General features: G+C 41.2%; 1 protein-coding gene, 1 long non-coding RNA gene and 1 other non-coding gene across 5 annotated transcripts; 1 reads left to right on the forward strand and 2 right to left on the reverse strand.

The window, feature by feature from the left end:
* Positions 1-7,803: 7,803 nt before the first annotated feature.
* PPM1K (protein phosphatase, Mg2+/Mn2+ dependent 1K) lies at positions 7,804-35,532 on the reverse strand. 3 transcript variants are annotated; one of them, XM_003265889.4, is made up of 7 exons: positions 35,112-35,532; positions 28,838-29,336; positions 27,841-27,941; positions 17,570-17,735; positions 17,019-17,163; positions 15,144-15,278; positions 7,804-12,873 (listed from the first exon to the last, which is right to left on the reverse strand). In XM_003265889.4, the coding sequence occupies exons 2-7, from the start codon at positions 29,275-29,277 to the stop codon at positions 12,742-12,744; spliced, it is 1,119 nt and encodes a 372-aa protein (XP_003265937.1). In that variant the 5' UTR covers positions 29,278-29,336; positions 35,112-35,532; the 3' UTR covers positions 7,804-12,741. The 3 variants fall into 3 exon arrangements, with proteins under 3 accessions (XP_003265937.1, XP_012355014.1, XP_030674975.1); XM_012499560.2 differs by lacking the exon at positions 35,112-35,532 and adding an exon at positions 34,481-34,867 and having other exon boundaries at positions 12,027-12,873; XM_030819115.1 differs by lacking the exon at positions 7,804-12,873 and having other exon boundaries at positions 14,891-15,278; positions 35,112-35,335.
* Positions 25,908-26,011, reverse strand: LOC115836772. Its single transcript, XR_004031793.1, has one exon. It is a non-coding gene; the product is annotated as a U6 spliceosomal RNA (small nuclear RNA).
* Positions 35,533-35,635: 103 nt separating the features above from the next.
* LOC115836712 lies at positions 35,636-90,234 on the forward strand. The gene is made up of 5 exons (XR_004031733.1): positions 35,636-35,767; positions 60,749-60,824; positions 65,629-65,750; positions 89,436-89,526; positions 89,877-90,234. It is a non-coding gene; the product is annotated as an uncharacterized LOC115836712 (long non-coding RNA).
* Positions 90,235-118,250: the final 28,016 nt, after the last annotated feature.

The raw sequence follows: 118,250 nt of genomic DNA on the forward strand, positions 1-118,250 counted from the left end.
TTGTTGTTGTTGTTGTTGTTATTGGGTTCTTAGAGACAGGGTCTTGCTTTGTTGCCCAGACTGGAATCAGTGGCTCCATCATAGCTCACTGCACCCTCAATCTAGTGGACTCAAATGACCCTCCCATCTTGGCCTCCCAAAGCACTGGGATTACAGATATAAGCCACCATGCCTGGCCTAATTTCATGCTCTAAAGCATTTTTTTCACCACCTCTTATGCAAACAAGTAAACATTCCAAAAGAAAGTTTCCATCATCCTTTCAAATAGTGACAACTGATTCAGCAATTTAACATAAATCTATTTGCCTTCGTTCTAATATACTTTAATTTTTTTAAAATTTTCATTTATTTGTTTATTTTTGAGACAGAGTCCTGCTGTGTCATTGCCCAGGCTGAAGTGCAGTGGCAGAGTCTCAGCTCACAGCAACCTCCACTCTCAGATTCAAGTGATTTTTATGCCTCAGCCTCCCAAGTAGCTAAGATTATAGGCATGTGCCATCGTGCCCAGCTAATTTTTTTTTTTTTTTTTTTTGAGATGGAGTCTCGCTCTGTCACCCACGCTGGAGTGTAGTGGAGCAATCTCGGCTCACTGCAACCTCTGCCTCCCAGGTTCAAGCAATTCTCCTGCCTCAGCCCCCCAAGTAGCTGGGACTACAGGTATGTGCCACCATGCCTGGCTAATTTTTGTATTTTTCGTAGAGACGGGGTTTCACCATGTTAGCCAGGATTGTCTCAATCTCTTGGCCTCGTGATCCACCCACCTCAGCCTCCCAAAGTGCTGGGATTACAAGGCATGAGCCACTGCACTCAGCCTTATATTTTTAGTAAAGACAGGGTTTCATTATGTTGGCCAAACTAGTCTGAAACTCCTGGCCTCAAATGATGCACCTGCCTCAGCCTCCCAGAGTGCTGGGATTATAGGCATGAGCCACCACACCTAGCCTAGACTTTAACTTTTAAGTAATTATTTTTCCCCAAGGAAATTCTAAAGGTTTTCATCTTTGGAAAAATGGCAGTGTGCTCTTTCACCTACACCAAGGAATATGGTAGAGCATATTCGTTCATTTCTTCATTCATAAATTGCGTGCCTATGTGCAGAACTGTGATCGGTGCTGTGTGTATATGACAGAATAAAACACACCTGGACACCTGGCTCCCATTCTCCAAGAACTTACACAGTGAATTTTAGGGGATAATTTGGAAGATGTTCACTGATTTAGCATCTAATAAACTGTAATTTTGAAAACAAGGGGTTAGATTAGAAAACCCAACATTAATATTATCTGATTTTCAAAATGTAGATGTTGGGACAGGGATTCTCCCTAATGAGCTTGGGTTTAGACAGGCTGCTCACATTTCTTTGGTCCTTAAGAGCAGGCATGGTCTCAGGGAAATATCACAGTGTGAAGATCTCCTTGGCAGGACCTAGGAAGACTCTTAGATTTGTATCTTCTTACGTTATCATCATTTCTTACTTCAAGCATCAATGTCATATTTTGTCAGCTGTGCTGCAAAATTTTCTAGAACTGATTGAACAAGAGCTTCAAACAATGCTAGGCCCACCTACTCCATTTTGTTCTAATTGGAGAAATCTGAGGACCTCATTCTTCTTAGTAACACAGTGATTTTCACTTTTTCCGTGATTCATGTTTTTGGAAGGCTGCCTTCTCAAGTTTCAAAAAAGGCTCAGGAATTACATAACTCTTCTCTATTCTAAGTTTGTCATTCAGATCCATTGAATGCCCACTATGTGTCAGACCCTGTGGTAATTGTTAGGATTATATGGAAAGAAGACCCAGGCTGGGCGCAGTGGATCACGCCTGTAATCCCAGCAATTTAGGAGGCTGAGGCAGGTGGATCACGAGGTCAGGAGTTTGAGACCAGCCTGGCTAACATGGTAAAGACTCGTCTCTACCAAAAATACAAAAATTAGCTGGGCGTGGTGGTGTGCACCTGTAATCCCAGCTACTCGGGAGGCTGAGGCTGGAAAATTGTTTTAACCTGGGAGGCAGAGGTTGCAGTGAGCTGAGACTGGACCATTGCACTCCAGCTCTGGGTGACAGAGCAAGACTCCACCCCCAAAAAAAAAAAAAAAAAAGAAAAGAAATAAGACCTAGTCCCTGCCCTTAAGGAATTCACAGTCTAAAGGGGAAGCAAGGGAAGGAAACAAAACATCATAATGCAGGGTAGTGAGTGTTCGAATAGAAGTAAGCATTGGATGTAGGAATACACAAAAGGGGAACTTAGACTGGGAGTCTTAGAACAAACATCTTGGAGGAAATGACATCTGAATTTTGAAGTTTGCCAAGGAAAGAAGCAGGGAGATGAGTTAAAGGAAGAGAGAAAAAAGTGCACCGAATGGGATCAAGCTTAAGAAGTGTATTAGTCCATTCTCATGCTGTTGATAAAGACATACCTGAGGCCGGGCGCAGTGGATCACGTCTGTAATCCCAGCACTTCGGGAGGCGGAGGTGGGTGGATCATGAGGTCAAGAGATCAAGACCATGCTGGCCAACATGGTGAAACCCCGGCTCTACTAAAAATGCAAAAATTAGCCAGGCGTGACCTGTGCCTGTAATCCCAGCTACTCAGGAGGCTGAGGCAGGAGAATTCGCTTGAGCCTGGGAGGCAGAGGTTGCAGTGAGCTGAGATCGCGCCACTGCACTCCAGCCTGGCGACAGAACAAGACTCTGTCTCAAAAAAAAAAAAAAAAAAAAAAAAAAAAAGACATACCTGAGACTGGATAATTTATAAAGAAAAAGAGGTTGAATGAGCTCCCCATTCCAAGTGGCTGAGGAGGCCTCACAATCATCGCAGAAGGCGAAAGCCATGTCTTTACATGGCGACAGGCAAGACAGAATGAGAGCCAAGAGAAAGGGGTTTCCCCTTATAAAACTATCAGATCTCATGAGACTTATTCACTACGTGAGAACAGTATGGGGGAAGCTGCCCCCATGATTGAATTATCTCCCAACGGGTCCCTCCCACAACACGTGGGAATTGTGGGAGCTACAATTCAAGATGAGATTTGGGTGGGGATACAGCCAAACCATATCAAGAAGGAAAGTTGTAAGTGAAAGAAATGACACTGGAGCAGTGGCAGGGAATAGATTACAAAGAAAGGGTCTTTCATGCAATGCTAAAGAGCTTTAATTTTACCTAGAAGTTGCAATTGGAAGAATGTAAACATAAGCATGCTTTGATCAGTGTGTGAAGAACGGACAAAGGGTGACCCTGAAGACAAGAAACCAGTTGGAAAACTCCCGTGTTGTAGTGAGGATGGAGCAGAGGAGACAAATTATAGACATGAAGGAGCAAAGGCTGGTTGCTGGGTTTTGCCTTGGGAGTCTGAGGGGGAGGCATTGCCATTAACCATGAGAGGCAGATTAGAAGGAATAGGCTTGGGTGGGAATTCCATTTTGGATATGTTGAGGTGTCTAGAGGCCCTCAATGGCCATTTTCAGTCCATGTCTGGATATTTTAGTTGGGAGCTTAGGAGAGAAATCTTGGCTGGGAGTAAAGTGGCAAGTCACCAGCATACAGGTGACAGGTGCAGTCATAACGCTGTATTGCCTTTCACAAGGACAGTGCACACCATGAGAAGATGCTTGATGGTAGACAATGAGAGGGCAGGGGACTGAGAAGCAACTGCTGGATATTTAGAAGGAAAACCAGAAAAGTAGTGATGGGAAAGATAAGACTGCTTAATGAGAGGGCAGTGGCCAAGAGGGTTAAATGCTAAAGAGCTCATGTAAGTTAAAACTAAAAAGAACCACTGTATCTAGCCAATAAGAGGTCAGTGTGGACCTTTGAGACCAATGTTTCACTGGTGTGGTGGAGTCAGAGGGCAGAATGCAGGGAATTGAGAAGTTAATGAGAAATGGGAAAGTGAAGCCATAAATGTGGTCAGAGAAGTCTAAAATCCAAGAGTTTGGTTAACTTTAGTCTTGGTCTTGTTTACTTTCACTGTGTTTTCTCCTTCTTGCCCTGACACATTTTCCACTTACTGTCTTCCTCCTGGTTTCCAGCGAATGGCTGCAGCATTCTCATGTTCCTTCTGGTATTTTTTCATTTACTTATTAATGTGTAAGTATTTATTAACCTTACCTGACTTTTGCAGTGGAAAATAACTGACTTTGGGATGAAATAGGGCTGGGTTTGAATCCCTTGCTAGAGTCCTCAGGGGCTGCTTTTTTTGTTATCTACAGGAGTTTTAATCTATACAGAAATCCTCTCAAACCAGCCAGGGGCTGGGAGCTGAGACTGCTGGGCCTGAGGCAGCTCTTTCCTCCACTTCTGTCTCTCTCTGGGAAATGTCTGCTCTCATCTCTGCTTTTCTCTGCACTTAACAGTGCGCACGTTTTCTGGAAACCACTAGGCCAGTTTGACATATCTGTCAATCCTAGCTCCTTCCATTACACAGCTCAGGAGTCTGACCTTCTCTCAGCATGAATTTTTAAGAGAATATGGTTGTTGACTAGCCAAGGATTGACTTTAGGATCATGTAGTCCAAATAGCAAGAAGTGGCCAGGCGCAGTGGCTCATGTCTGTAATCCCAGCACTTTGGGAGGTGGAGGCCGGATGATAACTTGAGGTCAGGAGTTTGAGATCAGCCTGGCCAACATGGTGAAACCCCATCGCTACTAAAAATACAAAAATTAGCCAGGCGTGGTGGCACGCACCAGTAATCCCAGCTACTCGGGAGGCTGAGGCAGGAGAATCGCTTGAGCCTAGGAAGCGGAGGTTGCAGTGGGCCGAGATTGTGCCACTGCACTTTAGCCTGGGCGACAGAGCAAGACTCTGTCTCAAAAAAAAAAAAAAAAAAGGAGCAATCAGTGTCAGTTGGTACAAACAAGTCTACCAGACCAAACATTTAAGTAAGAGCTATGAGTAAGGGGCAGTTCCCAGGAATGAAGGTTTGAACTGCAAAGAAACTGGTGTGGGATTTTGGACAAATCCCTCAATCTTTTTGGTCTTAAACGCAGAGTGAAGTTAAAACTTAGTGGATGCAGGCCAGGGCACCGTAGCCCACATCTGTAATCCCAGCACTTTGGGAGACTCAGGCAGCGGGATCCCTTGAGGCCAGGCATTTGAGACCAGCCTGGACAACATAACAAGACCCCATCTCTACAAAAAAATTACACCTATAATATAGTTTTAGCTACTCAGGAGGCTGACGTGGGAAGCTTCCTTGAGCCCAGGAGTTCAAGGCTGCAGTGAGCTGTGACAGCGCCACTGCGCTCCAGCCTGGGTGACAGAGCAAGACTGTATCTCTAAGAAAACAAAAAAATAAAAATTTTAGTGGATGCTGTGTTGTGCGAGAACTCTTTCTCTAAAAAAACAAAAAAATAAAAATTTTAGTGGATGCTGTGTTGTGCGAGAACTCTTTCTCTAAAAAAACAAAAAAATAAAAATTTTAGTGGATGCTGTGTTGTGCGAGAACTCTTTCTCTAGCTGCTAGGAGCACTGCCAGGGGACAGCTCTCATCTGTCATCCTCTCCAGGTATTTCCTGATGGCAGATGGCAGAAGACAGTCTCCTTGTTCAGTCACGTGCTCTTTCCAAGGACTGTCTGCATCCAATTAATGCTCAATGTTGGGGTAATAAAAATCTGTTCCCCAGACCCCCATCAAGTGGGCACAACTCTAAGGGACATTGCAATTCCAGAGCTCCCTGCAGAGGACAGTGGGCCTCCGTCATGATGTGACAGACCAAAGTCTCCCTCTGCCCCTTCCTGCTTCTGTCCTTTCCCTGTCATATGTGTTGTTTCCAAGAGCACTACCTAATAAACTTCCTGCACACTAATCTCAGTCTGAGTCTGCTTCCTGGGGAACCCAATCTGTGACAATACCGTACCTCCAGCTTACAATATTTTGGGAAGAAATAAATGAAATAGAACAACTCCTGGGACACCTTAATTGAAAGCTCTTTCTCTGAGCTCTTACCATGAAGTTTTCTGCTACTAAACTTTTTCTTTTTCTTTTTTGTTTTGAGAAAGAGTCTCACTCTGTTGGTGCGATCTTGGCTGACTGCAACCTCCACCGCCCAGGCTCAAGCGATTCTCGTGCCTCAGCCTGCAGAGTAGCTGGGACTACAGGCCTGCACTACCAAACCCGGCTAATTCTTTTATTTTTATTAAAGATGGGGTTTCACCATGTTAGCCAGGCTGGTCTCGAACTCCTGGCCTCAAAAGATCTGCCCCCCTCAGCCTCCCAAAGTGCTGGGATTACCGGAATGAGCCACGGCACCTGGCCTTCTACTACTACTTTTATTGACGCCTTCTGTTCTCCTAGCCTCTATGTATGTGTGTTGTAGAGCACTATTAGCGTCTTTACATTATGCTCCCTTCTTTTTTGTGTGCTCTGCAGTAACTTAAGATTTGCTCCCACATAGTATTTTCCCTTTGGCTAGGGTCAATTTCATAAGTGTCAATCCTGTGTAGCTACGCAGGGCCCAGCACTTGGAAGGGTCCCACGCTTGATTTAATGCTCTATTGTTGTGATCTTGAAATTCCTTTTCCCTTTTTTTTGAGATGGAGTCTAAAGTCTTGCTCCCTGTTGCCCAGGCTGGAGTGCAGTGTCAAGATCACAGCTCACTGCAGCCTCAACCTTCTGGGTCCAGCAGTCCTCCCATCTCAGCCTCCTTAATAGCTGAGAGTACAGGCATGCAACACATCTGGCTAATTTTTCTATTTTTTATAGACACAGGATTTCACTACGTTGTCCAGGCTGGTCTCAAACTCCTGGGCTCAAACAATCCACCCATCTTGGCCTACCAAAGTACTGGGATTACAGGCATAAGCCACCACCCTGGGCCCTTTATTAAATTCTTAATAATTTTTTAATAATGGCTCTGCATTTTCATTTTGCACTAGGCTCCGCAAAAAAAAAAAAAAAAAAAAAAAGCCATGTAACTAGTCTTGCTTTTGGCTCCCTGCCTCCTAAGATGTGAGCTAGATCTCCCGGTCTGGGCTAGAACTTACCCTTGGTGTGTTACCAAAGGCTCAGTGACTTCACTGGTTAGATCTCTGTTGCCTCCACATTTGCTTCACTTGTTCAGATACGCACTGCTCTTTCTGGTATAACTCACTTTCCTCACTTTTACATCTCCTGACAAAATCTCTCTGGGAAGATAATCAACCACCATTGTCCCCAAGCCCTGCTACATCCACCCTGGTGTCTTTTACAGAAATGTACATAGGCCATAGGTTCTCAGTACTTACCACTGGTAGACTGACTTATTAGGCTTCCCTACATGGTCATTTCTAAATCCTGTACTGTTTAGTCATTCTATTCACTCCTTCATACTTGCTCCCCAGTTATATTCATTTGGCTTGTACATTTATGTGACATATTCTCAATTACCATCTCTAATGTTCATTCATCTATTAGGTTAGAGTTTCTGGACTATGTCTTTTTTTTTTTTTTTTTTTTTGAGAGAGAGTCTCACTCTGTCACCCAGGCTGAAGTGCAATGGCATGATCTTGGCTCACTGCAACCTCTGCCTCCCAGGTTCAAGTGATTCTCAGGCCTCAGCCTCCCAAGTAATTGGGATAACAGGTGCGTGCCACCACACTTGGCTAATTTTTGTATTTTTAGTAGAGACGGGGTTTTGCCATGTTGGCCAGGCTGGTCTCAAACTCCTGGCCTCAAGTGATCCGCCCGCCTTGGCCTCCCAAAGTGCTGAGATTACAGGCATGAGCCACTGCACCCGACCCATTAGCTCTTTTATATCACTCTTTTATGGCATTCACAGGATCACATACACAATGTTGCAGTCTGGATGCCAAAAAAACACAGTTGGATTTTTAACATTGTTTGATGCATGTACTTTATTAGAATATTTTGAACATTGAGATAATGTGATTTTATTCTGCTCACAGTTCCTCTAGTACACAGATTTAAAACAATGGTCAAAGCAGCAATGACATTAACTCACTGTAGGAGTCATTATGCACTCAGGTAGTACTTTGGTAAATTACAAAACAAATGTACACAAGGGCACTTCAGTAGAAATTAAATCAGTTTGGGGACACATCAGGCTGCTAAATTCTGTACTAGAATCCAACAGCAAATGAGTCATTCTCGGAAGTGGAAGAACTCCATGATTTCACAGCCTAGAACACTAAGTATGACCACCAATGCACCATTTCAACCATCTAACAACCAATGGGAGAGTCCATTGTTCTCATCCCAATACTAAAAGCAAAAGACAGGCCATCACAAGTTGGCGTGTTCACCTTGTAATGACATGACTTTATTTCTGCTTAAGTCATCTATATAAGCGAATCTAATAAATACAATAAAATGTAACCCAACAAAAATCTCATGTCACTTTTTACAGACATGGGTATATGAGAACCATGGAGGTGCTAAAGAAAAATAGAAGCATTTTCTTATTATCATACTACCATGAAATTAAATTTATGTCTGTTCTAAGGAAAGAAACTAAATGTCCTGTTTGATAAGTAGGCCTACTCATTCTCTACCAAAATCCTAAAAAAAAAATAAAATAAAATTTCATTTAAAAAATAATTTCCGGGCTGGGCACAGTGCTGTAATCCCAGCACTTTGGGAGGCCGAGGCAGGTGGATCACGAGGTCAAGAGATCGAGACCATCCTGGCCAATATGGTGAAACCCCGTCTCTACTAAAAATACAAAATTAGCCGGGCGTGGTGGCACGCACCTGTAGTCCCAGCTACTCCGGAGGCTGAGGCAAGAGAATCGCTTAAACCCAGGAGGCAGAGGTTGCAGTGAGCCGAGATCGCGCCACTGCACTCCAGCCTGGCGACAGAGTGAGACTCTGTCTCAAGAAAAAAAAAAATTCCATCTTTTAGATTATGTGCTAATAGTTCTCTTTTAAGTGTTGGAACAGGGGAAAGTTCACATTATAGAGTACAAAGGATCAAAATGGATCCCTCCAAAATGGACATCCCCCCAGAAAAATGCTTAAGACTTTGAAGCGCTTAAGACATACAAAGATCTGGCCAGGTGCAGTGGCTCATGCCTGTAATCCCAGCACTTTGGGAGGCCGAGGTGGGTGGATCACTTGAGGTCAGGAGTTCGAGACCAGCCTGGCCAATATGGCGAAACTCCATCTCTACTAAAAATACAAAAAAATTAGCCAGGCGCGGTGGCGGGCGCCTGTAATCCCAGCTACTCGGGAGGCTGAGGCAGGAGAATGGCGTGAACCCAGGAGGTGGAGCTTGCAGTGAGCTGAGATTGTGCCACTGCACTCCAGCCTGGGTGACAGAGCAAGACTCCTTCTCAAAAAAAAAAAAAAAAAAAAAATTAGCCAGGGGTGGTGGCATGCGCCTGTAGTCCCAGCTACTCAGGAGGCTGAGGCAGAAGAATCGTTTGAACCCAGGAGACAGAGGTTGCAGGGAGCCGAGACCACACCACTGCACTTCAGCCTGGGTGACAGAGTGAGACTCCATCTCAAAAAAAAAAAAAAAAAAGAAATACAAAATCTGTAACAAATGAACAGCTGATGGAGAACAGGACAGCATTTACTTCTGAATCTATAAGGTACTTAAGAACTTATACTTGTGGAAAATTACAATGACAATGAGTATTTCACCAAACAGATGGTGGCAAATAGTTAGGCAACACATATTAGAAAGGTGATTTCTATACTACACATAAATGAAAGACAAACCCAACCACAATTGATGTTTTACTACATTAATGTAATTTACACTATACCTATACCCACATGGCAAATTCAGTTATAACTGAAAAACTACAGCAGTCCCTTTTTTTTACTACGATTTGCATATTTTCCAGTATCCTAATACATGTATACTTCTCTTTTATAGATTATGATAATCTACATTTAAAATTCCATTTTAATATTGTGGCATGAAAAATACAAACACCGGTACAGTAAGTTTTATGCTTACTCAAAGTTAACTGGCTCAGAGTTTTAAAAGCTTTCCCAGATAAAGCAGAGTCAAGTCTACCCTATATCCCCATCCTATAAATTCCTCTTTGTCGAACCTGGCAATCTCAGTGAGCTATGATTGCACCACTGCACTTCAGCCTGGACAACAAAATGAGACTCTGTAACTATAAAAAACAAAAACAGACAAACTTGGCTATCTACCTCAATCCATCAATCACCCTCACGCCTTTGAACTTGACAACATCACTCCTAATCTTAGTTTTTAAAGTAAAAGATAGGAATTAATAATGTAAAGCATTCAAAACAAAAATGAAATCTGCATATTTGTTTATTTATTTATTTGAGATTGAGTTTTTGCTCTGCTGTCCAGGCTGGAGTGCAATGGTGTGATCTTGACTCACTGCAACCTCCGCCTCCTAGGTTCAAGCAATTCTCCTTCCTCAGCCTCCCCAGTAGCTGGGATTATAGGCGCCCACCACCACACCTGGCTAATTTTTGCATTTTTTGATCGAGACGAGGTTTCACCATGTTGGCCAGGCTGGTCTCTAACTCTTGACCTCAGGTGATCCACCTGCCTTGGCCTCCCAAAGTGCTAGGATTACAGGCTTGAGCCACCGTGCCTGGCTTAAACCTGCATCTTTAGAATGTCATTTTTGTGCGTTAGTTTTCCTTTGCCTGTTGGTTTGGAAATTCTCCGTGTTCCTAAAGGTAGCTTCCACATTTCTGTTCCAAGAACTGATCAGAAAAAACAAGATGGTTTCCTGCTTTAGTTGCCTCCCTTTGGTTCCTCACCTCTCAGACAACAAACAGAATGTTAATAGTCTTTCCTGTGATGTTTTTCCTTCTTTCACCTAACTTCCCTTGAAAAAAAAATCGAAATATTTATTTAGCACTTTTTTCAAAGGGCAATTCCTGATTAATATAGGCAGAAAAACTCAAGATTTATCTTCTTCCATTCCCAAAAACGTAAGAAGATGTGAATATTTATATTGGGCCCTCCTCTCCTCATACACTTTTACCTAGCGCTTAAAGAAAAAAAAAGTCAACTCAAAAAACAGTTGAAGGTATATACTACATCAACTTTTTCTTTTGTTTCTGCCACAAAATTCCATGTCATTCTTAAGATTCAGTATTTTTCTCACATCCTATTACTTTATATACAAATTGCCATATAGCAGTTTTTAACCTATTTCCTCATCTACTGATAACCACTGGTTCTCCACTATAAGGAAATTGCCCCTAGTTTGTCAAGGGTCCTTAAAAATAATATATCAATAATTTAAAACTGGTGAAAGAGCTATGCAAGATTGTTCCCTTTAATTTTGTATTACTCCAAAATATACATATGTACACATACTCACACATATAACAAATTTACATAGTTTGCAGAAATAAACTACAGAAATAATTCCAAACATACATTTAGAAATTCACATTTTAACAGCAAACTTACATGCACATAAAGAGAAGTATAGTTTTATACTTCCTAAGTTTCATAGCAAGCTGAAATGGAGAATGTTTTAATGTTCATTTTAGATTGATTCTTTCTCCTAAGTCTTAGAAAATGAGCAAAAAGGAGACATAAAACTCAAGCTATGTCTATAGCAGTATCAGTCAATGTGGTATTATTTTTACTAACAAATTATTCAATTGCTTACTCTATACAAAAAGTGATATACACATACTATAATACTATATACAAAACACAAAATAGCGTTAGAGATAACAAATGAGAACTTCATACAAAATACTTGATTCCATCAGTATTTAACTTTTGACCAGAAGACTCAGCCTGTGCATTCTTTTCTGATATTAAGGAATAGTCACATTTTTATAGCATTCTTAACTATAGAAAAATAAGAATGAATGGAGGGGAGGGCTGATGAGACAGTTGAAATACATATTTATAAATATGTATACAATTCAGTAATGTCATATCATCTGAATTAATTTCTTTTCTTTTTTTTTTTTTGAGATGGAGTTTCACTCTTGCCGCCCAAGCTGGAGTGCAATGGCATGATCTCAGCTCACTGCAACCCCCGTCTCCCGGGTTCAAGTGATTCCTCCTTCCTCAGCCTCCCGAGTAGCTGGGATTACAGGTGTCTGCCACCACACCCAGCTAATTTTTTTTTTTGAGATTTTTACTAGAGATGGGGTTTCACCATGTTGGCCAGGCTGGTGTTGAATTCCTGACCTCAGGTGATCTACCCACCTTAGCCTCCCAAAGTGCTGGGATTACAGGCATGAGCCACTGTGCCTGGCCAAATTAATATCTTTTGCATGGTTACTTTCACCAGTAAGTGGTCCAGAATACAAAATATGGTAACAGAGAACTGTTTTTATACTTATTCCTTGGTACAGTTATTAAAAATAAAAACTTGCATTTTAGGATTAGGGAAGTCTGGAAAAAAAATTTTTTTAAACTTGGAGATCACATATTGAATAGCTGTCAAAATTCAAACTGACTAGTTTTGAAGAACTTCAAAAATGTGTTCAAATGAATAAAGAACAAAAATGACCAAAAGAAACCCATAGCTGCCTAAGAGTCTTAAAAATTATTAATGTGACACTCTCATCTCTCATCAAGTGTATCCAAACCACTTCTCATTTGCTCTTTCCATTTAAAGACTCACAGTAGCTTCACTACACATATATTTATACTGAACATGTACAGCTGAACATAAATATGATGAGCATTTATGAAAAAACTACTATCTAAGTGGTTTACACTGACTTGTGCACTGATCTAGTGAGTTAGGAGACCTTTTTGATCTTATCAGTTTCTTGACATGCTCAGTGAAAAACTGGTGCACAGAAACTCTAAGTCCCAGCTGGTAATCAGGCCCATCGTCCACTGGAGGCAAAGCTTCTGCTGAATGAGAAGTTGATTTCAGAGTTCTTATATTTTCCCCAGGCACCAAAAGGCACTACTACTGCAGTACTGTTATCCTCAGTACCATACTGTATTGCCTGCAAGGTGTGGCAGGAAGAAAGAGAAAAACATTGGAAATCACAGTCTATACAAAGAGAAATCAGCCTTTCCTTCCCTTGGAAATACCCTTCCCCTAGAAAGCCAAACTGGTCTTATGTGCAGTTACTAACCTACTTATTTCACAATGGTTTGTGATTTTCACCCTGTATTAATGCCCACAAGGATTATTAAATTGCACATGGAATAACAGATGACCCAAAACAACCATATTAGCTATATCCTGCTGTAGCAATTTTGGCAACAGAAACACCAGTGGACTAAGGGGCATTGGTATGCAGCTCCTGAAAATGAAGATACATGTAAAGCATTTAGTGTAGGGAGTAACACACAGTGCAGACTTGATAATTGTTAGCTCTTAACAGGAATTCAATTCCCTTTAGGGAAATTCACCATAACAGAATAAAAACCTTGGAAATTGAAAGACAAAAAAACTATCCATAATCATAAGAGAAATACAAATGGATAATAAGCCTATGCAAATAGCTAACTCCACCAACAAAGAAAAAAGATAAAAATTTCTACACCTTAATTTGATTTTTCCATCTATCGAATTGGCAAAAAAATATATGATAAGAATTTGGAGAAACAAACTGTAGAACACGCTAGTGTAAACTGGTATAGTATTTCTGGAGGATAATTTGGCAAACTTATTAAAAGCTCTAGAACATTGTGTATTCTTTCATCTAGAAATTTTATTTATTTATTGAGACAGGGTCTTGTTCTGTCACCCAGGCTGGAGTGCAGTGGCACGATATCGGCTCACTGCAGCCTTGACCTCCCAGACTCAGGTGATCTTCCCACCTTAGCCTTCCAAGTAGCTGACACCACAGGCAGTACCACCATGCCCAGCTAAGTAAAAAAAATATTTTTTTGTAGAGACTGGGTCTCGCCATGTTGCCCAAGCTGGTCTTGAACTCCTGGACTCAGGCAATCTTCCCATCTCAGCCTCCCAAAGTGCTGGGATTATAGGTCTAAGCCACCATACCTGGCCTAAAAATTTTATTTCTAAGGGCTCAAGCAATCCTCCCACCTCATCCTCCCTCATAGCTGGGACTATACATGCATGCCACCACACCTGGATACTATTTCTAAGAATTAAACCTATTTCCTGAAGGAAACAGATATGCACAAATAGACATCAGAATGTTTATTACAGTGCTTCCTCTGTAGTATGGAAAAAATAAGCATAAACTAAATTTCTTGACCAGAGGAACTTTAAATGAATTATGTATAAGAATAAAATGGAACACTATGCATTCACTGCAAATTTCATTACCTTTGTGAATTAGAATGCAAATATCTACAAGACAGGCAGTTGAAATTGGGAAAGAAGTGTTCATCCACGAAATTGGGCCTATTTCCTCACTTTCATGAACACCCTGTTTAGCACGGGTGAAGGCAGTAACCAAATGAATAATTCATATATTATAATCATGTTTGCCCATCTAAGCAAATAATACTTTTAAAGTAAGGTCTATTATCTTAATTTGGGAAATGCAAAAATAGCTGTTGAATTGAAACATGCCTCTAATATTTTAAATAATACAAAGCATAGTTTACGTTTTCTTTACTGGATATTATCCAGCTTTCTTTTAACTTTAGTTCTGGCTGACACACAACCTCATCCCTGTGCCTTTTTGTATTTTGGTTTATCTTTTCCACACACCCATTCTGAATAACCAGAAGGTGACTGTGCTATATCCTCAAATCGGATATTTGCTTGGAGCACTCTAGTTTAATGGTGAAGTGGTTGGACTCGGGAACCTAGTTGTTTGGGTTTAAAGTCCAGTTCTGCAATTTAATAGTTTTATGACCTTCAGTGATTAACTCTGTAGCCTCTGTACCTGTTTTCCTCATCTGTGAAAAGCGACAATAATAGCTCCAACCTAATAGGGTTACTGTGATGATTACAATATATGTAATTGTACATACTGTACAATACATACAGTAATGAGTTAATACCTATGAATATTGTCTGACACATAGCAAGTGATATATTAGTTTACTATTATTATAATTTACTATTGCCATTACTATCATTTCAAGGTATATACAAAGCCAAAGAATAAACAAAGCACATTTCCTTGGCATATTAAAATTTTAACTTGGGGAAATAATAAAAATTTTATAATTGGAAATATTATGGAATCAGGTGTAAAATTCACTACAACACTCAAAAGCTAAAACACAATGCCTGGACTGTCCTTTCCTTCTCCTTGAGACTTTTCAGGCAGAAGCTCTGGGTCACCTGTTCAGTCACCGCATGGGCTGCTTTGTTGGGATCATGGCACTGATTGACAAAATCACAAATCTCTTGACTATTCACCATGAAGTTAATTCCATCTGTGGTGAGGACCAGGAAGCTGTCATCAGCATGATGTAACTGCAATCAGAACCAAATGCCTATGATTATAAGCTAGTCTCTGCCTTAGCACAATCTTGCTAATTCAAAGGTTTTATCTGTTTTGCTAAGTGGTCATCTGTGTAACAGCTTGCATGCTGATATGGTTTGGCTGTGTCCCCACCCAAATCTCATCTTGAATTATAGCTACCATAATTCCCATGTGTTGTGGGAGGGACCTGGTGGGAGGTAACTGAATCATGGCGGTGGGTCTTTCCCATGCTGTTTTCATAATAGTGAAGAAGTCTCACAAGATCTGATGGTTTTATAAAGGGTAGTTCCCCCACACATGCTCTCTTTGCCTGCCACCATGTAAGACATGACTTTGCTCCTCTTTCACCTTCCACCATGATTGTGTGGCCTCCCCAGCCATGTGGAACTGTGAGCCCATTAAACCTCTTTCCTTTATAAATTACCCAGTCTCGAGTATATCTTTATTAGCAGTGTGAGAACAGACCAATACATAGGCAAACCATGAAAATGTAAAGCCTACATGTTGGGCAAAAGTAGTAACATTTAGAATTAACCAACAAGGATAAAGCTAATATTTAGTTAGTAAAATATAAATAGTAGTTAAAAGCAGAAAGTAAAGAGTAAAGAAGTTGCAATCCTCTGAAATCCCATCACCAGAGGTAATCACGCCTAATAATTTAGCAAACACCCTTCAAGATATCTTGATTTAATTCCATAATTTAACATCACAAAGGGAGAATCCAGATAGCCCAATGCTGAGAGGTAGCTCAATGTAATGGTTATGAGTGCTGTCTCTAAGCCCAGGCTTCTAGGATTTGAATCCGGCCTCTATTATCTGGCTGGGTGAGCAGAGGTGCATTGACATCTGTATGCTTCAGATTTTCCTTGAAAAATGGAGATAGTAGTACTTATTTTGAACAGAGCCCAGCACATAGTACACTCTGCCTAAGTATCTGTTAGATAAAATGAAATGGGGTATCTATAACATGAAGTGGGATATCTATAGACTTGAAACCCTTCATGCAATTAATTAACAAGTGTTTGCTGCCAGTTTTGGAAGCCTACACTATACTGTGCTAGGGACTATAGTGGCTCAGGAGTTTTAGAGAACTCTCAGCTCATGGACTGGGTGTGTGTTGGGGGGCAGTTCAGGACAATGAGGACACTGATTAGTACATGCAAAGGATGCCACAGAAGTAGAGGTAGGCGATTATGCTGGCTGATTGGGTGCAGGTGATGCTGGCTGATTGGGTGCAGGTGATGCTGATTGACTGGGTGCAGGTGATGCTGGCTGATTGGGTGCAGGTGATGCTGGCTGACTGGGTGCAGGTGATGCTGGCTGATGGTGAGCTGGGGTGCAGGTGATGCTGAATGACTGGGTGCAGGTGATGCTTGCTGATTGGGTGCAGGTGATGCTGGCTGATGGGTGCAGGTGATGCTGATTGACTGGGTGCAGGTGATGCTGACTGGGTGCAGGTGATGCTGGCTGGGTGCAGGTGATGCTGGCTGATGGTGCAGGTGATGCTGGCTGATTGGGTGCAGGTGATGGCTGATGCTGACTGGGTGCAGGTGATGCTGGCTGACTGGGTGCAGGTGATGCTGGCATCTTATTTTACCTGAAAAGTTTTTTTATCCTTCCATAAATTACTCCCTTTTAAAAATCATTTTGGCCTCCAAGAAAGGTGCAGCAGAGACAATCCTACATTCACTCTCTGCAGATTTATCAAGTGTTGGCAGATCCTTTCTTACCTTAATCCTCTTAGTTTCAGGTTCTGCTATGACACCACTGGTCTTAAGGTCCAAATCTCCAATACTTCTTGTCATTGCAAGCCTGCCATTTACGTGAGGCTGCCCCAAACTATTCCAAGCTACAAAACCACCACATTTCTTGATCCTGTTAAAAGTTAAATGACAATGGTGTGATATGTAGAAAACCCTTTGGGAGGCCAAGGAGGGCAGATCACGAGGTCAGGAGATCGAGACCATCCTGGCTAACATGGTGAAACCCCATCTCTGCTAAAAAACAAAAAATTAGCCGAGCGTGTTGGCGGGCGCCTGTAGTCCCAGCTACTCGGGAGGCTGAGGCAGAAGAATGGCGTGAACCCGGGAGGTGGAGCTTGCAGTGAGCCAAGATTGCGCCACTGCACTCCAGCCTGGGTGACAGAGTGAGACTCTGTCTCAAAAAAACAAAAAGAAAACCAAGTCACTGTTAAACTTAACCATGACATCAGTTTAAAAACTATTATGAACTAAAAACATCATCCACATAGAATGATATGATGGATCAGTGGTGGTAGTACCTTTCTTTTTCATCTTTTCTTTCTGGAGTATGGTCAGTGGTCAGCTTCATGGGTTTTCCTTTTCTACACAAAATAGCCCGGCTGTCCCCAACACTGGCTACAACCAGTTCAATACCATCTCGCAATAGGGCTACTGTTGCAGTAGTCCCAGAGGTCAGAAGAGTTGCTACAAGTATTATGAAAAAAAGAGTACAAGTTAGTGACAGTCAAATGATTGGATATGGAATTTTTATTACAAAATAAAACACAAGCATGATAAACTACTGCTGGAATATATCATTCTAATTTAACTAGAGCTAAGCAAATAAAATGCAAATGAACTATGTAAGTAACAGCATGCAGAGAAACAAGTATTTAATTCAGTAACAAGGCTCCATGCAAACGGAAAGGTTGCTAACCTAATTTGGCAAACACTGCATCACTATCTACAAATGGCCTCTATTCATATCAAGTAGAGCTGACTTGAACTTGTAACAACACCTTCATGGATATCTGGTGTCTGGACTGAAAGTATTAAAATTTAATTAGGTTGGCTATGATGGTGGGATGACTTAGGTCTACTTGAGCCCACAGAGGCAAGCTGATTTTTCTATAGTCTACGGATTTAGAAGGTTTTCTCTTCCACTTTTTACTCCTATCCTGTGAACATACTATCAGTTAGTAGGCTAAGTGACATATGCCAAGGGCATACCATTTGCATATTCTACCTCTGTATGCTTCTAAAACTGTTTCAATTTTATAAATGTTCATCAAAAAAATCCTAAAATGGTTACAGGCTCACATTCTTTTCTGTTTATCTTTGTCCTCCCTAGACATGAAACAAAGTTACAACCATCATTACAGGAGCAGAGAATCTGGGGGAGGGGAGGTGGGGAATGAAGTTCATTCTAGCTTCTCATAAACTTGGTGTAGTTAACACTCCTAACTCCAGAAGGTTATAATACAAAGAGGTGGTCTCCAAACGCAGGGCAGTACTGCCAGCTGCAACTCCTGGGGTCCTGCTTGGGCCCAGAGCATCCCACGAATATGAATTTTCTCTAATAACAAATAAAATTCATTGTTACTGGGCTTGAGGTCACCATTTCCTCCATCCAACTCAGACTGCATTTCTGCATCTTCCTTTGATTTCTTCTAACAGTGTCTGCCCTAAGTTCTTTACCACTTGTTAAAAATTGTTAATTTGCATTGAGCCTTGTCAAAAGTGAGAATATTGTGAAATTATGGGCTAAAAAATAAAACAAAGTGGAAGAAATTGGAAAAGATAACTTATTTAAAGCAGGTATTGTCTTTAGTAACACTCTTAAGTCTTTAAAACATTCCAAAGATGACTTTGATTTTAAAGGTAGATTTGGGAAAAACGAAGTGCTACTGATTTGACTGATTAAGACTCAATCTAAGTTTTTTTTTTCCCCAAAAAGATAATTTTGAAAACTTCATCAGTAATGCATTGGAGGGAGATATATACATAAATAGATTTTTCCAATCAGTGTATTAAAATGCCTGCTTTAATCAGAAAAGTAAGATGGAAAAGCATGAATAAACTCTACTTAATCTTTTATAGTCATGCTGAACTTTCTTGAGAAATAACATTTATAGTTGCACTATCTTTCCATTTTTCTCTTGATTTTGGAACTGTCGTGCCAATGTAATATTTCTGCAATGCTGAAAGATATATTTGTCCACCATATAACATAAATGTTTTAGCATAAGTATCAGTGATATTTATATTACAAATGTTAACTCGTAACTTTAAATTACCCAAACGACTATAAAGCAGTGGAATCTTTACAGTTTGACTAACTATGATATTTCAAATGATTTAAAGAGCCAGGTAAGGGAACACGGCATTTATTCAGATGCTACCTGTCCCAGGAATTTAATATTCCTTCCGTTTGTTTAAACCATCTACAATAGTTTTCTTAAAAATGGTTTATTATTGGCCACAGTAAAAGAGTTAAAATTTCATAAGTAAAAGTTTAGTTATTTAGGCTTGTAATTCATGGCTCGGTCACCTAGGAATTTTAAGAGTTTGACTTTTTACCAACCCAACTTCACAGTTCCAAAATCCCAGGATTTATAGGAAAGGCTTCAAAACTAACTGTCAATTCTGATTTGCTAAGCATTTAAGAATATAAATATTAAATCAGCATTCATTTTCATTTAACGTTTAACATGGAAGTAAAAATTCTCACTTTTTGCTCTAACAACAAAACTAGAAAACTAAGACATCTTTCAATAAGTTCTTAACACTCACTGGACAATTTCTACTGCAAGTCATCTCAACTAATGGGACAGAGATGTGGGAACCTTCCCGTAGTCCAGGCTAGGAACCGCTGGACTCCTTCACCTGGGACAAAATTAAGCAGATCTCTCTTTCCACTGAAGCCCAGCATATAGTGTCCACGGGCTCCAGGTCTAGAGCTGCTGACCAGGCACAGTTCTCTGCCACAAATAACACGCACAGAGGCAAATAGGAATTTCACCCAGGAATTGTGCTCAAACATTACAAACCTGCAACACAGGGGAGAGCAGAGAAAGAGCTGCAAAATAAGGGAAGGGTTTTTTATTTTGGTGAAAATTTAACTAGCAAATTATATAATATTCCAGGAGATGCCAAATCAATTATTCCAAAACTCAGTTTGTTCCAGTTGATGGTATTTTGTAGTTGAGTCTATTTTTTCATCACAGGGTAACACTTCTTTCTTAATTTTGTGGTTTCTAAGGTTGAAAAAACTATACAAAAAAGTATCTGTACCAAGACACATAAATGGTGACACAGACCTACATTTAACACACTCACAAAAACACTCACACATACACACATTCACTGAAATAGTTGGTCTTAAACACAGTAAATCACTACCTTTACTGAGTTAGAAAAAATGCACTGTAAATTTGTTTGGTAGCAATATCAGAATTGTCTCAATAATAGAAAGGTAAATCTACAGTTACAGCATGGAAGAATTTGTATCTGACAAGCAGGATGTAAACTACAGTATACCACCAAATTACTGGGACTTAAATATATATATCAAGAAGGAATCAAAGCACCCATTATACAAGATACATGGAGTAGTGCATTTGTTAATGGTGCTTAATGCAGAGACTTAGTACCTAGAAGGCATTTTTGAGTAGAATGATTAATTTAAATCCATTGCTTAAATAAAGGCTAGCGACACTCATGTTTATAATTTTATATAATTCACAAAATGGTTATTTCTGCAGCTCTCTCTTTCCCCCAGTGTTGCAGGTCGACACATCAAAAGAAAAATGATCAAGATTGTGAATGCCAACATAAAGAGCAAAAGCTATACTTTTCAAAGTATAATAATTTTCAAAGTATAATGACCCCTAGTAATTACTCAGTTGTGTAAATAATACTATGTATAAGCCAATACAGTTTCAATATTTATTAAAAATGGGTGTTCTAGACTCATGATTCATGAACACCAAAATCAAAGTAATGAGCTGAAGCAGTAGCAGCACAGTAAGAACATCTCATCAATGTTCTCCCTACTTTTTTTTCTTTTGGCTGTCCCGGCATAGGGGATTCAAAAATGCTGTGTTTACAGCCCTGGTTCTTTTGTAGTTTAATTCTTCCACAAAGAGGTCACAGGATATGAAGAACATAAAAGTTTCTGGTGAGACTCATAACGCCATCAACGTCCCCCACTCTGAATGTCAGAGCAAGGCTTCTCTTTTTGTTCCATTTGTCCCTTTCAGAGCTTTGTTGCTTTCAAAGTTTAAGCAATCTGGAAACACTCTGAAGAGCTTATAGGAAATACAGAATTATAACCTAATTTTCTACCATCTAGTTTGTTCTAAGTGGCTATCTGTTTATAAACAACAGACTGGTGGGATATCATCTGGATTTACTGGCTGCTTTTATTAATTGTAAAAGTAGACATTACTGGTATAAATTGAATAAAAAAATTAAAAGATGGTGATGAAATTTGCTACTGATAACTAAGGACAGGTTGAAAATGCATTAACAAAAAAGCAATAAAAATAGCTGACAATTTCTTAAGGGCAAGGGAATCTTGTTCTTGCCATTTCTTGATAAGTGGCATTTTGATTTTATTCTTTTCAAAATATCCCCAGCTACAACAGTAAATTATTTTATTTTATTCTACTCAAACGATAACCTTTTATTATATTTTACAGATCAGTCATCCAGGACAAGCTGCGTCTGTGGTTGGCATCATCTCATTTTTGAAAGGACTGAATGCACATAAAAGTCTCTTGCCCACGCTGAACTCGCACATGCCTGGCAGAGAAGAGCTCTCACTAAGTGTAACTTGAATGTGATCTTGCCCGGGCAACAGCAGTGCCATTCAACAGTTAATATTTTAAATGTTAGTAAGATAATTTGAAGCTCTTTACATAGCTGTAACAGCTTTGGAACTGAAGTTGAGAGGAGATAAGACTGTTTTAATTGCACTTAAGAAAGTTAATATGGTATTGATACAGGAGCTAGAAATAAATTATTTAGGCAGATAGTGAGGGTAAAGGAGTCCTTGGCAAGGCTTCCCTTTTAACAAAAAGCAGCCTCCAAACCATTTCTTTTCTAACAAAGAGCAGCCTGAAAAATTGAGCTGCAAACATAAATAAGCAAGCTGGAAGCTTGCACAGGTGAATGCCAGCAGCTGTGCTAATAGAAAAGGACTACCTGGGCTGGGCACGACGGCTCATGCCTGTAATCCCAGCACTTTGGGAGGCCAGGGCGGATGGATCACCTGAGATCGGGAGTTAGAAACCAGCCTGACCAACATGGCGAAACCCCATCTCTACTAAAAATACAAAAATTAGGCAGGCATGGTGGCAGGCGCCTGTAATCCCAGGTACTCGGGAGGCTGAGGCAGGGGAATCACTTGAATCTGGGAGGTGGAGGTTGCAGTGAGCCGAAATTGCGCCATTGCACTCTAGCCTGGGAGACTACAGTGAAACTCTGTCTCATAAAAAAAAAGAAAAGAAAAGAAAAGAAAAGGGCTACATGGGGCAACTCTGTCTCAAAAAAAAAAAAAAAAAGAAAAAGAAAAGAAAAGAAAAGGGCTACCTGGGGCCAAGCATGTTCAATATGTTTCCATCTTCCCTTTTCTTTGTCACCATGTGTAAAGAAATGGGCAACATGGTGCTGGCCAGGTAGAGAACCCATCTGCATAATAAAAGATTAGGGTGGGGGTGGCCAGATTCTTGAATGCTCTGCAAATTGCACACCTAGGCCTAATCAGTTTTTCGTGTGCTATGCAAATGGCACATCTGGTCCAACCAATCCTTTGTGCCCTATGGAAATCAGACACTGCCTCCTCAAGCTCATCCATAAAGCCTCCTGCACTTCAGCATGGACTAGAAACCTGTTTGGGACCCCTCTTTTTGCAGGAGAGAGCTTTTCTCTTTCTTTCACCTATTAAGTCTCCACCCTTAACCTCACTCCTTGTGGGTCCTCGTCCTTGATTTCCTTGGCATGAGACAATGAAACTCGAGTATTACGCCAGACGAACAATGCTGCTTCAGTAGGACTGAGGGGCACGCCTCTCTTTTATACCTAAAATCTCACCATTAGTAATTCACTTCTATGGTTTTTTTTTTTTTTTTAATTATACTTTAGGTTTTAGGGTACATGTGCACAATGTGCAGGTTTGTTACATATGTATCCATGTGCCATGTTGATTTCCTGCACCCATTAACTCGTCATTTAGCATTAGGTATATCTCCTAATGCTGTCCCTCCCCCCTCCCCCCACCCCACAACAGTCCCCGGAGTGTGATGTTCCCCTTCCTGTGTCCATGAGTTCTCATTGTTCAATTCCCACCTATGAGTGAGAACATGCGGTGTTTGGTTTTTTGTCCTTGCGATAGTTTACTGAGAATGATGTTTTCCAGTTTCATCCATGTCCCTACAAAGGACACGAACTCATCATTTTTTATGGCTGCATAGTATTCCATGGTGTAAGAATAAAAAGAAATGAACAAAGCCTCCAAGAAATTTGGGACTATGTGAAAAGACCAAACCTACGTCTGATTGGTGTACCTGAAAATGATGGGGAGAATGGAACCAAGTTGGAAAACACTCTGCAAGATATTATCCAGGAGAACTTCCCCAATCTAGCAAGGCAGGCCAACATTCAGATTCAGGAAATACAGAGAACGCCACAAAGATACTCCTCGAGAAGAGCAACCCCAAGACACATAAGTGTCAGATTCAACAAAGTTGAAATGAAGGAAAAAATGTTAAGGGCAGCCAGAGAGAAAGGTCGGGTTACCCACAAAGGGAAGCCCATCAGACTAACAGCTGATCTCTCGGCAGAAACTCTACAAGCCAGAAGAGAGTGGGGGCCGATATTCAACATTGTTAAAGAAAAGAATTTTCAGCCCAGAATTTCATATCCAGCCAAACTAAGCTTCATAAGTGAAGGAGAAATAAAATACTTTACAGACAAGCAAATGCTGAGTGATTTTGTCACCACCAGGCCTGCCCTAAAAGAGCTCCTGAAGGAAGCACTACACATGGAAAGGAACAACCGGTACCAGCCACTGCAAAAACATGCCAAATTGTAAAGACCATCGAGGCTAGGAAGAAACTGCAGCAACTAACGAGCAAAATAACCAACTAACATCATAATGACAGGATCAGATTCACACATAACAATATTAACGTTAAATGTAAATGGGCTAAATGCTCCAATTAAAAGACACAGACTGGCAAACTGGATAAGGAGTCAGGACCCATCAGTGTGCTGTATTCAGGAAACCCATCTCATGTGCAGAGACACACATAGACTCAAAATAAAGGGATGGAGGAAGATCTATCAAGCAAATGGAAAACAAAAAAAGGCAGGGGTTGCAATCCTAGTCTCTGATAAAATAGACTTTAAACCAACAAAGATCAAAAGAGACAAAGAAGGCCATTACATAATGATAAAGGGATCGATTCAACAAGAAGAGCTAACTATCCTAAATATATATGCACCCAACACAGGAGCACCCAGATTCATAAAGCAAGTCCTCAGTGACCTACAAAGGGACTTAAACTCCCACACAATAATAATGGGAGATTTTAACACCCCACTGTCAACATTAGACAGATCAACGAGACAGAAAGTTAACAAGGATATCCAGGAATTGAATTCAGCTCTACATAAAGTGGACCTAATAGACATCTACAGAACTCTCCACCCCAAATCAACAGAATATACATTTTTTTCAGCACCACACCACACCTATTCCAAAATTGACCACATAGTTGGAAGTAAAGCTCTCCTCAGCAAATGTAAAAGAACAGAAATTCTAACAAACTGTCACTCAGACCACAGTGCAATCAAACTAGAACTCAGGATTAAGAAACTCACTTCTATGGTTTAAGCCTTTTTCAGGTGTCTGCTAACTAAAATTCAAATCCATCCAGGAGTGACAGCTCATTAAAATGCATATGTTTTATTAATAATTTGATTAAATCAGCTATATGATAATAAAAGAAAAAATTACAGTAACTTCAGTGGGAAAGAGTAGGCAGTGGAGATCTCAGTTCAATCCAAATAATTATTGAGTACCTGCCAGGTTCTATGCAGGGTGCTGCACATTGGAGATTCAAAAATGAATAAGCCACAGTCCTTCACCTCACAGGAAGGGTTCAAGGAGAGGGGAAAGGGGTTAATACTAAAAGAGAAAAGATGAAAGAAACTGGAGAGGGTAAACTGCACTTAGTACAAAATTTTGTTTCACTGGCACTGGTCCTATCTATATACATAGGCCGAAAAGAATATTATCCACTCTTATAATACTGATACTGCTTCAGTTCTTGCTAAAAACTAAAGTTTTAAACTTAAATAATAACTTTGAAATGTAAAATGACATTTTAAAAAATCCACAAATTGAACAGTTACACAACATATGGCATTCTATCTTTAGTGGCTTTAATGTATTTGATAAAATAGGCCCTAAATATCAAAAGACAATTTTTGCCATCTTTGAAGCCTTTGGCAACTTATTAAGAATAAAATTTTTAAATGTTCTCAAAACACTAATTTTTAAAAAACACAGACCGATAAGAATATATACAAAATAAGAATTTAATAACAAATAACAAATTTAATAACAAAATAAGATTTAATAACAATATTATAATAGACTTTTTCTTTTAGTACACACTAAGAGCATCATCCTGTCTTGCTCCATTATACTTTCAAACAAATTACCATTATATGAAAAATACATTTTAAAATATCTTAAGAATGTTCTGGGATCATTCTTAAGAATGATCAAAGCATATGATAGAGGAATTAAATTAAATAATGCATTTTAATTTCTTTATTACAAATGAATTAATTTTATTAAGAATAAAAAATATGGAACACTTTATGTATTTGTGTGCCATCCTTGCACAAGGACCATGCTGATCTCTGTATCATCCCAATTTTAGTGTATGTGCTGCTGAAGTAAGCATATGAATTACATTTTTGTGATTAATTTCTTTATACAACTCTTTGTTTTTGTGACAAAGGTATCTTTAGAAAGTTTCTTTTAAGATAGGCAAGTTAATTAAATTCTTTAAGTTCAAAATTCTGTTGAGTTATACTTTATTCAATAATAAAAGGAGTCGTGTCATATTTTACATCAAGTCAATCACTGATTGGTTTAAGCATCTACATTGACTAGATACTTTTAAAAGAGGCTGATGGCATTGAGAAGGTCAATGTTTTTGGTTGGTGGTCACATGCCTGGGATAAATATGGACATTCTCATCCAAAAACCTTGCCCAGTAAGCTGCAGCTATTTACAGAACAGCTGGGGCACACCACCGGCACTACAGTCAACAAACATTGTGGTGTGAGACATAGCCAGACTCACAGCTAACTCAGTTATTATGAAATAAGAGCATACCAAAATTCAGGAAGTAATAAAAATAAAACCATAAGAAAACATTTGATTTCCTCTTTTCCTTCAGGTGTTTTAACTATTTGGAACAAGAGCTAAATCTTATGCATAAAGTTTACCTCTTTCAACTTCTGTCTTCTTAAAGGTAAGGGTCCAGTTGAAAGGAAAAAGAAAAATTCCAAAGGAATGAGAGAAAAGAAAATGGGCCTAAATAATCTACAAACTGGAAAACATATCCCTGAACAGAGTGGACTGTAATGCTTTCCTGAGGAGTGGGATAGTAAGGTTCTCAAAAAAAGCTCAGGAAAAAATCTCAAGATGGTAAATAGAACCATCCCAGAGTTACCTTCTCCTCTCATCATGAGAGGATAGAGAGAATGCTGGTGGTCAGGAAAATCCCAGCCCTAACTCTGAACTGACCTTTACCACTCTAATCTTCAGTTCCTTCACTCTGAAATGCAAACAATCTCTATCCTTATGTACTCCAACTGAAGACTGTTCAACTGACATTTCTGTGGTGCATTTGATTTCTTTCTTTTTTTTAAGAAAAGGATGAACCAAATACAGATCAAGATTATTGCATGATTCATTTTCAAATCATCTACAAGGTTACATGCATACATTCATTTGGCTGGTACAGAAATTTTCAGGGTTAACTTTAACAGCAAAATATTCGGGACTAGCTAACTAGAAAACGTTTGCTGAATTTTCCTGAAATGGTTTTGATAAATTTAGTCAAAACCAGAAACATTTCACTTTCAAAATTTAAGGACATACAGTACACAAAATTTTAAATTCAGCTAGCATGCCCTTATGCTGAAAATATCACTAGCTACCAGAGAAAAGCTGCAAGATTGAGCTTTTTAAGAAGTGACAGAAAAATATTTTCCTTCTAATTATACAAATTAGTGCATATTAACCATTGTCTTTTTCTATTTAGGACCTATTTGCAATTTTTTCTTGTTGGACAATGACTGTCCTCACTAGATGTGATTACCCTGTAGTGTATTTCAGCACTTGGTCACCAGATCCATCTAAAAAAAAACCAAAAACCCAAAACAAAACTCATAGTATGGACATTTTGTCCATAAAATGAACAAACAGATTAAACATTTTTAAAATCTTTTAAAAACTAAAGTACAACATCAGAACTGTTCCAGGGCTTCTCTTTCTGAAAAATTCTCCAATATATTGCATTTAAAAGTGAGGAATTAACATTAATTTGAGTTCCCAACAGCATTTAATGTGATTCTTCATATAAACTCATTTCTATATAAATCCTTACAAACAATTGTCCATTAAAATCCCCTCCCTCAAAGGACTTAAATTGTTTCCTTTTTACTCCTCCCTCACCCCATGTACTCCCTAGGACCCAAGGAATGTGATAGTTTTACATACCATCAGCAGACAGGCGGGCATGACTCGAAAAGGCTTTATCTATTTCTAGAAAAGCCAAGGTCAACAGAGTTTCCAAGTTCTTCTCCTTAGGAAGCAAATCCCTTTGTGGGGAGGAAAAAAAGAGCCTCAAACAATCATTTTATAATAGGTTTTTCTCCTCACTGTTACTCTAGCTAGCAGTCATTCCATACAATGGGCCTCATGATTTTCCTGTCAAATGCTGAAGACTTACTGGCTAAGGAATACTTATGGAGAATCCACTAAGTATCAGGCACTGTGATAAGCTTTTAAGGGCACAACAATGAAAGTCCAAGTCCTTGTCCTTGAAGAATTGATCCTCACTACCACAACCCTGAGAGGTCAAGAGTTCCTTCCTATTGTGAGTTCTTTCGTGGAATGAGGTATACACAGGAAGTCAAGAAATGGTCACTGGGAAGTCAAAACTAGTCACATGGTCGTAACTCCATCACATGTTCTCCCTCTTTCGATTTTAGCAGTAATGTGATCCTCAAAAATGCATTAATAGTAGTTGAAGTAAATAAACTGAAGAGCTCCAAAACGCCTGCATTAAATGCATTTTTCCACACTAATGCCAATCATCCAAAGCTATTTTCAACAAGTCAAGTATTCAAAATTATTCACACCACTTGAAAGAGTAATTACCATTTCCTGAAGCACTTATCTGTCCTACACTGATGGGAGTAAATGCTTCTCATAGCTTATCTCATGTACATTATGCCACTTCACTTAAAATTATCACAAATTAAGTGCTATAGATTTTAGTTAATGCTTTCCCCAGGGGAGTTGTTAAAACATGCATTTCTGAAATTGTGATAACCATAAGTAATAAATGGCACACTTAAACTACTGCTCATTTGTGAAGCATGTGACCACTCAAGTAACTATGTTTACCCTGGAAGCCTCAGCCAAAGGGTGAAAGTTTAAGTAGGAAGTATAGGGGGACTGCAAAGTCAGGAGTGAAAGTCATTGTACATACATAATACATTTCTCCATGTGGGTATGACAGAAATCAGCTGCTGCAGGTCCACCGTGTCCATCATACACTGCAAAGTACAGGACCTCATCTGTCAGCTGAGCGAAGTCAAACCGATCTTCATTCTCTTTCCGTTTGCCAATCTGTGAGGCGCACCCCACATTTTCCAAGCTGATTTTGGGAATTGGCTTGCCATACTTAATGCTGGGTGGCAGCAGAATTGGCTCATCGATGCGGTTATCCCAGATCCCAAAATTGTCCCAGGTAGCTGGACTCCCACTACCGTCTGGGTCAAACCGAGAACACCTAGGCTCTGAAGTGGAGCTGTGGCATGTGGGTGTCACCCGCCTGTCGTCCTGCAGCAGGCGGGAGCTTAGCAGCACTCTCCTTCTCACCTGGTTCCCACCACTTCTGACCAAAGTAATTAAGGCAGCTGTTGACATAACTCAGCTCCAAAGGACTCAGTGATGAGGGAAAGGTCAATGGAACAATAATGGAATGTCTTCAAGAAAAATGATGCAAGTCACAGGGGACAGAGGGAGAGAGGGGTAGAGGAGGAGAGGGAGAGAGACAGAGAGAGAGAGAGAGACCATCAGAAATTTTGAATATAACTGATATGTCATCAAATATTACCAAAAATGAAGCTCATAAAGGATTTGACAGAAAATACATATATTTCTGTTATATATTGGGTAGGCATCCAATAGCCTACCTCTAAGAACAGTGGATCAAAAATGATTTTCCTACCGCATTCACAGCGTTTACATTCTATAAAAATTTGACGGTGTGCACATATACAGAACATGTATCTCTTAAACTTGAACCTGCAATCACTTGTTAAAATGCAGGTTCTGACCCAGTGGCTATGGGGTGGAGTCATTCTGCATTTCTAACCAACACCCTGGTGATACAGAAGCTGCTGGTCCCCAAGTTACACTTCTAGTAGCAAAAACACAGAATACATGTATAAATAAATATACTTCCCTTCATTAACTCTATTACTTTCAAGAAAAGGTAGGGGTAAATATTAACAATAGCAACAAAGTCTGTTCAGGAAAAAGTAACAGGCTAATAGAATACTTAAAATAGTTCTGTTTCCAAAGAATGGCCAAGTTTTAGCAAAAACATAATCTAGGATAAATCTAAGTTTTATTTTAACATTTCTCAACCTACTAAGCTTTACATACTATATTACTATGGTAAATATAAATTGCTGTGCAAACACCCCAGAGGCACAAAGATAAGCCAGTTTTGATGCTCCCCATCCTGGTAGACTCTCTCACTAGGAGGGTATGTGGGTATGATATCAGGAACCTGGCAGCACTGCATTTGTGACAAGCAGCCCTGATTTCTGAACGAGTGATCTACGTATTTACATTCACAACTGCAGCTCTCCTTTCCCCAACCCTAGCAACCCAACGACACTTGAGACTACACTTATTTGAAACGATTACTTTACACCCCCATTTCTGGACTCCACCCCGAAACTCAATCCTAAAGCCTCTCTTGGCATTACACGGTGTTACCGGGGGAATTCCTACCCCACTGCAGGTAGAGCTGTTTCTGGGAATTTTCCATACAAATAAAAAATTTGTCTCCATAGGATTTTGTTCTATTACTTTATTCTTTTAAAATCAACTTGAAAAGATGGCAGAATACTAAGGTTTGATGATGCTGGTGGATGGTCTACAGATATTATATTATTCTCAATCGTATGTTTAAATTATTTCACAATAAAAAATGAACTTGAAAAGATGTATCTTTCCAAAAGGTATAAACATACACAAATGAAACCCAGCTTGAGTGCAGTTATGAGAAAATGCACTACAGATTTCAAACAATTACTTTCAGGAGAATTTTTGGAAATCAGTCTAGCTATGTATAGGGAAGGCCATTACTTCTTTCGGTGGGTAAAACAGGCAAAAGAAAGAACGAGGTTCCAAAGAACATCCTTAGATGTTTATTTGTTTTAATTTCTTGTAGAGATGGGTTCTCACTTTGTTGCCCAGTCTGCTCTTGAACTCCTGACTTCAAGTGATCTTCCCACCTCAGCCTCCCAAAGTATTGGAATTATAGGCATGCGCCACAGAGACTGGCCTCAATCTTTAGATATTTAAGCAATAAAAAAAATATGAGCTCTGCCGTCACAGAATTTAGAACAAAGATGGCCACCAAAACAAGTAATGTATCATCAAAGACTTAGGAAGTCATCCCTTCTTGGCCTTTTGGCCAAGATTCTGCATAGAAGGCTGAAATTCATTTCTTTGTAAGACAACATTGTTGGGGGGTTGGAGAGTGGCAGAGACACAGCATCTCTGGTTATCAAAGAGAAGTAACATGGCCAGACCCGGTGGCTCACACCTGTAATCCCAGCACTTTGAGAGGCCAAGGCAGGCAAATCACTTGAGGCCAAGAGTTGGAGACCAGTGGGCAACTTTGCAAAACCCCGTCTCCACTAAAAATACAAAAATTAGTCAGGCGTGGTTCCGCATGCCTGTAGTCCCAGCTACTCACGGGGCTGAGGTGGGAGGAGTGCTTGATCCCAGGAGTTTGAGACTACCCTGGGCAACATGGTGAAACCCTGTCTCTACAAAAAGTACAAAAATGAGGTGGACAGATTGCATGAGCCTGGGAGGCAGAGGCTGCAGTGAGCCAAGATCACATCACTGCACTCCAGCCTGAGCAATGGAGCAAGACACTGTCTATTTAAAAAAAAAAAAAAAAAGCAAGAGAGAGAAATAACACATTCCATTGCAAGAGATGTTTGTTCTTTTGCTTCTAATTGAGAGTTAGATTTTATTCAGCAACAATTATGGATTCAAGCCAGCAATGGTGTGTTAAAAAAAATTTTAAAAACCAATTATGTTAACTATAGGTGATGAATTGAGACTTCAAACTATAATACAATCTACCAGGTAATAGAAGTACTAATTATTTGGAGATAATTCCCAAAGCAGCTTTATATAATATAGAAAAAAAAAGAACTTTAAAGAAATACATTTATTAGAAAATATTTATATTTGAAGAGTTAACTTGAGATTAGCAAAATACTATTCTTTTGGTTTCGGTCTGAAAGTATATATGCCATATTCAGCCTTGAGCTACTTTGCAGTCATACACCTACTTTAAACCAGAGTTCTGGAATTACAAATAAATAAATATTAAAGTTTCTGCAGCTCTTCTAGTATATTCTTGCCATTTTATCTCCTCTTTATCCTCCCCCCAATTTTTTTTTTTAAACAATAAAATAGAACTGCATTCTCACAGAGAACAAATATCCACTGGAAACATTTTTAAGAAATGAGATAAAATGCAAATTGAGCAGTTTCTATAAGGCTAAAAACCTGCGTATTTTAAAATCAATCATCAACCTGGCATCCTTCCTCGTGTATTGTTTCTACAATCATCTCAGAAAGCAGGCAGTCATAGGAAAACACCTACTTTAAGGCATATTATTGGCAGAGATGAAATGTGACCCAGATATATAGCTAGTTTATAAAAAACAAATAAACAAAAAACCAGGTCGGCATCGCTTAGGTAAACAAGAGATATTACGAAGTGGCTCCATGTCCTTTTCCATCTGCAATGTAATTAAATCATATCAATCCCCTCCATATTCCCTAAGAAACAATTCAAAAGCAGCTGGAGTTCCCAAAGTAAATAACAACTTTGAATTAAACCTGCACATTAAGAAAAGTTTCCTCCTCCAGAGCTCCACAATCGGGATCTGCCATCAGAGACCCCACAGCTCTGCCGATGCCCATGGGAATGACTATGCTTTGACCAGCAAGGCAAGGGGAGTAGAACTTGTGATGTGAAAAACAAAAACCTTAAGGAAAAAAAAAAAAAGCAATCAGTGTTCTCTACAACAAAAAGAGTGGAGAACAAATTAGCAAACACCTAAGGATTGTCTTTTGTCAGTTCAGCAATTAAAAATTGGGATGAGTTCATTATTCCGCAAACTAAGAGACAGAAGGAATCTTTTTAAGTAAGCAGGGGAGATTTAGCTCAATCTTTTGATCGGAAAACATGGCCAGTTTATTTTTATAAACCATTTTAACATTATATTCAATCTTTGGAAGTCAAGTCTTCCAAAAGAAAAGCACTGTCACTGGCAGGAAGGTGCACTGGATTTGAGTTAAACTGTTCTTGTATGTTAAAAGCAGGTCAAAAGGGCAGTTTAAGCACATGCCAAAATTATTCAGGAGTTCTAAAGTTCCGAAACCTGCTTAGATTTTATCCCTCTAGAAAAAATATTTTAAGAAAGCATTCCTATCTGCCCATTATGAAGTGGCATTTAGGTATCTACAACTTCCACAATGAGAACACAGCCCTTTTAAATATTCTTAAATCAAATATTTACCTATCGACCTTTTTAGAAAATCAATTAAGGCATCTCAGTAAATTCAAATAGTATGGAAATTTCCAGAATGTATTTCAGCTAATTTGGACCCCAGTACCTTCTTTATCAATATCCTGCTAGGAGGAAGGGAAAGAAAATTTACTGCTTTACCTGAGGGGAAAAAAGAAAACAACAATAAAAACTCCAAAGGACTCCCCTTAGGTTTAATGTGAATATGTCTATATTCAGATGTGTGACTGGAGAAAAGTGTGAAATGTGAGCAGTGAAAAGTACTCAGTATTCTATTCCCATAGATATCTTTTAAGACGTTAGTAAATATGCATACAAGCCACAGACTATATCCTAAACCTGTTAACTTTATAATGCCTTTAAGAACTTTCCTTCACAGTCTATTATGTCACCAGCCACTTTCCTCTCTTCTTTCCTCGTCTCTAAGGATTCCAGTCAAGGAAGTTGCCTGGGTGATCAATAGTAATGACTAAGGTTGAAAGAAAAAATCATTAGCGAGAACTCACTACTCAAATATTGTAACTAAGGTATTTTATCAGACACACACACACGCACGTGCTGCTCTTCTTCCTGCCACGGCTGCCTAACCAGAATACCACGAACCATGGCTGTTTTTTCTTTTTCTTTCTGAGACAGGGTCTTGCTCTGTCGCCCAGGCTGGAGTGCAGTGGTGCGATCTCGGCTCACTGCAGCCTCGACCACCCAGGCTCGAGAGATCCTCCCACCTCAGCCTCCCAGGTTGGGACCACAGGCACATGCCACCACGCCCGGGTAATTTTTGTATTTTTTGTAGAGCCGAGGTTTCGCTATGTTGCCCAGGCTGGTCTCGAACTCCTGGGCTCAAACCCGCTTTGGCCTCCCAAAGTGCTGTGATCACAGGCGTGAGCCATTGCTCCCGGTCTCATTGCTCTTTTTCATGGTCATTGTAATCTGTCACTGTAGTCGCTCATTCTGAAGCCGAAGGACAACCTCGAGATTCCTCCGCCCTGACGGAAAGAACCGATGACGCCTTGCTGCACTTTAACAGTGGGAGGCTCAGAAAAGCCCGTGGAGCTTTAGAGACTGCAAATTCCCTGGCTATTTCCACCTAGAGCCTCTTTGTCACATCCGATGAATTCTCTCATCTACAGAAAGCGGCTGCTGAAAAAGACATCACCAGCTACAAGGCCTTGAGTATTACAGCGCTCCCTGCGCAAACTAAAACCCAAGTCTTCGGATCAAAACCAGCCGGGGCTGTGCATCCTTCCCGATGCCGGACCTCCTGAAAATCTCACCTGGGTACAGCTCAGGATCCTGGGCTCGGCTCGCTGGCCCTGACAGGCGAGTGGCCAGGGTGACACACGGTGGGAAGAACACACGCCCGCCTGCCTGCGAAGCCTCGCAAATAGCTGGGCTCCCTGGGCACCTTCTGCCGCCAGGTCTCCGCCTCCCAACCTCCCTCTGGGCGTACCGAGCCCGTTGTCGCCACGTTTCCCTCGCCCGGGCGGCAATGCGGCACCCACCCCGCAGCATCCTCGCTTCCGGGGCCTCGGGCAAGGGTCTCCAGTCTCGGCCCACTCACCCTGCCCCCCTCGCGCCGCGCTGGCCCTCCAGCCTGCAACTACATTCAAGGCCGAGCGCAGTCTGGGCTAGAAACCCGCCGCCCGGGGCGCAGGCAGCCCAGCTGGGCCCCGCCCCACCCCGACGAGCTGCTCACGACCTCCGAAGGGAAGAAAGCGGCGCTCTAAGAACCCAGAGAGACCGCCGGCCAAGCGCCGACTCGTGGGGCTGGGGAACGGAAACCGACGTCTCCCCTTCGCCCTCCCGGGAAACCCTTCTCCGCTTACTCTCCATTCCGCGACCGCCAATAAAGAACAGCATACATGGTTAGCAGAAATAAATGAATTGCACTCTCTAGGCTCTTACCTCTGGATGGCTACGTCCCTGAAAAATGTTTTAATTCGCTAACGGAGGGCGGGGGAGGAGCTTTCTTGGTCGGTAAATAAGAGTGCCTTCTCCGTTGTCTCGGATCTCCGAAGCAAGCAGTCAAAGCGGCCACTGCCTTGCCTGCTGGAAATTCTCGAAAATTTTTCTCCCGCAGTTGACCAGATGGAGAGGGAGAAGTCTGTTCCCGCTGACTGACAGCAGATCCGGCCAGTCGGCGCTCGGCGAGACGGCTGGCCGGCCGCCCGGGCCCTCGATCGCAGCCAATCACAGATGCCGATGGGAACGAGCCTCCCCGCGGCTGCTGTTTGACTTCGCAGGCTTCCAGCTGCGCAGCGGAGCGACGTCACCCTGTGCCAGTGGTGGCTCGCGGCGGCGCCCCGCCCACCCGAGGTTAGCGCCCCAGCCAAAGAGGGGGCGCGCTTGCGCGGTGGGTGGGGCCGCGAGACTTGGTACCTCGCCAGCGGGCGGAGCGCGGAGGGGGTTTCGCTTCGGGCAAAGGGAGTGTGGTTGTGACCGCCAGGAAACCGAGAACGGAATGCCAATACTGCTTAGGCTTAGAATTTGAAAGGCATCTGATTTCACTGCCATGTCTTTGAAAAGCAGTGCACAGTGCAGTCTTCTTCGTGGCTGAACAGGTATCTTGTGATCTTTCGGGAATGTCTATTCATTCATTAAACAAGTATTTCTGTGTTTAATGAAGGACGTCTTGTATGCTAGACATTTGCTAGGCACTGGGGATACGCCCCTAACACAGCTAGACACGAGAGCTGCCCTCATAGAATTTTCAGGCTAACAAAGAAGAGGGAGAAAACCAACAAGTAAACAAGCACATAGAATAGTAACTAATCATGTCAAGGAAAGAAATAGACATGGTGTGGACACGGGGATAACTTCAGATACGGTTGTTATATGAGAACCTTATAAGATGGCATTTAAACCATCAGTCATTCAGCCATGGAACCAATAAAATGATGAAATGTTTTGGGCAGAGGGGACAACAGACAAAGGTCTCTCGGTGGGACAGCCTGGCGTTTTGGAAGAAGAGAAAGAAAGCCAAAGTGTTTCCAGCATATTGAGGGAGGGAAAGAGCAGCATGATGTGAGGGAGATGAGGCAGACGGGGGCTTGGAGTTGGCATTACATTTTAAATTTAATGGGCTTCTATTGAGTCATTCGAAAAAAAGAAGTGAAAGGATCTGGGTTTAGACTTTACATCACTTTGGTTAGTGTGCAAAGAACAGTTAAAATAAGCTATTGGGAAACTGATTAGGAGATTATGACAGATGAACTTTAAGGTGGAAGATGACTTTGATTAAACTACGACAATATCACTGAAGGGAGAGAAAAGCAGAGAGATTAGAGATTTTAAAGATAAATAATTAACTTGATTTGGCATTTTAGTTATTCTAGGCCAGGGACAACTGTTTTGAATCCAGTGCATTTAATAACCCGGTTAGAGAGTGACTCTCACATTGACGGCTCACGAATTATAGTAATAACCTTGAGTAATATTATGTTGAATTGACGTCTTTTCATAGACTTCCTGGATTTTTTTTCTTTTTTCTTTCTTTTTTTTTTTTTTTTTTTTTTTGAGACAAGTTTTACTCCTGCCCCGGCTGGAGTGCAGTGGCGCTATCTCAGCTCACTGAAACCTCTGCTTCCCAGGCTCAAGTGATCCTCCCACTTCAACCTCCAAAGTAGCTGGGACTACAGGCACGCTCAACCATACACAGCTAATGTTTGTATTTTTTGTAGAGATGGGGCTTCCCCATGTTGCCCAGGCTGATCTTGAACTCCTGAACTCAAGCAATCCACCCACCTCAGCCTCCCAAAGTGCTGGGATTACAGGCATGAGCCACTGTACCTGGCCTGGAATTTAAAAAATAATAATAATTTTATTGAAATATGTGTCTTAAAAAGTGCACATATCCTAAGTGTAGACAGCTCAATGAATTTTCACAGTCTGCAAACACCTTTGTATCCAGCACCCAGATCAAGGAACAAAACATTATTAATACCTGGGAACCCCATCAACCTGCCTTCCAGGCACTGCCTTCTTCCAAGGGGAGTTTCTATGCTGACTTTCAACAGCATAGGTAGTTTTGCCTATCTTTACACTTGCTATATATAAAGCCATAAAGTATGTGTTCTTTTGTTTTTGGCTACTTGGACTCAACATTACACTTGTGAGATTCTTCCATATTGTTGTATGCAGTTGTAGATCATTCATTTTGTTTTCCATTCTGTGGATATACTGCAATTTATGAATTCATTCTTCCGATGGACATTAGGGCAGTTTGCCATTTAGAGCCATTATAGATAGTGCTACTATGAGCATTCTAGTACATATCTCTTGGTGATGACCTTTTCATTTGATGGAGTATTTTGGTAGCTAAGTTACTATTAAGTTTTTAAAAATCTGCTCATCAATAATGTAGTATCATGTGTTGCAATATCTCAATCATTTGGATCAAAATTTGATGCAGATAATAAAGGACTTTGCTTTCACAAATGTGAAAAATTTTGGTAACAAGAAAGAAGAAAGATGTGGGAAATTTTAAGCTTGGAAGTGTAAAATATTTTGAATTGTCCTCGAGTTTTGACCTTTTTTATAACCACTTGCATGCCCAGCATCGGAGAACATCATGACTTTGCTAAATCCTTGTACCATAACTGACTGGAATCCACAGTCACATGATAAGCAAAGCCACTTAGGCTGTTCTGAAGAATATCTTTGATACTAAAACAGTCCTTGAAATTGCCTTTGAAAATCACACCATTTCACACTACCACAGCTCATTAAAATTAAAGCCAGCAGTTTACTTCTTTTGAATTATATGCTTCTGGGTTTTGAATCTCTGAAGCATAGCTAAATACACTACAAAAAGAATTCATGGCCAGCACAGTGGCTCATGCTTGTAATCCCAGCACTTTGAGAGGCCAAGGCTGCTGATCACTTGAGCTGGGAGTTCGAGACTAGCCTGGGCAACATGTCAAAACCTTGGTCTCTACAAAGAAATACAAAAATGAGCCAGGCATGGTGGCACATACCTGTGATCCCAGCTACTCGGGAGGCTGAGGTGGGAGGATCACCTGAGCCCAGGAGGTCCAGGCTGCAGTGAACCATGATCTCACTACTGTGCTCTAGCCTAGGTGACAGAGTGAGACCCTGTCTCAAAAAAAAAAAAAAAAAAAAAAGGCTGGGCACAGTGGCTGACGCCTGTAATCCCAGCACTTTGGGAGGCCGAGGCGGGTGGATCACAAGGTTAGATGATCAAGACCATCCTGGCTAACATGGTGAAACCCCGTCTCCACTAAAAACACAAAAAATTAGCCAGGTAAGGTGGAAGGCACCTGTAGTCCCAGCTACTTGGGAGGCTGAGGCAGGAGAATGGCGTGAACCCAGGAGGCGGAGCTTGCAGTGAGCTGAGATCGCGCCACTGCACTCCAGCCTGGGTGACAGAGCAAGACTCCATCTCAAAAAAATAAAATAAAATGCACAATTATTTGTACACCAAACCCCCATGAAATGCAGTTTATCTGTATAAGAAACCTGTTCATGTACCCCAGAACCTAAAATAAAAGCTTTTAAAAATGTGAATAATGTGTAAAGGAAATCATTATTTGGTATTTGACAAAAAATTAAAAAATGGAAAAGAATTCACCACAGAGGCTGACATGGCATGACAGATCACTGCACAATGTACAAAATAATCAAGGGGATACAGCACTCCATACATTCATTAAGTTGAGCTACTTCTTTATTCAGTTTATATTTTATTTTATTTACTTATTTTTTTTTAGAGACAGGGTCTTCCTGTGTTTCCCAGGCTGGATTGCAGAGACTATTCACAAATGTGATAATAGTGCACTATACCCTTGAACTCCTGGGCTCAAATGAGTCTCCCGCCTCACTGGAGTAGCTAGGACTACAGGCATGCACCATTGTGCCCAGCTCAGTTTATATTTTAAAGAACTGGACCATCTGCTGAAAACCACTGGCTATCAGAAAATTATACCCAAAACAATTCATAGGGCTTTGGATGGGTGGGTGGTATGTATAATTGCAGAATTATTAATATTCACTAATGAATCATTTGTTGTTAAAATTAGATATGGACGTTTTTGTATACTCAGAATCAGCAATTTTCTAGAAAAGTATCTGTATGCTACTTTTGGCCTCATGCCTAAAACATGGGCCTGGGATACTAGGATGTATTTTTTCCACAGTTCAGGCTGCTCTCTCCTGAATTGCTAGCCCAGATGTCCCTTCTCTGTGTTACCAGGATAATTGCCAAAACACTGACATAGAGAATTTTTAGGTCTGTTGCATTAGCTCATCCCTGTAATCCCACCATTTTTGGAGGCCAAGGCAGGAAGATAGCTTGAGGCCAGGAATTCGAGATCAGCCTGGGCAAGATAGTGAGACTCCTGTTCTACAAAAAAAAAAAAGATTAGCCAGACATGGTGGTGTATGCCTGTAGTCCCAACTACTTGAGAGGCTGAGGTGGGAGGATTACTTGATCCCAGGAGTTTGGGGTTGCAGTGAGCTATGACCATGCCACTGCACTCCAGCCTGGGCAACAAAGCAAGACCTTGTCTCTTTTTAAAAAAAAAAAAAGAGAGAGAGAGAGAGAGAATTTGAAATCTTGTCCTTGGGTGCAATTAAACTTGCAGCAATGATTTTATTTTGAAATATGATTGTTGCTTCCCCCACCCTGTATAATTTACCTCTAAAAATTTGGAATAAATAAGCTTCAGGCCAGGCGCAGTGGCTCATGTCTGTAATCCCAGCACGCTGGGAGGCCGAGAAGGGTGGATCATTTGAGGTCAGGAGTTTGAGACCAGCCTGGCCAACATGGCAAAATGCCGTCTCTACTAAAAATACAAAAATTAGCTGGGTGTGGTGGTGTGCCCCTGTAATCCCAGCTACTCTGGAGGATGAGGCAGGAGAACCTTGAAGCTGGGAGGCAGAGGTTGCAGCGAGCCAAGATTGTGCCACTGCGCTCCAGCCTGAGCAAAAGAGCAAGATTCTGTCACACACACACACACAAAAAGCTTCAACCAGTACCAATGCTACAGAGATTTGAAGTGTCTTTCCATTTCCACCTCCGATTATTTGACTATTATTCATTCTGTTTGACCTTATTCAAGCCTTTAATTGCATGTTTCCCATCAGAGCTGTTGTGAGAACAATCATATTTTGTAAATGTATTTTGTAAGAAAGGTTATACAAAATTGTGTTTTATTTAAATCACAAATGCTCAAAATCAAGGAAGCGAAATATGATAGTCATTATTAACATTGTTTGCTAAATATTTACTGTTCTTCATCACCCAAGCCAGTAGTGCCAGGGGAAGGCAGGCACCTGTGACTTGTCCTGGTCAATGAATTGTGAGTGGAGGTGATTTGGTAATTTTTGAGCGTGAGCATTTCATGTCCCTGTGCAAGACCCTCCAAGGTTCACTCACCTCTGCCATTGCAACCAGCAACGTTCCAGAGAATGGCTGCTCCCTGAATGACTCCAAGGAAGAGAATTCCACTGCCAGCCTATGATAGCCATGGAACATGAGCAAGAAACAAACCTTTGATGTAGTTTGTTACTGGATCTTAACCTAACTTCATGTATCCTATCTCAACTGATACAAATATTAACCCTAACTTAAAATTAACTTAAAATTGTTTACTTGAATTGTTCTTGGGGTAATTTTAGCCTAAGGCAAATTTTCATACATTTATTCAATAAATATTCATGAAGATCATACTATCTATCAGAAACTATGTTAGGCTGTGAATTCATGGCAATAAATGAACAATATAAACATGGTCTCTGCTTTCATGAAAATTGGAAGGAAAATTTGAAGGTAGGCAACTATGTATGATGAATGCTACAAGTGAAAAAGTATAGTGTTATTTAGTGTGGTTGAATATTATACAAAGCTACCAAGAAACAATGGAGAAAGAGAAAACAAGTTTCTAATTCAAGAAGTATCTTGAAAACATAGAAAACATTCCTTATATTTGAATCTGAAGCCCTTCAGGGCTAACATTGCTTTTGACCCATGTGGGTCCTCAGGCAAATACCCAATTTCCTGTGCCTCTGTATCGTTATCTGTAAAATAGCACTAAATATAACCTGCCCTGGCTAACCTACATAATCACTGCCAGAAATCAATTAGGTAGAGAACATAAGTGTCCCATAAAAATAAGCAGTGTTATTATTCTTTGAAGCTTTTACAGTGCATTGAAGAAACCTATAAATATGCAGTTTAAAAAATTGAAAACCCTATAAAGCAACATACAAACACATTTAAATTAATGTTGTATCCTTCTAGCTGTGGGAAACGGTGCATAATAACACAGTGAAAATTATACCTTGGATAATCTAAAAGTCAATGTTTATTGCCAAGTAATATCTGCTAATGCACTGCTATTAGGATATGGCTGAAACAGGCCAAAAATTCCCTTGTAATCCCTATAAAGAATATTCAATAAATATTTTTCTTGTCAGTGCAATGAAGTGAATGTATAAATAACTAGTTTTATCCAAGCTGAACAACAGAATAATGCACTCAGTATTAAGAGAAACTGCCTTTGTCTTTGAAATCTGTAATGCTGGAAGTGTGTATGCTTATATCCTATTGGAAATGAAGTCCAGTTTTCTAAACTCATTGCTGTCTTCTGAGTCTCCTTTATATTAGAGTTTGGAATATCAAGGTAACATTGTAAGAGATGATGAAAAGCCTGTTTGTCACTGGTTGTCAAGCAACCAAATGCACGTACAAACACACCGCCTTATTTTGTACAGAGTGGGTGTAGGTGCTGAACTGCTTTTCTATTGGTCAGTTTCTCTTCCAATGGCAGAAAAGAAAGTATTATTTTTCCAGCTAATTGACATACTCTGGGAAAGGAACCAACTATGTTTCTTTCCCTAGCAGTGTTAGATACAGACCTTAAACCAGGGCCAGTTTTATAAGTTACTGTGGCTTTGGGCAATCTAGATTTTATATGCAAAAATACTCCAGAAAAGGTTTAAAAATTCAAATTTTGTGCTATGAGAAATGTGCAAGAGAGATCTGTTTTCTTGAATATACTTTAATACAAGGAAATAAGAATCCACAGTCATTCTCCCACAGTGAAACCAGGAAAGACCTTACCCAGGTTGCAAATGACAGCAAAAATGAGGTTCCCTAACCCCACCCTGTCTTCTCATAGACCATACAAAGTGATAGGAAGCTGGAATCCGGGAGGAAGGAGAATTACAGCAAAGGAAAAATGGGAAGGGGACCAAGAGAGGGACAGCAGGCTGCCCACATGAGGGACCTCTGTATGGCCTGAAATATGTTTCAATGTAAAGAGTAAGGGAAAAGATGCTCATTGCTCTTCCAGTAACAAACTGGATACCCCTGTATAATGCAAGGCTGTACTATTTTCTACCTGTTCTCTCTTGCCCTAGTTTCTCCCTCCTCCTAACGAATCCAACACCTTTTGATACTCTTTTCATCTTACGACGTTATTTCACAAAGTTTCACTAGCTCCCCATTTCCAGTAGGGGAAAAAAAATTCCTAAACTTCTGAGGCTGGTATTCAAACTCTTCCATGGGCTGTTCCTGCCATGGAGCAGGTAGAATTCCTGCTTCTTTGGGTGACTTAAGTCTTTTTCTCTTAAAGACTTCAACTGATTGGTTGAGGGCTACCCCCATATGGTGGATAATCTTCCAGATGCGGTCTACTGATTTAAATATTAGTCCCATCTAAAAATACCTTCACAGCTAGACTGGCGTTGGACAAAATATTAGATAACCTTGGCCTAGCCAAATTGGCAAATAAAATTAACCACGACACAAACCCTTACAAATGCTTCCTCTGTCTAGGCACTGTTCTAAATGTTCTACATGTATCAACTCACTTAATCCTTACATTAGCCCTAAGGGAAGGGCCAGTGTTATTATTGTCATCCCCATTTTACAGATGAGGCACAGAGAGAGAGATTAAGTAACTTGCCTGAGGTCACACAGCTTGTAAATGATGGAGCTGGGATATGAATCCTTGCAGTTTGGCTCCACAGTTTATATTCCTAACTACTGTGCTATTTACCTCTCAAAAATAGAAAATGAAAGCTGAACTGATTGACAGTTTATATGTTCTTCCTGTAAACATATAAACTTTTCTCATTCATCATAAGGTTTGTGGCTGACACTCCTATAACAAAAGACAAACAAGAGAAAGGTGCAAAAAATTTATCTAATCAAAGTTTTTTGTGACATGGAAGGCTTCAGAAATGAAAGCCAAAGACCCAAAGAAAACTGTTTATTTTTATGTTTAGGTTTGATGAAAAATGGACTGCCATGTAGAAATGTGATTGGACAAAAAGAGAATGATCTAATGGTGATAGATTGAGTAGGGAAACCCAGCAAGGCCTATTTGTTCAGATTCTTCTGGGTCTCTGCATGGCATTCCTTTCTCTTGGGTATAGGACAGCACCCTTCTGGAATGAGGGTTGTATGACCTGCTATCAGACAAGATAGGTCAGAGAATATTTTTATGGCCAGCTCCCACACAGAAAGGCAAGGGAAAGTTAGAATAGTGTTTCTACATTTTATGGCTGGCTTTGGAGGAGAGGGATTCTTAGAAAAAAAATTCTGGGCCAGGCGCCGTGGCTCACGCCTGTAATCCCAGCATTTTGGGAGGCCAAGGTGGGCAGATCACGAGGTCAGGAGATCAAGACCACCCTGGCTAACAGGGTGAAACCCCGTCTCTACTAAAAATACAAAAAATTAGCCAGGCATGATGGCAGACGCCTGTAGTCCCAGCTACTAGGCAGGCTGAGGCAGAAGAATGGTGTGAACCTGGGAGGCGGAGATTGCGCCACTGCACTCGAGCCTGGGCGACAGAGAGAGACTCTGTCTCAAAAAAAAAAAAAAAGAAAAAAAGAAAAAAATTCTAATGGGGCTGATTTGGGTTTTATGCCCAATCTTTGAGCCATTTGAGGGTTAGCATTATAATTTGTCCAGTTGCAGGCCGGGTGTGGTGGCTCATGCTGATAATCCTAGCACTTGATGAGGCCAAGGTGGGAGAATCACTTGAGGTCAGGAGTTCGAGACCAACCTGGGCAACATAGTAAGACCCTGTCTTTACCAAAAAAAATCGAGGTGGCCACTACAAGTGGCACATACCTGTAGTCAGGGGTAAGGAGGGGACGTTGTTTGAGCCAGGAGTTCAAGGCTGCAGTAAGACATAATCATGACACTGTACTCCAGCCAGGGTGACAGAGCAAGACCTTGTCTCAGGAAAAAAGAAAAAAAAAAACAAAAGAGGATTTTTTTTTTCATCCATTTAGCTTAAAACAACACCATTTATTATGTTCTTCTACAGCTGAGCTGGGGTTTAGCTGATCTGGGTTTAACTTAGCTGGGCAACTCTGCATCTCACTGCAGGGCTGCAGATTGGCTGAATCAACTTTGCCCTCCATGTCTCATGCTTCTTGAACAAGTACGATACCCGAGGCCTGTTCTTGTGATGATGGCAGAACATAAGAGATTGAGAGGAAGCACTCAAGGGATTTTAACACCTAAACCTGGAACTGGGCACATTGTCATGATGTCTGCATGCCATTGGCCAAAAGGAGTCACATATCGTTATGGGATCTTTGGGGTGTCACTTTTTTCAGCAGAAACCTATCTGGCCAGTTGTGCCTTTGCCTGAGTTTGCTCAGGCCCGCTAGGTTCATTCCACTCACTTGGCCTGGTAGGCTGCTCTTGGCTCATGCTACTGGCCTGAATCCCATGCCTGCCAAGGGATACTGCATGGAGCGGTGAAGGGTGTGTGGGCAAGCATAGTGTCCGACCACTGCACAGTCAGACGTGCCCCTGCTACAGCGGGCAGGGGCAGCACGGGTGCTGGCACCCTGCAAGGCTGTGGCTGGACCAGGTACACCACAAGCAGCTTCCACAGCTGGCACTAGGAACATGGTGGCACTCAGAAGCTTGAAGATGCCAGGAATTTCAGGGCCCCAAAGAGGGAATCACAGTCCTGGATCGGAGGGCTCCCAAATCTGGGCTCCCCAAAGAGCTGCACCTCTTCTTTCCGTCTCTTTGCCCACAGCATTGTGAGCAAGGGGCATGTCTCAGTCCTGTTTGCATTACAACTCTTAGCCTCATTTGATGGGTCCCAAGTTCTTGTCCTGCACTCAGGAAGAATGAGGTATGCAGACAAGTAGAGGGTGAGCAAGATGAAGAGGTGAGTGACAATAGCTCAGAGGAGACCGTGGAGTGGGTAGCTCCTCTCTGCAGCTAGTTGTCCTGATGTTTGTGTCCTGCTGCTGTTCATGGCACCCAGGCTGTAGGTGCCAAGGGGTGCATTCAGGCCATTGCCAACCTGCTTTCAGCATCCCCCTACTTCAGCTTCCCTCCTATGCTTGTCAGCACCCAAAATCTGGAGGGGGCCAAGGCAGCAGGGGGCTGGTGTGTCAACATTGCCCCAAGCGTGTGGACACCCAGCCTGGCTGTGACAGCACCCGGGTTTGGCCCTGACTTTGTTCTGAGATCAGAACAGGCACCGACAGCAGGGAGAAACCAGGCAGTGGGAGCAGGCATTTCTGAGCCTGTGAGGGCAAGGGTGGCCTTCCAGGACCCCCAAGAGTGCAGGGATGCCTGGGTCCACAGCCCGTTTGGGTGGCTGCAGCTGCACTGGGAGAGTGGGGCCCCTTCCTGCTCCTTGGAACAGGAGGCCTGGGTCTGCAGCCACAGTTGGGAGAGATGCAGCTGTGCCCAGGAGGGTGGGGCTCCTGCCTAGTTCCCAGGCCCCAAGAGCACAGGGATGCCTGGGTCCATAGCTGTGGCTTGGGTGGTGACAGTCGCACACAGGAAGCTCCTGCCCCAACTTGGAAGGATTGGGTCTCCCATTTGTCCTCAGCTCCCACCAGCTTTATGGAGCATGCAGCCCCAGCTGTGCCTCCTTGCTGCAGCCACTGCTCCAGATGGCACACTGCTGCCATCAATATATAGTAGATTCAACATGACTATAAATCAATTTCAGTTCCTCCCATCAAGAGGTACAGTTTTCTCCCCCTGCAGGTATTCCTTGCCCCTTGAATATGAGCTTGTGACTTGCTTTGACCAATAGAATGTAGCAGAAGTGAAATTTATGGCTTGTAAGCCATAGTCTAATAAGACCCTTGCAGTCCCATTCACACCCTCTTGGAATGCTACAGCCAAGACAGGAGGATTAGGAAGCCCAGCTCAGATTAACCTCTTTGTGGATGAAAGCCCACACGGAGAGAGGCCCAAGCATCCCAATTTCCTAGCTCAGCTCTCAGCTGACCCAATAGCTGGATGTAACTTCATGAGGGAACCCAGGTGAGAGGAGCAAAAGAACCCCTATCCAACCTGCAGAATTGTTGCGTAGTTGTTTTAAGCCACTAAATTTGGGGATGGTTTGGGATGCAGCAATAGATAAAGAATACAATATGGCTAAGCCCAAAATCAAGAGGCAGGGAAGTATACTCTCCATATGACAAGTGTGTGGATGCATGGAGGGTGAAGGTTTGAGACCAACAATTCCATCCACTATCATGCATATCTGAATTTTAATTACTTTAATTCTAGATCGATCTTCAGTTGTTAGCGGCTCCTGACATATTAAATCTGTTTTCTAGCTCCCCAACCCATTCTATCTTTGTGATAGCTTATCTCCAGTTCTTTCCTTCTTGTGCTCACATACTATTCCTCCATCAAGAGGTGAATTCTATTTCTGTACTCTTGAATCTGAGCTGACTGTGACTGCTCTGACAAATAAAATACAGTGAAGTAATCCCTAACCTTTTAGAGGACTAGCAACTTCCACTCCCTGCCTCTCGGAAGTCTGGCACCATGTAAGAAGAACAACTATCCTGACTACTCTGCTATGAGAAAGCAAGTTTTTGGTACCTTATTAAAGACAAATGATCGCTTATTCATATGTGTGGAGTCCTCATTAGAGAAAAGGAGTTAGGTTGGTGGGACCGAGGGAAAGCAAAAAGAGAAAGTGGATAAGCTATAAGTCTGCCTTTCTTCATGGTCCAGGACACATAGCCCTTCTACACCAATAACTCACCATCATCCCGCACCCAGCTATCAGCAGACACCTTCAAGTTAGCTCACCGTAACCTTGGCATTATCAGTACTGCACAAAGCCCTCTTGAGCATACAGCATAAACACTGTCTATAAAATCTCCAGCAAGCCTTTGTTTCCTGACAGTCAGCTCTTCCTCGGCTGATTCTACCAGTTGCTCCCTGGCAACATATTTTTATACTTTCACTAATAAATCTGCCTTTCTTTATCTACAATTGCCTTGGTAAATTATTTTACACACACACCACTGGTCCAGATAGCCGTTGCTCACCCACGACATTATGTTTAGTGAAGTTCTATTCTGCATTTTCATTTTTTTAAATGGTATATATTACATTTTGTTTATCTGTTCATCAGTTGATGGACATTTGGGTTGTTTCCACTTCTTAGCTATTATGAATAATGCTGCTATAAACATTCTTATATAGGTGTTGGCCTGGACACACGATTTCATGATTTTGGATATTTATCTACAAATGGAATTGCTAGGCCAGATGGTAGCTACTACACATCTTTGCATCCCCTTTCCTAAAAGGATAAACTGGTTTTTTTTGTTTTTTTTTTTTTAATTTTTCGTAGAAATGGAGTCTTGCCATTTGGCCGAGGCTGGTCTTGAATGCCTGGGCTCAAGCGATCCTCTCACCTTGGCCTCCCAAAGTGCTGAAATTATAGGCATGAGCTACCACACTCGGCCAAGGATATAAAGAGAAAATGTTCGGTGTTAATGCAAACAATGTTGTATATTTATTCCTGGCTCCTATTCTGACTTTGTCTTCTACTCTCCCCAGGGCGGTTCTGCTCTGAGTCCCTTTGCCTCTACAAGAGACAGCTACAGGCCAGGCACAGTGGCTCATGCCTGTAATCCCAGCACTTTGGGAGGCCGAGGCGGGGGGATCACGAGGTCAGGAGTTCAAGACCTGCCTGGTCAATATGGTAAAACCCCGTCTCTACTAAAAATACAAAAGTTACCTGGGCGTGGTGGCCTGCGCCTGTAATCCCAGCTACTTGGGAGGCTAAGGCAGGAGAATCGCTTGAACCAGGGAGTCAGGGGTTGTAGTGAGACGAGATCACCCCACTGCACTCCAGCCTGGCGACAGAGCAAGATTCCGTCTCAAAAAAAAAAAAAAAAAAGAGACAGCTACAGGGACCATTCTCTTGCTTCATTCAGATCTCTGGTCACTGATAATTGTATTAGAGGGATCTTCCCTGATCATTGCCTAAAACAGCTCCCCTTACCATCTATTCCCTTGCCAATCCCCATCTTCAGAGCACTTAGCCTCAGATATTTACTCATTTATTTATTTATTTATGTCTGCCTTTCCTCAGACTAGCGGGAGGGGTGGATCTTCATTTTATAAATTATTGCATCCATAGCACCTAGAGCAGAGCCCAAGTACTCAATATATATTGGTTAGATAAATTAGTGAGTGAGTGAATGAATGAATCAAGAATCTTTGGTTTCCTTGAGTCCTCTACTACATTGAGGACTGTCCAGTGGGAAATTATATCAAGCAAACACCATGCAAAGTTGGCCACTATCAGAAAATTCCAAGGGTCATTTGTGGGCCTAGCTGAGTCATGAAAGCAGAAAAGAAAATAGAATTTAAAATTAATCTCACTACTTCTGTTCTCACTTCATGGCATGGTTTCTGTTGCTTTCCTCTTTAGCTACTTAGGGAAAAATTAGGCCTTTTATATCCTTCAATGTTTTCTGTTGTCTACATTAAACATTGTGTGGCAGAGAACAGTGGGGCAAGTAAGAAGCCTCGGATCCACTGAAGCCTTAATTGTTGGTCCAAAAAGAGCTCACCTGACTTTATCTATGTGAGTGTTTTTAAAAATACATAAATTTTTTGAGACAGGGTCTCACTCTGGCTGGAGTGCAGCGGTGTGATCTCAGCTCACTGCGGCCTCAACCTCCCAAGGTCAAGTGATCCTCCCACCTTAGCTTCCCAAGTATCTGGGACCATGGGTGAGCACCACCATGCCTAGCAAAATTTCATATTTTATGGAGATGTGGTTCGCCATGTTGCCCAGGCTGGTCTCCTAGGCTCAAGCAATCTGCCTGCCTGGGCTTCCCAAAGTTCTGGGATTACAAGTGTGAGCTATGGCACCTGGCCTTTAAAAATTCTTAATCCCTGGAAGCACATGTCAACCTGGCTTTGCTCACCACGTTTTCTTTATCTTACCACAGGTCTCCTTGATATGTTCTTAAAGTCCTTCCTTTCATCTCTCTTTCTTTCTTTGTCATTTGCCCCCACTTTTCTCATCTTCTGCCCCTATTCCAATTCAAGGGTTGATTTAGACAGCTACAATACTAGCAGATGTCTATATTTCTGTTACTTTCAATTTTCTGCCATGTAGTTTTTTGTTTGTTTGTTTGTTTGTTTTTTGAGATGGAGTCTCACTCTTGTTGCCCAGGCTGGAGTGCAATGGCGCGATCTTGGCTCACTGCAACCTCTGCCTCCTGGGTTCAAGCGATTCTCCTGCCTCAGCCTCCCGAGTAGCTGGGGTTAGAGGCATGTGCCATCATGCCCGGCTACTTTTGTATTTTTAGTAGAGATGGAGTTTCACCATGTTGGTCAGGCTGGTCTTAAACTCCTGACCTCAAGAGATCTGCCCACCTCAGCCTCCCAAAGTGCTGGGATTACAGGCATGATCCATCACGCCTGGCCCATATAGTTATTTCTTATCTCAGCTTAGTTATATTGAGCAAACGTTTGTGGACTAGGTGTTGTGCCGACCATTTGCTAGGCCTTAGAGATACTGACATTTTAAAATAATTTCTACTTACAGTATTTTGCAATGTTAGCAGTCTCCACTTTACTCCTTTATGCTGTGATTGCAACTTCTCTATGGGCTTAAAATAGCTTGTACATAGGTAGTGTTCATTAGTGTGGGAAATTAGTTGAACTGAATTCACAACCAATCTAGAATCTGCTTTCAAAATTCTTCCACTCCTTGTCAATCCAATCTACATCTATCCAGGAGTATCCTGTAAGTAGTGGTGGCAGGTTTTTTTGTGGTGGGCAGTCTATTTAAACCTACCACAAAATCCGAGGAAGCTGAGAAGTCAAAGAAAGAGGTGGACAAATCCAGTTTCTTAGAAGGAAACATTTAATAGAGACTTATGAACAGAAGCCATGTCTATGTCACCAGAGGCAGTGAAAAAAGATGGCAGATCCCCACACTATTACCTCCCAGACCCAGGGTTTATATACCAGAGGTGAGGGGCATGCTGGCTTCAGAGGGAATAGGTAGGAATTTTCCCTGAGGCCAGGATTGATGGTAAGTACGTGCTCTCACACAAGGGTCAATAGATGAACTGGACATCTCAGAGGCATTCCCAGAACTGAGGTTAATCTGAAGTCAACATGGCGGATTACCATCCAAGATGGAGTTACTCTGACCTCCCATCTAAGATGAAGTTGTTTTGGCCTTCACATACTGTTCCATTTTTTATATTGAAGCTAAGAGGCAATTAGCCCAAGAAAATATTTGTAAATCATATATCTGATAAGGGGCTTGTATTCAGAACATATAAAGAACTTTTGCAACTCAGTAATGAAAAGACAAATAGCTCAATGAAAAAATGGCTGTACTGGTGGCTGTACTCTGTGGCTCACGCCTGTAATCCCAACACTTTGGGAGGCCAAGGCATCAAGATCACTTGAGCCCGGGAGTTCGAGACCAGCCTGGGCAACACAGTGAGACTCCCTATCCCCCGACCCCAATCTCTACCAGAAAAAAAAAAAAAGCCGGGTATAGTGTCGCATGCCTGTTGTCCTAGCTACTTGGACGGCTTGAGCCTGGGAGGTTGAGGCTGCAGTGAGCTGTGATAACGCCATTGCACTCCAGCCAGGGTGACAGTGAGACCCTGTTTCTAAAAAAAACAGGGTGACAGTGAGACACTGTTTCTAAAAAAAAAATTTTTTTTTTTGAGATGGAGTCTTGCTCTGTCACCCAGACTGGAGTGCAGTGGCACCATCTCAGCTCACGGCAAGCTCCACCTCCCAGGTTCATGCCATTCTCCTGCCTCAGCCTCCTGAGTAGCTGGGACTACAGGTGCCCGCCACCACACCTGGCAAGTTTTTTTGTATTTTTAGTAGAGATGGGGTTTCACCGTGTTAGCCAGGATGGTCTCGATCTCCTGACCTCGTGATCCACCCACCTTGGCCTCCCAAAGTGCTGGGATTACAGGCGTGAGCCACTGCGCCCAGCCAAAAAAATTTTTTTAATGGGGAAGAATCTGAATAGATAGTTCTCCAAAGAATACATACAAATTGCCAATAACCTAACAAAAAGATGCAACATCATTAGTCATTAGGGAAATGCAAATAAAAATTACAGTGAGACACCACTTCACACCTAAAAGGATGGCTGTAATTTTTAAAAATGGACATTAACAAATTGTAGTATAATACGAAATATTTTTGGTCTTTGTCTCCAGTTCCTGTCACAGAGTACCTAAAACCTTTGATATTTTTTATCTAGGGTGGAGCTCTGAGATAGCCTCAGGATGGGACTGGTCACTAGAAAGACCAAGTGATTAGAGGGTTGAAACTTTCAGCTCTACCCACCAAACTCTGGAAAAGGTGTTGGGGGATTTTATAGCCCATTGGTCAGAAGTGTAGGTGACAACCTACTTGGATTGGTGTCGGAAGTTGGTGGCAGTCTTGTGGGAAACAGCCTGTGGGATCTGATACTATCTAAAGTTAGATAGTGTCAGAATTGAATTGAATTGAATTCTCTAGTGGACACCCAGTTGGTGTCCACTAGAGAAGTTGGTGTGTCAGGAAATACCTTTACATATCTGGTCACAGAAGTATTCTACGTTGAGTGTGTGAGTAAAGAGAAAAAACTGTTTGCTTTTCCTCTTCACATGAGTGTAGGCAAGGATGTGGAGAAATTCTCATATACTGCTGGTGAGAATACAAAATGGTACAGCCACTGTGGAAAACAGTTTGGCAATATACAAAACATTAAACATAGAGTTACTATTTGACCCATCTGTTCCTAGATATATACCCAAGAGAAATTAAAACAAATACACATCTCTGTAAAACCATGTACACTTGGCCCTCTACATCCATGAAGTCCACATCCTTGCATTCAACCATGGATCAAAAATATTTAGGGGAAAAAGATAAAAAATAACCATATCCTGAAAGCTGATGGGTCATTAAAAATGATACAATAAACAGTAATAAAAATTAAAAATAGAATATGCAAGTATTTACATAGCATTTACATTGTATGAGGTATTATAAGTAATCTAGAGATGATTTACAGTAGACCAAAGGATGTGTGTAGTTTAAATGCAAATACTAAGGGACATGAGTATCCTTGGATTTTAGTATCTGTGGTGGTCCTAGAACCAGTTCCCCACAGATACCAAGAGACAACTGGACATGAATCTACATAGCAGATTATCCATAAAGCCAAAAAGTGCAAACAACCCAAATGTCTGTCAACCAATGAATGGATAAAGAAAATGTGATACGGTCATAGGATGGAACATTATTCAGCAATAAAAAGGAATAAAAGGTGGGGTGCAGTGGCTCACGCCTGTAATCTCAGCACTTTGGGAGGCTGAGGCAGGCAGGTCACTTGAAGTCAGGAGTTCGAGACCAGCCTGGCCAACATGTGAAACCCTATCTCTACTAAAAATAGAAAAATTAGCTGGGTGTAGTGGCATATGCCTATTTGCGAGGCTGAGGCAGGAGAATGGCTTGAACCCAGGAGGTGGAGGTTGCAGTGAGCCAAGATTGCAACATTGCACTCCAGCCTGGGTGACAGGGTGAAACTCCATCTCAACAAAAGAAAAAAAAAAAAAAGAAATAAGGTACTGATGCATGCTATGACATGGAAGAACCTTGAAACATTATGCTAAGTAAAAGAAACCGGTTTCAAAAGGCCACATGTTGTGCGCTTCCATTTATATGAAATGCTCAGAATAGGAAAATCTGTAGACACAGGAAGTAGATTCACGGTTGTTTAGGCTGAGGAGTCTGGGAGTTTGGGGAGAAATAGGGAGTAAATATTCATGGATACTGGATTTGGGGGGAGTGATGAAAATGTTCTAAAATTGATTGTGGTGACAGTTGCACAACCCTGTGAATATATTTTAAACTATTGAATTATCCACTTTAAATGAGTGAATTATATGGTAGATGAATTATACTTCATAAAAGCTATTAAAAAGTGAGATAGGAGGCTGAGCATCACTCCTATAATCATAGCACCTTGGGAGGCCAAAGCAAGAGGATCACTTGAGCCCAGGAGTTTGAGACCAGCCTGGACAACATAGTGAGACCTCGTCTGTATTAGTTCATTCTCACACTGCTATGAAGAAATACCCGAGACTGGGTAAGTTGTAAAGGAAAGACGTTTAATTGACTCACAGTTTCCCATGGCTGGGGAGGCCTCAGGAAACTTAAAATCATGGCAGAAGGCAAAGGAGAAGAAGGCACCTTCTTCACATGGCAGCAGGATGGAATGAGTGCAAGCAGGGGAAATTCCAGACACTTATAAAACCATCAGCTCTCATGAGACTCACTCACTATCAGGAGAACAGCATGGGGGAAACCACTCCCATAATCTAATTATCTCCATACTTGGTCCCGCCCTTGACACATGGGGATTATGAGGATTACAATTCAAGATGAGATTTTTGGTGGGGATACAGCCAAACCATATCACTGTCTCTACAACAAGTTTTTTAAAAAATTAACCAGCTATGGTTGCACATGCCTATGGTCCCAGCTACTTTGGAGGTTGAGGTAGGAGGATCACTTGATCATGACTGCACCACTGCACTCCAGCTTGGGTGACACAGAGAGACCCTCTCTCAAAAAAAGAGGAAAAGAAAATATATATTCTATGATGCAACAATTCTGCTCCAGGTATATAGCCCAAAGAAATTTTCACACAGGGCTATACGGGAACATGTGCATAGATGCTTGCTGTATCACAGCTCTGTACAGCTCTGGGTGACAAAGAGCTGGAGGCTATCTATCTGGGTGCTCATCCTTGGGAGAGTGGACAGGTAAAATGTGGTGGGTGTCTATGTTGGAGTCTAATACCTCGGTGAGCAGCATTGGCTTAAATGTAGGCTAAGTGGCATAGATGAGTTTTAAATACATAAGCATTGAGTGGAAAAATGTAAAACCCAGGAGGAGATATATAATACAATACCACTTCCTAAGTTAAAAATGCATGTAGGCTGAGCACAGTGGTTCATGCCTATAATTCCAGCACTTTGAGAGGCTGAGGTAGGAGGACTGCTTGAGCTCAGGAGTGCAAGACTAGTCTGGGCAAACAAAGTGAGACCCCATCTTTACAAAAAAAAAATTTTTTTTTAACTTAGCCAAGTGCAGTGTACACGCCTGTGGTCCTAGCTAAATGGGAGGCTGAGGCAGGAGGATCATGTCAGCCCAGTAGATCAAGGCTGCAGTGAGCTGTGTTGCCATGTTCATACCACTGCACTCCAGCCTGAGTAAAAGAGTGAGACCCTGTCTCCAAAAAAAAAAAAAAAAAAGGAAAATGCATACATGTAAATCAAAATATTTTGTAATAATACATTGAAATAAAAAGATAGCTCACTCAGATAGAAGTGGCAATTAGTCCTGTGCTTGGATCTCTTTTCCTATGCATCATAAAAGGTCAGAATATATGGAGCTAGAAAACATCAAAAAGCATCCGTCAGTAAGACTACAGGAGAGATCGGTGCCTTGGATAAGAGGGTGTATGACTTCACCTACAGTTACATAAGCCGAAACAATCAATAAGAATAGATGTTGCAAGATTTTGGCAACATTTTGAGATGGCCTAATGTTTCTTAACTCTTTCAAGGGTCAATAGTGAGGGTTTGTTTCTCCAAAACAACATTTGAACCTTGGTTTCCTGAAATTGAAAATGGTTGGTTTTGTGCTGATCTAAGGAGCTGAACCATTGACTCTACAATGGCCCTTGGTGTGCCCCTTCAGTTTTTCTATCAGCCCAGCTATATACCATAGGCTGGTTTCCTTAAAACAGATGTACCCCTTGTTCACTTCACAACTGCACTTTTTGCATCATTCTGCTCCTAGCATTTCTTCACAGACCTTCCTGCCTAATGTTAAAATGGACTAAGCCAGGTTCCACAGCAGATGGACTTGGTTTCATCTCTTGGTGTCGCCATTTATAGCTGAGCATTGTCAACTTACATAATAAACGGAGAGAAGATCTCTAAAGGAAAATGATATTTATTCAGATACAGGGCAATGCAGTGGGAATATATGTGACATAGTAAACTAACATGCATATTCAGGGAGGTAACGGAAAACAAGTTTTTTTTTTTAAAAAAGACATCGTTGTTTTAAGATAATGATCTTTGGCTACCAGCATCAATAACAAGAGTGACTCCAGTCTGACATTGGTCAAGCAGTTGCTGGACAGACGTCCTCACAGAAGTATTTTTTTTTGTAAGGTTGCAGTGGCCTTTGTGCAAGGTTGCAGTTTTGGCAGAGTCTTTTGTGATAGTTTTTGTTATCAAATATTTATGCGCAAGAACCCTGTCTTCATAGCCTTCTACAGATCTATTTGTCACGATTTTTGTTAGCGCCAATTACTCCATTTTGATTCTGACAACTTTCAAATTTCCCCTTTTTGATTAAGATCTTTCTCTGAAAACATGATTGATCAATCATCCTGTAGTTAGACGGTTTTTTTCCGTTATCCGCTCTGAGTATGTCCTTACCATACTAAGGATTTGATTGTTCCTCGGTGCCAGGATGGACCCATTCTGGTTTGGTGATCTGATTCCACGTTGAAGAGAGTAAATGGCAGCTAGAGTCAGTGTCAAAACCCTTTAAGCCACATTTGAGCAATAAGGGAGGTTTAAAAGGAGTGGCTCTCAGGCTAAGTATACCTGGAGTCCATAATTAAGTTTTATTTTGTCTGTTATAACTCAAAGTGCTAGGCTGGCATTATTCTGTTGGAAGTCATACTTCTTGCCGGGCGTGGGGCACAGTGACTCACGCCTATAATCCCAGCACTTTGAGAGGCCAAGGCAGGTGGATCACAAGGTCAGGAGATTGAGACCATCCTGGCGAACATGATGAAACCCCATCTCTACTAAAATACAAAAAATTAGCCAGGCATGGTGGTGCACACCTGTAGTCCCAGCTACTTGGGAGGCTGAGGCAGGGGAATCGCTTGAACCCAGGAGATGGAGGTTGCAGTTAGCCAAGATGGTGCCACTGCACTCCAGCTGGCGACAGAGTGAGACTCTGTCTCAAAAAAAAAAAAAAAAAAAAAAAAGAAATCATACTTCTGCAAAAGTTTAACAAGTAACAAATACAAAGTTTAAAAAGGGAACATATGAAGTAAAATTAATAGTAATATGACAATCCCAGTTTGCATAATGGTTTTGAGCCATAAACCTAGGCTTAAAGGCACCCAATTAAATAAATCAAATGACCATTATCCTGTCAAGTGAAAGCAAAAACTGCAACCTTGCACAAAGGCCAACTCAGGAGACAGGTGGGAGGATCTCTTGGGCCCAGGAGGCAGAGGGTGCAGTAAGCCCAAGATTGTGCCAGCCACTTCACTCCAGCCTGGACAAGACAGTGACACCCTCTCTCAAAATAAAGACATACATACATACATAAATACATAAACTTTAGAATTGTTATTCACAAAAATAGAAAAAACAATTCACTGTTTATGTATAGAAATGCTACTGATTTTTGTATGTTGGTTTTGTATCCTGCAACTTTACTGAATTTCCTAATCAATTCTAACAATTTTTTGGTGGAGTCTTTAGGTTTTTGTAAATATAAGAGCATATGATCTGCAAACAAGGATAATTTGACTTCTTCCTTTCCAATTTGGATCTCCTTCATTTCTTTGTCTTGTCTAATTGCTCTAACTAGAACTTGCAGTACTATGTTGAATGACAGTGGTGAAAGTGGGCATCCTTGTCATATTCCAGATTTTACAGGAAAGGCTTTCAGTGTTTCTCCATTCAGTATGATGCTAGCCATGAGTCTGTCATATATGGCTTTTATTGTGTTGAGGTATGTTCCTTCCATACCCAGTTTTTTGATGGTTTTTATCATGAAGAGATGCTGAATTTTTTCAAATTCTTTTTAAATATCAATTGAAATGATCATATTGTTTTTGTCCTTCATTCTCATTGTTGTTATTGTTGTTTTGGGGACAGGGTCTCACTCTGTTGCCCAGGCTTAAGTGCAGTGGTGCGATCTTGGCTCATAGCAATCTCTGCCTCCTGGGCTGAAGCAATCCTCCCACCTCAGCCTCCTGAGTAGCTGAGACTACTGGCATGTGCCACCACACTTGGCTAATTTTTTAATTTTTTTGTAGAGACAAGATCTCCCTATATTTCCAAGGCTGGTCTCAAACTCAAAGAGATCCTCCTGCCTCAGCCTCCCCAAGGGTGTGCTTGGATTAGAGACATGAGCCACCACACCAGGCATTTTCCTTCATTCTCTTGATACGATGTATCACATTGATTGAATAGCATATGTTGAACCTTTCTTGCATCCCTGGGATAAATCCCACTTGGTCATGATGAATAACCTTTTTAATGTGTTGTTGAATTCAGTTTGCTATAATTGTATTTTGTTGAGGATTTTTGCACCTACATTCATCAGAGATATTAACCTGTTGTTTTCTTGATGTGTTTTTGTCTGGTTTTGGTATCAGGGTAATACCAACCTTGTAGAATAAATTTGGAAGTATTCCTTCCTCCTCTATTTTTTAGAATAGTTTGAGTAGGATTAGGTATTTGTTTTTTAAACATTTGGTAAAATTCAACAGTGAAGCCATCTGGTCCTGGACTTTTCTTTGCTGTGGGGCTTTTCATTACAACTTAGATCTTATTACTTGTTATTTGCGTGTTTGGGTTTTGGATTTCTTCACGGTTCACTCTTAGTAGGTTGTATGTGCCTAGGAATTTATCCATTTCTTTTGGGTTTTCCAATTTATCGGCATATAGTTACTCATAGTAGCCTCCAGTGATCCTTTGAATTTCTGTGGTGTTGATTGTAATGTCCTCTTTTTCATCTCTGATTTTATTTATATGGGTTTTCTCTCTTCTTAGTGTAGCTAAATCTTTGCAATTTTGTGTATCTTTTGAAAAAAAACCCAACATTTTGTTTCATTGATCTTTTCTATTGTTTTCTTGATTTCAATTGTATTTATTTCTGACCTAGTCTTTATTATTTCTTTTCTTCATTAGTCTAGCTAAAGGTTTGTCAATTTTGTTTATCTTTTCAAAAAAACAACTTTTTGTTTCATTGATTTTTTGTATATTGTTTTTCATTTCAAATTCATTGATTGCTGCTCTGGTCTTTATTATTGCTTTTCTTCTACTAAGTTTGATCCTGTCTCAAACTTAGTAGAAGAATATATACATATTTGAGACAGGATCTTCTTTTGTTGCCCAGGCTGGAGTTCAATGGGATGATCACAGCTCACTGCAGTCTCGACCTCTTGGGCTCAAGCAATCCTCCAATCTCAACCTCCTGAGTAGCTGGGACCACAGTCATGCACCACCACACTTGGCTAATTTGTTATTTCATTTATTCCAATAAATTTTTAATTTTTTTTCCTTAGTTTCTTCATTGACCTACTGGTCATTCAGGAACACATTTTTAATTTCCAAGTATTTGTATGGTTTCTAAAATTCCTCTTGTGATTGATTTCTAGTTTTATTACACCATGCTTAGAGAAAATACTTAATATAATTTCGATTTTTTTGAATTTTTAAAAACTGTTTTGTAGTCTAATATATGGCTTATCCTTGCAAATGATCCACATGCTGAGCAGAAGAATGTGTATTCTGCAGCCATTGGATGAAATGTTCTGTAAATATCTATTGGGCTCATTTGGTTTATAGTGCAGATTAAGTTCAACATTTCTCTGTTGATTTTCTGTCTGGAAGATCTGTCCAATGCTGAGAGGGGGATATTGAAGTCTCCAGCTATTATTGCACTGGGGTCAATCTCTCTCTTTAGCTTTAATAATATTTGCTTTCTATATCTTGGTGTGCCAGTGTTAGGTGCATATAAATTTACAGTTGTTACATCCTCTCACTGAAATTATCCCATTAGCATTATATAATGGTCTTCTTTGTCTCTTTTTATGATTTTTATGTTGAAACCTGGGTCCTGGGCTTTTCTTTACAGGGAGGCTTTTTACTATGGCTTTAATCTCATTACTTGTTATTGGTCTATTCAGGTTTTAGATTCCTTTATGGTTCAATCTTGGTAGGTTGTATATATCTAGGAATTTATCCATTTCTTCTAGATTTTCCAATTTATTGGTATATACTTGCTCAGGGTAGTCACTAATTATTCTTTGAATTTCTTTGATAGCAGTTGTAATATCTCCTTTGTCATCCCTGATTTTATTTATTTAGGGTTTCTCTTTTTTTTTTTCTTCATTAGTCTGGCTAAAAGTTTGTCAACTTGGTTTATCTTTTCAAAAAATCAACTTTTTGTTGCATTGATTTTTGTGTGTGTCTTCTTCATTTCAAATTCATTGATCACTGCTCTGATCTTTATTATTACCTTTCTTTTACTAAGTTTGAGGTTGTTTTGCTCTTGCTTCTGTAGTTCTTTAAGATGTGTTGTTAGGTTATTTATTTGAAGTTTTTCTTCTTTTTTGATGTAGGCACTTATAACTACAAATTTCTCTTTTACTACTGCTTTTGCTGTATTCCATAGGTTTTGCTATGCTGTGTTTCCATTATCATTTGTTGTAAGAAATTTTTCAATTTCCTTCTTAATTTCTTCATTGATTCACTAGTCATCCAGGAACATATTGTTTAATTTCCATGCATCTGTATGATTTCCAAAATTCCTCTTGTTGTTGATTTCTAATTGTATTTCTTTGTGGTCAGAGAAGATGCTTGATATTATTTCAGTTTTTTGAGTGCTTTAAGACTTGTTTCGTGACCTAACACATGGTCTATCCTTGAGAATGATCAATGTGCTGAGGAAAAGAATGTATATTCTACAGACATTGGATGAAATGTTCTGTAACTATCTATTAGGTTCATTTGATCTACAGTGCAGATTAAGTTCAATATTCCCTTATTGAATTTCTGTCTGGGAGATCTGTCCAATGCTGAAAGGGGAGTGTTGAAGACTCCAGATATTATTGTATTGAGGTCTATCTCTCTCTTTAGCTCCAATAATATTTGCTTTATATATCTGGGTGCTCCAGTGTTAGGTGCATATATATTTATAATCATTATATCTTGTTGCTGTATTGACCCTTTTATCATTATATAATGACATTCTTTGTCTCTTTTTAGAGTTTTTGTCTTGAAATCTATTTTGTCTGATATAAGTATAGCTACTCCTGCTCTTTTTGGTTTACATTGGCATGGATATCTTTTTTCATCTCTTTTTTTAAGTTTATATGTATCTTTATAAGTGAAATGTGTTTCTTGTAGGCAACAGATCATGGGATCTTGTTTTTTCTTCCATTCAGCCGCTCTATGTCTTTTGATTGGAGAGTTTAATCAAACAGAAGGAGTCTTCCACTGTAGCCACCACAGCTGGGAATGGTGAGTTGTTATATTTGCTACAATCAATGAGTCTACATTGACACATCATTATCACCCAGAGTTCATAATTTACATTGAGGTTCATTCTTGGTGTTGTATATTCAATAGGTTTTTATAAACATATACTTATTAAGGACTGCATAGTGCACCGTGGTGCTATTGTGTCTGGAATTGGTGGGTTCTTGGTCTCACTGACTTCAAGAATGAAGCCGCGGACCCTCACAGTGAGTGTTACAGTTCTTAAAGGCAGCATGTCCGGAGTTTGTTCCTTCTGATGTTCGGATGTGTTCGGAGTTTCTTCCTTCTGGTGGTGGTCTCACTGGCTCAGGAGCAAAGCTGCAGACCTTCTCAATGAGTGTTACAGCTCTTAAGGCGGTGCTTCTGGACTTGTTCATTCCTCCCGGTGGGTTCGTGGTCTCACTGGCTTCAGGAGTGAAGCTGCAGACCTTCGCAGTGAGCGTTACAGCTCATAAAGGCAGTGTGGACCCAAAGAGTGAGCAGCAGCAAGATTTATTGCAAAGAGCGAAAGAACAAAGCTTCCACAGTGTGGAAGGGGACCCAAGCAGGTTGCCACTGCTGGCTCGGGTAGCCTGCTTTTATTCTCTTATCTGGCCCCACCCACATCCTGCTGATTGATCCATTTTACAGAGAGCCGATTGGTCTGTTTTACAGAGAGCTGATTGGTCCGTTTTGACAGGGTGCTGATTGGTGCATTTACAATCCCTGAGCTAGACACAAAAGTTCTCCACGTCCCCACTAGATTAGCTAGATACAAAGTGTCGATTGGTGCATTTACAAACCCTGAGCTAGACATAGAGTGCTGATTGGTGCATTTACAAACCTTGAGCTAGATACAGAGTGCCGATTGGTGTATTTACAATCACTTAGCTAGACATAAAGGTTCTCCAAGTCCCCACCAAAGTAACTAGTTACAGAGTGCCGACTGGTGCATTCACAAACCCTGAGCTAGACACAGAGGGCTGATTGGTGCATTTACAAACCTTGAGCTGGATACAGAGTGCTGATTGGTGTATTTACAATCCCTTAGCTAGACATAAAGGTTCTCCAAGTCCCCACCAGAGTAACTAGATACAGAGTGCCGATTGGTGCATTCACAAACCCTGAGCTAGACACAAGGTGCTGATTGGTGTGTTTACAAACCTTGAGCTAGATACAGAGTGCTGATTGGTGTATTTACAATCCCTTAGCTAGACATAAAGATTCTCCAAGTCCCCACCAGACTCAGGAGCCCAGCTGGCTTCACCCAGTGGATCTCACCCAGGGGCTGCAGGTGGCGCTGCCTGCCAGTCCCACGCCATGCGCCCGCACTCCTCAGCTCTTGGGTGGTCGATGGGACTGGGCACCCTAGAGCAGGCAGCGGTGCTCGTCGGGGAGGCTCTGGCTGTGCAGGAGCCCACGACGGGCCTGGGGGGAGGCTCAGGCATGGTGGGCTGCAGGTCCCGAGACGTGCCCCCCAGGGAGGCAGCTAAGGCCTGGCGAGAAGTCGAGCACAGCAGCTGCTGGCCCAGGTGCTAAGCCCCTCACTGCCCAGGGCCAGCGGGGCCAGCTGGCTGCTCCAAGTGTGGGGCCACTGAGCCCATGCCCACCCGGAACTCGTGCTGGCCCACAAGCACTGCATGCAGCCCTGGTTCCCACCTGCGCCTCTCCCTCCACACCTCCCAGCAAGCTGAGGTAGCTGGCTCCAGTCTTGGCCAGCCCAGAAAGGGGCTCCCACAGTGCAGTGGCGGGCTGAAGTGCTCCTCAAGCGTGGCCAGAGTGGACGCCAAGGCCATGGAGGCGCCGAGAGTGAGCGAGGGCTGTGAGGGCTGCCAGCATGCTGTCACCTCTCACTATGGTCTCAATATCATTTGTCCCCACCAAAACTCATGTTGTGGACTGGTCTCCAATGTGGCAATGTTGGCAGGGCAGATGGTGTCTCTAAATGATTAGGTCATTAAGATGAATTAATGTCCTTCTCACAAGACAGGGTTAGTTCTCATGGGAATGGATTAGTTTCTGAGAGAGCCAGTTGTTATAAAGTGAGGGTGCCTTTGTAGCCATTGAAATACAAAAAATAAAATGAAGTTGCCTCTAGTGTTTTGCCCTTTCTCACACAAACCTGGTTCGCCTTCCATTTCTCCATGTTTTGACCAAGCATGAGGTCCTTGTTGGAAGCTGCCAGATGTTGCTGCCTAATCTTGAACTTCCCAGCTTGCAGAACCATGAGCTAAATGTATCTCTCTTCTTTATAAACTTCTCAGGCTCAGGGATTCTGTTATAGCAATACAAAATAGACTAATACATATGGTATGTATTTATCATGAGTACTTTATACTTTCATTTGAAAATCCATCTTCAGACTTTTTCTATTATATACAAGATAGATAATGTAATGTGTGTTAAAATTCTTGCCTTTTAAACTTATAAATCAATACGAAAATAAGATTGATGCATAGAACAATAGAAGAGAATGTCAATAAGTAATTGTAGAAGAAGAAATATAAATGGTCAATATAAAATGAGAAGTTGCTCAACCTCATTAATGATCAATGAAGTGAGAGTTGGAACAAGACATCATTTTTGAGAGCTATAGACTGATAGATATGAAAAAGATTGATAATATCAGTGATGGCGCTGCTATAAACTAGGGCTGTAAGGGCAAATTGCTGTACCCTTTTAAGGGGACAGTAGGAATATGTAACAACTGTTAAAATGCACAGACCTTCTGCATTGTTTAACTTCGTATACCTGCAGTAATAGCATTGTTATGTTAAATAGTTCTTATCTTTTAGAGATAGATATTGAAATACTATGAATGAAATTTTATAATAAATTGGATTGCTTCAACATAGGCTGGTGAGGGCTAGGCGCAGTGACTCACACCTGTAATCCCAGCACTTTGAGAGGCTGAGGCAGGCGGATCATTTGAAGTCAGGAGTTCAAGACCAGGCTGGCCCACATGGTAAAACCCTATCTCTACTAAAAACACAAAAATCAGCTGGGCTTGGTGGTGTGCACCTGTAATCCCAGCTACTCAGGAGGCAGAGGCACAAGAATCACTGGAACCTGGGAGGCGGAGGTTGCAGTGAGCCAAGATCATGCCCTGGCACTCCAGCCTGGACGACAGAGTGAGATTCTGTCTCAAAAAACAAAAAACACTGGTGGGTAGGTGAGGGGAAAATAGGTAAGAGTATAGATGAAAGAAGTGTGGCCATGAGTTCATGTTTGTTGCATCTGGGTGATGAGTACATTGGAATTAATATAATGTTCGCTTTACTTCTGTGTTTTAAAAAAACTTTTACAGAATAAAATGTTGACGAAGAAAAATAAAAACTTGCAATTAAATGTTAACACAGCGTTTATTTTTGAGAAAATTTATCCTAAGGAGAGAATCAACTAAGTGGGCAAAGATATAGCTTCAAAAAGATTCAACATAACTTTCTAATTAAAGCTTCAATCTGGGCATTGAGTTCTTTTTTATCTGAGCAAAGAACTAGTTTGACGAGATCCTGAACAGTCAACAAACTGGTGACTCTGGCTCAGGAGAAGACATGCATTTCATATTAAAGGTCAAACACTTCACAGCCCAATCACTTTTTCATAAGTAATATCCAGCAAATGACACCAATTTTAGCTACCTAATAAGATGACTCTTAAGTGAACTCTAAAGAAAGATATGGTGTTCAGAGTTACATAGAGTGAAATTATGAAACTAAGTACAGCAGGTCCTTGAATAACATTGTTTTATTCAATGACATTGTGTTATGACATTGATAAGGAAAAAAAATCAATTCCCAGCTGGGGCCACTGTTTGTGTGGAGTTTACACACTCTCCCCATGTCTGTGTGGGTTTCCTCTGGCTACTGGGTTTCTTTCCACATCCCAGAGATGTACACATTAGGTGAGTGGATGTGTCTAAATGTCCTAATCTGAGTATGGGTGTGTGTGTGAGTGTGCCCTGTGATGGAATGGTGTCCTGCCTATCCAGCGTTGATTCCCACTTCTCGCCCTGAGCTGCTGAGATAGGTTCCAGCTACCCAAGACCCTGAACTGGAATAAGCGGGTTGGAAAATAAGTGAATACAAGTTATTATAAAATAAATATCCATAAAGTATATGATAATCATACAAACGCACAACAATAAATGATGTGGTATGAAAGTGCTCAGTGAGCCTGCTGTATTGGTTATTGTTTGTTTTTTAACTGTGTAGTGGTAAGAGGGGCCTCTTACTAATTTTGCTTTGCAAAATACTTTTGATTTAACCACCACCACTACTACTGCTGTCACTCACTGACTCACCAAAAATCAGGTAAATAAATAAGTATCTTACTTGTTTTTATTTGCCTGTCTTATCTTTAAACATTTATTTATTTTAATGTTTAATATTAGAAGTGTTTTAGGTCTTTATTTAGAAGTTTGGTAATGTTTCTATGACCAGAAATATGCCATAGACACATAACTCTTGTTTACATCAATTAGCCTATGGTAAAATTGGTTTCATTATATATTATTTTGCTTACAGTTGAAGCTCCCAATAACATATTGGTGACATTAAGTGAGGACTTACTGTATAGAAAATTTGCTCAGTTTTACTGTGTGAGTATTCTTTTTTTTTTTTTTTTTTTGAGACAGGATCTCACTGTATCACCTGGGCTGGAGTGCAGGGGTGAGATCATAGCTCACTTCAGTCTTGAACTTCTGGGTTCAAGCAATCCTCCTGCATTGGCTATCCAAGTAGCTAGAACTATAGGTGTACAACACCACATTTGGCTGATTTTTCTTATTTATTTATTTATTTTTTAGAGCTAAGGTCTTGCTATGTTGCCTAGACTGGTTTTGAACTCCTGGGCTGAAGCAATCCTCCCACTTCGGCCTCTCAAAGTGCTGGGATATCAGACATAAGCCACCTGACATGCTTGGCCTATGTGAGTATTCTTAGTTGTCATTGTTTACACTGTACTATAGACTAAATCTTTGTGTCCCCTCCAAATTCATATGTTGAAATCCTAACCCCCAATGTGATGGTATTAGCAGGTGGGGGCCTTTTGTAGCTGATTAGTTCATGAGGGTGGAGCTCCCATGAACAGGATTAGTGCCCTGATGAAAGAGACCCCAGGGAGCTTTCTCATCAACTTTCTGCCGTGAGAGAAAACTGGGAACTAGGAAGCAGGTTCTCACTAGACATCAAATCTGCCAGTACCTTGATCTTGGGCTTCCCAGCCTCCAAAACTGTCCCCCTTATTCATCCCACAGTGGCGAGTACCTAAGGTGACTTAGCAACAGTTTTGTACTTTGTATCAAATGCACAAATGCATTCCCACTTGCCCTTTGTGTGTGTGAGTGCATTTCTAACTATCTTCTTTTATGTTCTCTTTTTATTATACTTATGTTCATTTCACAATTCTTTTTTGTTTTTAAGAGAGTTGGGGGCCAGGCATGGTGGCTCACACCTGTAATCCCAGCACTTTGGGAGGCCAAAGCAGGTGGACTACCTGAGGCCAGGAGTTCAAGACCAGCCTGGCCAATATGGCAAAACCCCATGTCTTTACTAAAAAAAAAATACAAAAATTAGCTGGGCCTGGTGGCAGTTGCCTGTAATCCCAGCTACTCCAGATAAGTCAACAAACTCTGAAAAGTCAACAAACTGGTAACTGTGGCTCAGAAGAAGGCATGCATTTCACACTTAAAGGTCAAATACCCACAGCCCAATCACTTTTTGATAAATGATATATCCAGCAAATGATACCAATTTTAGCTATCTAATAAGATGAATCCTCAAGAGGCGGAGGCAGGAGAATCACTTGAACCTGGGAGGCAGAGGTTGCAGTGAGCCAAGACTGTGCCACTGCACTCCAGCCTGGGCAACAGAGTAAGACTCTGTCTCCAAAAAGAAAAAAAAAGAGAGAGAGAGATGGGGGTCTCACTCACTCTGTCACTCAGGCTGGAGTGCTATGATGCAATCATAGCTCACTGCAACTTCAAACTCCTAAACTCAAGCAATCCTCACAATTCAGCCTATTGAGTACCTGGAACACAAGGTAAACACTACCACTTCTGGCCAATTTTTGAATTTTTTGTAGAGACACCATCTTGCTATGATTCCCAGTCTGGTCTCAAACTCCTGGCCTCAAGCAATCCTCCTGCCTCAGCCTCTTGAGTAGCTGTGATTGCAGTCATGAGCCACTGTGCCCACTTGAATCTTTATTGAGTGCCTATTCCTCAAGAAATGCTATAACAACTGTTAGAAATTAAATGGTGAGTAAAACAAAGTCCCTGTCTTTCCTGGGCTTTACATGTTCCCATGAACATGAAGAACAACAGTAACTAATACATATAATTACATTTATTGATTAACTGAATGCTCACATACACATAAAGATATCATTGTCATTATTTTGTCAAGGGGGAAAGGGAGGCACAGAGGGCATGAGGAATTTGCCCAGAGTCATATGCTCTAGTGGTGGAGCCTATATACTGTTTGTCTCTCCTTTACTATATTTACTCTCCCATGAATTGTAAACCAAAAATAAAATTCTAAGGCACCACAACCATCTGAATGGACCCTCCTCTCAGCCAGGGGCATTCCAAAGCTAACCTGAAAAATGAGTTCAGGCCATGATGAGAAAAGGGAGCCAAAATGCCTCATTATACCCTCCTCCCTTTTGGAATTACTGATACAAGAGGCTCTTTAAGTCTGATAAGAAATATTTACAGACTATTCTCTCTGAAATCTGCTACCTGGAGGCTTTATCTGCATGATAAAACCTTGGTCTCCACAACCCTTATCATAATCCAGACATTCCTTTCTATTGATGATAACACTTTCAACCAATTGCCAATCAGAAAATCTTTGAATCTGCCGGCGATGTGGAAGCCCCCAATTCCAGTTGCTCCGCCTTTCTGAACTGAACCAATGTACATCTTACATGTATTAATTGATGTCTCATGTCTCCCTAAAATGTATAAAACAAAGCTGTGGCCCAACCACCTTGAGCTTATGTTTTCAGGATCTTTTGAGGCTTTGTCATGGGCCATTAGTCACTCATAACTGGCTCAGAATAAATCTCTTCAAATGTTTCAGAGTTTGACTGTTTTCGTCGACACAATGCAGATATCATCTGAGATGTTATACTAACCCATTTATTTATTATTCACTCACTACATAGTTATTAAACATCTTTGATGTACCAGGCATGTGGGGGTGGCTCTGGGCAAACAAAGAATATGCTCAGTCCCTGTCATTGAGTGAGGCCCATAAACACATAATTCCAGCACAACCTGTTATGTGAAAAGACAAGGTATATATCAAGTGAAATGTAAACAAAGGAGGAAATGACTAACTTTGCCTGGGATTGCTGAGAAAGACTTTGTAGAAGAGAAGATTTTTTATCAGTGTTATGAAGGCTTAATAGCAACTGATTTGTTAAAGAATCATGAAAAGATCAACCCCAAGAAAGAAAAGGAAACATGGAAGGACCTGGACTGGAGTCACGCCAGTACAAGGAGGGTACTGGCAAAGATGAGTTAGGTGGGTGGGAAATAGCAGGACTTGAGGGTAAAACATTGAGTTGAAAACAAAATAATGGTTATTGATCAAACTCAGTGGGGCTTAGGCTGGAGAGTAATGCATATGGATCTGGTGCCATTTTGAAGGACGTTGTTGAAGGCAAGGGAAAGCATCCCCTTCACCCCCTGAAGGTTTGCTGAAAATATTTAACAAGAGGACGATTAATAGGAGAAAAGGCATACAAATTTATTTGATCAAGTTTTTCATGACGCAGGGGCCTTCAAAATGAAAGCTCTTACCTCGAGGTTACAGAAAGAACATGGATTCAAAGCACAGCCAAAAACAGGCTATGGTGGTAAACCAGGCTTTAGTGGCAAAACAGGTTATGAGAGAGACAGAACAGGAGGCCTGCCTAGCAAAGTTGGCCGCCTTATACAGATGAAACCTCATGGGTAGCAGACAGAATAGATGACAAATTCTTCTTAACTTTGACAAATTCTCTCACCTATAAAGGTGTCAGACTCTTAATCTTTCCTAGATCTGACAAGGGAATCCTGGCTGCATGAATATAGATTCTCTACAGATGTAAATTTCCCCCAGGAAAGGCAGCTTTGTAGGGCCAATTCTGTTTGCTGGCCCTCTGGCAGTCATATCAAAGTATATCAAAGAAATATATTTTGGGGTAGAATATCTTGATTTCCTTCCACATCAAGGATGAAAGTCGCTGAAGAAAGGAAAAAAATGTTGGTAGCTCTTGCAGTGATCTAAGCAAAAATTGAGGCACTAGAGAGGAGAGTCATTTAAGGGTATGAATCAACAGAGCTTGATTAAGTTTAGGGGGTAAAGGAGTGATTGGGTGACTGAGTAGATAATGGTAACAATCAAAATAGTATCTCAAATTTTACAAGATTCCTTTTGAGCTAGAGTTTGCTCAAAGTACATTCAAAGCAGCATCTGTTGAACTCTGACAGCCCAGAAAAACAATAGCTAACTCACGCATGGCTAAATAGCTCTTAGAATCATAGTGAGTCATTGTTTTGGTTATGTTAATGGATTAATTCAGTTAATCGTCACAAAAACCTCATAAAGTAGGCGGGACCATATTCCATTTTACAAATGAGGAGATCAGTTCAGGAAATTAGAACAGAGAGGTGAACTAACTTAACCAAAGTGATATAGCCACTAAGTGGTGGAGTCTGACTTCAAACGCAGTCAGTTTTTTTACTGCCTTGTTCGAAGCCTGGGGATAAAAATGGAGGTGGAGTGCTGTCCTGGGTGTGGGGCTGAGGGATGCAGCACTTTACGAGGGCAAACTTTCCTACAAACCACCTTTAAACATCTTTCTTCCTTCTCAAATTCACACTCACCCTGGCTGCCAAGTGCTCCCTGCTCCTCGGGGCTATTGACGTGCTGTTCTTGAGAGCTTCCTCCTTCCACCTGACAGTTTCTGTTCCCCTTAGTTCTGAGAAATGTGGCCATCCTGGCCTAACACCCTCCTAGGAGAAGTGAAGTCCCCTGCAGATCTTTCTGTTTGTTTGTTTTTCTGGAGAAAACAAACCCTGCTTTCGATTCAGGGAAAGGTGGAAGGAGAACAGAGGTCTGGGAATGTGAAGAAGCTAAGACAGTGGATTTGATTGGGCACTTGTTTTGTTCGTGGTGTCTCAGGGATATTCAACTGAAAAGGGAAACCACAGAGATAGGAAGCCAGAGGAGGTTTGAAATTCTTTTGAATTACTTACCAAATATTTGCTTTCAGACACTTTGCAGGAGTATTCAAACAGCATCTCCCTGTATGTTGGAAAGCAGCCCCTGTACACAGCTAAGTATTTTTTCTAAATAATCTTGAAAAGGAAACTAAACCAATCATGCATCACTGACCAAGATTTTGTCTTTTTTTTTTTTGAGACGGAGTCTCGCTGTGTCACCCAGGCTGGAGTGCGGTGGCATGATTTCAGCTCACTGCAACCTCCGCCTCCCGGGTTCAGGCGATTCTCCTGCCTCAGCCTCCTGAGTAGCTGAGATTACAGGTGCGTGCCACCACGCCCGTCTGACTTTTGTATTTTTAGTAGAGATGGGGTTTTACCATGTTGGTCAGGCTGGTCTCAAACTCCTGACCTCGTGATCTGCCCGCCTCGGCTTCCCAAAGTACTGGGATTACAGGCGTGAGCCACTGCACTTGGCCTGTCTTTTTTTTTTTAAACAGGATCTGTTCTAAAAGTAATTTATGATTTGCATTCTCTAGTCAAGTTTAAAGACCCATGTAGGAACAAATATCATAAAAGTACAAAAAATTGATCATCATATGTATGTAAATGTTGTAATTTTTAAAAAGTCTTCATGATAATGAAAAGAATCCATGTTGACCATAGCAAACACAAAATACAGAATTTTAAAAATTCCTCTTACTGTCACATATAAGCACCATTAACATTTTGGATGTATTCTCTTCGAGACTTCCTGCAATCTCTTTCTTTCTTTTTGATTACTGTGTTTCTTTATATTTTATTACTATGGTTGTTGCTAGTTTTCCATTTCAAACATAGCTATTTCCTCTACATAATGCATAACCCGCTATTTAAAAAAAAACAAACTTTGTTTAAAAATGTATAAAATTAACACATTCTCATCCAAAAAAGAGGTCTTGCAGTGAAAAAGCATATGGGGTCAAAATGATATGTTTCCCTAGTCCCATTCCCCAAGGTAGCCTCAAGCAACAGTTTGATGAAGTTCACAAGTTTTTCCAAAAGCAAAGCCATTCTTGAGGTAAATTTTTCCTCCTCATGTCTATAATCTACATTAATATAAACATATTTTCTCTAGTGTTGTGATCTAGTGTTTTTTTTCCTAACGGTGTTTCAGACAGCTTTTTCACATCGACCTAAAAGGAAGAGGCCTAAGCACCAAATACGATTTTAAAAGTTTACTTGAGCCAAAGTGGGACGAGCTGCCTGGAAGACTCAGACCCAGGTAGCCTTGGTTATGAGCACCATTTGGCCTGTATTATAAGCAGATTTTTTAAAGGCAAAAAAAGGAGAATAGGGATTGCTAATACAAAGTTGTTTGTCAAGAATTCTTATTGGTTTATAGATATAACATTGATCAGTGATTGGCTATACATCGTTAAGCCACAGGGTGTGGTTACAGTGTCAGGTTAAGCATTATTAGGTTAAGTTATAGCTACTTGTGGCAATAGCAAGCAGTTTCAAGGGATGAATCCATAGCTCAAAGCCGGGAATAGGACATATAGCTGTCTCATTTTAATGTCTCTCTGGGCCTGATGATTTAAAAGACTCATACTCCTAAGATGAAAGTTATTTTCTCATTTATGTAATGTGTTAGTAATTATGTCTGGTGAGATGTTGCTAAAACACTGCAACTTGGTTGGCCTTGCTTTGAATGAGCTGGAAGAAGATTTTATATCAGTGTCATTGGAATGCACTGATTCCTTGAATAGTCAGAGACTAATTTTGGTCTAAATTATGTTCTTTCTTTACCTTTTTAAAAAATAAATACACTTTTCATTTTGAAAATTTTTTTTTTGGGGGGGACAGAGTCTCGCTTTGATGCCAGGCTGGAGTGCAGTGGCGTGATCTCAGCTCACTGCAACCTCCATTTCCCAGATTCAAGCAATTCTCCCACCTCAGCCTCCCAAGTAGCTGGGATTACAGGGGTGCGCCACCATGCCCAGCTAATTTTTGTATTTTTAGTAGAGACGAGGTTTCACCATGTTGGCCAGGATGGTCTCAATCTTGACTTTGCGATCTGGCCGCCTCGGCCTCCCAAAGTGCCGGGATTACAGGCATGAGCCACCGCACTCAGCTGGAAATAATTTTTAAAAGTTGCAAAGATGGTACATAGAGTTCCTATATACACTTCACCCAGCTCCCTCTAATGTTAATCTCTTATGTCATCATGGTACATTTGTCAAAGCTAAGAAATTGACATTGGCACAATACAATTAACTGTAGACTTTATTTGGATTTCACCAGTTTTTCCACTAATATTCTTCTATTCCAGGATCCATTCAGGATACCTATTATTTTAGTTACTTTATCTTTTAAGTTACATTGTTTCATTGCCTCTCTATGAAGGATTGTGGGAAGGGGAAGGGGTTAGAGAGAGAATACATACTGATGCATTTGAGATTAAAGGAAATCAAAATACTTTATCCTAAAATATATATTTCCTGGACATAGTTCACGATGGCTATCTAGAAGGGCTGGATGGCTGGGTGTGGTGGCTCATGCTTACAACCCCAGCACTTTGGGAGGCCAAAGTGGGTGGATCGCTTGAGTCCAGAAGTTCGAGACCAGCCTGGGCAACATGGCGAAACCCTACAAAAAACAGAAAAATCAGCTGTGCATGGTGGCAAGTGCCTGTAGTTCCAGGTACTCAAAGGGCTGAGGCAGGAGGATCACTTGAGCCTTGTGGGACTCTGTGTGTGGAAGCTGCAGTGAGCCAAGATTGGGCCACTGCACTCCAACCTGGGTGTCAAAGGAAGACCCTGTCTCAAAAATAAAATAAAATAGAAGGGCTGGAAATGGAAGAATAGCTGAAAAGCTGTCTTTTGTAGGAGGAAATTTGCATCTGCAGAGAAACAGCTGCATTGGTGCAGCCAAGCTTTCTCTAAAGCCATCTCACATCTGATCGAGGAAGGATTAACTGAGAGTCTGATATTTTAAAGGTCTGAAAGAAATGTTACCATCTATTTTCTCTGATGGCTACTATCTGTGAATTTTCATCTAGAAGGCCACTTTTGCTAGCCACCCATAACCTGTCTTGCCACTGTGACCTGATTTAACTACCACCTTAACGTGCTTTTGGTCGTGCTCTGAGCTCCCAGGCTTTGTGTAACTTCAAGATAGTATATAAGCTTCTGCATCCCCATTGGAGGGTTGGAGTAATCACTCTGATTTTTTTCCCCGATGCATGCCAATACATTTGTATATACCTTTTCTCTTACTAATCTTCCTTTTGTCAGTTGATTTTTCAGTGAAACTTCAGAGGGTAAAGGGGAACTTTTCCCTTGGTCCCTACAAGATCATGTTAGCAACATGAGGTTGCAATCTTTAGAGTCCTGGGATTCCTGCTAAATGTTATTTTACTTAGTCATCCTGCCTCCTTCAGGCAAAGGTATTTAAGGGGTGGCTATACCAAATGTTAGGCAGGCGGATCCTCTGAGGTCAGAAGTTTGAAAGCAGCCTGGCCAACATGGTGAAACCCTGTCTCCACTGAAAGAATACAAAAATTAGCCAGGTGTGGTGGCACATGCCTGTAGTCCCAGCTACTTGGGAGGCTGAGGCAGGAGAATCACTTGAACCTGGGAGGCGGAGGTTGCAGTGAGCCGAGATCTCGCCACTGCACTCCAGCCTGGGTAACTAGAGTGAAACTCTGTCTCAAAAAAAAAAAAAAGAAAAGAAAAGAAAGAAAAGAAAAGGAAAGGAAAAGAAATTCTCATGGCATGATTCGAGAGATGAGTGATGTCAGACCTGAGAGCCAAATTGTAGACAACTGCTCCTGAAGAGTAAGGACTATCTCTTGCTTATCTTTGCATCTTCTGTAGCACCTAGTGTGTAGGACTCTATAAAATTGAGCCACCCAGATGACTGTATTCCAAAAACATGAATATGTTTTCTCCCAATCTCTGTGTATTGGATAACTGTTTTGTTTTATTTGTTTGTTTCAGGCGCAGTGTTTATTCCTACTTCTACTAAAAGTACTTCATTTTTCTTATTTTCCTGGGGGTGCTATTCCCTCCCAGTATTCTACTATGTAATTCAGATGGAGTTAAGTCTACTCACTGGCTCCATAAGTGAGAATGTTATCTAGGCCAGCCTTAGATGAGTAACAAATTCTCCTGGCCACAATAATTGGTTCAGAGGTGTTTCCACAAACCAAGCTGAGACAGAGTGGTCAATCCTGGCACTAGGATAAACTTCTGTTGGTAAGGTATGGTAGCACATGCCTGCAATCCCGGTGCTTTGGGAGGCTGAGGCAGGAGGGTTGCTTGAGGCCAGGAGTTCAAAAAACAGCCTGGACCACACAGCAAGACACTGTCTTTACACACAAACACACACACACACTCACACACACTCCTTCAGTTGGGCTTGCTACACTAGAATCATAAGCCTGAAGTCACCACGTAGCTGCTTGGGAATGGAACTGCCACAGAAGAAAGAGAGCCTAGGAATGGGTGAGGAAGACAATGTCTTGTTAACGTCATTTGAGTGCCTGAATCAAACATTTCCCGAAGTTCACTCCTTGAACTTTCAGGTATTGAGCCAATCAATCTTTTTCTAAATTTAAACTAATTTGAGTTGGCTTTCTGTCACTTACAACGGGAGTCCTGACATATATCTTTAATGTCACCCTCTACCACTTGATATTGTGAGTGAACAACTTTGAATCTTGGGCTTTCCCTAGCTCTCTATGCCCAATGCTAAATGTGATTTCACAATTATGGTTCAGGCCTGTTCAGACTTCTCTGTGTCAGAGAGCTTGTGCATGGGTATGATTTAAATCTCTCTGTGTCAGAATAGCCTTCTACAGTTCTGTGCATGAAATGTTTGCTCAGCTAGTCTAGATGAGGTTATTCGAGATGTCATCCTTCCAAGGAGACTTCCCTGACTCCCACACTTTCATATATGTCAGATGAAAAGGATCTCTTATAGTTTCCTATGCTTACCCTTATTCTAACCATCTTTACTCTATATTATACAGTTGGCTCTTGAACAATATGGGTTTGAACTGCATGGGTCCAATTATACATGGATTTTCTTCTCCTTCTGCCACCCTAGAGACAACAAGACCAACTTCTCCTCTTTCTCTTCCTCCTTAGCCTACCCAGTGTGATGATGTTGAGCATAAAGACTTTATGGTGATCCATTCCCAGTTAATGAATAGTAAATATATTTTTTCTTCCTTATGATTTTTGTAATAACATTTTGTTTTCTCTGGCTTATTTTATATTGTGAAAATATAGTATATAATACATATAATATAAAAAAATTCATGTTAATTAACTTATGTTATCAATAAGGCTTCTAGTCAACAGTAGGGTATTAGTTAAGTTTTGGGTAAATAAAAGTTATATTCAGATTTTTGAGTGTGTGGGGTCAGCATCCCTAGCCCCCACATTATTCAGGGGTCAACTGTAATTGTTTCTTACCTGCTTTCCCAAGTGAAGCTCCTCTTGTCTTTTCCTAAAAATAATCTCTGACACCCAGCCTAGTGATTTACAGAATGGATACTTGCTATACAATTATCAAATAAATGAATGGATGAATAATAAATGATAATAATTACATAAATTAGGGAAAACTCTTCTCTTTTTCCATACCTTCTCTGTAAAGGCTGCAGAAAATCAGTAACTGCATTCAAGAATTCTACTCATTGATCATTTTTCTTTTCTTCTTTTTCTCTTATCCCAAGCCCTAATCTTGCAAAATAATTAAACTGCAGTGCAGTCTTCACATATCTACTCACTGATCTTGAAGTCTTATCTTCCGTTCTGTGAGCCACACTTAGAGACAGATATTGATAAACTAAAGTATTCAAAAGCTGGCAACCAGGTGTGAAGTGTTGAAAACATGATAAATGAAGAATAATTGAAGGAGCTAGAAAGTTGAACTTGGCAAAGGAAGATCTAGGGTAGAGAATATCATTGTTTTCAAAATTTGAAGTGGATAGGAACCAGGGCAAAAATCAAGCCAATAATTTCAGACTGGAGTTCTGTCAGTTGAGAACTCTTAACAGTTAAGATCATCAAAGGTAAAATGAGCTGCTGCAGAACTCCCTGAGCTTCCCACTCTCAGAGGTGCTCCTGGAGGGGTAGAACCCGTAGACCATTTGATGGAAAATCTGTACAACAGATTTTTAGATGGTGAGACTCAGGAATTCAAATATCTGGCTCTTACAAAGATATTCTTCTACTTTAAGAACATTAGGCATTTAGGATCTTTTCAAGCACTTGAAGAATCATAGAATCTTTTAATTTTTAAAAATTTATCTGAACCTCTGATCCTTGTTTAATGAGGCGGTTGGCAGATGAAGAGTTCCACCCTTGCTCCAGTGCTATGCTGATGAACAAGGCCACTGTGTAGCCAAAAGGTGTGGCTCTGCATTTGGTTAACAGGGCTCAGAAGTATGGGATTGCCCAACGTATGTCCTGCATTCTGCTTAAATTAGCCTTAGGGCTTTATCAGTGTAACCTTTCCTCAATTATGTATGTATGTTTGTGTGTGTATGTGAGTTTGTGTAATTTTTGCTTATCATCCTTGGGTGGAAACTGATTAATTAATCATGTAGGCCTTTAGATTAGGACCAAAGACTGTGTTTGGAAAAAAATGGTCTAAGGACTACCTGCATCAACGTTTCTTAGAAGCATCTAACAATGCATATTCCTGAGTCTCACCCAGACTTACTAAATCAGATTCCCTGGGGGTTGGGCCCAGAAATCTACTCTTAACAAGAAACCCTGGTACTAATCATGAGCTTCAACATTGGAGAGTCCTAACTGTAGAAGGTAGTAGGATGGCAATGAGAGGAACTCCCCTCCCCTGAACACAAACATTATATTTTTGGGCAGAGCTGCAGAATGTTCTCAGATGTAAAAAGGCAGACTGATCCATTAGGAATTGGTTCAGCTGAATTTTTTTTTCACAGTGTTTTTTCTGGGCTCTCACTGTGTTAACAACAATCCACACAGAAGACTTCTGTGACCAAATGAGTGTGAGTTTTTTTTCCCACACACCAAGCAAGCAAGCAATTCTGCCAGGGACAGTGGCTGAGTGTCCTCCAATCCAATTCTGACACTATCTACCTGAAGATGCCATCAGACCCCACAGGTTGAGGGCTCTGTCCCACAAGACCCCTCCCCCCATACACACACTGGTTGCAAGTTCAGGCCTCGGGAACTTCTGACCAACTGGCTTCCAGTTGCCATTCCCATGACCCCCTCTTTGGGCTCAATTAATTTGCCAGAGCTGCTCACAGAACTCCGAGAAACACGTTTCCCAGTTTATTACGAAGGATATAGATGAAGAGAAGAGCTGCATAGGGTACGGGATGCAGAAGGGAGTGCAAAGCTTCCATGCCTTCTCTGAGAGCAACATCCTCCAGGAACCTCCACGTGTCCAGCTATCTGGAAGCTCTCTGAATCCTGTGCTCTTGGGCCTTTGATGGAGATTTCATTAGATAGGCATGACTGACAACCATGTAGAAATGTGATTAGACAAAAAAAGTATAATCTAATACCAACAGACTGAACGGGGGAACCCAGCAAAGCCTGTCTGCTCACATTTCTCTTGGCCTCTCTGTGCAACATTCCTTCCTCCAGGGTAGGGGGCAGAGCCCCTTCTGAAATAAGTTATGACCTATAATCAGACAAGGTGGGTCAGAAAATTTCTTTATGGCCAGCTCCAAGACAAAAAAGGAGAAGATTCCTGCCTTGGAGAGAAAAACGAGCAGGTGAAAGGAGGGCAGGAAAATGTCAGACAGATTCTGTTTTCTGAGGCCTGATTCTGAGGTTTAAAGTGCCCCAACATTATAACAAGAGCCATAGGAGTTATAAACCAGGAACCATGAACAAAAACCTGCGTGTGTGTGTGTGTGTATATATATGTGTGTGTGTGTGTGTGTGTGTGTATTTTACTATGTATATACCCAGACAACCTTCATCCACATCAAGGTATGAAAAATTGTCAGTCCTCCATAAGGTACAAACTTTATTGCATTTAAAAATAATATATTTAGGCTGAGTGCAGTGGCTCATGCCTATAGTCCCAGCACTTTGGGAGGCCAAGGTGGGAAGATCACTTGAGCCCAGGAGTTCGAAAGCAGCCTGGGAAACATGGTGAGACTCCATCTGTACAAAAAAAAAAAAAAAATTAGGCGAGCATGGTGGCATATGCCTGTGGTCCCAGCTACTTGGGAGGCTGAGGCAGGAGGATCAGTTGAGCCCAGGAGGTCAAGTCTACAGTAAGCCACTATAGAGTTCATGCCACTGCATGCTAGCCTGGGTGACAGAGCAAGACCCTACCTCAAAATAATAACAATAATGTATTCAGGCTAGGTTCAGTGGCTTATGCTTGGAATCCCGGCATTTTGGGAGGCCAAGGTGAGAGGATCTCTTGAATCCAGGAGTTCAAGACCAGCCTGGGTAACATACTGAGACCCTATCTCTATATGTAAATTAATTAATTAATTAATTAATTAATTAAAAATAGTATATTTAAATAATGAAAATAAATAAAACATATTTAAGTATCTAACATGTAAAAATATTTAAATAAAATGTGATCTTACATTATTAAAAATTTGAAAAATTAAGAGAGGAAATAATCTTCTGTTGTTTCACCACCTTAATAAACTATTTTAATTTCTAATAACTTCATTCTTTTCTTCGTATTTTTTAAGACTAGTCAAGTGGAGCAGTGGGAGTGAAGATGGAACAAAGAAATCCATAACTGGTTTTGATTAAGTAGTTGTAAACACCAACTGCACTCAGACCAACTCATATATATTTTTTTAATTGTAAGCATAGTATATATAAAACTTTAATTCCTGCTTTTTTTTGCCTAACATTATATCATATGCATTTTCCATACTGTTTCACAATTCCTTGTATTTGTAACTGTTTAATCTTGCAAAATAATGCTTTGAATGAACATATGATCATTTTCTTAAGTATTCCACTACTATTAGAAGTGAAGTTTCTTCCAGCATTTTTCTCTTTGCTGTGATGAATATTTTTAGGTATAGAGATTTTTCAGTTTGGTAATGAGTTTTTGAAAATCTGCTTTACCAAAAACCAAGAAAACCCATGTCTTCCTTTAGTACCTTTGCCAAGATATTATTTTTACTTGATGTTCAACAAGTATAGGATGAAAGTTCACAAGTCTGCAAGGGACCTTGGAAGTAACTTGTTTCTGTCTAATTTCTATAAAATTTCCAGGAGATAGTCATACAGCTTTAATTTGATCACATCCACTAGTTTTAGCATTGGTATTGCCATATTGATTATGGACACATTAAACTGTAACTCCTGGAGCCAGCTTCTCAGGCTTTCCTACATGAAACCAATGCCACCATCCCACCAGCACTCTAGCACCTTCTATCCACTGATTTTAGTCATTGACTTGCTCTCTTCCTCTTTCTGTTTGTCATCTTCCAGTTTGTCTCTTTCATTCCTCCCCTCCCTTCTCTATCCTGCTCTCTGACCCAAGAGGCTGACCTGTATGAACCACATCAGTGATTGGCTGGTGGGGCCCCCCAGCAAAGAGGATGGAGTGAAGTGAGGGTATTTACTTGTTTAATTGCCTCCAGGCTGCGTCACTCACAGCTGGCCATGTCCTTCCATCAAAGATCAGAGCTCTCCTCAAGGTAGCCCTCTCCACAAACTTTCTTGAGTTTCTCTTTCTGGGTTTTGTTAACCATTTTCTCAACTTGTCCCTTCATGCCTAGAGGTAATAGCAGGTGGGGAATGCTGTGCTATTCCATTTGGTTTTCCTGCACCCTTCCCATGTTTGTATATACTCCTTTTCATCAAAGTATTGGGACTATCCTAATTCAAATGTGCCATCTTTTTTCTGTTTCCTGCTAAGAACTGTTCAACTCACTCTGGATACACTCAATAAATATAACTCAGACTGTCACAATATTGAAGTTGTCGCTATGTGTTTTGTTGATATCACTGGTCCAGAAAATAATGACATGGCTCACTCTGCTCACCTCTTTAGTTTCCATTTCTGCATTGCTCACTCACGTCACAATTCCCCGTCAGAATGGGAAAAAACTTTACTAGTAAACTTAGAGATAGAGAGTAAGAGGTCGTCTTCAATGGCTTATGGACCAAAAGAGGTTTTTTGTGTGTTCATTTTTGTTTTTCTTTTTTTCTTTAAAGTTCAGATTTTTCTTCATAAAAACTCTCGTGTTAGATAAGTGCCCATGCCAGAGCTATTTAAGTAATAGCATGAAAAGATGTTATGAAAACTAGATGTATATTTGTCCTTGGTAGTTGTCTTTCCTTGTTCAATGCCTAGCAGGCTATGATGAAATAACTTGGGTAATCATGACTTTAAAAACAATAAGGAGTCAACTTCTCTGAGTGCTTAAGTTATCCCATCTTATAAGACAACCTCCTTTAGAAACTGAAGTATTTCTTCCAAGCCTTTGGGAGCACTGCTGGCAGGTTATTTTCTGAGTGTGCTTAATCTAAGTTGTGTCGATGAAAAGAGTCAAACTCTGTAAAATATTTGAAGCGATTAATTCTGAGCCAAATATGAGTGACCATGACCTGTGACACAGCGCTCAGGAGGTCCTGAGAACATGTGCCCAAGGTGTCAGGGTGCAGCTTGGTTTCATACATTTTAGGGAGACATGAGACTTCAAATACATTTAGGATATACATTGGTCCAATCCAGAAAGGCAAGACAACTTGAAGGGGGGTGGGGGGCTTCCAGGTTATAGGTAGATTTAAAGTTTTCCTAATTGGCAATTGGGTGGAAGAGTTATCAATGGATAGAAATGTCTGCCTTGCGATAAGAAGTTATGAAGACCAAAGTTTTATCATGCAGATGAAGCTTCCAGGTAGAGAATAGATAGTCAGTGTTTCTCTTCTTTTTTGTTCCCTTGATTCTACCCCCTCCCTCCAAATGTTTCTTTTCAGACTTAAGGTCTGTATTGATGTTAATACTGGAGAGGTGTAATGAGGCATGTCTGATCCCACTTCGCGTCATGGCCTGAACAAGTCTTTCAAGTTAAATTTTAAAGTGCCCTGGCTAAGGAGGAAGTCATACAGATGGTTGCAGGGGTTGGGGGGGGCGTGGCTCAGAATTTTATTTTTGGTTTACATTTGTCATTTTCTAGGAAGAATGTTTTTTGAGTAGAATTAAGAAGATGCTCACAAGATTAAGGCGTAATAGAACTTCCCTCCTTCCTTCCCTCCTTCCCTCCCTCCCTCCTTTCTTTCTTTCTCTTCTTTCTTTCTTTCTTTTTCTTTCCTTCCTTCCTTCCCTCCCTCCCTCCTTCCTTTTCTTTCTTTCTTTCTTTCTTTCTTTCTTTCTTTCTTTCTTTCTTTCTTTCTTTCTTTTTCTTTCTCTCTTTCTTTCTCAAGACAGGAGTGTGCCCTGTTGCCAAGGCTGGCCTGTGCTCAAGTGATCCACCTGCCTTGGCCTCTCAAACTGCTGGGATCACAGGTGTGAGCCACCATGCCCAGCCAGCATAATAGTACTTTCGAAGATAATGATTTCCTTTTACAAGGAATGCTTCAAACTTGATGAAAAGAAAAAGACGGAGAGCTAAGTTATGAGGATGCAAAGGCATGAGAATAATACAATGACTTTGGGGACTCAGAGGGAAAGGGTGGGAGGTGGATGAAGCATAAAAGACTACACACTGGGTACAGGGTACACTGCTCAGGTGATGGGTGCACCAAAATCTCAGAAACCACCACTGAAGAACTTATCCATGTAACCAAACACAACCTGTTCCCCAAAAACCAATAGAAAAAAAATTGTATACCATAAATATGTATAATTTTGTCAATAAAAATTTTTTTAAGTAAAAAAAAAGAAAAAAGTGAAGGTGTCCCAAGGGTTAACTCAATCCATTATATTATTTTTATATTTATTTATTGAGACAGAGTTTCACTCTTGTCACCCAGGCTGGAGTGCAATGGCATGATCTCAGCTCACTGCAACCCCACCTCCCAGGTTCAAGCCATTCTCCTGCCTCAGCCTTCTGAGTAGTTGGGATTATAGGCGTGTGCCACTACACCTGGCTAATTTTTGTATTTTTAGTAGAGATGGGATTTCACCATATTGGCCAGGCTGGTCTTGAACTCCTGACCTTAGGCAATCTGCCCACTTTGGCCTCCCAAAGTGCTGGGATTACAAGCATGAGCCACCATGCCTAGTCTCAATCCATTATATTATTTTCTTCATGTTTCTTCTTGTGACTTCCACTTGGATCTTACGGAAGAGGGGGTGTGGATCAGTAAGAGAGAAAAAAGAGGTGAAAGACTGAATCAAGGCCAAGGAAAGCTTGGGCTTCCTCCCAGATATTGGGCAATCTTCTCCTCACTCCTCACTTTCCTTAAGCAATCTCATCAGCTTCCCTGTCTCTAATTACTGCACTACTCATCATAGATGACTCCTCAGTTTAAATCTCTAGTACAGACCTATCTGAGCCCCAGCCCCACAAATGCAATTGGTTTCTGACATCTCCAGTGGAGATGTCTCAAAATATCTCCAATTCATGATGTTCATCCTTACACCCAGGTGTGTTCCTCTTCCTTCCTGTGTTCTCTGAATGAGAAAATGACACCACTTCACCACTGTTCACACAGTGACACCAGCAAGAAGCCCAGTGATCATCCTCGGGACCTCCTCCCTATCATGCCCTCATCCTCTCCCTCATGCCCTCGTCCCTCCTCATCCACTTTATCTCAGACACAACCACTCTGCCCTTCTCCAGGGCCAACTCTTTTTTTTTTTTGGAGACAGAGTCTTACTCTGTCACTCAGGCTGGAGTGTGCAGTGGTGTGATCTCAGCTCACTGCAACCTCCACTTTCCAGGTTCAAGCGATTCTCATGCCTCAGCCTCCCAAGTAGCTGGGACTACAGGTGTGTGCCACCATGCCCAGGTAATTTTTGTATTTTTAGTAGAGATGGGGTTTCACCATGTTGACCAGGCTGGTCTCGAACTCCTAACCTCAACTGATCCGCCTGCCTAGGCCTCCCAAAGTGTTGGGATTACAGGTGTGAGCCACCATGTCCAGCCCAGGGCCAAGTCTCTATTCCTGCTTCTGTCAGCTCTTACCCAGACAACAGCAGTCACCTGCATCCACTCTTCCCAACCTTTCAACTAGTTCTCCATGCTACAGCTGGAGTGACCTTTTTGAAATGTAAATAGAGTAACTGTTTTGAAATAAAATGCACACTTCAGTGACTTCTTATTTCTTTTATCATAAAAATCTTTTAACCTGGTCTGTGAACCACTGCACGTTTTGGTCCTTTCCTACTTCTTCCAACTAATCCTAATTTCAGTTCTACCTCTTACTAACTGGATAACCTTGCCTAAGTTACTTAACTCCTCTATGCCTCAGTTTCTTCATCTGTAAAACAGAGGTAACAATAGTATTTCCCAATTAGAATTGTCATGAGGATCAACGTAAAGTGCTTGGAATTAACTTAGTAGGTACAATAAATATTAGCTCAATAAATGTTTGCTCAATAAATATTAGCACTTACTAGGACATCTTAGCTGTCTTCGGTCACTGTGACATTTTCTCTCAAAAGTGTTGTCTTACTCTGTTTACATTGCTATGAATAAATGCCTGGGACTGGGTAATTTACAAGGCAAAGACATTTATTTGGCTCACAATTCTGCAGGCTATGCAAGAAGCTTGGTGCCAGCATCTGCTTCTGGTGAGGGCCGCAGCCTCCTTCCACTCATGGTCAGAAGGGGAGCCAGTGTAGAGATCACATGGGGAGAGAGAGTAGGGGAGGTGCCTGGCTCTTTTTAACAACCGGCTCTCTCAGGAACTCATAGAGTAAGAACTCACTCATTGCTGTGAGGACAGCACTAAGCTATTCATGAGGGATCCGCCCCCATGACCCAAACACTTCTCACTCTGTCCACCTCCAACATTGGGGATCAAATTTCAACATGAGATTCAGAGGGGTCAAACGTCCAAACTAGGCGAGACGCGGTGGCTCATGCCTGTAATCCCTGCACTTTGGGAGGCCGAGGTGGGAGGATCACTTGAGATCAGGAGTTCGAGACCAGCCTAGCCAGCATGGTGAAACCCCATCTCTACTAAAAATACAAAAATTAGCTGGGCATGGTGGCACACACCTGTAATCCCAGCTACTCAGGAGGCTGAGGCATGAGAATTGCTTGAACCCGGGAGGTGGAGATTGCAGTGAACTGAGATTGAGCCACTGCACTCCAGCCTGGGGAGACAGAGCGAGACTCCTTCTAAAAAAAAATAAATAAATAAAAATAAAAATAAAAAATCCAAACTCTAGCAGGTGTCATAGTTCCTTCCACTGTCCCTTTGCACATCATGCTGTTCACTCTGAGCACTGCTTCCTTTCATCATTTCCTAGCATTTCTTCCTCCAGGAAGTCTTCTATAATCTCTTTGACTAAAGTTTCTTTATTACACTATTTCATAACATCACATACTTTTCCTTAATAGCACTTATCACAGTTATATTTTTACATTTATTTAGGTGATCAGGTGATTGATATCTTTCTCCCCACTGGAACTGAAGTCCACAAGGGCAGGGCAGGAAGGGTAAAATAATTTTTTCCCCTTTAATATCATATTCTCAGTTCATGGCATCTTGCCTGACACAGAGTAAAATAAGTACTCATTAAACATTAGTTGAATGAATGAAATTAATCACATTGTACATCAGAAATGTACAATGGGGCTCTCTAGCACATGGTTTGCAGCTGCCTCTTCCCTCTGCCAGGCGGCAATACTTGTGTGACTAAGAAAGAAAGCATTATGCATGGTGGCTCATACCTGTAATCCCAGCACTTTGAGAGGCTGAGGTGGGAAAATCACTTGAGCCCAGGGGCTCAAGATCGACTTGGACAACATGGCAAGACCCTGTCTCTACAAAAAATAAAACAAACAAAAAAATTAGCCAGGTGTGGCAGCACACATCTATGGTCCTAGATCTGTGGGAGGTTGAGATGGGAGGATTGTTTGAGCCTGGGAGGCAGAGGTTGCAGTGAGCCGTGATTGCACCACTGTACTCAAACCTGAGTGACAGAGTGAGACTGTGTCTCAAAAAAAAAAAAAGGAAGAAAGAAAGAGAGAGAGAGAAAAGGAAGGAAGGAAGGAAGGAAGGAAGGAAGGAAGGAAGGAAGGAAGGAAGGAAGGAAGGAAGGAAGGAAGAAAGGAAGGAAGGAAGGAAGGAAGGAAGGAAGGAAGGTAGGAAGGAAGGGAGTTTCTCAAAGAAGCTCTGCCTCACAATGACTCCCCTATTAAGTTCTCCAGGATGTTGATGGTTATCCCCTTTTCTAAGTGTGGGTTATCCCTAAGAAGACCACTTGCTAGTAGTCATGTGGTTCCAAAATCATGCCCCTTGATAAGGCCAAATCTATGCATACAAAACAGTAATACCCTCTTTGAAGAATCTTCTGTGAAAGTTTAGTCATTGAAGTTCTGTCTTGAGCAGGAGATGTCAACAAGCTGTAGTCTTGGTACTTTGATTTTCTTCTCAGGCCCAGTTCCAGTTTGTTCCTTTCTTTCTTTCTTTTTTTTTTTTTTTGAGATGGGGTCTTGCTCTACCACCCAAGCTGGAGTGTGGTGGCACAATCGTAGTTAATTGCAACCTTGAACTCCTGGGCTCAAAGGATCCTCCTGCCTCAGCCTCCCAAGTAGTTGGGACTACAGCTGTTCACCATCACGTCCTAGTTTGCTCCATTTCAATTGTCTCCATCTTTATGGTGCTACACAAGGGTAAAATAATAACAATAGCTGACATTTGTTAGTCATTGGTGCTTGTTATTGTTAGGCACCATGCAAGGCATTCTTTGTGTAATATTCTTACTTAGAAGAAGGAGTCCTCTTAAGTCAATGCTACTATTATCCCTGTTTTACAGTTAAAACATGGAAATTTAAAGAGATGAAGAAACCGCTTAATATTACATGGCCAGTGAGTGGTAGAAACAGATTTTGATACTCAGGTAGTCTGATGCCACAGCTCACACTTGGGTATATACTACATCACACTGCCTAGGTACAGCTAGTGATATTTTACTGATCCTAACTCAACCTCTCATCCAGTGAGATAAGTTCCAAAGACCATTTAAATTGTCTTCTTAAACTGCTAATCACATAGTGAACACAAATATCATACAACTGGGATTAGAGGGCAAAGTTATCCAAATTAAAAACAAGACTTATCTTGATTTGTGATTGGGCATATCGTGAGTGCTGGCACAATGTAGATGCTCAATAAAACTTATTTATTGAATAAATAAACGGACCATACCAGTCACATCCTTATAAACCCTTTAATCAGATTATGAATATTTTTCCATACAATTTCTCCACAATTCAGGTTCCTCTTCAAAAATAGAGAATAAGGAATTTTCTTCTTAATTCACACTCTATGGTCCAAACAATCAGATTATAAATGAACAATCTTGATATTCATTCATTTGTTCCATAACTATTTCTTGACCAAGCTACAGTGTGTCTTGCTTTTTCCCTACTAGAGAATAGAACTCATTTTTTTCTCTAGTGACTATTCCATCTGGCCTCTCTTCTGTCTTTTCTCATAAAGGGGGCCTGTCATAGGTAGGCCTGTTCAGTACTTCTCCCTGGGATGCGCCAGAGAGACATATGGACTTCACCTGTCATTGGTATCCGCAGCAAGCTTTTCTCTCCCAAGCCTAACCTGCATTGTACTGCTACAGGTACTTTGCTATAGATGCCATAGTGACTGTAATTTTTAGACATGATTTCTCTCTATAGAGGGAAATTCTTTCATTATAATAAAAAAGTCATTTTCTTTTATTATGAAAAAATACATATTCATTGCATAAAAAATTTTAAATCCCATATAATCCCCCCAAATAACAATTGCAATAGATAATATTAAAAGAGTCTTACTGTATGTTAAGCATGAAGATAACAAAGTTACATTACCATTTCAATTTTACGTATGAGAAAAATCCAGGAATGTGAAGGGGGCTGCTTTAGATCCTCAGCTGGTAAATGGGAGTCTGAATGTATACTCAGGTCTATCCACTTCAAAAACCAGCATTCTCTACCACTAACGACATCATCTTAAAGGCCAGTTAGTATTCTGATGTACAGAGGCACTTAGTGCCTTCTCTGTTATTGGATATTTAGGTTGTTTTTAATTTTTTAATATTAGAATTAGCACTTCAATGAACATTAAACATTTTCTTTGAAGGAAAAATAGTGTTATTGTTCCTTTCAGAATGCATAAATAATATATGCTTACTCTCTTAGTCCATTCAGGCTGCTAAAACAAAATACCTTACACTGGGCAATTTACAAATGACAGAAATGTATTGCTCACAATTCTGAAGGCTGGGAAGTCCAAGATCAAGGCACCAGCAGATTTGGTGTCTGGTGAGGGCCCATTCTTCATAGATGGTGCCTTCTGTGTGTCCTCACATGGCAAGAGGGGCAAACAAACTCTCCTTGGTCTCTTTTATAAGGGCATTAATTCCCTTCATGAGGGTGAATGCCTCATGATTTAATCACTTCTCAAAGGCCCCACCTCTTAATATCATCACATTGGATATTAGGTTCTAATAACTGTAACCTCAAGTTTACAGTTTGCCAACCTAGGCCAAAGGTAGGGAAAGTATGGCCCATGAGCCAGATCAGGCCTGCTTTCCTCCCCTCTTATTTTTGTATAGCCTCTGAGCTAAGAACAGATTTTTATATTTTTCACTGATTATAAACAGTCAATGAAAAAAATACTTTGTAACACATGAAAATTATATGAAATTCAAATTTGAAAGCACAAACTGTTTTTCACCATAGCACACTTCTGTGACCAGATGTGTAAAGGTTTTTCCCCACATACTAAGCAAATCTCCAGTGGATGCCAACTGAGTATCCTATAATTCAATTTTATTCTGATACTATCCACCTGAAGATAGCATCAGATCCTACAGGTCCAGGGCCCAGTCCCACAAGACTACCTGCACTCCAGATGACAATTAAAAGCCCCAGGTTGTAGGGCCAGGTATGGTGGCTCGCGCCTGTAATCCCAGCACTTTGGGAGGCCAAGGTAGGTGGATCACTTGATGTCAGGAGTTCGAGACCAGCCTGGCTAACATGGTGAAACCCCGTCTCTACTAAAAATACAAAAAATTAGCTGGGCATGGTGGCAAGCACCTGTCATCCCAGCTACTCAGGAGGCTGAGGCAGGAGAACTGCTTGAACCTGGGAGGCGGAGGTTGCAGTGAGCCAACATCACGCCATTGCACTCCAGCCTGGGGGACAAGAGTGAAACGCTGTCTCAAAACAAACAAACAAAACAAACAAAGCCCCAGGTTGTTATTTGTGCTTCTGACTGGCTATAAATCAAGGTTCCCTCAACCACCTCTTCAGGTTTAATTTGCTAGTGGCTCGCAGAATTCGGGGAAACACTTTCGTTACATTAATGGTTTATTATAAAGAATAGTACAGGCCAGGCATGGTGGCTCTCGCCTGTAATCCCAGCACTTTTGAGGTTGAGGTGGGCAGATCACTTGAGGTCAGGAGTTCAAGACCAGTCTGGACAACATAGTGAAACCTGTCTCTACGACAAATACAAAAACTAGCTGGGTGTGGTGGTGCGTGCCTGTAATCCCAGCTACTCTGGAGGCTGAGGCAGGAGAATCGCTTGAACCTGGGAGGGAGAGGTTGCAGTGAGCCGAGATTGCACCACTGCACTCCAGCCTGTGTGACAAAGTGAGAATCCATCTCAAAAATAAATAAATAAATAAATAGTATAAAGGATGCAGATGAATAGCCAGGTGGAAATGATGAATAGGGCAAGGTATGTGAAAAAGGGCACAGAGCTTCTATGCCCTCTTCGGATATACCACTCTCCAGGCACCTCCATGAGTTCAGCTATCTTGAAGCCCTTCCAACTCAGTCCTTTTGGGTTTTTATGGACTAATTATGGTCATTTTGTAGACATGACTGATCATGGTTATAGTAATCGAAGGGGATTATTTCCAAGACTCCCACAGATACTGAAATCTAGTCCTACAGTTGACCATTGGTGATCAGCTCAACCTTCAGTTTGTCTCCCCTCCCTAGAGATTAAGAGATGTGGCTGAAAGTTCCAACTCTCTAATCATGCCCTAGTTTTTCTGACCAATCCCCAGCCTGAAGCTATTTAGGGGCCACCAGTCATCTCATTAGTATACAAAAGATACTCTTACCACTCTAGAGATGCCTCATATTTTAGGAGCTGTATGCTGGGAACCAGGGCAGAAACTAAATATAGATTTTTTAAAATTATACCACAGTATAAATAGTTTTATTGGAACACAGCCATGCTCATTCATTTACATATTATGTGGATATTTTCATGCTACCACAGCAGAGCTGAATAATTGTATTGGAGAATGTGTGGCCCACAAAGCTTGACTATCTGGCCCTATACAGAAGAAGTTTGCTGATCTCTGACTTAGGTAACTGATGTACTTCTCTTATTGCTATTAAATGGGCAGGGTAAATATTAAAAATACATATATTTTAGGGTGGGAGAAAAAAATTAAGAGCTAAGGAATTTGGGGGAGTATTTAAGGCCATATTGGAAAGGTACATGTATTAATTATTCCCTCCATACAAAAATGACTTTGATATTCAGATTTTAATAATTATCAGATAGCTATAATATGTGGAGTGATGGGAAGTAACATTTTGGACAGATTGCAGTTAGGAAACAGACCCTGGTCACAAGGTCTTAGACAAAAATTTTAGCATCAAGCTCAGATTATTCCTTCCTGCTTCATTTGTGTTCTACTCACGATGCTTTCAGCTGCCTGGGGATAGCCAGGCAACCAGCTGCTACTTTGAGCACCCGGCTAAAATAAGCAGAGACAACTGGAAGGCTTGATGTGAAAAAGAGCTGTTAAAGTGTACACAAGCAAGCTGACTGCCTTATGACTAATACTTGACAGAACCCAGCAAGAGGATATGAGATTGCAGATGGATGACCTCAATCCTGAACAGAAAGGCGTGCATGATAATGGAGAGAAAAAAGCCAATGGGAAAAAAGAACCCACCACTATTTTTTTTTAATAGCCTAACACACAAAAAAAATAACTGGTTTTCCTTTTTCTGTAATGTGTCTGTAGAGCTGGCTATTCTGATTAAAGTTGCCCTTGAAAAAGCAATTAACTTAGAGTTTTACTGGAAGTTAAAAATTCCAAGGGGCAGGAAAAATGAGTGTATGGGAAGCCCAGTCAACAGGTCAGAAGGTACAGCTGGGAGGTTTTAGCATTACATACCATGTGTTTTTTGTTTAAGGGAGAAGCTTATTTGCTCACTGCTATAGCTTGGATGTTTGTCCCCTTCAAATCTCGTGATGAAATCTGATCCCCAGTGTTGGAAGTGGGGCCTAATGGGAGGTGTTTGGGTCGTGGGAGCAGATCCCTCATAAATAGATTAATGCTGTCTCTGGGAGAGTGGGTGCAGGGTATGAGTTCTCACTTTATTAGTTCCTGTGAAAGCTGGTTGTTAAAAAGAACCTAGCATCTCCCCTCTCTCTTCAGTGGCAAAGTACACTCCAATACTTTCACCCTGATGAAGTCTTATTCTTTACTTTTATACTCACTCTTATTCTCGTTCCCGTTCTTATGCCACCCTCTACCTCTCCCCAGCTATCTCTACCACACTATCAATCTCACTCTGTCCTAGCCATTTCTTTTTTTTTGAGACGGAGTCTCGCTCTGTCGCCCAGGCTGGAGTGCAGTGGCCCAATCTCGGCTCACTGTAAGCTCTGCCTCCCGAGTTCACGCCATTCTCCTGCCTCAGCCTCTCCGAGTAGCTGGGACTACAGGCGCCCGCCACCACGCCCGGCTAATTTTTTGTATTTTTATTAGAGACGGGGTTTCACCGTGGTCTCGATCTCCTGACCTCATGATCCGCCCGCCTCGGCCTTCCGAAGTGCTGGGATTACAAGCGTGAGCCACCGCGCCCGGCCTGTCCTAGCCATTTCTAATCCTTCTTTAACAAATAATTGCTGGCTTTGCATTTCTCTTTCTTCCAAAACTGCCAAGGCCTTGACTTACTCACTGATGAAAAAGGAGGACTCCGTATATATTTAAATGAACAGTGTTGTTTTTACCTAAATCAATCTGGCCTGGTGTGACGACATAAAAAAACTCAAGGATAGAGCCCCAAAACTCGCCAACCAAGCAAGTAATTACGCTGAACCCCCTTGGGCCCTCTCTAATTTGATGTCCTGAGTCCTCCCAATTCTTAGTCCTTTAATACCTATTTTTCTCCTTCTCTTATTCGGACCTTGTGTCTTCCATTTAGTTTCTCAATTCATACAAAACCATATGCAGGCCATCACCAATCATTCTATATGACAAATGCTCCACCTAACAACCCCACAATATCACCCCTTACCACAAAATCTTCCTTCAGCTTAATCTGTCCCACTGTAGGTTCCCACACGGCCCCTAATCCCGCTCGAAGCAGCCCTGAGAAACATCACCCATATCTCTCCATACCACCCCCAAAAATTTTCATTGCCCCAACACTTCAGCACTATTTTATGTTATTTTTCTTATTAATATAAGAAGACAGGAATGTCAGGCCTCTGAGCCCAAGCTAAGCCATCATATCCCCTGTGACCTGCACGTATACATCCAGATGGCCTGAAGCAAGTGAAGCATCACAAAAGAAGTGAAAATTGCTGGTTCCTGCCTTAACTGATGACATTCCACCATTGTGATTTGTTCCTGCCCCACCTTAACTGATCAATTAACTTTGTGAAATTCCTTCTCCTGGCTCAGAAGCTCCCCCCACTGAGCACCTTGTGACCCCTACCCCTGCCCGCAAGAGAACAACCCACTTTGACTGCAATTTTCCACTAACCACCCAAATCCTATAAAACTGCCCCACCCCTATCTTACTTGCTGACTCTCTTTTTGGAGTCTGCCCACCTGTACCCAGGTGATTAAAAAGCTTTATTGCTCAAACAAAGCCTGTTTGGTGGTCTCTTCACACAGATGTGCATGACACTATGGTTTTGCTTTCTGAGGTTTCAGTTACTTGCAGTTGACCATGTTCCAAAAAAAATTAAGTAAATTACCCAGAAAGAACAATTCATAAGTTTTAAATTGTACTCCATTCTGAGTAGCATGATGAAATCTTATGCTGTCTGGCTCTGTCCCACTGGGTACGTGAATGATTTCTTTGTCCCGTGTATCCACGCTGTTTAAGGTGGTGGTACCTGCCTGTGAGTCACTTGGCAGCCCTCTTATTTAACAGTTGGACAGTCACAGTATCTCAGTGTTTGTGTTAAGGGAACCCTTCTTTTACTTTAGAATGGCCCCAAAGTGCAAGAGTAGTGATGCTGGCAATTCAGAGATGCCAAAGAGCAGCTGGAAAGTGTTTCCTTATGTGAAAAAGTAAGTTTTTTACTTAATAAGAAAAAAAATTATGTGCTGATGTTACTGTGATCTATAGTAACAATGAATCTTGGAGCTGTGAAATTGTGAAAAAGGAAGAAGAAATGTATGCCAGTTTTGCTGTCACACCTCATCCCGCAATGGGTGCAATGCATTATGGCTGCCACGTGTGATATTATGAGATAAAAAATAGTTCATGGGTGTCAACTTTCCACCCTGCGCTCAGCTCTGCTAGGTATTCTAAGGATTTACAGAGGCTAAGAAATCTCATATAGAACATAATATGTACACATAGAAAGCACAGAGAAACAATGACACACTAGCATTGAGAACTCAGTGGAATGTTACTGATGAGTGCAGCAGGAGTTCAGCAAAGGAAAGGAGGCCACTATAGGCAGGTGGAGGCAGAAAAGGGGAATGACCTTGCGGGGTCACTGGAATTTGGATCTGTGAAGAGAAGGGGAGGAGAGTTTCTAAAGAGAAGAGTGACAAGATCAGAAGCAGGTACCAAACCATGAACCTGGTTTGTTTAGAGGACAGTGAGGAGACCTTTCTGCTTGACTGTACAGAGGTGGGAAGGCCAATCCGAAGAATTCTGTCTGACAGAAGGGAAGAAATGACCATGGTGGCCTTCTCAGACCCTGTGGGAAAGGCCTCTACCCATCCAGTGAAAGTGTCTATCCAGACCAAGAGGTATTTTAGTTTCCTGACTCAGGGCATGTGAGTAAGGTCAATTTGCCAGTCCTGGGCGGGGGCAAAACCCCGAGCTTGATGTGTAGGGAAGGGAGGGGGGCCTGAGAAATTCCTGAGGAGTAGTAGAATAGTAGATGGAACACTGAGAAGTGATTTGTTGAGGATGGATTTTTACAATGGAAAGGAAATGAGAGGTTTTAAGAGGCAGGCTAGGGGCTTGTAACTTACATGGAAGAGGTTATGAAATGACAACAGAATAGAACAGGCCTGTGAGGCTGGAGGGAGATATTTTCCTTGGTCCAAGAACCATTTGCTTTGTGTGGGAAAAGACTGATAGGTGGAAGTTTCAGTAGGAGAGTAGGTGGGAGTGACTGATGAGAAAGAGAAAAACTGGCCATGAGGGACAGAAGTTGGGACGCTAGCTGCTTCCTTAGCTACCTTATCAGCATAAGCACTGCCCCGAGCGATGGGATCTGACACCTTTTGATGGCCCTTGCAGTGAATGACTCCAGCTTCTTTTGGAAGTAAAGTGGCCTTGAGAAGAGTTTTTATTAAAGAGTCATTAATGATGGAGGACCCTCGCACAGCGAGGAAACCTCTTGCAGCCTATATAACAGCATGGTGGTGCAGGATATGGAAGGCATATTTAGAGTCAGTATAAATATTGACATGTAGTCTGTTTGCAAGAGTGAGGGCCCAAGTTAAGGCAATGAGTTTGGCTTGCTGAGAGGTAGTGGAGAGGGGCAGAGAGGTAGCCTCAATGATAGATGTGGAAGATACTATAGCATAGCCTGCCTTTGCTGGTGAGCAGTGATTAGGCCTGGTGGAACTGCCATCAATAAACCAAGTGTGTTCAGGGTGAGGAACAGGAAAGAAGGAAATATGTGGAAATGGGGTGAATGTCAGGTGGATCAGAGAAATACAGTCATGGGGGTCGGGTGTGGTATCCAGAATAATGTGGGAGGCCAGATGGAAGTCTGGGCCAGGAACAATGGTAATTGTGGGAAAGTCAACAAAGAGTGAGTATAGCCGAAGGAGCCAGGGGGCAGAAAGTATATGTGTCAGGTGTAAGGAAGAAAATAGGTTTTGGAAGTTATGAGAACTGTAGAGAGTGAGTTGAGCATAGTTTGTGATTTTGAGGGCCTCTGAAAGTATTAAAGTAGCGGCAGTTGCTGCACACAAACACGAGGGCTAGGCTAAAACAGTAAGATTAAGTTGTTTGGACAGAAAGGCTACAGGGTGCAGTCCGGCTCTTGTGTAAGAATTCTGACAGCACAGCCTTGTACTTCGGCTGTGTGTAATGAAAAAAGTTGGGATGTGTCAGGGAGAGCTAGTGTGGGAGCAAATTTTAGGGCTGTTTTTAAGGAATGGAAAGAGGAGTGGGGAAAGGATTTAGGATCCATGGGGTCAGCTAGATTCCCTTTTGTGAGTTTATATAATGGTTTAGTCAGGATGTTAAAACTAGGTATCCAAAGGTGAAAGTATCTAACCATGCCCAAGAAGGAAAGGAGTCGTTGCTTCGTAGAAGGGGTTGGGGTTTGGGAGATTAGCCGGAGAAGATCAGCAGAGAGAGCATGTGTGTTTTTATGAAGAATTATGCCGAGATAGGTAACGGATGAGGAAGAAGTTTGGGCTTTGTAGGGGGATACGCAATATCCTTTTGAGAATAGACGTTGGGGGAGCAGGAGGGTGTTCTGTTGGGAAGATTTGTAGGAAGGGCTATAAAGTAGAAGGTTGTCAAGATATTTAATAAGGTGAGAAGCAGATGGATGGAAAGAAAGTAAATCATGAGGAAGGGCTTTACTGAAGTAATGGGGGCTGTCCTTGAAGACTTGCGGCAGTACAACCTAGGTAAGTTGCTGAGACTGATGGGTGTCAGGGTCAGTCTAAGTGAAAATGAAGAGAGGCTGGGCTGAAGGGTGCAAAGGAGTAGTAAAGAAAGCATGTTTGAGATCCAGAACAGACTAATGGGTTGTGGAGGGGTTGTGGAGGGAGGTATTGAGGATAGGAGAGTATATGTGTTTGGCACCATGGGATGGATAGGCAAGACAATTTAGTTGATAAGGTGCAGATCCTGAACTAACCTGTAAGACTTGTCTGGTTTTTGGACAGGTAAAATGGGGGAATTCTAAGGAGAGTTTATAGGTTTTAAAAGGCCATGCTGTAACAGGTGAGTGATAACAGGCTTTAATCCTTTTAAAGCATGATGTGGGATGGGGTATTCACACTGAGCTGCGTAAGGGTGATTAGGTTTTAATGAGATGGAAAGGGGTGCATGATTGATCTCAAAGGAGGGAGTAGAGGTGTCCTATACTTGTGGATTAAGGTGGGGAGATACAAGGCGAGGATGTGAAGGAGGCTTTGAACTGGGGAAAAGGGCAGCAATGAGGTGTGGCTGTAGCCTAGGAATAGTCATTGAAGCAGACAATTTAGTTAAAATGTCTAGACCTAATAAGGGAACTGGGCAGGTGGGAGTAACTAAAAAAGAGTGCATAAAAGAGTGTTGTCTGAGTTGGCACCACAGTTGGGGAGTTTTAAGAGGTTTAGAAGCCTGGCTGTCAATACCCACAACAGTTATGGAGGCAAGGGAAACAGGCCCTTGAAAAGAAGGTAATGTGGAGTGGGTAAGCTCCATATTGATTAAGAAGGGGACTTACCTTCCACTGTAAGAGTTACCCAAAGCATCTGTGATGGTCCGGGAGGTTTCCGAGGCAATCGGGCAGTGTCAGTCTTCAGCTGCTAAGCTGAGAAGATCTGGGAAGGAGTCACTCAGAGAGCCTTGGGCCAGAGTTCCAGGGGGACTGGCTGCTGGGCAAGTTGGGCAGTCCAATTTCCAGTGGGGTCCTGCACAGATGGGACATGGCTTAGCAGGAATCCCGGGCTGCAGGCATTCCTGGGCCCAATGGCCAGATTTCCAGCACTTGAAGCAAGATCCTGGGGGAGGAGGTCCTGAAGGAATGCCTGGCCACTGTGGCTTAAGTTTTTTGAAGTTCTTGTGTGCTGGAGATGTAGCTGGGGTTTCTCTCACAGTGGAGGCAAGTAATTGCAACTCTTCTCTATTATTGTACACCTTGAAGGCGAGGTTAATTAAGTCCTGTTGTGGGGTTTGAGGGCTGGAATCTAATTTTTGGAGCTTTATGTAATCTTATGAGCAGATTGGGTAATAAAATGCATATTGAGAATAAGACGGCCTTCTGGCCTTTCTGGGTCTAGGGCAGTAAAACATCTAAGGGTTGTTGCCAAACAAGCCATGGACTGGGCTGGGTTTTTATATTTGATGAAAAAGAGCCTAAAAGCTAACTGATTTGGGAAAGGTCTGATAGAGAAAAAGGAGCATTAACCCTGACTGTGCCTTTAGCTCCAGCCATCTCTTTAAGAGGAAATTGTTGGGCAGGTGGGGGAGGGCTAGTCGCAGAACAAAACTGTAAGCCAGACTGGGTGTGAGGAGGAGAGGTGATAGAAGTATTATAGGATGGGGGAGCGGAGGCTGAGGAAGAATTGAAACCTGGCTCAGCCTGGCAAGGAGCAGCCTGGGGAGGAGGGGAGAGGTCAGATGGGTCCGTAGAAAAGGAGGATCCAAAGGACTCAAAGCTTGGGGTGGAGACTGAAAGAACAGACTGGAGAGAAAGAAGAAAGATTTGGGATGAGTGGCATTGGGAGTAGAGATTAGGAAGGGACTGATGTGTAAAAGAATGCCTGGACATCAGGCACTTCAGACCATTTGCCAATTTTATGACAAGAAGTATCTAGATCTTGTAGGATGGAGAAATCGAAAGTGCTGTTTTCTGGCTATTTGGAACCACTGTCAAGTTTGTATTGGGGTCAAGAGGTATTGCAGAAGAAAATAAGGCATTTAGGTTTTAGGCCAGATGTGAGTTGAAGAGATTTTAAGTTCTTGAGAACACAGGCTAAGGGAGAAGAAGGAGGAATGGAGGGTGGAAGGTTGCCCATAGTGAAGGAGGCAAGCCCAGAGAAAAGAGAGGGTAGAGACATGGATAGAAGGGGTGGGGGGAATACTTTCCCTCCCAGGGAGGTTGCCTGCCACAAAGGTGAAGGATCAAGGCAGGTGTCCCCATGGTGATCAGACACCTCTGAAACTTGTTTAAGGGTGAAACTTGATTAAGGTTGAATAATCAGGCAGGCATCCCCGCGGTGATTAAACACCAAGGGAAGACTGTCTTCCTGAGTCCATGACTGGTGCCAGAGTTTTGGGTTCACAGATAAAACATGTCTCTTCTGTCTCTACCAGAAAGGGAAAGGAACTGAAATTAAGAGAAGGGAGAGATTGAAGGGTGGCACCAAAATTGAAAGGAGAAAGAAGTTGAGGGATAGCGAGAGAGGTTGGAGAAGAGAGTAAAAAGAGGCCACTTACCTAATTTAAAATTGGTGAGATGTTCCTTGGGCTGGTTGGTCTGAGGACCCGAGGTCATAGGTGAATCGTTCTCACTTACCAAAGAGCAGGAGGACAGGGGATTGATCTCCCAAGGGAGGTCCCCAGTCTGAGTCATGGCACCAAATGTCACACGTGTCCGTGTGAACAGACCACCAAACAGGCTTTGTGTGAGCAGTAAAGCTTTTTAATCACCTGGGTGCAGATGGGCTGAGTCCGAAAAGAGAGTCAGCAAGGAAGATAGGGGTGGGGCAGTTTTATAGGATTTGGGTAGGTAATGGAAAATTACAGTCAAAGGGGGTTGTTCTCTTGAGGGCAGGCGTGAGGGTCACAAGGTGCTCAGTGGGGGAGCTTCTGAGCCAGGAGAAGGAATTTCACAAGGTTAATTGATCAGTTAAGGTGGGGCAGGAACAAATCACAATGGTGGAATGTCATCAGTTAAGGCAGGAACCAGCCATTTTCACTTCTTTTGTGATGCTTCACTTGCTTCAGGCCATCTGGATGTATACATGGAGGTCACAGGGGATATGATGGCTTAACTTGGGCTCAGAGGCCTGACACATAGATAAGGGAGGACTACTGTAAAATTCAGCTAAACATATAGAATGTCCTCATTATTTGTGTTAGTTATGGTCTATAAAGTTGTGAACCCCAAAAATTGGAGACAGGTATCAGTTAATTTAGAAAATTTATTTTGCCACGGTTGAGAATGCACACCTGTAACACAACCTCAGGAGGTCCTGACAACACGTGCCCAAAGTGGGGGGACAGCTTGGTTTTATATATTTTAGGAAGACATGAGACATCAATCAATATATGTAAGAAGTACATTGGTTCCATACTGAAAGGCAGGAACAACTCAAGGCAAACCCCCCCGCCACCGCCTTGCCCCCCATCTCCACCCTGGGGGGCTTCCATGTCACAGATAGGTGAGTGATAAATGGTTGCATTTTTTGAGTTTCTGATAAGCCTTTCCAAAAAAGGCAATCAGAACATGCATCTATCTCTGTGAACACAGGGATGACTTTGAATAGAATGGGAGGTAGGTGCACCCTGAGCATTTCCAGCTTGAATTTTCCTTTTAGCTTAGTGATTTTGGGGGCCCAAGATATTTTCCTTTCACAAAGTTGTTGTGAATACTGAATTAGTGAATGGTGAATCATTGTTCTTAAAGGAAATATAGGGCAAAGATCCTGTGAGATCTTTTTGTCAATTGATCAATTGTCACCTTTTTGTCAATTGATCAATATATAACCTGGTTTTATGTGTGTTTCTGTTAAGATACCTTAATATATTTGTTAATTTATTTACATTCAACTCACAACCAACAGCACTGTAATTCATGCCTGAAGAAAGCTTATCAACTGCATGTATGCTCCACCTATCCTGTGGAAACTGCCTTTCCAAAAATTATATCAGTGAGAAAATTATGGCAGTAAAAGAGATCTGATTGAACATCTTGCCTTTAGCTGCCATTGATTATTCCTGGGCTTGGGCCAAGCTAACTCTGGGAGACATTTAGTTTACAGTTTAAATGATAATAGCCCTCTGGCCTGGCCACATGACCCTTGAGCAGTAAGGAATTATAGAAACTATGCCTACATTTTAGCAGAGTTCAGGCCCCTCCTATAATCCTATTCTTGCGGCCTTTCATTAGACTTACAAAGGTGATTTTGAGTCCCTGTGAAAGGAGGGAATTAGTTTTAGGGAGGGACTTTAATAAGTTGGCTCTGTGTCCCCACCCAAATCTCATGTCAAATTATAATTCCCAACATTGCAGGAAGGACGTGGTGGGAGGTGATTGGGTCATGGGGTCGAATTTCCCCTTTGCTTTTCTTGTGATAGTGAGTGAGTTCTCACAAGATCTGCTTGTTTAAAAGTGTGTGGCACTTCCCCCTTCACTCTCTCTTCTGTCGCCATGTGAAGATGTGCTTGCTTCTCCTTTGCCTTCTGCCATGATTGTAAGTTTCTTGAGGCCTCCTCAGCCATGCCTCCTGTACAATCTGTGAAATTGTGAGTCAATTAAAAACTATTTTCTTTATAAACTACACAGTCTCTGGTAGTTCTTTACAGCAATGTGAGAATGGACTAATACAGAGACTATTACCATCCTTGCTTTCAAGTTAATCTATAAACTAAGTTCCTCCCAATGTTAGCTTGGTTTATTCCAAGGAATGACAAGGACAGCTTGGAGGTCAGCAGCAAGATGGAGTCAACTATATCAGATTTCTCTTACTGTCATAATTTTGTAAAGGCAGTTTCAGTGGGATTTAGGAAAGCAGATAAAGTTTGTGCTGTTGTTTGTTTATACTGCTATGCATGGTGTTAGTCCTTTTCAGGGTCATAAAACTTCCCCACAACCCCAGAGAGGAATTATGGTAGGTACACTCTTGGTCTCTCTCCTGGGAGTAGAAGCTTCCCTCAAAAGAGAATTTATGGCAGTCGTCATGTCTCAGAAGTTTCTGTGATAGTCAGAAAAGGGAAGCTCCAAGAAGGCTTCTTTCTGCATCTGTTGTATATAAAAGTCTTCAGCTTAAGATAATTTTATACCAACCTGGTGACCCAGGAGGTCCTCACAAAGTCATTACAGCTAATAGTATTTGAAGGATTGATTTATTCCTGAGCCATAGGGATACATTTTCATTCTGACTCTAGGCTTATCTCATGGGTGGTGGTTCTTAGAGTTTTGTTTTGTTTTCTAAGAAAATTTAAAAAAAAACTGTAATTTTTATAAAACTAGAGGCACTAGGGTTTCTAGGCAGATCCAACACTAGTCCCTTATCATTTCAGCATTACTACAGCTCCTTACCATCCTTAGTCCCTTTCAGATTTTCCTGAAACTTAGAGCTCCCCAGATGTTTGATGATTTAAGTGTATCCTGAGGTTTGCCCTCTCATGGAAGTCCCCATAAACACAAATGGTGACACATTTATCCAAGTTTATGACTCTCTTCTGATGACACAATTTTACATCCTTCAGATGCCTCTGCAAATCTGCCAAATATCAGAAGGCAATTCACTAGTGAGAATAAATTCCATAAATTTAATTCAATTATAAATAAGTTCCTGTGCTTTCTTGAAAAAATTAATATGTTTTATGTGTACCAAGAGTGAAGGCTCTGGAGTCAGACTGTCTGGTATCATATACCAGCTACAACACTTCTTGAGTGTGTGAGTTACTTTATTCCTTAATGCCTCACTTCCATCTTATGTGAAATAAGGATAATAACTGTACCTTCTTGATAGTGTTGCTGTGATGATTCAACAGAATAATTCCTGTGAATCTCCAAAGACAGGGCCTGCAACTTAGAAAGCATTTAATGAATATTAACTAGGGGGAATTAGAAGCAATCATGGTTTGCATTTTTTAGAATTCAACAAGTCAAATCTCTACTGATATGAACAGGCTGTTTACTATAGTCCTTCAAAAGTTTTCTGTAACTCAACCATTTGAATCGCTACATTCTGATTCAAGTTTTCCTGGATATCACTGTAGGGGCCAAAGGGACAACTTCCCATTTGCTTTCTGAAGGTTTGATGAGAAATCAGCTCACAAAAGGCAGATTAATTGGAGAAAAGGCATACACATTTTATTAGCATACACATGGGGAACATTACTGAGTGATTACCCAACCCCTGCAATGGAATGCAGAAGCTAAAATGCCATCTTGAGGTTACAAAAAGAATGAGGGCTTGGGCTGTGGCAAAACAGATTATGGAAGGGAGAAAAGAGGAGGCTTGGCTAGCAAAGGTGTTCTCATTATGTGGTTGAAACTTCACAGGTAGCAGTCCTGTTAGAGAATAGATGGCAAATGTTTCTTTCAGACCTTTAAAGGTGTTTCAGACTCTCAGTTAATCTTTCCCAGATCTAGACAAGGGAAGTCCTGGCTTCATCAATGCAGATTTTCTACAGATGCAAATTTCCCCCACAAGATGCAACTTTGCAGGGCTACTTCTGTATGCTAGCTCTCTGACAGCCATCTCAAAATATGTCAAAGAAATATATTTTGGGGGATAAAATATTTTGATATCCTTTAGTCCCCACTTTGAAACTTTTAAAAGTTTCACATATTAAAAGCCAAGCTGATTGCTTTGGAGAGATTTTGGTTAGAGGTTGTTAGATATAGAAAAAAAGTGGAAAAAACAATTGGGATAAGCAGAAAGGAGCAAAGTTAAATATAGAATTCCATATCTTCTTTAATCTGGTTATGTCCAAGGATAAATTATCTTCCTTACCCAGAAGGTGTCCTTTGTCCATTTCCCATGAATGCTCAGTCTCGTTGTAGGAATATGGTGTGATATAGAAATCAGAAGTATTCCAATCACACTGCATTTGCATGTGATGTTCGAGACTCATTAGCCAGTCTCCAAGCCAAATAACAGACTGTCTTAAATAATTGATTTGATTAGCTAATTTTTGATCAATGCCTTGTTGAGAATTCCACATTTGGGTTGAATTGCCTTGCCAATCATTAACAAAATGAGCCATTTGAATAGGTTGATGTAATGCCATTCTGGCAGTGGTGGCCAGTGCAGTGACTATAATTAGGCCCATGATCACAGCAATTAAAGTGAAAACAAATCTCTTAGATCTTTTGAGAATTCGTTGTAACATTCATTAATTAAATGTACTGAGTGGGAGGATTCCCAAGTTCTGGGCAGTTACTGGTATCCAGATACCTTCTCGAGCTCGAACCAACATTACACTTTTCTTGGAGTCAAAACGGGAGTTAACACAAGTGTATAAATGACAATTAATGCATTGGACAGTTTGATTGTTCATCCAAATTTTGACATTTCCCACTAACAGCATATAAGGAGGCTTAACACAACTCTGTATAGGGATAGTCAGGTTGGAGGCAAACAAAGCAGAATGTCTGAATCTATGTTGATACTGAGGGAGAGAAGCGGTGGTGGCCACGCCCAATGTTCTCCACCGTAAAGAAGTAATCCGAGGTGCCTGGGGATGCCGGAGAGGTAGAGGGGCATACCTGGGTCGAGAAGAATTATCATAATGCCTATTGGAGTCTCATAAAGGAGGATTGGCATCAAAAAGAGGAAAAGGGATCAAAGGGGATTTATCATGGGGTTCAGAATTACGGACGTGAGGGGCGGAAGCGGGGACAACAGACAGAAAAGTTTCCCCTTCCCATACTCACAGTCTGGACACGGCAATAGCCAATTTCCAAAGTTCTGGGTGTTCTGGGCTCAGAATGGGGAATATCATACGAGGCCTCAGGGGGTAATGCCTTTATCTTCCCATTTTAAGGGAAAGAATGAGCTGAACCTCCTATGCAAAGTAGGATGATAATCCTCATCCTCCCAGTAAGAAATAAAATGAGTAGTCTCTGCCAGAGAAGCAATTGTTTTTTTAAATAACCCTTTGGTGCCCAGTCTATTACTAAACCATATGAGTCATTTTTAAATACTACTGCATGTGAGTTAACACAATCTTCCCAAATTAAAGTTTTAGATGGGCTCTCAAAAATTTTAGGACATGGTTTTCCTGCAGGTTTGTATTGAAAGTATGGGGTATCTCCTATCACTCCCCCTTTCATTTGTCTTAAAGGAGAAAGGGAGAGACCAGAGAGAAAATGTCCCAGTTTCTCTGTAGCTAATCTCTCTGGAAGATAAGCAGCCCAGATTTGAGTTTCTAGATGGATACAACCAGGTGCATGTCCGAGGCACCGAGGGGGTATTTATAACCTATAGTAACATTAAATGCAGTGCCTTCTTCTCTTGGTTGAGCCGGGCGACAGTCATCTGTAGCTCCAGGCATCCACACACTATGGTTAGTGTAGATTTCCGCAGAAGCATCCATCCAGGTGAGGCATTGAATAAGTGGAGGAAAAGGCACATAAGCCCAATAAGAATAATTTTGTGTAGCAGGTAAATCAGTGTGAGGGGAAATTGGTGAGACAGAAAGTATAAGGAGGAGAATCATTAAATAAAACCTATCGTAAGTGAGATCCAGTGCTAAAGGAGGAAGAGAAGAACAGAGGGATGTTATTTTTAGGCTAATAGAAATGGTGAGATTTTTAGGTTTGTAAGGAGAAAAAGAAAGGTAATTAGGAGAAGTGGGATTAGTTAGATGGGTCTCCGTTGCCATTAGGGAGGATTGAACCAGATCCATTTTGATTTGGTGTGCCAGTTTCTGAGGAGTCGGCACAGATCTCACCGGGTGTGAGGGCGGTCCCTGATGCAGACGTCTTTTCCCTGCGGTTTTCGTTGTCAGTATTCACACGAAGTTTAAGTCTCTAGTGGGCACCCAGACAGGGGATTGATGATCTCCTGGTAAAACACAAGCATACCCTCTACCCCAGGTTATAATTGTTCCAGGTTCTGAGGTAATGGTTTGGGAGTTTTTCCATAAAACTGGCTTGCCTTCGTTTAGGGACAATTTTTTGCCTGTATAATGGCATTCAGCTGCAGTCAGAGTATTGTCTTTAGGAACATTTAGAAAGTTTAAAGTAAACAATGCTAAATGTAATTGGGAGTGGGGAGTGGTCAAATTATGCTTTTGTTGTTCAGACTGTTTGGACAATTGAATTTTTAAGGTGCGATTGGCCCTTTCCACCACAGCCTGTCCTTGAGGATTGTAAGGGATTCTGGTAATACGGGAAATTTCCCACTGTTGCATAAATAAATCAAAAGCTTTACTAACATATCCAGGGCATTGTCTGTCTTTATTTGATATGGAAGCCCCATAACTGCAAAGCAAGAATACAGATGCTTTTTAACATGGGCTGTGCCTTCCCCTGTTTGGCAAGTAGCCCAGATAAAACCTGAGAAGGTATCTACAGAAACATGTATATATGAAAGTCTGCCAAAGGAGCTAACATGAGTCACATCCATTTGCCATAAATCATTAGGAGTTAGGCCTCTGGGATTAACACCAGCTTCCTGATTCGGAAGTACAAAAACTTGGCATTGAGGGCAGCAGTGGACAATAAGCTTAGCCTCCTTCCAGGTGGGAGCGAATTTATCTTTTAATCCAGCAGCATTGACATGAGTGAGATTATGGAACTCCTGAGCTTCCTGGGTTCCAAAAGAGACCAAACAGTTGACCTTATGGTTACCAGCAGACATGGGTCCTGGTAAAGTGGTATGAGATCTAATATGTGTAATATAGAAAGGGTGTCTACGTTGGTGAACCACCTGTTGTAACCTTGAAAATAAAGAAGCCAATTCAAAATTATCAATATGTTTGATACTAGTGGTTTCTATATTCTTAGTGGAATATACAACATAAGCAGAATCAGAGACAATATTTAAAGGTTTTGGGAAATGTAAGGCAGTAATTACAGCAATTAACTCTGCCTTTTGAGCAGAGGTATAAGAGGTAGAAATAAGCTTGTCTGTAGGACCCACATAACCAGCATTTCCATTACTAGAGCCATCAGTGAACACTGTAATGGCCTCAGGAATGGGCTGATCTTTGGACAGTCAAGGGACCACCAAAGAAGTCATTTTTATAAAATCAAATAATTTGTTTTTTGGATAATGATTGGCAATAACTCCGATAAAATCAGCCAAGTGAATTTGCCACAGTATGGAATGTTGAAAAACAGCTTGAATTTTGAGCTGATTTAAAGGAACCACAATTAAATTTGGATCAAATCCAGAAATTTTAAGTATTGTATATTGAGAGTGTCCAATTAGGGTAGCCATTTGGTCCAGACAAACAGACAAAGTTTTTGACACAGAATGAAGAAGAAAACACCACTCCACTAAATCATTATGTTGAACTATTAGCCCAGTAGGGGAGTGCAATGAAGCGAAAATCAGAAGCTGAAAAGGCTGAGATGGCTGTACTCTAGACAACTGGGCAGTTTGGATTCTTTCCTCTATGAATTCCAGTTCTAGTGAAGCCTCAGGGGTCAAAGTCCCGGGACTGCAGAGACTGGAATCTCCACACAGCATAGAAAACAAATTAGACAACACATATGTTGGAATGCCTAAAGTAGGTCTTAAATAATTGATGTTACCCAAAAGTTTATGGTCCCGGGCTGTCCAAGTGAGGGCCATGGGAGCTACAAGTTTCAGCTCTTCATGAAAAGAAGTAAGATCATCGGGGGTGACTTTAGCCAAAGTCACTGGAGTTAGATATTGAATCCTCAATATCGTCGGGTGCGGGAGGAGCAGGCAAAGGGAGAGGCTGAGCAGATAACGAAGGCCAAGCAGGAGAGGAAAGCTGAGGAAGAGGTAGAGGGTCACCAGATTCAGAAAACTGTGGTAACTGCAAGGGGTCACGGGATTGGTATGTCATTAGGATGGCATGTATCAAGGCCCAATCACCCCAAACAGTGACGGGAACATAATTTCCTGTCGAGACCAGTTCCCAGAATGTTGTACCAAGACTATCCCATACTTCCACATCTAAGGTTCCTTTTTCAGGAAACCAAGGACAGTGTTCTTCCACTGCCCTGAATAGAGTGACCATATTTTCCATGGAAACTCGAACTCTCTCTTGGTTTAACAGGAGTTTAATATAGCAGAGATAAGCATAATGTTTAGACTCTGCATGACCCATAGTTATCCCAGACAATACATAGACAACTCACCAATCATCAGGGAGCTGAACAAACGTTTCTGTGGACTGAACCAATGAACGTTTCTCTGCACCTACCAAAGGGAATCGGGTTCCCACATACACTTAGGGAAAAGAAAAACCATGTTGGTTCACCCAGTATTGGGGGAACCCACCCCCAATATTTCAACATAGGTTCTTTCTATTTTCCCTAAGTGTCAGTGGATCTGAGAAATAAAGAGAAAGAGTACAAAGAGAGGAATTTTACAGCTGGGCCACCGGATGTGACATCACATATCGGTAAGACTGTGATGCCCACCTGAGCCACAAAACCAGCAAGTTTTATTAAGGATTTCAAAAGCGGAGGGGGTGTATGAACAGGGAGTAGGTCACAAAGATCACATGCTTCAAAGGGCAAAAGGGAGAACAAAGATCACATGCTTCAGAGGCCAATAAAGATCACAAGGCAAAGGACAAAGCAAGATCACAAGGCAAAGGGCAAAGTCAAAAACTCCTGCTAAGGGTCTGTGTTCAGCTGTGCACGTATTGTCTTGATAAACATCTTAAACAATAGAAAACAGGGTTCGAGAGCAGAGAACCGGTCTGACCTCAAATTTACCAGAGTGGGGTTTTTTCCCCACCCTAATAAGTACCCACCTTAATAAGCCTGAGGGTACTGCAGGAGACCAGGGTGTATTTCAGTCCTTATCTCAACTGCGTAAGACAGACACTGCCAGAGCGGCCATTTATAGACCTCCCCCAGGAACGCAATTCTTTTCCTAGGGTCTTAATACTATATTCCTTACTAGGAAAAGAATGTAGCGCCATCTCTCCTATTTGCATGTCCATTTATAGGCTCTCTGCAAGAAGAAAAATATGGCTCTTTTTGCCCACCCCGCAGACAATCAGACCTTATGGTTGTCTTCCCTTGTTCCCAAAAATCACTGTTATTCTGTTCATTTTCAAGGTGCACTGATTTCATATTGTTCAAACACACGTGTTACAATCAATTCGTTCAGTTAACGCAATCATCACAGGGTCCTGAGGTGATGTACATCCTCAGCTTACGAAGATAACAGGATTAAGAGACTAAAGTAAGACAGGCGTAAGAAATTATAAGAGTATTATTAGGGAAGTGATAAATGTCCATGAAATCTTCACAATTTATGTTTCCTCTGCCGTGGCTCCAGCGGGTCCCTCCGTTCGGGGTCCCTGACTTCCTGCAACATGCTTACCTCTGGACTTTATCCTGTGAGAGAAATAAACTTGTATTTGTTAAACCATTATTATTTACAGCTTTATTATGTGCGGATAAAATTAACCTAAACTTGCATGGAAGTCTCCACTAGTTCACCTAGGTTAAGAAATTAAGTTAAACTTTTTTTTTTTTTGTGATGGAATTTTGGTCTTGTTGCCCAGGCTGGAGTGCAATGGTGCAATCTTGGCTCACTGCAACCTCCACCTCCCGGGTTCAATTGATCCTCCTGCCTCAGCCTCCCAAGTAGCTGGGATTAAAGGCACCCACCACCACGCCCAGCTAATTTTTATATTTTTAGTAGAGACAGGGTTTCACCATGTTGGCCAGGCTGGTCTTGAACTCCTGACGTCAGGTGATCCACCCTTCTCAGCCTCCCAAAGCCCTGGGATTACAGGCATGAGCCACTGCACCCTGCCAAGTTAAACAATTTTTTTTTTCGAGATGGAGTCTCATTCTGTCCCCCAGGCTGGATTGCAGTGGTGTGATCTCAGCTTACTAAAAGCTCCACCTCCCAGTTCACACCATTCTCCTGCCTCAGCCTCCTAAGTAGCTGGGACTATAGGCACCTGCCACCATGCCGGGCTAATTTTTTGTATTTTTAGTAGAGACGGGGTTTCACCGTGTTAGCCAGGATGGTCTCGATCTCCTGACCTCATTTTACATTTTACCTCCCAAAGTGCTGGGATTACAGGTGTGAGCCACCACGCTCAGCCAACAATGTTTTAAACACATCTCAGGCAGTCTTCAGTTTGTTGTTGGGCAATGTGTCATGAAGCCGCTGGTATGAATGACAATCATTTCTAGGATTCAGAGGCCCTTTTCCTTTATCTTCCCAGGTCAGGACTATTTTCTGCATTTCTGAGATTGCTGATAAATGCAGTATTCTGATAATGACAATGTTGTAGGAGAAATAGTAATAGTAATAACGAAAGTATAACATTTCTTATTTTTTTAAGTAATTTAAATATTAAAATTATGCAAAAAGTTTGGGGTAGAGAGCCATAAAAATCCATGTGGATAATTATAAGACTACCACTGAAGAGCGATGTCAACCATTGACATATATCGACCGCGAAACAGGAGGCATGATAAAAGAGATTAAGTTGACTAATACTTCCATCTAGTGTTCAAATTGAAGACTACCATTTCTTGTCTATAAGGAGAATGTCGGGTTTTAGCAAATGTTTTCTTTCCCCCGACTGACTTATGCTGGGCCATCCTAATTGTCTTGTCCATTTGTGAAAAAAAAAAAAAAAACAACAACAACAACAAAAACACTAGATAATATTCCAGGGAGCTACCTGGAGGTGACTGAGATGACAGCTGGAGTATAATAAAAAACTAAGCATATTAGGGAGTGTGTTCTATTTTTCATTTGTCCTAAGGGCTGAAAGCACAGAGTGTGGGCTTTGAACTCAGAACAATGGAGTTAAAGAGAAGACAGTCTAAGAAGAGAAGGACGAAAGAAAAATGGAGACTTGCAGCGCTCCTACCTCCTCTTAGATGTTCTTCTACTTGCCTCTTGAGGATTTCCCCCAGACTGCTTTTTCTACTTCCTCACTGGTCTATCTATATCTCCTCAACCCCACTCACTCCATGATGACCTTTCATAAGTTCACCCTCTCTCATCCCTTTCTAATGTCCTCCTCACCTCACATTGAGTCAGTGCTGTTTAGTGGAAAGAGGGTTTGATTCTGGGATCCCCTACTTCCTTACTAGTTATCCTGAGCAAATCACTTGAGTTTTCTGAGGCTTAAGTTGTTCATATCTGTACCCGGGTAGATAATATATGGATAATATGTACTTTACAGGGAGGTTGCTCAAATTGGCCGATGTATTGTGAAAGAGACAGATATGGTAGGCAGTTGGGACATTTCATTTTATTTTCCTTTTCTCATTCTCTTGCTTTCCATAAATCACTGTTAGGGGAAAATTAGTAATAAAAGAAAAATAGGCTATTGGAATAAAATATTAAGTATAAATAATTTTCCAAGTTTGATTTTAGAGGTATGATCACAGTGAATTTCTACTGATTTTCTGTTTTTTCATGTGGGTATTCTTTGATAAAGGGACACTATTCTACTTACTCATCTGCAAGCTCAGGACAAATTACTCTCAGCTCTGTAAGCCCTCTCATGCCTACTACTCTGTGGTTATGAGGACACATGAGGGAAATACCTGGAAAGATTTTGTAAAGTCTAAAGTAAATGCTAATGAATAGTAATTATTATATTTTGTTTGCTCCTTGTTATACCTATAGTAGGTATTCAGTAAAAATTTGTTATATTTTTTATTTTTTAAACTTTATTATTATTATTTGAGACAGAGTCTCACTCTGTCACTCAGGCTGGAGTGCAGTGGCGCCATCTCGGCTCAATGCAACCTCTGCCTCCTAGGTTCAAGTGATTCTCCTGCCTTGGCCTCCTGAGTAGCTGGGATTACAGGTGTGCACCATTATGCCTGGGTAATTTGTGTATTTTTAGTGGACACAGGGTTTCACCATATTGGTCAGGCTGGTCTTGATGTCCTGGCCCCAAGTGATCCACCTACTTCAGCCTCCTGAAGTGTTGGGATTACAGGCATGAGCCACTGCGCCTGGCCAAGATTTTTTTTTTTAACTATTGACCAAAGATAGAATAATATGGCAGTATAATATGAAACTAGTATTAAATTGGCAGGAGGATGTGCATTAGTCTGTTCTCATGCTGCTAATAAAGACATACCCAAGGCTGGGTAATTTATAAAGGAAAGGTTTAATGGACTCACAGTTCCACATGGCTGGGGAAGCCTCACAATCATGGTGGAAGGCAAAGGAGGAGCAAAGTCATGTCTTACATAAATGGCAGCAGGGAAGAGAGAGAGCATGTGCAGGGAAACTCCCCTTTATAAAACCATCAGATCTTGTGAGACTTATTCACTATCACGAGAACAACACAGGAAAGACTCGCTCTGATGAGTCAATTACCTCCCACCAGGTCCCTTCCATAACACATGGGAATTATGGGAGCTACAATTTGAGATTTGGGTGGCAACACAGCCAAACCATATCAGAATGTGTACAAAAGACATTTGTTATAGAGCCTAAAAAAAGGAGCAATTTATGTGGTGGAATCTAAGAAAGGCTCCCACAAGGTGGGCGTGATGGCTCACACCTGTAATCCCAGCACTTCGGGAGGCTGAGGCTGGACAATTACTTGAGGCCAGGAGCTCTAGACCAGCCTGGGCAACATAGTGAGACCCTGTCTCTACAAAAGATTTAAAAATTGGTTGGGCGTGGTGACACGCACCAGTAGTCCCAGCTACTTGGGAGGCTTGGGATGGGAGGATCACCTGCACACAGGAGATCGAGGCTGCAGTGAGCCGTGATTGCACCACTGCACTCCAGCCTGGGGAACACAGCGAGACCCTGTCTCAGAAAGAAAAAAAAAAAAGAAAGAAAAAGGCTTCACAGAGATGAGACATTTAAGACATGTTTTTTCATAAAAAGAAATGAGGAAAAGGAAATTCCACAAAGAAACGACAGAATGAACAGAGGCATGGATTTAGGAAAAGGCAAGCATGAAAAGGCAAGTAGTTCATTGTGACAGTAGTCCCTGTGTATGTGTGGTGGGGTGTGGGGGGATATATATATAAAACTATAACTGTCAGTGAGATAAATATAAAAAGGTTGGTTACAACTGGATAATGGAAGGCCTTTAATTATATGCAAAGGATTTTGTTTTCTTTGTTTTTCTGTAGGCAAAAGGCCTACAACCATTAAGAAAAATAAGTGATGTGATCAGACCTGTGTTTTCCACAGGCAACACTCAGGAGAATAAAAAGGATCCATTTATGATGCCAGTTGTTAGATATAGAGACATTTGAGTTGTTGCCAAAGACCTGAACTCTGGTAGAAGTGGTGGAGACAGAAAGAAGTGGATAGAAAATGGGATGTTGATGATATCAGCCAATCAGCAATTAATCCATTAGGGGAGGGTTTTCCTTTTTTGTTTTTTGAAACAGGGTCTTACTCTGTCACCCAGGCTAGTGCAGTAGAATGAACACAGCTCACTGCAGCCTTGACTTCCTGGGGTCAAGTGATCCTCCTGCTTCAGCCTCCCGTGTAGCTGAGACCATAGGTGTGTGCCACCACGCCAGGCTAACTTTTTGATTTTTTTGTGTAGACAGGGTCTTGCCTCATTGCCCAAGCTGGTCTTGAACTCCTGGGCTCCAGCTATCCTCCCCTTTGACTTCCCAAATTTTGGGGATTACTGGCATGAGCCACCGCACCTGGCCTGAGAGTTTCGCAGTGGCAAGAAAATGTAAGATGAATTGGAGGTTTTTAGCTGGAATGGTTTTAAGGAAGTGCCACTAGGGGGAATGACAGGAAAGATCAGGGAATAAAGAGTGTTCTATGACTCTTTTAGTAAAAATTAAACAGGCTTTCTAGTCCAATGGATCAGTGTTAAAATCCTACCATTTAGGCCAGTGCAGTGACTCACACTTGTAATCCCAACACTTTGGGAGGCTGAGGCAGGTGGATCACTTGAGGTCAGGAGTTCAAGACCAGCCTGGCCAACATGGTGAAACCCTATCTCTACTAAAAATACAAAAATTAGCTGGGCGTCATGGCATATGCCTGTAATTCCAGCTACTTGGGTGGCTGAGGCAGGAGAATCGCTTGAACCTGGAAGGCAGAAGTTGCAGTGAGCTGAGATCACGCCACTGCACTCCAGCCTGGGTGAGTGATAGAGTGAGACCCTACCTAAAAAAAAAAACAAAACCCTGCCATTTATACACATCATGTAACTTCAAGCAAGTTACCCAAACTCTCTGAGCCTTAATTCCTTACCCACAAAAATGAGAATAATAATAATAATACTTATTTTGCATGATTGATATAGAAAGTCATGTTGCTTAACTCCTTAGCATCTGTCTCTGCTTTCTTCCAGCAACATGCCTTTCATCTGGGATCTGCCTACTCCGCTCAGAAAGTGCATGGATGAGATTCCATCCTGATCCACAAGGTAGACTGACTACCCCATTGGCTTCCACAGTGATTGCCTCAGGGGTAGACATATGTCCCAAATCGGGCGAAGACTTTTGTTTGGAGCAGATTTTTTCTGTACACAGGCTGTGAAGCTGAAAGCTGGATATATATAAAGTTTAGAGCTGCTATAACCCTCTTGCAATCTCAGAGGAGCTCCTGGAATGGCAAGACAGACTGCATGGAGCCTGAAGACGAAGCACTCATAGCAAGAGGCAGAGTGAAGAGACAGAGAAATGGAGTCATTAAGGACATTGGTTAAGTCCTTGTTTACAGTAGTGCCTGTAATCAGCCATTCTGGTGGATTTTTCAGTTATTGACTTTAATAATAAACAGTTATGCTGTAATCATAAATACCTCCTAAATGCTCACGTGCTTACAACAACAAAAATTATCTCTTGCTGATGCTACATGGGCTACCTGCAGCTCTGCTTGATTGTTGTTTTTTAATCTGGGAGTCAGTAAAATAGAGCAATCTCTCCCTAGAAAATCACCTGTTGTTAACAGAGGGAAAGAAAAGTAGGAAAAGAAGTGCTCACTCTAAACTATCTGCCTGAAGTTGCTTCCCACTTGCATATAATTGGCCAGAACAAATCACATGCTCAAGACTGATGTCACAGGATAGAGAGGGGCAGTAAAGTTTTTTGAAAAATAATAATGCAATTTACAAGTAAATTTCCCTTTTGCTTAAGTGAGCTTGGGCTATATTTTCTGTCACCTGCAACCAAAAGAATCTTTTTTTTTTTTTTTTTTTCTGAGGCAGAGTCTCACTCTGTCACCCAGGTTGTAATGCAATGACATCATCTCAGCTGACTGCAACCTCCGCCTCCCAGGTTCAAGTAATTCTCATACCTCAGCCTCCCAAGTCGAGTAGCTGGGATTACAGGCGCCCTCCAACACACCTGGTTAATTTTTGTATTTTAGTAGAGATGGGGTTTTGCCATATTGGCCAGGCTGGAGAATCTTAACTAAGAAAAGGTGATGAAAAAATTAGATATTTTATATAAAATAATCAACACATGGTAAGTACTCAAAATATCGGATCTTCTGTTTCGAAGTGCGTGAACACAAATTAAGTGAAAATTATCTTTCTTAAAAAAGAGGATGTACTCAATCTCTTTAATATACATTTTATTCACTTATCTCACTAACATTTATTCAGTTTTTTTTAAACTTGGCAGACACTGTGCTAGGTGCTGGGAATACAAAATGAGTACAATGCGCTTACATTTTAGTTATTTAGTAGATTTTCTTTTAAGAAATAACAATATGAGGTTTCAGTGTCTTATATTGATAATATCAAACTCTTACAGTCTGAGCATATGGAACATTCTCCAAGGTCGACCATATCTTAGGCTACAAAACAAGACTCAACAAATTTTAAAAAGTAAAAATCATATCAAGTGTCTTTTCTGATCACAGTGGAATAAAACTAGAAATCAATAACAAGAAACTCAGAAACTGCACAAACACATGGAAACACAACATGCTCCTGTATGACCAATGGGTCAATGAAGAAATTAAGAAGGAAATTTAAAAATTTCTTAAAACAAATGACAATGGAAATACAACATACCAAAATCTATGTGATATGGCAAAAGCAGTACTAAGAGAGAGGTTTATACCAAAAAACTAAAAAGACATCAAATAAACAAGCTGACAATGTACCCCAAGAGACCAGAAAAACAAGAACAAACCAAACCCAACATTAGTAGCAGAAATGAAAGAATAAATATCAGAGCAGAAATAAATGAAATTGAGACTAAAAAAATTACAGAAGATCAACCAAACAAAAAGTTTTCTTGAAAAGATAAAATTGACAAAACTTTAGCTAGACTAAGAAGAAAAGGGAGAGGACCCAAATAAATAAAATCAGAAATGAAAAAGGAAACACATTTCTAAGACCACAGAAATACAAAGAATCATTAGAGACTATTATGAACAACTGTATGCCAACAAATTGGAAAACCTAGAAAAAATGAGTAAGTTCCTGGACAAATGCAACCTACCAAGACTGAACTATGAAGAAGTAGAAAACTTCAACAAACCAGTAACAAGAAACAAGATCAAAGCCATAATAAAAAAAAATCTCCCATCAAACAGCCCAGGACCTGACGGCTTCACTACTAAATTCTACCAAACACTTAAAGAAGAACTAACACCAATCCTACTCAAACTCTGTTAAAAAAAAAAAAAAATGAAAAAGGAGAGAATACTTTCAAACTCATTTTACTAGGCCAGCATTACCCTGATACCAAAACCAGACAAGGACGCAACAACAAAAACTATAGGCCAATATCCCTGATAAACATAGATACAAAAATCCTCAACAAAATACAAGCAAACCAAATTCAACAACACATTAAAGAGATTATTCACAGTGATCGAGTAGGATTCATCCCAGGGAAGCAAAGATGGTTCAACATACAAAAATCAATAAATGTGATATATCACATTAACAGAAGCAAGAACAAAAATCATATGATCATTTCAATAGATGCTGAGAAAGCATTTGATAAAATTCAATATTCCTTTATGATAAAAAAATCAAAAAACTGGGTATAGAAGGAACATATTTCAAAATAATAAAAGCCATATATGACAAACCCACAGCCAATATCATACTGAACTGAAAAAAATGGAAAACCTTTCCTCTAAGATCTGAAATAAGACAAGGATGCCCATTTTCACCTTTTTTGTTTTTTGTTTGTTTGTTTGTTTTTTTGAGACAAGGTCTCACTCAGGATGGAGTGCAGTGGCGTGATTTCAGCTCACGCTGAAAGCAGAGGTTGCAACCTCTGCTTCCCAGGTTCAAGGGATTCTCCTTCCTCAACCTCCTGAGTAGTTGAGAATACAGGCATGCACCACCACACCAGGCTAATTTTTGTATTTTGAGTAGAGACGGGGTTTCACCATGTTGGCCAGGCTGGTCTCAAACTCCTGACCTCAGGTGATCCACCCACCTCAGGTTCCCAAATTGCTGAGATTACAGGTGTGAGCCACCGCGCCTGGCCCACTTTCACCATTTTTATTCAACATAATATGAAAGTTCTGGCCAAAGCAATTAGGCAAAAGAAAGAAATAAAGAGCATCGAAATTGGAAAGAAAGAAGTTAAATTCGTCTTGTTCACAGATGACATGATATTATATTTAGGAAACCCAAATACTCCACCCAAAAAAACTGTTAGAACTGATAAACAAATTTATTAAAGTGACATTATAAAAAATCAACATACAAAACCAGTAGCATTTATATAAACCAACAGCAAACAATATAAAAAAGAATTCAAGAAAGCAATTCCATTTGCAATAGCTACAAAGAATATAAAATACTTGAAAACAATTTAACCAAAATGTTCTATACAAAGAAAACTATAAAACACTGATCAAAGAAATTGAAGAGGGGCTGGGCATGGTGGTTCAAACCTATAATCCCAGCACTTTAGGAGGCTGAGGCAGGTGGATCACTTGAGGCTAGGAGTTTGAGACCAACCTAACCATCATGGTGAAACGCTGTCTGTAGTAAAAATACAAAAGTTAGCCAGGCGTGATGGCACACGCATGTAATCTCAGCTACTTGGGAGGCTGAGGCATGAGAATCTCTTGAAACCAGGAGGTGGAGGTTGCAGTAAGCCGAGATGGCGCCACTGCACTCCAGCCTTGGTGACAGAGTGAGACTCTGTCAGAAAGAAGAAAGAAAGAAGGAGAGAAAGAAAGAGAGGAAGAGACAAAGAGAGAAAGGGAGAGAAAGAAAGAAAGAGAGGAAGGAAGGAAGGAAGGAAGGAAGGAAGGAAGGAAGGAAGGAAGGAAGGAAGGAAGGAAGGGAGGAAGGAAGGATAGACAAAAAGTAGAAAGATGTTTAATGCTCATGGATTTGAAGATTCAATATTGTTAAAATGTCTATATTATCCAAAGCAATCTATAGATTTAATGCAGTTCCCATCAAAATACCAATGACTTTTTTCAGGGAAATAAAAGTTTGTTTGCTTTTTTTTTTTTTTAAATAGAAGACCATTAATAGCCAAAGCAATAAGCATAAGAACAAAGCTGTAGGCATCACCCTACCTGTCTTCAAAATGTACTACAAAGCTAGTAACCAAATCAGCATATTAGTATAAAAACAGACACACAGATCAATGGAACAGAATATAGAATTCCGACATAAATCCACACACTTAGAGCCAACTCATTTTTGACAAATATGCCAAAAATATATAATGGAGAAAGGATAGTCTCTTCAATAAATGGTGCTGGGAAAACTTCTGCGTGCAGAAGAATGAAACTAGACCCCTGGCTGGGCGTGGTGGCTCCCGCCTGTAATCCCAGCACTTTGGGAGGCTGAGGCGAATGGATCACCTGAGATCAGGAGTTCAAGACCAGCCTAGCCAACATGGCAAAACGCTGTCTCTACTAAAAATATAAAAATTAGACGGGTGTGATGGCAGAGGCCTGTAATCCCAGCTACTCAGGAGGCTGAGGCAGGAGAATTGCTTGAACCTGGGAGGTGGAGGTTGCAGTGAGCAGAGATCGTGCCATTGCACTCTAGCCTGGGAGACAAGAACAAAACTCTGTCTCAGAAAAAAAAGAAAGGAAGGAAGGAAGGAAGGAAGAAAGAAAAGAAAGAAAGGGGAGAGAGAGAAAGAAAGAAAGAAAGAAAGAGGGAGAGACAGAAAGAAAGAAAGAAAGAAAGAAAGAAAGAAAGAAAGAAAGAAAGACAGAAAGAAAGAAACTAGACCCATATACAAAAATCAAATCAAAGTTAATTAAAGACTTAATATAAGACATGAAACTACTAGAAGAAAACATTGGGGAAATGCTTTGGGACATTGGTCTGGGCAGAAAATTTTGTGGAAGATCTCAAAAACACAGGAAACAAAAGCAAAAATAGACCAGTGAGATTACATCAAGAGAAAAAGCTTCTCCACATCAAAGGAAACAATCAACAAAGTGAAGAGACAACCCACAGAATGGGAGAAAAATATTTGTAAACTATCTGTCTGACAAGGGATTAATAACCATATTATTATAAGAAGTTCAAATAACAGCAAAAAAAAAATCTGATTTTAAAATGGGCAAATGATCTGAATAGACATTTCTCAAAAGCAGACATACAAATGGCCAACAAGTATATGAAAAAATGCTCAACATCACTAATCATCATAGAAATGCAAATCAAACCCTTGATTAACAAGCATCTCACAGTTATCATTACCAATCTGTACTCCAGACCCACACAGCTCTAAACCTGCACCTTCCTCAGGGTTTCCCAGTCCAGTAGAGTTTACCTTGGAGTAACCCCTAAAGCCAACCCTGGAGTAATCCCTAATCCCTTTTCTTCTTTCCCCCCAATTTCTAATCCATCATCAAATCTGTGGACTCTTACTTTCAAAACACGACTTCAATCTAATAACTTCTCTCTTCCCTTGTAGGATATCACCTGACCAGGACTCTGAAGTTGTCTCTGCTAACTGGCTTTCTGCTTCCATTTTTGTCCTATTATTTTTCACACAGCAGCCAGATGAATCTTTAAAAACTAAAGTCAGATCATGGCTCTTCTCTATTCAAAACCTTCCAACTGCTTCTTTTCATCCTCTGCCCTTAGGTGTGATCACGACTCATTCCTTCATTTCCCATGTCCCCTCAGCTCTCTGCACAAATATCGGTTCATCAGAGAGAGCTTCCCTAATATCATCTCAAATACCAGTGCCTTCCGCCTCCTGTGCCTGTTGTATTTTTCGTTGCCCCTTGATATTACACTGTGTGTTTATCTGTTTATGTTCTCTTTCCCTCAGGAGAATGTAAACGCATCAAGAGGATCTTTTCTTTCACTAATTGTATTTTCAGGCCGGGCGCGGAGGCTCACGCCTGTAATC

This window comes from Nomascus leucogenys, chromosome 9 (genome assembly GCF_006542625.1).
Source record: "Nomascus leucogenys isolate Asia chromosome 9, Asia_NLE_v1, whole genome shotgun sequence".
Lineage (NCBI taxonomy): Eukaryota > Metazoa > Chordata > Mammalia > Primates > Hylobatidae > Nomascus > Nomascus leucogenys.

What these genes read in the sequence shown, in the direction of transcription:
- PPM1K (XM_003265889.4), bottom strand. Translation starts at nt 29,277, where the DNA reads ATGTCAACAGCTGCCTTAATTACTTTGGTCAGAAGTGGTGGGAACCAG. An exon ending in TGCCCGCCTGTCTGCTGATG is followed by an intron (nt 17,736 to 27,840) that starts GTATGTAAAACT and finishes TAATACTTGTAG; the next exon opens with CAACTCTTCTGACCTCTGGG. An exon ending in AGAAAAGATGAAAAAGAAAG is followed by an intron (nt 17,164 to 17,569) that starts GTACTACCACCA and finishes AACTTTTAACAG; the next exon opens with GATCAAGAAATGTGGTGGTT.